This window comes from Haemaphysalis longicornis, unplaced genomic scaffold (genome assembly GCF_048455015.1).
Source record: "Haemaphysalis longicornis isolate Haplotype H1 unplaced genomic scaffold, Haemaphysalis longicornis Haplotype H1 scaffold_461, whole genome shotgun sequence".
Lineage (NCBI taxonomy): Eukaryota > Metazoa > Arthropoda > Arachnida > Ixodida > Ixodidae > Haemaphysalis > Haemaphysalis longicornis.
Window position 1 is genome coordinate 16254 of NW_027526378.1, and position 144179 is coordinate 160432.

At 47.2% G+C, this 144179-nt stretch overlaps 2 protein-coding genes and 1 pseudogene across 2 annotated transcripts; 2 read left to right on the top strand and 1 right to left on the bottom strand.

Moving 5' to 3' along the window:
- Positions 1–10109: 10109 nt before the first annotated feature.
- On the top strand, positions 10110–20955 carry LOC144137689 (uncharacterized; annotated as a pseudogene).
- A 28-nt stretch (positions 20956–20983) lies between these two features.
- LOC144137690 (cytochrome P450 3A31-like) lies at positions 20984–48156 on the bottom strand. The gene is made up of 14 exons (XM_077669633.1): positions 48151–48156; positions 47761–47952; positions 47457–47509; positions 44467–44563; positions 39910–40035; positions 39265–39502; positions 37129–37259; positions 35141–35234; positions 31421–31484; positions 26261–26369; positions 24435–24526; positions 22368–22508; positions 21486–21648; positions 20984–21073 (listed from the first exon to the last, which is right to left on the bottom strand). The coding sequence occupies exons 1-14, from the start codon at positions 48154–48156 to the stop codon at positions 20984–20986; spliced, it is 1596 nt and encodes a 531-aa protein (XP_077525759.1).
- A 59024-nt stretch (positions 48157–107180) lies between these two features.
- Positions 107181–142545, top strand: LOC144137688 (putative cytochrome P450 CYP13A8). The gene is made up of 8 exons (XM_077669631.1): positions 107181–107406; positions 122959–123058; positions 123311–123363; positions 128003–128099; positions 131362–131487; positions 132374–132611; positions 140342–140472; positions 142331–142545. Exons 1-8 carry the CDS (start codon positions 107327–107329, stop codon positions 142442–142444), a joined length of 939 nt encoding a protein of 312 aa, XP_077525757.1. The 5' UTR covers positions 107181–107326; the 3' UTR covers positions 142445–142545.
- Positions 142546–144179: the final 1634 nt, after the last annotated feature.

The window sequence follows — 144179 nt, forward strand, 5'->3', positions numbered from 1 at the left end:
AAACTGACGGCGTTTCTGGGTGGTTTAGAGCTCGACGGTACCGTCCACACTATAATATATTAGGTCGGTCCGAGTTCTCCAGTGAAAGCGTTGGCTTTTGCTTAGAATCAAATAAAACGTAGAGAAGGAGACGTCAATATGCCTGCATGATTGGTGATTGCGGTTCAGCGCACTCAACCAAAGAGCTCATGCGAAGAAACGAACTATAGCAAATGCGTACGCGTCACGCCGAAACCGAAACCGAAACTAGTTTACTGGGAACTACTTTGGCGCAGTAACACACACCAGTTCGCCTCCTCCTCCCCCCCCCCGCGTAGCTTTGTCTCCATTGCCACAGAAAGTTGTCCCCGAGTATAAAAGGCTACAAGACCAATAATATTCCACTAGTAAGTAGTATAGGTCACACTGTAAAAGATCAAGCAGATGCTCTTCGGAAACACTTTGAACATGTATTTAATTCTTCACATTATACACAAAATGTTTTACAGCACAAGAAGACAGCTGATCGTTAGCCCTCGCGTGGGAAAGAACATAGTTAGAATGTAGGATACAATGTCCAATTTAACATGTTTGAATTGATGAGTGCTCTCACGACAAGTGGTAAGTCAACCTCTGGAACAGATAGAAATAGCTATGACAAGATTAGACACCTACACAGGGACACTCTCAATGCAATACTCTGTCTTTTTAACAAACTATGGCAAACAGGACACCGTCCAAGAACATGGAAAGACGCCATGTTGTAGCACTTCTTAAAGAACGAATAGAATCCTGTATTGCTGCCAGTTACAGGCCCATCGCCTTGACTAGCTGTTTAAGTAAGCTCTTCGAAAAAATGAAAGATCGGCGGCTTTTTAATTTTCTCGAGTTTAATGGTGCTTTAGGCAGAAATCATACGGGTTTTAGGTCCGGAAGGTAAACTACATATAGTCTGGTTGCTTTTGAATCGCATGTGAAAGAGGCCTTCATCTAAAAACAACACAGCTTCTCTGTGTTCTGTGACATGGAGAAGCCATATGACAGAACATGGCGATATGGTATATTGTTGGATTTGCAGTCATTGAGCCTTACCGGTAAAAGAGAGAGACAGAGAGAAAGTAAAGGAAAGGCAGGAATGTTAACCAGGCTACGGCCTAGTATGCTATCCTGCACGGGGGAAAGGGGAACAATGAGGAAAAAGAGGAAAACAGAAAAAGAAGGGGAAAGGTACGGACAGAGCGTGGAGTGAACATTGTCTAAAGTTCAGACAGTTCGTAGAGAGTAGTCTTGCGCTACAGTCTCTTGTGCAATTCCGTCGTTTTGAGGAAACACAGGAGCGCTTTTGTCGCCTTGTCCGCAGATGACGACGAAGGCCAGTGGCCCAGGATTGTCTCCTCAGAGAACGGGCGCTGAGAGTCTCACTTTCGTAGAGTCGCAGAGAGCTGGCGGCGTTCGGTTGAAAACCGTGGACAATCGCAGAGGACATGTCGTATGGTCTCTGGTGTTCCACAGACTTCGCACGCCTCACTGGCTGCCATTCCAATCAAATAGGAGTAAACATTTGTGAATTCGACTCCAAGCCAGAGGCGACAAAGAATGGTTGCATCAGATCGTGGGAGGCCTAATGGGAGGGGGCGCTGAAGATGGGGGTCCAGGGCGTGGATACGAGCGCCCGTGAATTCTTGGGTGCTCCATTTCGATAGCGTGGTCTCCCGAGCAAGTTTTCGGAGAGTCCTAGCGGCGTCCGTCCTGGATAACGGAATAGATATGGTCTCCGTTTTTTGGTGTTCCAAGCGTGCGGTAGCGTCCGCACTTTCGTTTCCGGCAATGCCGCAATGACTGGGAAGCCACTGAAAGGCAATGTCATGACCCGCTTGGGTGGCACGGTCGTACAATAGTCTTATCTCGGCCAGCAGCTGTTCATGAGGTCCACGGCACAGGGCTGACTGGAGCGATTGAAGCGCAGGTTTTGAGTCGCAGAAGATCGCCCATCTTCGGCATAAAGTTTGTTCAACGCTATGAAGGGCACAACGGATGGCGGCAAGTTCTGCAGCCGTGGAAGTGGTGAGATGGGCTATTTTAAATCCTGTGGACATGGACATTCGTGGTATAACGACGGCGCCGGCAGAGCTAGATGTTGTTACGGAGCCATCGGTGTAAATATGGGTGCAGTCACTGTATCCCTCGTGTAAATAAATGAGACTTAGCTGTTGTACTGAAAGCGTTGGAAGATCTTGCTTCTTTGTTAAGCCTGGGATAGTGAGGCATGCTCGAGGCTGCGTCGTACACCAAAGTGGGAGTGGCGGCCTCATCGCAGACGTGTAGTTGGATGGCATGCTGGTCATGTTGGAAGCTACAACCTTTGCAAAAGACGCATGAGGGCTTTTAGATGGTAGACTAGCAAGGTGATGATCCGGCAGCCTGGTTAGGTGCCTAATATGCGCCCTGAGTGTTTCAATTGTCAGGTAAGTGGGTAAGGGGTGATCACGAGCCACAGCAATGGTTGCAGCTGTTGAGGTGCACCGTGGTAGGCCAAGGCAAGTTCGGAGGGCCTGCGCTTGTATGCCTTGCAGTTGCTCAATATTGGTACGGAACGTACCCGAAAGTACAGGCAGGCTGTACCGTAGGGAGCCCAAGAATAGTGCGTCGTACAGCTGAAACATTGACTTCATAGATGCTCCCCACGTCTTGCCGCCGATGAACTGGAGAATGTGGGCCACTGCAGACAGCCTCTTCTTCAAAAAACGAACATGGGGGCTCCAAGAAAGGTCTCTGTCGACGACCACGCCAAGAAACTTGTGATGCTTCACGTTAGATACCCTTTCGGCATTAAATGTCAAAGGGTATGCGTACATAGGCTTCCGTGAGAACGCAAGCACTGCGCATTTGCTGGAAGACACTTCCAACCCTTGCTTGTGCAGATAGGTGTTTGTCAAATCTGCAGCCTTTTGCAGGCGCGCCCGCACGTGCCGTCGAGTCACTCCATCTGCCCAGATGCAAATATCATCCGCGTAAATCGAGAGATTAACCGTTCTTGGGGTGGAGCTTGCGAGGACGATGAGAGTCAGGTTGAACAACGTGGGGCTCAAGACGTCTCCCTGGAGGACACCGCGTTGGGTGTAGTGTATGGACGTTGGGCCATCTAGAGTCATTACAAAGAATGACCTCCCCGAGAGGTAATTTCGCACCCACTGGTAGACGCGGCCGCCAAGCCCCACTGCCTGCAGCGCTTGAAGGATGGCATCATGCTCCACGTTGTCATACCCTCCTTTCACGTCCAGAAAGAGTGCACCGCATATGCGCTTGATGCGTCTCTGCTGCTGCACAAAGGTCACCAGGTCGATGACGCAGTCGATAGAAGAACGGCCACGACGGAAACCAGCCATGACTCTAGGGTAGACGTTGTAGTGTTCCAGGAACCACTCCAGGCGTGCAAGGATAACTCGCTCCATAAGCTTGCCAACGCAACTGGCAAGTGCTATGGGTCGGTATGCCGCCGGGTCCAGCAGAGATTTTCCTGGTTTCAGGAGCGGAACAAGGCGGCTAGACCTCCATTTTTCAGGGACTATGCTATCACGCCATAGGTCGTTGAAGTAGTTCAAAAGGGCCTGCCGGGCGCCATTGCCAAGGTGACAGAGGGCAGCATAGGTGACTCCATCTGGCCCAGGCGATGACGATCGGGTGCAGAGAGCCAATGCCGCCTCGAGCTCTTCCATAAAAACGGCACGTCCATCCGAGAATCCCGCGAAGCGGAAATGTCAGTGGCAAGTGATGAACCAGCAGGACCTGTTCCACTGGCGATCCGAACGCAGAAGACCTCTGCTACTTCGAGCTCCCCGTGTTTCTGGTGAAGAGCCAGAGCCTTGAATGGGGAGCGCTGTTGCACGGGCGTCATTAGCCCTCGCACAGTTCTCCATATTCCAGACAAAGACTTCCGAAGGTCGAGTGATTCGCAAAAGGACTTCGAACGCTGCGCTTGCACTTGGATAATGCGGCGTTGAATCTTCTTCTGCGTCCTTCTCGCATCTCTTAAATCTTGGAGAGACTTCGTACGTCTGTATCTTCGTTCAGCGCGCCGGCGGACAGCTCTAAGGCGTTCCAGCTCTATGTCGAACTCTGTGATTTTAGGAGACAGCCGGACAGAACGTTTGCAAGCAACTAGCGTGCTTCCAATGGCAGACTCCAGATCTCAAGGCTCGTCGCCCCCGCGAAAATCTTCCATCTTGAATTGAAATTGTGACCAATTGGTCACCCGAATAACGTTGGGGTCGAAGCGACTTTGTAGACCATGAATCTTCAAATAAGTCGGAATATGGTCGCTTCAATGGGTTTCTATGTCTGGAAACCATTGTGTACGGCCGGGTAAGCATTGCGACACAAACGTTAGGTCCAAGCAACTGCCGTAGTTCGTGCCACGTAAAAAGGTAGGACTTCCATCGTTCAGTAAGCACAGGCAATGGTCTGAGGCAAAGGACACCAGGCTCCGGCCTTTGCTGTTAATGCCTGAGCTTCCCCGAAGCAAGTGGTGTGCATTAAAATCCCCCGTAATGACCCACGGACCAGTCGTTGTGCTTAGTATGCCCTCCAGCCTCTTGCGATCGAAACGAGATGATGGGTGTATGTACGCACCCACGAGTGTGAAGGTGAGCCTGCGTTTCCTGATGGTCAGGCAGATGTACTCGTTACCATTGTGAGGCTGTACAGGATGGTGCACGTAGGTGAGCTCACGTCTGATGAAAACCGCGACCTTGCTGGGCTCCCGGAATGTGGCTGATTGAAAAAGTTCATAACCTGATAGCCGAATAGGTTTATGTAGTTTCGGCTCACAGATGACGAGGATGGGGATTGACTTCGTAAACACAAATTGCCGGAGATCAGAGATGCGTGGCAACAGACCTCTGGCGTTCCACTGAAATATGGAAGCGTCCTTGACATCCGCACTGAACGAAGGGCGCACATTGGCCATTGCACTTGCTCACCCGAAGGTTGCGAGTACTGGCTCCAGGGCCTCCAGTACTCGTAGTGCACTCAACGCTGATGGAGTGTTTATGTTAGTCAGTAACGTGCGGATGGCAATCATGAGGGACCTCAAGACCGCTACGACTTGCATATCTGGGCCTGAAGCCGGGGCGGGAGATCGCATGACGGTCTTCTGCCCTGAGCGTTGGGGCTCATTCGGAGTACAATCGGTGGCAGTTGGGGCCACGTGTCAACCGACGAGGGTTGAGACTCTTTCCGATGCCTGCTCGGCGACTCCTGCTGGACCGGGGGTGGCGCAGGCGGTGGAAGCGGGCGCCGCGGTGGTAGCGGTGGGGGAAGTGTTTGTTGCACTGGTGGAGTATCCGCTTGCATAGAGGCGTTGGGTGTAAAATGGTCAGGCTTCTTTGAAGGCCTCCGGCGTCGAGATCGGTGGCGCTGCCGCTGTCGTACCGTCGCAGCAGCGTCCTTGTGCGTACCCCAGGGGGGAGTGCTGAGCTGTGCACTTTTCCTTGTTAAAATGCATCGGCTGAAAAAGGTTCTACCCCGAACTGTCATGTACTCTTCTTATGTAGACGACATTCAAATTAGCTTTGAGTCCTCTTATTCATCTATATGTGAACACATGATCCAATTAGTTGTCAACAGAGTTGTTACATGGCCTGAGAAAAACGGGATTAAATTTACCGCTAAAGAAAGCGCTGTTGTGGCATTTTTCAAGCAACATGGTGTCAATCCCCTTCCCTGCATTACGCTAAATGGTCAGCCCATACCTGTGAAGAATGAGCACAAGTTTCGGGGTATCTTACTTGACCACAAACTCACATTCATTCCGCATATCAAATTACTAAAATGAAATGACTGAAAACTATAAACACTTTAAAAATGCTATCCCATCAGTCATGGGGAACGGACACGAAGAATCTTCTCGCACTTTTAAATAGCCTTGTGAGGTCAAGGATAGACTATGGATGTGTTGTATACCAGTCTGCAAGCAAAACGACGCTGAAAATGTTGGACCCAGTATACAACTTGGGGCTTCGCTTGGCCCCAGGTGCATGTCGAACGAGCCCCATGCCATCCCTTCATGATGAATCGAATCAGTGGTCCTTAGGGTACCAGCGCACTTTCACCGCAGTGATGTATGCTGCAAAGATCACTTCTCCTCTGAAGGAACACCGTTTGAACACCATTATAAAGAATAACACTAGTATTCAACTTTTTGAAAAGCGACAATCCATAGCACCTCCCTTTCCTTTAGCAGTGTCACGTATCGTAAATGACTTCCAAGTTCCTCTTACTGAACTTTACTGCACCTCTATTCATGAGTTGGTTGCTTTGTGGGACACTTGCTCAATTCAATGTGACATGTCCTTCAGAGAAATAAGAAAGAAGAATGTACCAAAATGTGTTACTGCTCAGCACTTTCTGTCCCTCAGGGACAACTACAAGGCCGCTGAATTCTACACGGATGCTTCGAAGACGCCTGCAGCCGCGTCTTGTGCTACAAATGGCCCCCTATTCACTTCGTCCAAAACAATGAACAGGAACACTAGTATACTTACTGCAGAGGCATACGGTAACCTGCTAGCTTTGAACTACATTTTCCAACACAAACGTAATAACTCAGTCATATAGGCAGACTCTCTGAATGTTTTTTCAAAGCTTTATTTTTGAAGTCTAGTCGAAACCCAACTTTAATGCTGTTTTAAGAGCCCTGTACTTGGCCTATAGTCTCAAGCTTGGTGTAACAGAGTGCTGGGTTCCGCGCAACTGTGACATTGCGGGAAATGAAGCCGCCGACCAATGTGCTGCAGAAGCCGCCCTTCGCGACACCATAGACATGAACGTTGTTCCATATCAAGACCTAGAACCACTTGTGGAGAGGAAACTTCGCGACCACTGGTAACAACAGTGGCAGTAAGCAATTGACATCTTTACATGTTATTAAACCTAAAATAGAAAAGCCTCCTGCCAAGAAACACACTAGATCCATAGAGGTGGCATTATGCAGGCTTAGAATTGGTCACACACACACACACACATATCACGCATTCATACTTGTTAACTGACACAAACAAGGCACAGTGCCATCAATGTGGGGTCAGCTTTCTGTCCTTGATATGCTTATTGAGTGTGACATGTGCAACATTGAAAGGAAACGTCATTTTAATGAAGCTTACACATATAACATTTCCTTGCATCTTTCATTATTTTTATCAGACCACTCAATGTTCTCTTACAAAAAAGTTTTAGTTAACTAGCAGACGTAGACTTTTTAAAATACATATCATATATCCCATAACCTCACTTGTGTTCACTATGCGTTTTAAGACAGAGGTGGAACCTGAGGCTTTACACTTTAGGCGCTTGCAGTAACTGTTTTGTTATGACCCTATACCCCATTTCTCTTAGTATACTCACTATCCTTTAATTATGCCCTTATACACCAACTCCCTGAGTAAAGTTTTTTTAAACTAGCGCCTCCTTTATAAATAAGTATCATCTCTTTCACCATTGCCATGACGCTCTTTGCCTTTGTCGGCCTTGCGCCATTAAACAAGAAATCATCATCATCATCAACGTCCACGAAGAAGAGGCGCCGTTGTACTCGTATACAATGGTCTGCTTGGTAGCCGTTCGCGATATGGCGCCCTGTAGCAGCGGGCAAGGTGCAACCGTGCAGTGCCGGTCGCTGACGGGCAGCACGTGGTGGGTCATCCCAGGGGTGGAACACGCCAACGTTGCGTGTCTCCACGAGTCAGGAGTCGCGCCTGGGCTCCAAGATGCCAAGGTGGCACGTAGACCCCTCGCGAGCTCGGGTCCCGAAAACCCGACGAGCTTCGAGTCTTCCATCTGGCCGTCGTACTCCAAGACCCTGCTCCATCCACTCCTCCCGGCGTTCCTCTGTGTTCTCGTTCCAGGCTCGCCTCCCCATCTTTTCGCTTGGGGCCACTTCCTATTGGCCCACGTCAGCCCCTCGTGTTGCTTTCCACTTCTTGCGTCACAGTGCAACCACACCAAGGGCAATCACCGCACAAGTACTATGTAGGTATGTTCCGCAAAGTTGTCGCCATTTTCGTAGTCACAACGGGAACCACTCCTCAAAGCATATTAAAGTCACCACAGAGAAAGAGATTATATAAACGTTTTGCAATGTGTTTGATAAGGACCTGAGTGGCGTCAGCGAACTTGAGCTGGGGCTGCGTTAAAAGAAATAACTGTGAGATGTTCGCCAATAAGTACGATGACATTAAGTAGGAGGATCACACGTTTTCGCAGTTATCGTCACCCAGAACTACTGCTACGCCAAGGATTGATTTGCGGGTGAGGAGAAATACACCGCCAACATAAACGTCGTGGTCGTGCACGTAAATTTTGAAACCAGACGGAAAGACTTTAGCAATATTTGTGTTATCATCTAACCATTATTCCCTGCCAGCGATTATATCGGCGTGTGTTGTGATTCTTTATGATGCGGCAGTTAATTACTAGGACGTTGAGATATGTTAGCAGGCAAGCGTCCCAACGCACAGGGGTTTTATTGGATGGATAGACGTTTTTTGACGGGTGTTCAGACATGACAACTGCTTTAGACGCCAAGTCAAACACGTAGCAGTTATTACCCAGTAACAGTTTTGATATCTTAATTGATAGAGGGATTTACTGTGTTTTCTGGGTCCGCTTCTGCTTGTAACCTATAAAATTCTTTAGGTCTAGCCCTTTTTGTGTGTTTGGCGCACACTCGGCACCTGTTCGGTGTTTAGTTATTTCTCCAGTCAACCTCTCCGTATGCACCTCTGAACCGTTAGGTACCAACGGGGACTGCACTGTCTGAATTTACAATTTTAGAATGACCGGAAGAACGGATATTTTTGACCGGAGGGCAAACTTCCAGCACATGTGGTCGTCTTTGAACGAAAGTGACAAATCGAAAAATTGAATGTGCCCACTCACAGAAACTTCGCAAGTGAAATACAATCCATACCCTGTTTTCCTGGAGCATTTGAAAATATCAGCCATGTCAGTCGCGAAGTCACTTCTTCTTAACAAAGTCAAATATTCATCTACAAACAGAATACCAACGGAACCATTCCATACAAATCACCCCTCAAAGCGACGTTCACACTGCTGAAGAAAATGTCGCTTAGCGCAGGGGTCCCTCTGGAACTAATGGAAATTCCAGAGTGGTGTGTGTGCATCATACCATTTCATGCAACCACTGTCGAAGAGAAGTAAAATTCATAGAGCAGCTACAACAACTGTATGCCTTGCCACAACAGAAGTGGCTAGGTCGTTACAGCGGACAGCACAACCGCCGTGGTGGCTGAGTAGCTAAGGCCGCGGGGGCCGCTTTTCTGGTGGAGGCGAAAAGCACAATGCTCGTGTGTTCGATATTTCGCCTCACGTGAATGATCCCTAGGGGCTCAAAAATTAAACCGTTACGGTGCGCCTTCTAGACAAGGTGCAGCTTCAGCGCATTAAAATTCACAATCTATACAATTCCCAGCACAAGGACGCGGGTTCGATCTCTTGCGTAAGGGTTATTTCTACGTGGGAGTGCCGCGAACCATGCATTAGGTTTGTTTATTTGCGTTTTGCTTTTCACCCCCCGGCTGCGCCTGTCTGTGTTATCTCTGTGCCAAGGGAAGCGCGTGTTCCATTCTTTCTTTCTGTGCCGCATGTGTTATCTGCTCTGATAGGGAGAGCATTCCGATCTAACGTGAACAGCCCGGAATAATCTTCTTGAATCTACAATGTTCTCGATGTGAATCGACGGTTCGAGAAACAAGCGCGCCGAAAGATAAAAAGCGTGCAGAGCAGACACCGGGGTATTCGATTCTGCGACGCTCGCCGACGCACGTCACCTTGTTGACCGCTGCTTCGCCGCCTCTGTAGTCTTTTGAGCTGTTAGGGGAGCACAAGTTCGCTCCAATAAACTTGTTTCTTTTCCAAAACGACTGCGTCGTCCTTGGCGTCGTGACATCTGGTGGAGGTGCTGGGTACATGAACCCTAAGCCATCGTCAAGCCGACAAGCAAGCCCCACTCGTGTCAGCCTACGACAGCAAGGTTTCAGCCGGAGTTTGGACTGCTTCCGGATAAAGTGAAGAAAGAAGACGTCGTGACCACCACCACGGTCAACGTAGGCACCATGACCAGCGCTACCAATCCTGCCCTCGTTCTTCAGCAACCCAGGGAGCCCCCATCATTCCATGGGTCACCTTCGGAGGACCCCGAAGACTGGTTGGAGCAAGTCGAACGGGTCAGGCTGTTTAACCGATGGGACGACGTGGAGACACCGAGGTAAGTGTTGTTCTACCTTGAAGATTCAGCACGGCTCTGGTTCGAGAACAATGAGAGCTCCCTAGAATCTTGGAACGAATTCAGAACGCAATTTTTAACGACGTTCACCACGGTTGTGCGAAAAGAGCGGGCCGAAGTGTTGCTGCAGACGCGGACACAACACCGTAACGAAGGCATTGTTGTGTTCGTCGAAGAGATGAAGAGACTTTTCAGGTGTGCTGACTCTTGCATGGCGTAAGAAAAGAAGTTACGGTTCTTAATGCGCGGCGTGAAGGAGGAACTGTTCGCTGGACTTGTCCGCAACCCGCCCAAAACTGTCGCTGAATTCGTGACCGAAGCCTCCACAATTGAGAAAGCCCTCGAAATGCGTGCTAAGCAGTAAGACCGGAACTTTGTTGGCCCGGCCAATGCGAATTGCGTCGACAGCAGGCGCATTCCCGAAGATAGCCTACGCGAGACTATACGCGCAATAGTGAGGGAGGAGCTGCGGAAACTGCTCCCAACGCCGCCGCAACCACAAGTCGCTGCTCTTACCGACGTCATTAGAGAAGAAGTGCGGCAAGCGCTGGGAATTTCAACGACACCACTAGCACTTCGCGAGCCGCAAGCCATGACCTACGCGGCTAGTGTCCGTCGCCCTCGCCCACCGGCACCCTATCGTCACGAGGCTCCGTACCGTCGTCCCCTGTCGCCGGCCCGACCACCTGCGGTGCAACCCCCCGCCCCAAGGAAGACCGACGTGTGGCGAACGTCCGACAATCGTCCGCTGTGCTACCACTGCGGAGAGGCCGACCACATCTACCATCTCTGCCCCTATAGGAGGCTCGGTTTGCGAGGGTTCGTCGACGCACCCCGCACCCGAACCGGCCAGCGCCCATCGGAGATCGAAGAGTACCTGTCCAACACCAGCCGTGGACCAGCACGTTTCAACCGTTCGCCGTCGCCCTACCCATACCAGTCGCCGAACCGCCGTAGCAATGCTGAGTTCTCACGTGGAAGGTCCCCCAACTCACGCGGGGGAAACTAAAGGCAGCAACTTCTGGAGGTGAAGTTGCACAACGGCGGAAAAATGAAAACCCTCCAACGACGCAAGGGCGCACCGAAGACCATGATTCACGACATGCCCTAATCCCGACGACCCGACGGAGCCGTGACGAGACCCCCGAACACGACGACAGCTACGCGGCGCGGCGCGCACCCAACATGACCACGACAGCCGCTGAGAAGACAACAACGACGACGCACAACACCCGACCGTCAACACGCACAATCCGAGATGCGACGCCCCGACGCACCCGGAACTCGAGGAAGGCAGCGTCCGACGTCCAGTAGTCCATCGACGGCTTTGACGTAGCCGCCATCATCGACACATGAGCCGACTACTCGGTGATGAGCGGGTCATTCGCGTCTAAGCTGAAGAAAGTTACGACAAGATGGGACGGTCCGCATATACGCACAGCAGGAGGCCATCTCGTAACGCCTAGTGGAATGTGCACATCCCGCGTCACCATAGACGGCATCACGTACCCTGCTTCGTTCGTAATTTTACCCAACTGCTCCCGCAACGTAATTCTCGGAATGGACTTTTTAACGGACAATGGCGCAATAATTGATCTGCAGACCAAGTCGATAACTTTTTCCTCTGATCACTCCACGACGCCGCCACGGAACTCCGATCACCATGCTGCTGTAAGGATCGCCGGCGATCACGTCACCCTGCCACCCCGCGCAAGCTTGATGATCGCCGTCTACTGTGAGGATGCTGTTCGTGACATCGACGCTATCGTAGAGGGTGACCAAAGGTTGCTTCTCAACCGCGGTGTCTCCGTCGCACGAGGCATTGCGCGCTTTAAGCAATGCAAATCCTATGTCTTGGTCACCAATTTCACCGAGGAGTACCAGCATCTAAACAAGGGCGCTGCAATTGCGTTCCTCGAAGAAACGCAAGAAGCAACTCAAGTGATCGCGGTCGCTAACTTTGAATGCGCACGCGCAGATGCTTCCAAGCCGCCGTAACCTTTCGACGTGACCCGGCGCTGCCGCAAGAAAATCGGGACAGATTACTGGATTTGCTCCGTCGCTACAGCGAGTGTTTTTCGGCAAGCTCAAAATGACGTCAGACACCCCTAGCGAAGCACCAAATTATAACCGAAGATGGAGCCCCACCTACCCTACAGTCACCGTCCCGCGTCTCTTCACACGAGCGGGAAGCCATGAGGACTCAAGTCGACGACATGCTCAGCGACGACATAATACAGCCATTGAAAAGTCCGTGGGCTTCGCCGGTCGTACTCGTGAAGAAAAAAGACGGCACTTTAAGGTTCTGCGTTGACTACCGGCGACTGAACAAAATCTCCAAAAAGGACGAATCCACGACGCCCCGACGACGACGACGATGCCACGAATCGACGACGCCCTCGACCACCTCTGCCATGCGAAGTACTTCTCATCGATGGATCTGAAGACCGGCTACTGGCAAATTGAAGTGGACGAGAGAGACCGAGAGAAGACTGCATTTATAATCCCGGATGGCCTATAAGAGTTCAAGGTGATGCATTTCCGGCTGTGCACGGCGCCAGCAAAGTTTCAAAGAGTCATGGACACTGTGCTAGCTGGCCTGAAGTGGCACACTTGCCTCGTATACCTCGACGACGTTGTCGTATTCGCCCGGACTTTCGACGAACACCTCGCAAGGTTGGAGTCTGTACTCGAGGCCATTCGTACGTCGGCGTTAACGCTGAAGCCTGACAAGTGCCGTTTCGCGTACGAGGAACTCAAGTTCTTGGGCCACGTTGTCAACGCCGCGGGAGTCCTACCTGACCCAGCAAAAACTTCCGCCGTTGCGAACTTCCCAAGGTCGAAATACAAGAAGGACGTGCGAAGATTTCTCGGACTGTGCGCATACTACCGGCGCTTCGTCGCAAACATCGCACGCATTGCACAGACGCTCACGCGCTTGACGAAAGATAGCACCCCTTTCAGCTGGGAAAACGACCAAGAAAAAGCATTCTGCGAGCTGCAAAAACGCCTGCAAAGCCCACCCGTGCTCGCTCATTTTGACGAAAACGCCGAAACGGAAATACACATGGACGCCAGTGATATAGGCTTTGGAGCCGTCCTCGCCCCAAAACAAAGCGGGTGCGAAAAGGTAATCGCCTATGCCAACCGTGGTCTGTGAAGGAGGAGAAAAACTACTCTGACTCTGAGAAAGAGTGCCTGGCAAATATATGGGCGATTTCAAAATTTCGCCCATACGTGTATGGAAGACCATTCAAGGTTGTGACAGACCACCACGCGCTGTGTTGGCTCGCCAATTTTAAGGATCCCTCTGGCCGTCTTGGGCAGTGGAGCTTGCGCCTGCAGGAGTTCGACGTTACAGTCGTCTATAAATCCGGCAGGAAACACTCCGACGCCGACTTCCTGTCCCGCGCCCCCGTCGACCCACCAGCACAAGACTCTGATGAAGACAGCGCGTTCTTCGGAATCGTGACAGAGAGCGACCAAGCCGCCCAGAAGCGTGCCGACCCTGACTTACGCGTCATAATCGAACACATCGAGGGATGCAACGTCGCCGTACCTAGGACCTTCAAACGCAGCTTACCAGCATTCAGCCTGAGAAACTCCGTCCTCGTGAAGAAGAATTTCAGCCCCGGAACGAGAACGAATTACCTTCTTGTCATCCCCGCAGACCTTCGTGACAAAATTTTGGAAGCGTACCATGACGACCCGTCTTCCGGACATCTCGGCACAGCCCGCAAAATGAGAAAAATCAAGGCGAAGTCCTACTGGCCCCGCCCCACATCCGACGTCATCCACTACGTCTGGAGCTGCCTTGACTGCCAGCGACGAAAACAGCCACCGACGAGACCCGCCGGACTTCTGCAGCCGATCACCGTCCCATCGAGGCCCTTCCAACAGATTGGAATGGACCTTATCGGGCCGTTCCCTACGTCACGATCCCAGAACAAGTGGATTGTGGTAGCAACAGACTACATGACGCGCTACGCAGAGACCACTGCTCTTCCGAGGGGGACTGCACAAGTAATCGCCAAGTTCTTTATTAACCAAGTTGTGCTCCGACATGGAGCCCGTGAAGTCCTAATCACGGACTGCGGAACGGCCTTCACTGCGGTGCTTATGCAAGGATTCTTACGCTAAAGCAACAAGGATCACAGAAGAACGACGGCGTACCACCCCCAAACGAACGGACTTACGGAACGTCTGAACAAGACGATCGCGGATATGCTGTCTATGTACGTCGACGTTGAAGATAAGACTTGGGACGAAGTCCTCCGGTATGTCACGTTTTCGTACAACACAGCTACCCAGGAAACTACGCAAATGACACCGTTCAAGCTTGTCTACGGAAGACGGCCGACTACGATGCTCGACGCTATGCTTCCGCACGTAGTAGACGACGACCTCAACGCCGACGTCCAATAGTATCTTCAACGTGCGGAGGAGGCCTGCCAGCTCGCTCGAGTTCGTATAACGGACCAGCAGCTGGTGGATGCCGGACGCAACAATCTCCGTCGCCAAGACGCCGAGTACCATCCTGGGGATCGTGTGTGGGTTTGGACTCCCATCCGACCACGCGGACGGAGTGAGAAACTTCTGCGACGGTATTTCGGACCCTACCAGATTCTACGACGTGTTGGCCAACTTACCTACGAAGTGACCCCCGATGGTGCATCCGGCACATCACGATGACGTAGTCGGCCCGAAGTCGTCCACGTGGTTCGCTTAAAACCTTTCCACGGACGATGAAGAACTATTTTTTCGTACCATCGCTTATGTTAGCATCGGGTCGATGCACTCTTAGAGGGGGGGTAATTTCGCGAACCATGCATTAGTTTTGTTTATTTGTGTTTTGCTTTTTACCACACGGCTGCGCCGGTCTGTGTTATCTCTGTGCCAAGGAAAGCGCGTGTTCCATTCTTTCTTTCTGTGCCGCATGTGTTATCTGCTCTGATAGGGAGAGCATTGAGATTGAATGTGAACAGCCCGGAATAATCTTCTTGGATCTACAATGTTCTCGATGCGAATCAACGGTTCCAGAACCACGCTCGCCGAAAGATAAAAAGCCTGCAGAGCAGACACCGGGGTATTCCATTCTGCCACGCTCGCCGACGCACGTCACCATGTTGACCACTGCTTCGCCGCCTCTGTATTCTTTTGAGTTTTTAGGGAAGCACAAGTTCGCTCCAATAAACTTGTTTCTTTTCCAAAACGAATGCGTCGTCCCTGGCTTGGTGACAGATTGGGCGAAAAAGCTGGTGTATGGGCCAGGCGCCCGCGTCTGCGACACAACAATGGCTCCTCTACGAGGCTAACATGGCTCCGCAGCTGCTCACCGGCGACGTCTTTGTGGCAGTATACGGAATGTTAGTTTTTGGCGCTGGACACTACACGTCAATTTACCTGAAAATGTGAACGTTCCTTACTAATTCAAGCATTTGTTTGGTTAAAAAATATCTCCCGCGGCTGGCAGTTCTTTTTACTAATGTAAGTTCTAATTTTTCTCTATGGCCTTTCAAAATATCTCGCTTGTAAGCAATCCAGAGGCATGTGGAAAGCGAAAATGTTTAGCTCTTGCTGTGATTGCAAGTGCCACAGGCTATAAAACGCGCACTCCGCTGACCGGGCACAGCACGACAGCTGCTGTATTTACTCCCTGCTAAAAACTGGAAGGACACTCAGACGCATTCAAATAACCCTGATAATTTTGCATTGGGAAGTTTTAATAGGCACTCAAGTGTCAGAATTTTTGTTCTTGGAGCGGCTAAAAGTGCATCTGGGCACTTAAATCTGTCTACGCGCTGTAAAGGCGAAAGCCTGGCGACATATGCAGCTGCTTTTTAATTAGTACATCGCATAGTGCTCCCCTGTCGTGTTGTCGCGCTATCCATCGATCCGCTTCTTTTGTTATGACGCGGATGACGCGGTGTCTTATGACGCGAATAACATTAACAAATCTAGGTTATGTTCCCTTGAGACTACAAGCCCGTCGTTTCCTTTGCGCATCCAGCACCATCTAGTGATTCGGTCGGTACACTCCTTCTACTCTGTTATGCCGCTCTAAAAGAGCTCCGCTGTCCTCCCTCAGTAGCGTAAAGGTTAACGCGTTGGTTTTGGAGAAATCTGCCTTGGTGGGATTCCTTGTATTTTTGTCCAACACTCGCGATGCTTCTTCGCTGTAACATGTGTTCTTAGCTCAATGTTGCGACTCTTTTCCTAAACAAAAGTGGTTTGTGGTGTTTTATGTTTATATATGTGTTTATTTAGTTATTTTACTTTATTCATTTTTTTATTATTTATTTCGAGTACTTCACACGCCCTGACAGGGCGTTGAGTAAGGGGGGTACAGAAGAAAAGTGCGGAATTTGAAACAAGCACAAACAATAACCGGCCTAAAAAAGATAAGAAGACAAGAGATAAGGTAGAAGAGAAGAGATAAAGAGAAGAAAAAATAAGAAGAGGTACGGCGCAATATATGAACATGATTATTTAACCTTTTTTATCGCATTGGACGTGTCTGGCTCGTACCAAAGAGACTAGCACACGCCACAGCTTCACAACACTAAAAGTTCTGTGCGTACGGCATGCACACGTGCCATCTCGTTCAGGTGTGAGGCGGTACGCACTATTCTATACATTTGCATTCGCAAATATTATTTGTATGGGCTTTGCGAAGGAGGCACATTAACCGCTCAAAGCTTCGAATTCCTAGACAACAGTATATGTTTCGAAGAAAGGAACAACGACCAAAACATTTATTTTATAGCTAACAACGTGCGGAGATAGAACAGTGTTGGTGCATCGTACTGCTAATGTGAGGGCCTGGGTTGAAATCGCATCGGAACATACCTGTGGTTGAAATCCTCGCTTTAAGTGGGTAGGCGAACGCACAGTCCGGTGGTCCCGAATACGCTTAAAACTTCTCAGGCAACCCCATAAGCCCGGGCGAAAAACTCATGTTGGAGAGGACTTAGAAGTGAAAAGATATTGGCGTGGTTGACGTATTGACGTAGCCGCGTGCTTACATCTAACGAAACTGGAAAGTGGGATTAGCGCGTCTGCGGGAGAGAAAAATTGTCTCCCTCTCCAGAGCTTGCGCGCCGCGCAATACGCGTGAAGCCGACACCCTCTAGACTTTTAAAGACTGAAGGCTGTCGGCATGACATCACAACGTGCGGGTGGAGGCAGCGCCAGGTGGCCGTAGACGAGTGCATTTTGTATACACCATGAAATAATTACAAGGCTACCCCCGTAGCTAAAAAGGAAGGTATACAGCTGTAAAAGTGCAATGACAAGTAGATCTCACACGTGCCAGTTTCCTTATTCGTAGCAGCAAAAAAAAACAGCTTGCTCAATGGAATAGCAAGCGCTTGAAAATGTTGTTCGTCCAGCATCCACCACATTTCCAGCGCGGTACTAAACAGGAAAAGATACGTGATTTTCGGTGCTGATATTCCTTCATGGGACCTTAGCTTTGTATCCCATTGGTAACCGAAATATTGGTCCAATTAATGTACGGCACAACAACAGTTTGAACACACAGCCATAATCGCATCTCTGAAAGAAAAACCTAAACTTTTAGCTTTCGCGAATACCAAAATAAACAGAAACGACGACTCGTACAAGCACGTTGACATTCGATGTTTAGCAAAAATCAAGGGTTGGCAGTCTTAGGGCGACAGTGCGTATTTGCAAACACTATCGCTTCTTACTTGCGGTTGCCAGCAGTCGGGTAGGTATGGGCAAGTAGTAAACAAAATGCTGCTGTCAAGTGATATATGTAGGTTCAAAGACATTGTGCGTGCTTTATCAACGAGATCCAAAGACTGAGAGCATGTTTCTAAACAATTTTTTTACATCACAAACAAAGGCACTTTTATGACTACGTTTTGCGTGGCATCTGCAACTTTCTTTCTTTTTTATTTGAGACCGAACCAGCTTTCAAAATTTCGTCACTCATTATTCTACAAAAGTTTCACACAAGAATGACGTGCTGCACACCAACACGAGCTTGAAAACTAGCTCACTCGTGTGTACATCATTGCATAGGTCATACTCTGACGACTCGTCGTTGGGCAGGAGCTCCGCGGTGAGGTTTTTGACCACATTCTGACCACATAGCGCTGGTTTGATAGCTTCAAGGACACTTCATCTTGTGAGAATTGCTACAAGATGGGACAACATAATTATGCGCAGCATATTTTATTGCACACTTTGCTGTATTCGCAAGGTCTTGTTGATCCATCGCTGTCTTGAGACATAATGCTTTTCTGCAAGTGACACCGAAATCGTCTCATTCAGTGTCGGTGATCTCTACATTTCCCACACTTCAGCTTGTTTTTTAATCAACCCACAAAGTCCTATTAATTACATCTTCGGGCAGGAAGTGCAGCTGGCAGAAAGGCAGCATCTCCACTCCGCGGATGATGGCGAGGGTGCGTAGAACGGGGATACGAAGTGACATCCAAGTTGCGCCCCGAGTGACATCCGATTTGCGCCCCGACCGTCATTCGATTTCAGTCGTTTTGCCTGAGCTTGCCGCGCTTTCGTATTCGGGAAAGCTCGCTGTCTCCTCCTTTCAACAAGTCCTCCTTTCAACCAACCCTTTTCGGGTACGCTCTAAGTCGACTTCCAGTATATTCTTTATGAAGGCTTAACGCTGCGTACTTTTATCTGCGTGCGAAAGCACGAAGAAAATTCTGCGGGATAACTTTACAGAGGAATACTGCGTACGACCCATGTTGTCTTGTAAAACAGCGCGCACACATTTCGTACATACTTCTCTTATTGGGGAAATCTGACAATGTCCACTTTTCACGTCCGGAGTCGTAACTTCCACGGCACTGAGGGATGCAACCCTTGTTTGGCCTGGCGATTTCAAGAAGAAGGAGTTACTTTGAGTTCTATCAATGGTCACAGCATGGCCTATATTTTCAATAAAAACAGAAAGAAGAAATCAACGCAACCATAGTGCAACTTGCATGCAGGCGCACCCACGTGCGCTGTCACAAACTCACTGCCAACGGTGTGCTCCAGCAGTAATTTTACTTCGCAGAAACATATAGCGCACTTTCACTCAATCGTTTTCCCGCTACAAGACAGTATTTTGTTAAACTATCCCTGGAATGCAAACGTTTCTTGTACACCGACAGAAAGAACTGATATTTTATCTTGTTAAAATATCAGTAGAAATAAAAAAATCATTTTTTGTTGTGTTATTCTGGCTCTATCTGGTGGAGTGCCATGAAAACAGGCGTTGAAAAATATTTCAGAGTGTATTTCCGCGCGCGTCTCCCAGCGCCTCCGGGGAGTTCTTTCAATAAACGTTATTTCTCTCTCTCTGTCTCCGTCTACGTCTCCTTGCCGCCTCAATCAATAGCAGCGGCAGCGGCCGCCACCACCTCGCGACGTCAGCACTCCTTGCGGTCAGCAGTCTTCGGGCTTGCAGTTTAATTAACTTATTGTGGGGTTTAACGCGCAGACGCTTCACAGGCGATGAGGTTCGCCCCTTTGAAGGGCTCCGGAATAATTTTGACCACCTGGGGATCATGAGTGTGCGCTGAAATCTGGAACGCACGGACATTTTCGCTTTTCGCCTTCATCAGTAAAGTGGCCTGCACGGCCGGGAATCCAACCTGCGTCTTTGTGCTCACCAACACAACGCCATAGCATCTGAGCCACCATGGTTGGTTGGCTTGCAGTCTGGAACGTGCTGGTGACGCACAGCCCAAGCGATGACGGCGAGCAGTGGCGCGGACACGCAGGTTGTGTAGGGTCAATGTGAAAATGGCAACCAGTGGCAACACGTTATCCCGAAATGTGTAGGCCATGCGTCATACCTACTTTGGAGTTGCAGGCAGGTTACAATCCACAACTCCGTGAGCAGGGACGGGAACGTGCTTGTCTACGTGACATCACTGAGTCGTGCGCCATATCAGCGTCGCCCGTCTGAACTGGCGGAGTTTGGCAAGGAAAGTGACGAGGAAGTGCAATAACAACACTGCGCTCTCCTGTGCCCCTCCCGCGCCGCCCTCCAAGAAAAGGTGTCTGCGAGAAGTTGCTTGATTAAAATAAATCACCGCTCACTGCCGTGCCCTGTGATGATGGAATACGATGCGCAGTTGGCGGCGTCGTGTCAATTAATCCCTGCTACAAACCCAAGCCGAGAATCACGTAACGTATAATAAGAAAGACAATAATGAACCATAAGGAGCAACACGTGGGTTAACATCAGCCGCACGTTATAGCTGGGCTGTTTAACCCCCTGTACGGAGTTAATGAAAGCATTTTTTACAGTTTGCTTGGCGGGTCAACTTCACCTAACTTCTTTTTACTTTTATTTATACGATGTTTCCCAGTGATGAAAATAAACAGTGGGAAACGAAGTTGGCGGGTGAGATTGCCTTTAGTTTACCTCCCTAAACTCTGTGCTTCCCGTAAATGTTACTTAATATTGTGCCGCTGTTTTTGTGTAAAGCACATTGCATACAGCAAATTCATTGTGCAGTAATTTTTAGTATGAAAAAATGTTCGTTCTCATTACCCCAAAACAGGTCCATGAAATATATTCCAAGTCTCTGAGACTATCCTTGATTCCACTTTGTTCAAGGGTTCCGGAAAGCACTTTTAAATGATACTTGTCAATAGCTCTTTCACTCCCTTTGTGTCCAGCATGAAGACCCACAAAAAAATTGGAAAAAACGTTTATTTCACAGTGTTGAGCTTTTGGACTTGTATCCACACATTGTCTCCAGGGACAATCGAGACCGATGTTGTTTTCAACTCCAGATGGGACTGAAAGAACAGTTTGAAACGTCTCAAGGAGGCCTCTAAGGTGACGTTTAAGATTACCGTAATCGACTGGTAATGTCATTGAATGCGTACTTCCACCAACACTTTCTGGCCAGCATGCCTCAACAAAGCTAACAAACTTGAAATAAAATCGCGTGCAAATTACACCACTTCCGATTACGAAAGCAGTGTACCCATGGAAGTGCTTTATAATTACGTTCTTCTCCCTACGTCGATGGCCTTTTCGTTTTTCCTGCTAAATAATACGTAATCGTTGCTCATTCATTTCGAGCATTCAAAAAACTGGTGAAGCATACGAACAACTAAAAAAAGGTGTGGTGTCCAATAGTGAAACCACACAGACTATCTCCAAATGCAAATCGTCAAATTGCCTTAGCGAAACAGGAATAATTACCTTTTGACTAGGGCCTAGCAATATCCGGAAGTGACGTAGCACTTCCGCCGTCACCGATGCGAGCTCGAGCAGTGCCAGACGTTGACCAATGCACGCTCGGTGACCGATGCCGAAGGGCTGGTAGGCGAGGGGGTTTATCAAGTGCTTGTTTTCTGGACTGAACCTGCGCTTATACAAGCACGTAAAATTAACATGGTTTAAGTGAATAACATACAGCTATACGCAAACCATGCAGGTGTACCTCCTCTGCGAGTTCACACACCTCCCCTTACTTCTACGTGGTCACGGGATACTACCGACACTGGTGTCTGGGTTCAGTTATGCAGAAAGCACAGCGAAATCGGCAGCTGATTTATTACAAGTTTAAATTATACTCGGTAGGCGTAAAACAAGGAACCCAAATTTGTCGCTACCACTTCGCTGAACTCGAGTTTTTTACCGACAATATTTCTGGTTTTCCTGGTGCGAAGTAGGAATTCTTTGTTCATTTGCAGCCGTTTCAGGCCTCATTAAACATTCAGAGCCCAATCGAAGTAGGGGTATGGGGCTCAGCATCCATAAAAAAAACGAGTTTACACACTACCACGTGGAAATCGCTGAGTATGAGATGAACTGTCTAGGATCTGGAAATTCTCGTGATTACTGGAGAAACCTTCTTGTGTGCATTATGCTGCACGTTCAAGAAATCAATTCCTTGTTAGTGGATCATCTCTTCGAAGCCGTTATAGAACACTTGACTTCAGTTAAACATGATAACAAAATGCATCTAATGTTCTCCTATAAGTGATGCAGAACTCCGGCCGAATGAGCCATGATAGATGGCCAGACGACATCTTACCCTTTGCAACAGACGCTTCTCAAACAAAGGAAAAATTTACTTGCCTGTCAGGGTCAAACTTGTCTGGGTCAACCCAGTAGAGTGGATCGCGATGTAGATGGTACACGGGCACCATGACTGAGGTACCTTTCTTGATAAGGTAACTGCCATGACGCCAGACGTCCTCCGCTCTTCGCGTCGTGAAGCTGGGACGAATAAATGAATTAATGTGAATTAGGAAAACCAAACCAAAGAGAAACTAGTGACGCTTTCAAAGGCTGGTTGTAGAGAGTGTACTTTTATTGTGCAAACATGAACGTAGAGGGAGGCCAGTACAGTTGTACTTTCTAGGGACTACTACAGCAGTCACATTAGGTTTTACATGAAGGCCATGAAGTGCTGCTCAGGTTTACACGTTGAATTTAGCATTTAGGAGGAGCAATGCCAAACGTATATCCTTAGATGGCGGGCCTGAAACTTAATTCTTTTAATGATCGCTACACTACTACCTAGGCCACATTTCATCGCAAGGGACATACCGGCAGGTGTTGTAATACTTTGTTGATTTGTGATGTGAAAAAAATGGCGAGCCTGCGCTAGTGATTCCAGGTTGGGAAAACCACAGAGCTCGCGTTCTCTCTCTCTTCGTCGGAGACCCGGCTGTTCCCTGAATTCCCGACTTACGAACCTGCCGCTGAAAGTCCTTCTTAATTTGCAGACCCGGATAGTTTTGTCTGCAGGATTTCACATGGCTTTCAAAATGGACCGCAATGAACAGGCAGAAACAGGCTTCGCGAACTCCACGTCTGTAGCGCGAACTAGACGTCTCTGCTCCCCACTTTTGGCTTGAACACACGTGAACTGGCAAGCAGACGAGCACGCACGAGATCACGCCACACACGGTGGGCAGAGTGTTCTCGAAGCTCCAGCTGGCCCACGCCGGGCGTTCCTCACGACTGGCCCACTCACGTGCGCTCGACCTTTTTTCTTGGATTTTTTTTCTTGTAACACTGTACGGCGGAACTAAAATCTTCAACTAATATTGTCTTAGTGGTGCAAGGCAGAGAAACAGCGGTGCAGGAGTCGGAGGTAGCTATTTTCCCCCCGGGATCCACGGTCGGCGTGGAGCCCTACGATGCCGCTATTAGGGATCTTCCGCTCTTTGGTGCCGTTTAGGCGCGATGACTTCGGCGTGATATTCGGGGTTCCATCGCAGCCGTTTCATATGTTCTCGAGCACCGATACGACGGCGTGCGCTCTTCGCTTGGTGTTCTTCCGTAGATGCATACTTATTCGATCTCCCAAAGCTTTCAGGGAGCCTAAATGATGTGCTCGCCCGGAGACACGAGGCACTATGTATCGTGGGGAAAAATAGGCTTCTTTAGTGAAAATTAATTAGAGTATTCGTGGTATGTTCCTCAGTGCAGGACACCATGAGCACGGGCCCTTAAAACAGCCCTCTCGACGAGCTGACGCTGATAATCTCAGGTGCAAATGGCCAAGCCGCTCTCCCAAAGCTCATAGGTGGGATAGGGATTGAGACAGAAAATTGGCGTTCAATCGCAGCCTGCTGAAATGTGATAGAGTGTCCTGGGGGGTTTGCAGAAGCGGCACATCAAAGGGTAATAGGTGTAGCCAAAATTTTACTTCTGTGGGATTAAGACGATTACCATAAGTCTTAAGGTCACAGAGACGCGGCTCCAGCTCTCACAAGAGTTGTTTGTGTTGCCGACACACCTTCTTTTGTGCCGTGCGTTTTCCGAACATAGTGGAGAGCGACTGCGATGCTAGCTCTCGATGCTGCTGGAACCTGAGCCCGAATTAAACAGAGCCCTGCTGGTAGATTAGGGCGGGAGGACAGTGCGTGTCCGACGCTGTTATCTGGGGAACGCCGCTTTTGCACTTTTCCTCCTCGCCAGGATGCACCGCGTGCGTTTTTTTCAAGACCTTATTTACATTGGGCCATGCCAGGCAGAAGCTTACCGAGATCCACTGTTAAAAGTGATATTTGGTGGGTTCCCATCAATAGGCTTGTTGATCCTAATTCGAAATGTGTAGCATATTACCCTAGAAACTACCATGCTCTCAGGACTTATGTTTAATACAATCCTAAGAAATGTTAAATTTCTTACGTGATTTCAGGCGGATACAGCCTGAGTGTTTCACAAATAACTTGGTTTGTGTAAGACAGGCTCGTTAGAGTCTCCGTAGACAGGTGACCTTTCTGTAAACAAATAAAAAACAATGTATCAGAAATACGTTACCCAATGAATCAAAAGATTTTATTGGAACATCTGCACTTCAATAACTTGCCACGCGTTCGCTTCACCACAGCACCCCAGAACAACTAATCACCATCAACAAATACGGCAAATTATCGAATGACGAGCCCCAGCTTGCGGGTATAGTAGAAAATTGAGAATATGCACAAACAACACAAAGTAGCGTATATGAACAGTTTTATCTACATAGCTTTTATTTCTATTAAATTTTTCGCATTCTTCGCCTCGTCCTTCGCAAACTTTGCCCATTTGATGACGCTCTTGTTCTTTATGGGGCGTTGTGGTAAAGCCCACCCGCGGCGATTACTTAGCGCGTACGTAACTACAGCCAATGTGCTGAAAGAAGTTCAGTAATGCTTTGTGCTTCGCTAGTGGGTGTAACATCCTCTCGAAGGGAAATAAAGAATGCTGAAGAAGATTAGGTTACGCAAGGTGGTTCTTCAATGAAACTTCTAAATTTGTGCCTAGCACAGGTTGTGTAATCAGACGTAGAAGAACACAAGAAATAAACACGGACTTGTAGGATCATGTTCGTGTGTTTACCTTTAAATCAGAATCATAAAACGCGTTGGGCTCACCATTGCTTTCTATATAGAAAGTGGTTTTGGGAACACGAGACATATCTGTGCCATAAGAAAGCCATTATACTGCAGTCAATCAGTGATGGCCCTGTGAAATACACAGGAGGAAAAAATATTCCAACCCAGTTCAAACAAAGAAATTATCGATTTTCCAAGCAATAAGAGGTACTGGAGACAATGTCGCTAATATATTATCGGGTTATGGTCAAAAACGGCTTTCAAAAAATAGTCGGACTAAGTTTAGCTAAAATTTACTTGAAGATATGATGAAACCGAATGAAATTAGGTTTTACGATTGGCGGTGACTCGGTTAATTACTTTACCTCGTAATATGGCACACCTTTTTTACTTTCGTGTGCTGCGCCCACCGATACCTGAGATGTCTTAAAACATTGCAATGCGCATGAAATGCAAGCACAAATAAAACAAGAACGAACCATACTATAAATCTCTAGGGAGCTGTTACTCAAATGTCGTTTATGTCTTATTTCATCCTTGATGTGCTAAAAAAGAGTCTCTCAAACCTATTTTGAAAGATGCCTCGTAGTTTTGCTAGCGTATAGAAAAATGTTAGAAAAGAGCGGGAACATCAAACATCCGAAAACCATTTTTAATACTACACAATGGACATCAAGTGTGCAGGTGCCTTCAAAACGAATATCAACACAGCCTCGCAAATATTCAGGAATTTCTTCTTCCGGCAACTGCCTGGCTGCATTGGTGTGCATTTAAATGAGTCTTTCCTAATAAAAAGGCATACTGTAAAACGGTAATGGCATTCATAAAGCCAGTGAGACAAATACTTTGGGATATTTACAAAATCCTTGTTCCGATTCCTTATGACGGCACCTGTACAAATCATATTTCCCTTTAGTAAGTAAGCGCCATTTTGTAGTTTTCTTTGCCTCGTATGTGTCCAATTTTCGGTCGTTCCCTTCCTTCGGAACCATGAACCAAATTGCGAAAGCCTCAATCCCAGCAAGTCACAATTCACAGGTTTGTGTTTCCAGTGGATTTAACCTGTATTCCACTACTATAGAAAATACAGTTAAACTGTACTTTATTTTGTGTGGAAGGCATTAGGATGCGACTCACCTCTAGTTTGTAAGCGTTCAAAACTTCTTCCCTCATGCGCTCCTGAACATCAGGGTGTTTGCCCATCAGATAGAACCAGTAGGTCAAGGCCAACCTTGTCGGGTCATAGCTGCACATCGCGAGGAACGTAGAAAAATTTATAGTTACGCCCTCTGCCCTAGTGCATTGTAGCAGGATATATTACAAATTCAGCATAAATTCTGCAGCGAGACAGAGGTTTTTGCGCTTAGTGTGCGACTGGCGTGAGCATCCAAACGGGTGAGTGGCTGTTGCTGCCATGCTTGTATAAATCCGCTTGTAGAGCAGGAACCATAGATGTATTCTCCCCTGTTGGAAGAAGTACTCCTAGTATACCCCAAGAAACACAATAGAAGGCTAGCGATTCCTAAGAATTCTTTTTTAAGTAGTGCTTGTTGTAGTGGTACAAAACACTTTCACTTCGAATATGTTGGTTTTGCAACATGTAGTGACACCAAATATTATTGCCTGCACAAAGACCGTAAAATTGACTACATCAGGTTAGTTTCCACCGCATTCCATCTTAAGGACGGAAAGCATTTTAGGGCCACCACTGATACATAGTTTTAGCACCGATCAAGTAATCTCACTACGCCGCATGTTCAGTACAATTCAGGAGGTAGATATAGGACATGAGGTATACTGGAAGCATTCGGGTCAGAGCAGGCCTGACTACAAGATGTGTCGAGCAGTATCCAGCGAATGTGATAAAGGACGGGTTTGAGTAATTTAATATCAGATATTCGAGCTGTATACCTTTCTTAATAACGCAATCACGTGGAAAGCACAGCGCAGTGCCCATTTATATTTTTGTCCCGATTAAGACTTTCCAATTGAAGAAAATAAAAAAATTAAGCCAGATAACTCGCTGTGGTGATGTGCAGCCTTTCTGAAAATTTTCGAGGCCGAACACCAGCCTTCCTGAACACAATGAATTCAAAGATTAAGCTAAACTTTTAAGTGCGAAGAAGTATTTTATGACAAAGGAAAAAAAGGCGTTTGTTCCAGTTTTGCGGCATAAAACATATCAGCCTTGCTCGATAATTATGCTCGCTCATATCCTTTTTTCGTGGTATTGGGGCCGCTCGTATGTGCGGTCGAACCTTCAAAGGTATGCTTGTTTTCTGATCTTTAACCGGTGGAGTCGTATAACCTAATCGGTGAAGAGTTGCGCGCCCCTTCGTTATTTTCTTCAGGCGCTCTATCTGAGAAGTGTGGTGCGCTTCTTGTAATCCCTTCGAAGTCTTATGTACGCCTAACTGAAATAATTTAGATGTGGATGTCCTGGAGGGCAGCCCGAGGGCAGTCTTGTAGGCTTGGAGAATAATTATATTTAATATGGCTTTTTTGTTCGTTTTAAGGGCCAAGTACGGTGTTCTATAGGTGATTCTACTTATAAGTAGTACATCTAATATTTTGAGCGCGTCTAGTTCTTTGAGGCCATATCGACGATGTGCGACGCGCTGAATAATGTGTGCCAGCTGGTTGACTGTCTTCTGGAGGGGAGCGATTGTGTGGAGCCCAGAGCCATTTTTGGGAAAACAAGTCCAAGAATTCTCAAGTGCGGCACAGTTGGGGCGGGCTGCTCATTTCTGAATAGGTTCACGTCTGGGACGGTAGACTTGTTTTGTTTTGGGGTACCAGCACTAAGTGTCAAACGTGCCGATTTCTCAGGGGCACACTGAAGACCTCGTTCTCGAAGGTATCTTTGCGCCTTGTCTATAGCAGCTTGAAGTCCTTCTTGTTGCTCACCCATGGATCCTGTAGGGATCCAAAAGGTGAAATAATCTGCGTATATGGTGTGACAGAGGTGGGAAATATCTTGAAATAATGGTGGGAAGTCCTTGATGGCAAGGTTAAACAAAAGTAGCGAGATAACTGACCTCTTTGGGGTACCACAAGCGATCGTCTTGAGAGGGGGAGGCAGACAAACGAAACATTGTTCTTTAACGCAACAATAATTATCTTATCGGCCTTTCGGAGCATGTGGAATTCAACATTTAGACATCAGCTACCACCTCAGTTACATCTAGAGTCCTCTAAGGCTCCCATTTGGTTTCTTGTTTCTGTTCATAATCTACCTAACAATATCATGTGCAAACTGAAGTGGTAGCAGAGGTTTGCCAGTTTTATCGTGAAATGATTGAACCAGCGTCAATATAGGAGTACACCATTCGCTCAAGTCGCTGGTACATGTATGTCATATACCATGCTAGCTTCATCTGCTTACAGAACGCGTAGAATGCCACAGGCGCCAGAGCCCTCAGTTGAAGGAGCGGCCATTAAGCTGAGGACCTTCATTGCCAGCCTAACAGAAACCATGATGTCCGAAATAGAAGCGCCTAGAGGACAGCTCACCAGTCTGCCATCGCATTCTGTGAACAAAACAAAGGTCACAACCAGTCAGCCCCAGGATGGCATTCGAAGTGATGGGGTTTGGCATTTCCCACTTGTGACGAGCACGCGACTTTGATGAAGGAGCTGTGCACCAAGCGCTAACATGCTTAGCACAGCTGTGTGCGCGAAATGCAACGTAACTCTGTGCTTGAACAAAAAACGCGACTGCTTCTTGGAATACCACCAACCAAACTACTGCACGTGGTAAGGAAGTAGGTAGCAGAAGACCCCATTTTATCGTATATGATACTTTTAATAACTTTTGACTTGCTTGAAATTTTATATTTGTATGAACGAAGTCACATTTCTCCTTTGTAAAAGTACACCCTTTGCTGGGATTTTGTTTGCCAGGAAATATCCTTGGGCTTTCTGGGGTCCAGCATTATTGAATACTACCTGCCGCGGTGGCTCAGTGGCTAAGGCGTTGTGCTGCTGAGCACGAGTTAGCGGGTTCGATTCCTGGCTGCAGTGGCCGCTTTTCTGATGGAGGCGAAAAGCAAAAACGCCCGTGTGTACGAGATTTCGGCGCACGTTAAAGAACCCCAGCTGGTCAAAATTAATCCGGAGCCCGCGCGCCTCATCGCCTTAGTTGCGTCGGCGCGTTAAAACCTACGATAAATCAAATCAATTATTGAATAATGAATTCAAGACAAGAGCTAATACCCAGATGATTGTTGCCATTGTTTTATTTGTACTTGTATAAGTCTGCTCTTATTTGAATTACTTATCCATATTGTAGACTTTATTATTATGTTGTGGTATGTGATGCCTTGGCGAAATTCCAACCAATCAAGTCGCTAAATTTGTTTTATAGTAGCAAACGTTTATGAACTCTTATCTATTTATCCCGTTCTTGGTACAAACATTTCAAATGAGCGGATTTCGTTACAGTCAAACCCATTTATAGCGAACTGCAAAATGCACCGCGATTAGTTCGATATATCCAATAGTTCGGTATAGGCGAACCCGCCTATAACGAGCTAATTGTTACGAGTTAGCAATCCGTGGGAGCGCCCCACCCCCTCTCCAACTCCGCCATCCGCTTATGCAGAACGAACACAGTACAGTAGCCATTACCATACCAAAATAATCCATTTATTGCAAGTAATAAACCTACTTTCCACCTTAACTGCCAACATTGCAAAAAAAGCGGTGATTTTTGTTTTCAATTTTGTTGTTGCGGCTTCAACTAGCATAGCATTCTTTACACAAAACATTGTTTGTACCAGTTCGAGTCCGCATCCTCAAAAATCTAAGAAGCATTGGCGCAGCCCACCGACTGCCGAACGCGCTTCATTATAAGCGTAGAACGAATTTCGCTCGCGACATCATCCGGAACGTTGTTGAGCTCTTCCCAAAGTTCACCGATGCTGCTGTCTTGGTCCGGACTCGCTGACTGGGTGGGTTCCGTCGCGAGTCCCGCGCGTCGGAAATAATTACGGAAAGTACTGGGCGTCACATCGCTCCGTCCGAGGCGCAACGTCTCAGTCGCGGCTCTTGCTCAGTGGTCGCGGCCAATCCACATCTCAATCGCCCCTCCGAGATCATGCATTTCGGTGGCCATTCTAGGCGTCCAGAGTTCGATATATCGGATGTGAACTTCGTTATAAGGAATATGATTCCCATGTATTTCTGTAACTGAAATATTTTTGTTCGACATATAGCGTAATTCGCTCTATCCGGGTTCGTTATAGCCGGGTTTGACTGTAGTTTTATTTTGTTCTTTACATTGCAACGCGCGTCCTTGTTGCGCACTTATCTGAAATTTTATGGACACGGCCGTCTTTCTAAAATTCCTGATTGGACTGGCAGTATGCCGAAATAAATAAAAAAAAACAGTTGAAATCATAAACTACTGCTACACTTTCCGAGCATGGTGGTTGACGGCTGTTTACGTTGTTGAGCCGGTTTCGTTAGTGAGGTCAGAGTTTTTCCGCTGTATGTAGTAATTTAATCAATATGAAGAGAAAAAAATGGGTAAGAGCTTTCGCTTTCACTTACATAAGACTCCAGGTGCTGCTCATGACTACACATACCATTGGACTTTAAGCAAGACAGAAGCGCAAGTGACCACAGTTCTAGTAAAAGAATTTGGTTTACAATATGGAAGGTCTTGCGGTAGGGCTGTCTTAAACCATCTTCGGTAGTCGCTCCTGCGAACACGTATTTAGTCATTACGCGCGCTTGTTATCCAGTATCTTTTGGGAAAATTCCCAGACAAGCTGCATCAATCCCATTTCACACTTCACGATTTGCAACTTCGCAAATCCTGGTCTGCTTTCTCTTAAAAGAGCGCAGTCCTGACACATAGCTCGAGTTCTGTAGGACTGTTTCCAAATATGACGGGAAATTTTGTTGTGTTCTTTTTTTATTATTATCCTTGCCTCCCTATGGTATGTGTTATATTTCCTGAGTAAAATTTGTCTGTTGAAGAGTAGCAATCGTCCTGTGTGAGTCTTTCATCACCCGCCTTTTGTTTTTACGGGTACTACGTATTCCCGTCTACTCCAACTATCCCAACTTTCGGCCTTGAATGAAACAGCTGTACTTTTTCTCAGTTAGACATCCGAGAAGCCTCCACAATTAGTGACAAAGCCATACGGCATAATGGGATGCAAGTGCCACTCTAAATTTGCAGCTCCATAGACATGTCACGATAGCACGTCGCACAACACGCTTCACAGGCGAACTGCTTCCCCTTTCAAGAAAGAATGAATTATGTCAAAATAAGAATTATGTACTTACCCTGCCAGAAAAATGGACACACAGTTGGTGGAAATTGAATCCATCGTGCGTGCAGTAAATGGCTCTAAGAAAAAATGACGGACAAAAATGTTACCCCAACGAAGATCAAATGCACAAGGCGTTACCACATAAATATGTCTTTATCGTGTGTTAAAGAAAACTAAGTTCGAAAAAAAGACGCGACAAATACGGAACGGAGCCGTGTTCGTACAGGAAACGACGGGAAAACGTCGGGAGTCTTAATACAATTTTGTTTGCTAGGTGTCAGTTTCGCCTATAAATAAGTATGACTAACATCAAGAGTGATCAAAATGTATTCATATATATATATATATATATATATATATCCTGTGAGGGATATAGTTGACCGTCCGGTAGTGAACCAAAGGAGCCGACCAGGGGCGATTTTAGGAAGGCTAATGAGCAGCTCTTGTAACGCCGTCAGCTTATCGGGGTATGCGCCACATCAAGAAAATAGACATGCCATCGTGGCCAATTTATTCATCACCTTATGTGTGCACGCTGGTACCAGCGAAAGAAGAAGTACGGCAGAAGGTAGTACTTGGCCTGCGAGTTCGATCATCGTCTGTACGCAGGTATCTATGCTCGCCTTGCTTCTGCTTCTTCCAATGCACGACATTTGGTACACTGCAAGAGGGTCAACTTTATACCTTACAATATATATATATATATATATAGAAATAAGATTCGGCAGTCAAGAAAACCTCGGAAAGCAAAGGGGAGGATGTGGTAGGTCATTGAAACAGATAAAGATTTTGGAAAGAAAGAAAGTGGAGAAAAATTCCCGCCAGGTGGGATCCGAGCCCACGACCTCCAGAATACCGGTATGGTGCGATAACCACTACGCTACCGGCGGGGCTATTTTTCCCCTCCACTTGCTGGGGTATTTATGTCAATGTAATTTTTTTTCCTGTGCTTGGGGGTGGTAGCCAGCGCCACTCGGACTACTCGGGGTGAAGGGGACCTTCTTTTTAACTCCCGGGCCGTGACTCGAGTGTCTACGACATGTCGAGAGTGGTCGACCAGCGTTGAACCCTCTTAAGCTTCCTATGGCCCCAAGACTGCCAGAACACAGGCCCTCGCGATGCATGTAGCGAATCAGAATAGGAAATGAGGGGCTCGTTGAAAATAACACAGAAATAAGATTCGGCAGTCAAGAAAACCTCGGAAAGCAAAGGGGTGGATGTGGTAGGTAATTGAAACAGATAAAGAATTTGAAAAGAAAGAAAGTGGAGAAAAAATGCCCGCCAGTTGGGATCCGAACCCACGGCCTCCAGAATACCGTTCTGGTGCGATAACCACTACGCTACCGGCGGGGCGATTTTCCCCTCGACTTTCTGTGGTATTTATGTTTAGGTATTCTTGTTTCCTGTGCTTGGGGGTGGTAGCCAGCGCCACTGTGGCTGTTTCAATCTGTTTCAATCTGTTTCAATGACCTACCACATCCTCCCCTTTGTTTTCCGAGGTTTTCTTGACTGATGTATTTGATGTATTTGATGGCTGATGTATCTGATGTATTTTACAGCCACCAACATGACATAGGTGCGGCATGCTGATTACTGAGATATCGAGAATGCCCAACCAACGATAACGTTGGATGTCCAGCATGTTCTTTAACCAAAACGAAACTGAAACTGGTTTGAATTCTAATTTTGAACATCATCCAATCACATCGTCTCTCGTGTGCACATCCATGGTGTAGTTGCGGCAACCGCAGACTGCGCATGGTATTTTTCGTCTGTCTGGCTTTAAAACCAAATACTGCTTTATAGGCCGAAGAAAGCGATGGAAAGTGTGTTTATTTGAGCCAGCCTGTGCTTTGCAAACAAAAACAAGTTTGGCAAATTCACCTATGACCACTGACCGAACACCCTATCACATTGAAGGGCTGGAAATAGCGCCGCGGTGGCCTTCCCGGAACCAACATGAACCTGAAGATCGGGTGTTCTTGGCGGATATAAAGGCGCGAAGGGAGTAATTGGGCCGGTCATGGGGTGTCCTGCAGATTTTTACTTTGCAAACTCTGTGCTCTCTTCTTACTAAAAGTACCTAAATAGTCCACTTTCCTGATTTGCTCGTTTTCTATGAACCTGGTTCTGTCTCAGAGGAAACAAACTGTGGAGCTCCGGCTAGCATCACCGGAGCACCGTTTTCGATGAGCAATTGTCCGAAAGGCCGTCGCCCATGGCGGAAGACGCTGAGGCCGAAGTTAGACGTCAGGGAGAAAAAGACCTGTTTTACTCATGAATTCAAAAGTATGTTGCACAAGCCCCTCAAACTGTCCCACAGGTTTGCAAGCATGAAAAATCCTGTGCTCCATTCGCCTTGGTGCCACAATTTAGAAAGACAGAAATTTGGTTGCGGATGTTTTTAGTTGTAGAAATAACCGCAGATTTTTGGGTTCAAAAGGCCAGATTCACGCGGAATGCTTTTCCATTGCCTTATCGGCCATGCGGATGGCGAACGCCGCGGGATCCACAAAGCCATGAAAACTGGAGCAAGAGAAAGTGCGCGAGGTGGAACTAGGCCCATCGGCTAATGGCTCTAACAGCCGTTTACGCTGCTCCAGGAAATATCTGCCGGTGTACAGAAGGCCGAGTCTTAAAAGTCACGAATCTGTTTGAACTGGAAGGATTGCTCAATAAGAAAGCGCCAGGACGTTACGAACAAGGCCCAGAGAGGCACCGTGTCGCTGTAGCGACACGCATCTGCGCCAAGCAGGCCCAACACCGTCGCTAAAGCAGACAACGAAGCCGATGGAAGGGTCCTACCGACGCGCCCGCCGGTGTGAGCAGGGGGAACGGGTGTAATAGCACCACATCGCAGCGCCATCTACACTGTACTCCTTGAAAAGCGCCCTCTATCTCCCCAGCCACGTTGAGAGTTTCTCGTCCCACACGCCATGAAAGAACCTTGTGCTGGTAGAGGTAGAAAGCTTTGCTTTAAAACAACATGAATAGCGTTATTGGGAATTATTTTCGGACTGCTTGTTGTCTCATATCGGCAGTTTTTGTACGAAGGCGCCTGCGGAATCCGGTTCCTGATATTAGATTATTGTTTTAGGGAAAGTCTCCTCTCCAATGTGCGATGCTCTGTTCCTGTATTTTTAATCACGGGGATCATGATAACGGATGAAAATTTCACGCTTTGAACACCTTTGAATTTTCTGAGCTTGAAACACACAAACCAAAGGCCGTATACTGGTAAAGTACCATTAGCAAGGACGAAAAATGCCATGGGGAACATCCGACAGACTTTCGTAATATTGGTAGGCAAAGCAATTTTGTGCATCCTCTATTTGACTGCCATAGATTTAGGAATACATAAAACACACATCTTGTCAATATGAAATTGTTTTTGGAAAGTGATGTGGCGACCGGTGCTAAGCTACGGAAAGTACAACAGAGAGTACGTAGAGATAATGTGGAGAGAGTATCTATGAACTGTAATTGTTTGCTTTTTGACGCCATGCACAAGTCCTGCATCACCCATTTCAAAGAAGCCATCGCACAAATACTATTGAGTGACTTTTTACCACCTCATTTAACGCCCTTAGTGGGCCCTTGGAGGTATAATAAATAAATAAATAAACAAATAAATAAATAAATAAATAAATAAATAAATAAAACAATAAATAAATAAATAAATAAATAAATAAATAAATAAATAAATAATAAAAAAAAACGCACGTAACTTTACCTGGGTCTTTCCGTTCTAAGCACTCCGCACGGAGAGCATTGCGGCGGCCGAATTTGTGGTCCAAAAGGATTTGAGCCATGTCGGGCCGGCTCACCTGCAAAATATTGTGAATGTTCAGCATAAATACGTTCAAACGGGATTTAACTCAGAATCATCATTGAAGATAATCAGCATATCTAAATTCTTGTTTGTTTAAGAAAGTGCAAGAATTTCTTCAGCTGCTTATAATGATGTCATAAAATACTCAAAGTGGCTATCAACTGAGCTGAACTCGTGGCCGGATGTTAATTTGGCAGCACCTTAATCGCTGCCTGCAGCAAACCTCCGAGAACACTTTTTCATATGGCATAGCTTTATGACCAGAACGTCGTACTTTGGTCTTGGTGTTAACTGGTTGCTTAGGATTCACGCTTTAAAACTTCCTCTTATTTGAACGCTCTATTTCTTCCTTTTCTTAAGTACAGTATAACCGTGAATATATGACTTTCTCTTCACCATGGGAATCGTTCGTAAAATAATGGCGCCGGAAAACGTGAAAAAGCTGCAATTAGGCGTATAAATAAATTTTTGCGTGACAGATTTGCTGGGAATTTGAATTTAAGCTACAAACTAAAGTCATTCGGGGCTGGGAAACCAAAGCCGCTAAAAAGAGTGCATGCGTAAAGCATAATGCATTGCAGGTGCCAATGTCGGTGCCACACAAATCTTGCGCCGCAGTTCATTCCCGCGATTCCCGCAAGCGAGTGCGAATCATGGCGCACACGACCACAAGAAATACATGTGGAAGTCAAAGATTGCCAGCGTAACCTCGTTGGCGATGCTCTGCTGAGTGGTAGAAATCAACACCTGCGCACTGCCCCTAAAAACGCTGCCCAACTCGAGACGCCAGCGAGGAGAGGAGGAAAGCAATTGGAGGAAAGCAAACGGGCCCCTCCTCGAGTGAAGAGAAACGAAAGATGAGACTGAGAAGAAAGCTTGGCGTAGAGATTCAGTTGAGGAAGGTCAATGTCAGCGTAGCAGGGCCACCGTACTTTCTGTTTTTCGTTGGTTGATTGCTCCCTTCGCGTGGGTCGTCGGGTAATGCGGGTAAGGCGTGGAACCACGTTGGATGACGAATCTTTTACATGCATTGTTTCTACAAGGTTTCTTCCGGGACTCGAGTGGTCCGCAATACAAGCCCGAGGCATATAACCGGAGTTTCACTATACTAGAAACTAAGACCTAAAAAAACTCATGGTTATACCAAATATTTTTCCTCACCTGTAATCCTTCTAAAAGAAACACCCTTTGCAGGGCCCTCCCTTTACGTAGAAGCTGCCTTAAATGTAATTGTGGAAAATTGCCCACTACGCCCGCATAATAGGGCACTGTCTTATGATTAATCGTTAAAAATTCCGCCCACCTGCGAATCACTGCCATTTAGAGATGTACATGTGCCCTCCTGATCCGAGACCTTCGTTTATTGCGCTAGCCGCGCAAGGCATTCCGCAGTATTGGCAATGCACTAGAGAACAATTGCGTTTTCAGTGCAAACCGAATGTTTTCGCTATCACCACGCACTGAATTGATTGGAGATCCTACAAAAGGTTGTGGCACTTAAACGGAGTTTCCAACAGTTTGAGAAAAAACGGGAAGTGTGGAGAGATGATTTATCTGTGGTTTTCATCTATCCTGGTAAATTTCATGCAACCTTATTCCGAACTGTAAAAGTACGGCCGGAAATGCATTGCCATGAAAATACTTGTTTCAGGAACCTTTATCTGAGACGTGTTACAGGGACCGCAAACAATATTTATCGATATTTATTTGTAAATAGACACAAATGGAACCCACGATACAGTTGCATGCAGTGTAACTCCGATTTGCAGTTTCTCCCGGTGGAAATATTTATATTTAGAATAAAAAGCTACAGAAATTTAAAAACAATGTTATTTATTCCAAGTATTGCATCAGGACACTCGCCGCTTGTCAAGCATACTGCATAGTACCTCAGGATTCTGGCGCCGAAGTTCGATGATGGCCTTGGCTTTGTCAGACATTTCCGCGAAGGGGTTTTCGAAAAGCAGACTCATTAGCTTAAGGGGTGCCTTTAGCAACCACGGCCAGTTGTGCAGGTTCTCTGAAAAAGTAACGTAATTACTGTCATTGCATGGCGTCAATAAACTAGCAGCTATCTATTTTTTTAACAATCAGGTACTTTGTATTCAAGTATGTTTTCCTAAGTATCGTGCGAGTCCGGCAAATAAAAATCACTTTAACAAAGACCGCTCACAAAATATGTACATACTTTCCTTCGCGTAGTTATGTGAGTGCCCTTCATGTCGTGGTTTCTGCAGAGGTTGACGCACAGCGCGAGATGTGCGATATCCTTATAGCAGGAGTTAAAAACACGGAAACGCAAAAAAAGATGTCAAAGTGTACGAACTGGAACGTGACCTAATTGCCTGTTGTCAGGTGCAGCCCCTGAAGCGCGGAAAGTAGTTGGTTTAACGCAGCACGCAAGTCATGATTTGACCAGTAAAAGGAGGCTGTGCGAACGTATATGTTAGGTATCTGCATACGGCATGCTATAGTGTTACTTGTTCGTTACGCTTTCTTCATTCCCCGTTCATGCTCTCCAAGCACTGAAGGTCAGCTAATACAGCCAGACTAGCGGAACAGTTCACACTCGCCAGCATACAAAAACGTCTGCACCAAAGAAAGCAGTGACGGCCATAATAAGTGCTACGTGATTGGAAGATGTCCTATATTACAATTAGGACCTGTTTCGGTTATGTGAAACAGCATGCTCGTCATCTGCCGTTATCCTTGGCTGAGCATTCTACACCACTCAGTAGTCGGCATACCGCGGTTCTACCATGTTGTCGGCCCTGAACTCCGTAAGATAAGCCTTCCAGCAGGGCGTGGAATGGTAATGATTACAACAAGAGGCTTACGAAGTGGTTGCACGGCCTCCAAGTAACCGGAGACGCTCATACGCGATGCACTTTTCCCCGTCGTTAGGGAAAATGCCTGTAGGGGAAATCCCTGTTAAGGGAAATGCATGGACAATGCCTGTATCGTAAGAGGCGTGCTCGCACCAGGCGGATAATCGATTCATTCGGGACTGTGCCCGAGGGCAGTCGGCGCTTACGGGCCAACCCGCGCCGGCGATGGGATTGCTCTCGGCCGTGTATTCTAGCGTGTGCTAACGCGGTCCACTTTGACCGAGACGTGAAAGCTTGCAAACGAAACATTGCGGGCATGCCACTCATGGGAAACGTTCGGCGGGAAGTTCGGGAATCCAAGTGCGGTGCTACAGTGCGGGTCTCCTACGAAGATGAGGGGCCGCCAGTTCTCTTTCTACAGCCTCGCACCACTAGTGCGAGATGCGCCATTCTTTATTTTGTTTTCAAGCTTCTGCAGCGCCTGGAAACTGTGGAAGACCACGCAGCATTAACCTACCCTGGCGCCGCATTTTTCCCCTCTGAGTCACGTGACACACCAACATGACCTCCAATGTGCGCTCTGCAAGTCTACCAGAGCGCATCAGGAACCTTCTTCGGGTTTCTTCAGTGGTTTCAGTCACCGTTTGCAGCGAAATATGTTTGCTTTCGACCAGCCTGTATTTTTTGTTCTCAGCTGCGCGGTGCCAACGCCACTGCAAAAGCCACATTCCGAAATTACGTTCTTTGATCAGTGATTTTGAAGACAGACATGTCTATGTTGTTGTACCCCTCCCAGTGACTCTATTGCTGCTTGTGCTATTCTGGCCCGCTGTAGGCAAGTTACAGCATGAATGGACCTTGCCACCTTAGTTCTGACACGTTAAGGTTAAACTGCAAATCAGTACTGGATCGTAACGAAAATTAGCGAATGAACCAGGAGCGACAAGCACTTAATATCGCCCATATTCGTCCGTTACTGATTCTATCATCCCTGGCTTGTCCCATTTTATAACAAAAGTTCACATAGGCCCGCGCCGGAATAAAGATAGCGCCAAAACACTCTAATCGTTCCCTTTGGTCCCAGTGAGCTCTTGGGCATTCCATGTCGAATAAATATTCTGTCATTCGTTAATAATGGTGCATGGCTAATTAATCAGGAAGGGGTGTACTTTACCAGTGCTAAGAAAAGCCACTTACGGCACGTGTGGTACATAAACCCATCATGCATACTAGGAATAGTAGCAACAGTCGTTTGGAATAGAGTGTTCTGCGGGTTACGCTGCACTCCCGTGTCGATGCCGAAGGCTGCTTTCGAAATGGCGTCGAACGTGAATTGCTGGCAGTAGCTTCCGATTTCCAGTTCAGTCCCGTTTTCAGCGTTGACACTTACCTTCGCTATGAACTGGCTCTGGGCATCGAATAAAGATGGCAGCACCTGCGGGCAAGGTGAATTGAAGTAATGTGAAATTATGTATATGCTAGATGCTAAACTAATCTGCACACTATAATTTTAATTTAATCATTCATGATTGGCTTTAACACGGCGCCCAAAGGCAGCACCATGAACGTGAAGAAATTCCCCGCCCCAATCCAGGAGGCTAGAGAGTAAGAATTACCCTTTTTTGCAAATCACTCGCAGTTTCCGAGAAACTTTCAGTATTGCATACAACTGTGTATAGGCTTAAACTTTCCACCGCTCGGTCGGAGCACTATTATTTGTTACCTTATATTTCCTCTAGAAGTATCATCAAACAAGTGGCCATTCAGCAAGGTGCTCTGGAACACGCTAGAGGTGTGAACACTTTAGAGGCTGTCTCAAAACTTGGAAATGAGGAGGCGTACCATTTTCAATTTCGCCGTGGTGAAGAACTGCGCCATGCTATTCCTTGTGTCCCTCCAGGCACGCCCTTTGCTGAACAGCAAATTTCCAGAAAATACAGACTGCAGCTCATACATCCGCAACATGTGCTGGGAGAGAGATAAGCGACAGTTCAGTCAGTGCTCTATACAAATCTTTAAAAAGCAACACGATGTTTTTTGCTTTGTAGAGCAATAGGCGTACGGGTATTGAAAGCTATTCGCGCAAAACTTTGTAATGAGCTTTGTAGCAAGCACTGATGTTTTTTTTCTTTCACCATAAATGACTTTCCAGAAAAGAGCTGTTCAACACATACAGGAAATCACACAGCTTCATCAGCGATGTCGGTCATCAAAGTATTCGCCCCAGGGTGATCTGCAAACGTGGCTCAATTAATAGCTGTGACCAGAAATAAGCGGAGCACGAACGTAGTGACCCATATGCTTTGCGGTGCCAACTAGAAAGACCAACGGAAGCCTGTGAGCGGCGTTGTTATGTTGCTGTGAGCTGAGGTTCCGGTTGTGGCGACGACAACGACGACAACCTTGCGGGAAAATACCCACGCAGTACTTGTGCGGGCATTGCCCTTAGTGTGGTTGCGCGAAGAATAAATGGCAACCCACATGATGGGCTGACGTGGGCCAACGGGAAGTGGCCACAAGCGACGAGCTGGGGTGGCCAGAGTAGAACAGAGGAGAATTCCGGGGAGGAGTGAACGGAGCTGGTTCGAGTAGTACGACGTCAAGGTGGAAGACTAGAAGCTCGTCGGGTTTTCGGGATCCCAGCTCGTGAGGGGTCTACCTGGCGCCTTGGCATCCTCGAACCAAGGCGCGACTCCTGACTCGTGGAGGTGCGCAACGTCGGCGTGGTCCGTTCATGGCACGACCCGCCGCCTGCTGCCCGTCGGCGACCAGCAGTGCACGGTTGCACCCTGCCCGCTGCTACAGGACAACCGATCGGGAGCGGCTTCCAAGCAGACCGTTGTCAATGAGGAAAACGGTGCGTCTTCCTCACCGACGCTCCAGCATGTGCGACGCCATCGTCATAGCCCCCCAAACCCCACCCCGCCTCTTCCCCAGTACCCACGAAGCCCTGCGGATGGCTCCTCATCGCACTGAATGTTTGGTGGGGGCTTTTCTCTGTGCTTTTTGTATATCTGGTTTTTCTTAGAGTTATGTACAGGTTGTTGGTTTGTAGCTTCGAATTGTAATTGCCTGACGTGTGCGTGTAATTCGGTTAAGAATATATGTTTTGTGCCGTGGTCAAGCGCTCTCGTCTCATTATTGGCACTTTGGCAGGTCCTAGTCACCAGAGAGTATACCTTACAGAACCTGCGAGGGAGTTTTCCCTGCTCCCACAGATGCTTCCGCGCTGCCTATGCCGCCCTACCCTACAAGCCTTAGCATCGATCTGCTGGTGCTTCTAGGCTGTAGAATAGTATTTGCTACATTACCACTCGCAGCCATTAGCAGCGACTGCATCCGTGGATTTTTCATTCGGGGAATTAACGAAAGCTTGAAATCTTGCGTTGTTTTTCAAATTTAAATACAAACATAAATGTCCGGCTAAGTGGAATAGCATTGGCTGGCATAGATTAGAGGTAAAGTACTTCCAGCTTATGTAATTTGAAATGCCATGAATTTGCAATGCAGCATAATAAACAAAAAAATATTCCTGGAGAGTAACACATTGTGACGGTACGTCTCCTGGAAATTTATTGTTATTCTGAAAAAGAATACCTCTATTTGATTCTTTTATTTAGCGCCCAATTGTTCGCTCCGCAGTAGCGGCCAAAGTTCCTTCAAACTGTGAAAGAGAAATGCGAAACGTACATGCCGAGAAACATTTGCTGGCCATGCAGGAAATAATGTGCAGCCAGAAAAGAGGACATCTCTGGTTCCACCTAATGGTGCAACAGAACAAGTTCCGGAGGACACGAAGCTTCCTGTAACCCACGAGCTGGAGATTTCGTTGTGTGGCACTGGTTGTTCCAAGCGAAAATGGGGTGGCCTTGATTCTATAGGATTGGGCTTAGATGAGCAAAGCGCAGGGCTGAGTTATTTTTAGGCAACACTGAAGACGATGCTTAGTAGACAGATGTACTGGACACAATACGTTAAACACAACTCATGGCCTAAACTCAGTAATTATCCCTAGTGAATTTAAACTGTGCGTGTGCTCCTTATCGAAATACGATTTTCTGTTTTATATGGAGAATTATCGTTGTAGCTCAGAATTTATAATATGAACGCAATGTTATGCATCTTGCACGGACGCTATGATCATGTGGCGACACGGGCGCAATAATTATGTGGGGATTCTCATCTTGATTAATTGTGTGTGGAGTACTTTAAGGCCCCTCAAACACCACTTGACATAGCAGTAACGTTTCCCTTGTCCTAATTGCCGAAGCGCGAAGCCTGCTGATAATACAATTACTAGCGTCTCATTTTCAGCAATTGTTAAATTTGATTTTTTATTAATTTTAGGGTTACTAAGCCAACAATGCAAACAATCTATTACGACGACGAGCAGTGGCTTTTGTATTGATGAGTAGTTTTCCAAGGAAACAATATTTATGATGTCAGTTGGGGGATTTTTACCCATAAAAGAAAAACAAAAGCGAGCCTTTTCTATCGATGACAGGTTAAATATATCAGTCCTTGGAACCCCATTCACACTCTCGCACTGTTAAGAAGGCAGGAGTCCAAGAGGGGCCTACGTTGAAGTCGCCACGCACCATCTGTTTAGAAACACGAATAGTGGAAAGTGCATCTCACTTTTGCTTCGCAAACGCTGCTCGGTAGAAGGCGTTAGGAGAGAGGTTCATGATAGCAGTAGTCACCATTTACTCCTAAATAATTATCGCAGGTTCGTCCCACATATGAGTAATTAGGGGATTTCAGAACTATATTTAGGATCATGCTTGGTGGAGATGGAGGTACCGGGATCACCTTAATGTTTCTACTTGAAGCTAAGCACCAGCATAAAGGTTGTGATTTTGCACAAACTTCCGGGGTCTCTGCATATATTCGTGAGCATACACATGCGTACGTTGCACCAAGTCGTCAAGCTCTGCATTCAGTGCATGATTAGCCACAGCCATTCCCTACAGTCCCCCCCCCCTCCCTCTGTTTGCTTCAATGCAACCACGTCCATGAAGAATAGTCGCTGTAAAGCCCAAGTCTTTTCACAATCCGGGCTAACCTCACGCCAAACAGTTATACTCTGTATCATGTAAAATTTGACGCTTTTGGATTGGCCGACGAAGTAATTTCTGGCGGATTCTCTTTGACCAGGACACGCGGCGCAAGATCGGGTGATTTTTGAAAATATCTTTTAACCTCCTACGAGACCTATGCGTTTCAAACGGACATTTCGCTCATATTCAAAGGCTCAATTACCCTCTAAAGCAAGCATTGCATCATGGGTGCGAACGACAGCGTATCTTCTCACCTGGTTGTAAGAGAAATCTGAAACCTTGTTTTTACCACCTCCCAACAGTGTTCTTGGATTAGAGCAAAATTGCTCCCCCCATTCCCTTCCTTTCTCCCAAAACCCGTCCCGATCCCCAAGTTCCCGTTCCCAAAAACCCACCCCACCCGGCTTCTCTTCCTAGGGGGGACACGGGGGGTCCCCCCGGGCCCGTTCCCCTGGCGGTGGGTCGCAAGGTAGCTTGCCCCGTTAATTTCTCTCCACCTTCGGGTGGACAAAATTCCCTTTGCCGGTTGGCCTGTTTTTGTACTGTTGCAATTGGGTTTAACCGGGTGTACTACGATGGTACCGGGGAGCTATGAAAGCTCCATTTAGTCGATGTATCCCCGGGTGAAGAACTCCGACTTGTAACGCGAGTGCCGTCAAGATGTTAATTTCGAGTTGAATGAGGGCTCAAATGCACTCTCAAATCTCGCCAGCGGCCCCGTCTTGGTAAGGGGTCATTGGCACTTCGCTTTAATTCAACGCGAAAGGACAAAATTTCCCGAATCCCCATGTTAGCAGTCTACTGCGCTAAATAGAACTTGCCGTCCCACCACCACAAAATAATTCCATAAAGTTGGATTCGCGCCTCGTCCCCCTTGTCACGCCCCTTGTTTTCGTTTTTCACTTTACTATAAGGGGAACGTTTTTTGACGTTTGCATCTCAGAAGAGTTCATAGTGCATAATCAGTTCTTCGACGCCTGGAAACTTCTCTGCAGCACACCCTCAAACGTTTTTACGAGTGATCGGTATAAAACGCATGCTTTGCGCATTACATGGGCAATTATATAAAGTACACAGTAAAGTCCAGCCATGGGCGAAGATTCAGAAAATGTAGGCAGCAAAAACATGCAGTTCTAGAAGAGAGAAGTTTCTCATGTACCGACGACAGCAGAAGTTCGATTAACATAAGAGGACGTTTTCCCTTATTCTCTGCGGGTCCCGCAGTACAGCGGTAGCGTTGAAAGGCATACCAACCCGTAACCCTGATTCATAGCCCATTGTTCTGCAAACACGGCAGCTCACGTTTGTAGATAATTGCAGGACGAGAAGTAGTACTCACGCCCCGCGCGTCAAAGTTGCTGAAGTCCTTCGCGAAAATTTCCTTTATCATATCCAGGTCCTTCACAACAACGATGGGAACCGCGCCCAAAAAGAAGCTGTAAGTATATCAGAAGGGAACAAAGATACAATGCCTTCCTATCTATGCGAGGGCCACGTGCTAACACTAACATACACAAAGATAAGCTAAATGTAAACAAAAGCCGAAGGCATTGTGATTAGAGTACCGTGAATAGACAAGAGTGTCGCTCGTTTTGATTATCACTCTGCATGGGTAATTGAACTGATTAAACAATAGAACTGCTTGTAGCCTAATAAAACTCTTTTATTGCCACGCGCGCCACGCCCACTTTATGTGCGTACTAACAGCACTGCCAAAGGGAGGTATTTTTGTATAAAGACAAAAAAAACACAACAAGGGTACAGAAAGAGCTTTGTATAAATGCGGACGATTAAAGGAGGTGAACAAAAGATCACACCACTTTCGCTTACTATATACGATTTCACCCTTTTGCCTCGCGGAAATGCTGTGCCATATAGTGATTGCAGCATAATAGGCAGGGCGTTGCGCCACCTATTGTCAGCGGTAGATACGACGTGAAAATTTTCAGTTTATGGCAATACAGCTCCAGAGGCCCCACCAACAGCAGCTCAAAGCATATTGGCAGGGTTGGGGTGCACGTATATGGGTATCGAACAGAGAGGTATGGGTACCGCATTAGGCTTTCAATTACGCACAATGATCGTCATGCATGTAATATGTTTAGAGATGCAGCTGGATGATTTTTCAATAATTTCGCAGGACGGTCGACCGGCCAGTGGATTACCGCTTTCACCACCGTACAAATTTATGCTACGAAACCCGCGGAAGTATTTCGCATGCGAAGAACATTCCCGCAGTGCAACCATAGTCTGCTAAGCTGTTGTAACAAGGGAAACACAACTTTTTTCCCCTGGTTATGAGTCGCCTTGCCGCACACAAGGCGCACGCGAAATCGGTGCCAGGTCGCGGGTTCGATTCCCGGCCGCGGCGGCCGCTTTTCTGATGGAGGCGAAAAGCAAAAACGCCCGTGTGTGCGAGATTTCGGCGCACGATAAAGATCCCCAGGTGGTCAAAATTAATCCGGAGCCCTCCACTACGGCGCGCCTCATCGCCTCCGTTGCGTTGGCGCGTTAAACCCTAAAATCAATCAATCAATCGGTGCCACCGCAGGGCAATGTAGAAAGCTGGCTGGTTTCGGGGTGAAGGAATTGTGAGCTGCTTGAGGGAACAGCCTAGCAGACGCTGGTTGCACTGGCGGGATCGTTCTGGCGTGCGGATTATTCTCGCTCGTTTTGCCGCTTTCTACCGTGATAAGATAGCGACGTACCCACCGATCTACATTTCCGCGATATGAATAAAACATTAGCTGGCTGTACATCTGTGGTGAGGGAGTTTAAAAAGACGAAACAAAAAAAATTCTTACAGGAACTACTAAAGCGCTCCCGCCCTCGCCTAAATCAAAGGCAGGCGTTTCAATGCACCCACGACATCGAAACAGTTTTATTAACGGGCTTAAGGTTCGTGTTTAGCCAAGTCATTGCATTACTTCACTCAAATGTGCATTACGGCAACGCTACTTCAATATTTTAACACGTTTTGCCGGAACAGTGATGAAGCGTACCTAAAAAAGGATGGCATACAAGGTTAGCACGCCTACGATTTTTAAGAGAAATATTTGTGTGGCCTAATGAGGTGAACAATTCTGCGTTTTATCTCGCTCTAGGGATAGATACTTTAATGAGCCGCAGGAGTCAATTAGCCAAAAAGTATGTATAAAGTAGCGAAATCCAACCGCATTCTTCCTGTGCGTCGTTGCGCGCTAGGAGAACCCGTCAATCTACCTGGAGTTTATCAAACCTATAGAGTGCACCATGCTGTCTCTCGTGAGAGAGAGTGTTTTCGATGATGATGCTGATTGGATTTTTATGGCTCAAGGCATAGTAAGCGCAAGGCGCAAGGCAATTAGTAAGCGAACTACGGTTAGGCCCTCACCACACCTGCTACACAGGCGTCTTGGAGACCTAGTCAGCAGGTGCGAGTGTGTTGCATGTGTGTGACCTATCTTCCACGTAGCAGAAGCGACTTCCGTGTGTCTGTTGTGTGAGTTGGTCGTGTCTCGTACAAAGTGCGGTTTAATTACATGTAGTTTGTAGTCGGTCCGTTCGCTCCACTGTGTTGCCATTTGTACGAAGATGTTGCCTAATGTGTGGCTTAAGGTCTGTATGTGAAAGTGTCATGTCAACCGGCTTCTTAAAGCAGCAGCAACGGCCCTTTGGTCGGCCAAATTGTTGCCAGCCATCCCAGAGAAACCTGAAACCCAGGAAACGACCGGTTGAGATTTTGAGCATCAGCAGACATTCTCATGATAAAAACTAGATTGATCATGTGTTCTCTTGTAAGGTTTCTGAGTGGGAAGCGCGCGAAAAAGGTCAAGGAATCTGCATAAATGACGAATTCGGGAATATGATGCTCAAGAATGGGTTGGGAAATGAGCAATGCTTCATACGCTTCTCCTGACAAGAGAACGGTGTGTACGCTAAAGTTAGGCGTGTTAATGCTCCAACCATGAGCAGCACAAGACATCATTATGGAGGATTTAGAAGCATCACTATAAAATTATGCACATCTATGTGAGAGTGCTTCTACGGAAGACGTTCTGCATGTTGCTGTGTCGGCTAAGCGCGTTACATTCGTCAAGTACACCTCAAAAACACAGTAGATGAAGAGTAAATTTCAGCGAGGGGACCCAATCGGTATGTAGTAGGTGCAACTTCGAAGGAAATAATGTACGCATATGCTAAGGTACTGTTGCACCAGTACACATGTCTTTCATAAATATCCTAAGCGAATATTTTTTAATTCGTTCTCATCGCATCCACGCAAGCTGTTATAACTTCCCGAGCAATGCACTCACTAATTAATAACCAAGAAAGCTTAGCTAAACTCACCCAAAGACGTCGCCGTATTTGTCCAACCATTTCTGTAAACTTTCTATCTGTGTCTGGAAGGATGAATAGTTATGAAGATACAGCATCACGCCAAATTTATAACAAAATATACGAGCGTATGCAAATATTCCGTATTTGGTGCAGCATAAAAACATTGTGCGACACTCACAGACAGCGGTTAAGACAAAATATTTTTCGTTGACAGAGCTTTCGCAACACAATTACGTATGAGTTATGGTTGCCATTACAAATTTAGATGACGCGTGCAAATGCTTAGCGAACAAAAAAGTTTTAGTTCACCGACCGGTTTCCAAAAGGAGTCTGCATTTCCGCTGATGAGGCTTTCAATCGGTGGTCCAGGTATTCCGGTGTCCTTAAATGCATCGAAGCACTCTCGACGCTTTCTGAACAAAAAAAAAAAACGATGCTGGTACGTTATTTTCACCCTTCGCAAGAATGTCACAAGACGGTTTTGCGTAGAAGAGCAGTATATCTGCTAATAAAAGCTTCAATATTGCACTGAGTTCGGACTGCCAAGGCAATGTTCCTTGGTTAGAAAATATGCATTGCCACATTGCGAACGTCGTGACTATATTTTTACTACTATACTAGCAACGTACCTGGAATGTTGAGGGTCAATTACCCGAGTGCGACAATACAATGATTTCAGCTAAAAGTAATGGGCTTTTCTCACCCTCATATTGAAAATATTTTCCGTTTTGGTGCATTCTTTTTCTGTGACTGGTGAATTGAAATGTGTTTGCAGACTGGTGGAGTATGATAAAAGTCGAACGTTGAGAAACGAAGTATGGAATAAACCAAAGCCAGCTTTTTCACTTCGTTGCCTAATTAGGGGTGCTAGGCATATATCATACCGGGCCATGAGACGACTGCATTATCTTACGTCGGCAAATTTGGTCATTGATTTTGTTTATTTATTTTCAATACTGCCAGCCGCGAGTAAGACCATAGCAGGTGGGAATTTATGTTGTTCCAGAATGAAGAACAGCAATGGGACTAACACTGGCCAACAAAACAAAGGAAAGAAAAAAAACTGCACAATAAAAGGTGCCTAACGTTGGCAATTAACGTGCAGTTTTGTTGGATTACCCTACCAAAAAAAGCCGCGTAATCTATTTATTAGGCTGAAAAAATATGCACGATCAAAATAAAACAAAACAAACAAGAATAGCATTGTCATGCATGCCACTTTGAAAACGAAGGCATAGAGTGCCTAAAATAACTAGTTGTGTTTAATGAGTACATGCTTGGAATGTACTAATCGTTTTTAAGGTTAGCACTATGATCGGTTGGCACATTATACCATAATATTTTGAAAGTTAAGCAAGTTGTGTTAGATATAGTGGGGTCCAGTTCGTTCCATTCTTTTAGTGCAAACGGGAAAACAAAGTATACAAACTTAGCATGATGAAACGAGTACTGCTAGTGTGTACGTGGGTTTGCGCAGTGAGAGGCCAGATTTGGAAAATGATAAATATTTGCAAGAAGATATTTCTCAGCCGATTATGAATTACGAGGTGAAGGAATTCCAAGCGCACAAGTTTTGCTCTATGGCAAGAGTTCCAAGCACCCAGTATTTAGACAACGGACGAAAAGGACGTAAAGCGCATGTCTCTGTTATTTACGCCCCCTGTCTAAACATTTGGCGTTTGAAAGCCTTATCATGGATTATTAACCAGAAGGAACCCATGCGTTGTTAAGGTTCGCTCTGGCAGATAGTGTTGGAATACGTGCGCGATCTAACAATTTTATGGGCGAGCCGTTACGGTTGTATTTTGCATAGGTGAACCTGGTGGATTTTCTTTTGGCCTTTTTTATTTTTTCTGAGCCAACCTGTACGGAAACTATACAACGGCATTTTCCGGAACTGGAGCACGAACATGGTGTCAGCTAGCAACTTGGGATACCACGGTGTCAGCCGCAAGCGTATTCTAAGAAGAAAAAAACTGGCGCAGAAAAAATGAAGTGACGATGCCGATGTGTTTATCCCAATGGAGCCTTGATAGATTCCAACCTAACTATTAGTTCTGTTTGATTTCAGTTAGTGAACCACCTTCAACGACGTACGAGAAGCTGTAGGGACTTTTTCCTGTAACTGCCATGCAAAGTGAGTTTTTTTTTGTTAATGGACATTTGCCACGTATTGCACCATTCGTCAATTTTTAAATGCAGAGCATTTCTTTAGCTCACGATGTCACCCCTTCTAGGCGTCCGTAGTAGTCCGCATCGCTCGCAGGTGCGCCCTCTCCCCCGCTCCTCCTCGCCTACTCTCCGCTCGCATTGCGCGCTCTCTACGCGGTCGGTTCGCGCCCAACAGGTGGGGGCGCGCGTCGCGGGATCAACAACATCTGTGGCGTGATCGGGACGTCAACATCGCGCGCGCGTGGCGCGGACGTGTCGTAATAAAGGCGGGTGTTGGCGAGGCTGGAACGCACTCATCGCCGTGCTCTCTGGTCAGCAGTTGCCACAAGTGCAACAACATTAATGTAACGCAAACTACTTAACGTCGTGCGCCCCCGGAAATGCTCTGCATTTGATCGTGCCCCTCGCGAGGGGGATGTTTCACTGCGTCACCATGCGAACATTTGTTTGGAACCAGCCAACCAACGAGGAGGGCAAGTGATGGCGACGCCTGCGATAAAGCTGTAGGCCACGACCCTGAAAAGGCGCCCAGCCAGCCTCCAGATAGCAGCTCCAGGCAACGATCCTTAGCGCGCCAACGCACCCTTGGCGGCTTCGGAAACGAGCACCAGTGGTGCTGCCGGGCTTGCACACTCGGGCTGCGCACCCGAGACAAGTTCCGACGGCACCTGGGGTTACGCACTTTGGGCTCCGGCAGCGTGTCCTGCAAGCTTCGTACAGGCGTGTCCTGCAAGCTTCTCAAGTGGTAGTCGACTGCCGCACCCTTACAGATTACAGCTACAACCCGAAACGGACATAACTGTGAAAGCGAGCGAACGCTAACTGTATATTGTATTTGCGTCGAGAACCTTTTAACCTTACCGCAGTGAGGAGTTGCGGGATGCGTGGCGTTGTGCACATTATTGTCCTTGCATAATAAATGTCTTGTTTTTCTGTATCCAGTTCGCCCGGCTAATTGACGTGACAATCTTGGCGATCCTGCCAGGATCTTGCCTCATTAAATGCCAGGATTGGCCCAGTTACGTGTCTCACCAGCTTAGAAGAATGGATTGGGAAAAAGCGCTAACGTTAGTTCAAACGCATTGTTTGAAGAAAGGGCAGGTATTCTCAATTGAATTATTCAAAATGGCGTAGTCATTCTGATCGCGAATTTCGTTTTACAAGATGCAGTCCTCCACTACAAGTTGGCTATTTACTGGTTGTTTGCCCTACCCGCAACGTTTGGAGCAACCTGCACCGCTCAGCTGGCAACCTGGTACATCGGAGGCGCCACCGGCCATGTGATTGAAACCCCTTCCGCTCGCTGTCGCAATGGGGCCTGACACCGCGACAAATAAATACTCACGCTCTTAGGTTGCACAGGTTGGTTACCTTACCGATACTTTTTGCTTTAAAAGCTCTAACAGGTACCTCATAGCGGTGTCGTGCCCCACCGATTGTTTCTGTGAACTGTCACGTAGAGGTGTTGTTAGTTTTTCGTTATTCGTAAACCACGCAGTCTTTCTACGTCTATTCCTGTTACTTTCCGGTGACGTTGAAATGAACCCGGTACCGATTAACAGCTGTGACTCATGTACCCAAACGGACGTGTCTAAATGCTCAGCTATAGTTGAAACGGCACGACGCATCGAGAAAAACCGAAACCAGGAACTGTCAAACTTTCGCCAAAGGCTGTGCGTTGTTAACTTACAGCTTAAAACGCTAGAAGACCGGTTGGGTCACGTAGTGCATGTTGAACCATCTGCTTGCTCCAATCTGCCATCATCACAAAGTAAGAACATGAACAGGAATTCATGAGACATAACATGAGGAATTGTCTCGCCAAAAGCAGCCGCATACGATGCTGAAAACCGCATATGTCGAAATAATCTGGTGTTTCATGCTATTCCAGACGTCCAGTCCGACACTTGGACACAATCAGAGGAATCAGTGCTGTCACTTTGTGCACAGCTGCTCCGTATAAATGTCGACTTGTCAAAAAGTTGAAAGGGCATACAGAATAGGTCGCTTTCTAGCAAACAAGTGTCGCCCAATTGTGGGAAAATCATTTCAAGGCGAAGTAATCCAGTCTTGCCTCCTGACGTAAACTTAAGAACACCGATTTCGTTGAGCGCAAAAGATTTTTCAGCTTGGTGACGCCTACCGCGAAAAAAGCTTCTCGAGTTTGCTGAGCAGAGTAAATCCCCGTATCAATAAAGATATCATAAACTGCTACATGCAAACACTGCTTCGTGTATGACTTGGCATCTAATGCAGTGCTCATGCCTGAAAGCTAGCTATGTGGCAGCCCCCGACGCAAAACTTTTGTCAAGCTAAAGAAAACCCCAATGCGTAGGGACGCTTGCCGGCCAACGGATCTCAACGTCCTAGTAATTAAATGCGGCAGCACAAAGAATAAATTAGATGCCCATTCTAGTATAATATTCACGACACATGCCGATATGATTGTTGGCATAGAATCGCGGGTAGATGATACCATAAATAATGCTGAAGTCTTTCCGCCTGGTTTCTGAAGTTATAGCCACGACCGTGATGTTCATGGAGGCGGTGTATTTCATATCGTCGACAAATCCATCCTTAGCGTACCCGTAGATCTGTGCGACGATAACTGCGGAAGCGAGTGATGTAAAGTCATCCTACATACTGGCTAATCTTTTACACTAATGTCTTTTAATCGCAGCCCCAGTTCAAGTTCACTTGAGCCATTATGGTCGTTATTAAATGCATTGCAAAACGTAAATACAAATCTCTTTCTGGGTGGCAACTTTTCGATGCCTCGCGTTCAGTTAGTCAAGAAATCTCTACTGTTGTCTACACCGTCTGCTTTTTCCGATGAATTAAGCAACATGATACCGACGCATGGTCTTTATCAATTCGTTGATTTTCCTACGAGAGGAACCGCAGAGAACACCTCTGTACTCAACTTGTTTTTTGTAAAATAGCGAAGCCTTAGTTCAATCCATCACAGCAATCGCTGGCATCAGTCACTACGACGGAGTTCTTGCTATTGTTTCATGCAACCGACCGCAACATAAAACACAACTTTCCTTCACAATATCTCCACCACGGGAAGTGTACAATTCTGAGACGGGCGATTACGGTATAATTACTCATAGTTTAAATGAGCATTACAATGTTGTTATTCAAACCTCGATAACGTTTAGTGTAGAGGAATTATGGGAGCGGGTTCAGAACTAGATTCATATATGAACACATTACAACAAACATTTTGTCTGATACACAAGAAAAAAACAAACCCTAGTTCACCCGTGGGATTAAGCTTTTACTCAACAACAAAACCCCTATCTTCAAGAGATACGTCAGCAAGAGGAACAAAGTAATGTTAAAAAGCCTCGAAAAAATCAATAACGAAATGAAGATGAAAATGAGGTGCGATAAAGATAAATTTTATTCTCTTTTTAGGGAGGAACTTAAACGCAGTCCGAAGGAATTAGGGAACTGTAAAACACAGCGGGAAGGAGGAAGAAACTATTTCTCTGTTGTCTATCAATTAAGGCTTTAAAAAACTGACGTCGACAAAGCCAACCACTTTAACATATCCTTTCAAGCAGTTTTTGTACCCCCCTAGTGGGTGCAACAAGTGCAGAAAGTTCTCAGTGCCACCTGCCGGCCGTGCCATATATAGGTGTAACGTGTAATAGAGTATTAAAACTTGTTTAAGAACTGAAACGTCATTCTTCCCCCGCCTGAAAACTGCACAGGCACGGTGTCTAAATATCTTGTCGTGATATCCAGATTGTCTACGCCATCACGTCAGTTGCCCTTACAGTGGAAATCTGGTACTGCCGTACATACCCATAAAAATAGACCCCGCTGCCAGGCGCCCAATTACGTACCCATATCGTTGACAAGCGTGTGTTGCAAAATCCTTGAGCACAATATTTACTCGGACATATTGCATCACATGCAGGTATATAATTTTTTATAAGCTACCAACATGGTTTCCGAGCTGAGAATTAATGAGCAACCCAAGTAGTAGAATTTGGTCATGACATTTCTCTTAATAATCATGATGATATCGGTTCGCTTTAGAATTTCTTTCAGGCGTGTTCCTGCATTAGTGCCATGTACAAATATGCCAGAATATATCCCAGCGCTAAAAAATTGTGACCAGGGGCGTCCAATAATAACGGCTGTAAACGACCACGCCCGGTAAAAAAACGTATTGCATGATTGATTAACTGCCGGAATTAGTTATATATATATATATATATATATATATATATATATATATATATATATATATATATATATATATATATATATATATATATATATATATATATATATATATATATATATATATATATATATATATATATATATATATATATATATATATATATATATCTGTATGTTTATATAAATATATATAATTTGTACCTAGAGGGACTCGATCTCTGGTTAGTTTGAGTAAGAGGAGGCCACAAATCTGTTATTTCAGTTTGCCCTATCCATTGATCGCAGTCTTCTCTGGCGCCCATTCCCAGAATTCCAAACCTACGTTTTTCACTTGGTTCGCACATAACGTACGCCCGCAAGTGCCCTTTAGTGTATCGGGCTGTGTAATCGGAGAAGCAGGGATTTTTCACGTAGCTGTACGTGCATACACGCACAACAGCATGTGTGTATTTTTTAATATGGTCACAGCAGCCTATAACGATATGAAGGTGAAAGAAACTTTTCTACATTAATGGCAAAGCACTCTAATCTGTGCGGAATTAAGGTAAAATGTACAGTCGTGAGCTGAAGTAAACGGACCACGGGAGCGGTGGCCAAAACTAATCGCTGCGCCGTCTGGTTGCGCGGCGCCTGCTGTCGAGATCGCACACAGCGCAGGCGCGGCCTAGCAGTACAGCACACATGCCGCTATCGCTCGCTGCTTCGCGATTGTCTCGCGCTCCGATAAATTGACGCCAGGGGAATCACGCCGCGCAGTTAGAGGAACACTGCCTGGCACCGCCCTATCATTGAAAACGATGCGACTCACCTGATAAGTGGCAATGGTGCTACGCTGCCACACATAGCGTGCTGTGGCTGCGTTGGGCTCGTAGCCTTTTTTTTATTCAAAAAGCAGGAGGTTTCTTTTTTGTTAAGTGATGAAGTTTCTCAGTTGATATCTGCTGTCTTGTTGTTTGTTCGAGTTCGTGTTTCGTGTTTTTCGTGTTGTTCATGTTTTTCGAGTTTCGAGTTTCTGCATGAGAGTGACAGAGTTGGGTCCTATAGCTATTTGTGTACACAACAACAATTGACCGTCTTTGTGGCCGCTCAGCGGCCTATAGTATTGGCTAATTGATAGGTCCTCCTCACTTTCGGTTGAGACGTCTCTTTGGGAGGCGGGACTTTTGTAATTAAATAAAGATTATGGCGTGGTGAAGGAAAGGGCTGCCCGCCAGACTTGGAATTTGCCCGACCTCTGATTTTTTATGCCAGTGGTACTCGGCCGGTAGCGTGCCAAATACTCCTTCTGGGCTTGCAAAAGTGGTGAGGGACCCCACGATGAAATATGTTGATACGTTCCCTATTGTCGCACAATTAACCCTTGCAGCCAAAGTCGCTCATACTCATATCTCTATGCACGCCCATTGAGTGTGGCTTTTCTGCATAATTTAAACGTTGTGCAAAAAGCCAGCTTTAAAATTTGTGCTGTGCGGAGGCGTTATTCTAGCATGTCATCCAGCAAATCCACTTTTTTTAGTTCGTGGCAGGGTTTGGAAAAAAAAAAGGAAGTTGGGAGTATCGCGGAGGGACCCACGGAGTTCCTCTTCTCCCACGTTCCTCTTTTTGTCTGCGGACCCCCATCTATGAACGACATCCCTGTGCAATGCTTTGTAAAATATTACGTGTAAATAAACTTGGCTGTTTTGAAGTATACCGTCGTTTGTTTGCCGCATGCTGTCGACCATAAGCTAGTAATCTTTTTATCTCCAATCGTCGACTGAAGGACCCTCTTTGGATCAATTCCTTCAATTTTAACTCAGGGCACAGAAGTGCGCAAGAACCGTCAATAATGTTTTCAAGTGCAAATAAATCTAATCGAAAAATGTAGTTTGCATGCAGTTCGATAGTCGCTGGGAATTGAAGGCGTGGTTCAATGGTATCTCATATCGCAATATAGTTTTTGAACATAAAATGTATGTGTCGGTGCCTCGCACTTGAAAAATGGCGAAGCTGGATTTTCCCGAGCAATTGCGAAATGGCACATATGCCGCATGCGGCAAACGAAGTTTCATAAAGCAATGCAGTACATACCTAAACACAGCAGTATTTGTCAAAACCTTGGCATGTAAGGTTAGCATGAATAATTTTCCCAGTTCGCTGATATTCTCGGGAGGCTGTGATTTCGCATTTATCCTCAAAACCGACAAAGATGGTGTTGTGTTTTATTTTCTTCGACTGTCCAGTGATTTTTTTCTGCTTCATTTTCTGCTTCAATATATGACGGCGGGGGGGGATCGCAAAAAAAAAAAAAGCTTGAAGCCCGAGATAATCACCAGCGCGCCCACTCTGCCAGCGGAGCCGCGTTGCCGCCGATTGCGCCAGCGCGCCATTTCCACTGAAGGTGCGTGACCCGCAGGCAGTAAAAGGGCAGCGCGGCTCCCCTGGCGTCAATTTATCGGAGCGTGAGACAATCGCGAAACAGCGAGTGATAGCGGCATGTGTGCTGTACTGCTAGGCCGCGCCTGCGCTGTGCGCGGTCTCGACAACAGGCGCCGAGCAACCAGACGGCGCAGCGATTAGTTTTGGCCAGCGCTCCCGTGGTCCGTTTACTTCAGCTCACGGCTGTACGTCGGTAGTAAAAGCGGGGGCAGACTAAAAGCCGCTAAGGATTCACAACCATCGTAAGAAAGGCGAATGCAAGAACGCCAGCGCAGTGCTCGAACGATCGCATTTGCGAATGAACCGTTCTGTATACTACCGAGAACCGTGCTCGAGCCCTCTGTGCAGTTATTGCACGGCCACAGTCACGCGAATGCAAGAAAGGAATTACCATAATAGGGCAGTGCAAAATGTTCGCGTTCACGTGCTATCCTGAGATGTTAGAAGAGTGCCGCAGACGTAAACAAACCCCGCGCTGTGCGTATGCGTGTGCGGCATCTACCGCGCGCCAATATTCCCTTGTAGACAAAAAACATCCCCCTCGCGAGGGGCACGATCAAATGCAGAGCATTTCTGCAGGGGGGCGCGCCTGCAAGTCGTATGGATTACGTATTGGTTGTTGTTGTAATTTGTCTTCCAGCGTAGACATTGTCGATGAAGTCGATGGTGAAACGTGCCGTGAACCCCCTGCCGCGGCTATGACGCAACGTGGAGCGGCTATGACACAACGTGGCGCGGATATGACGCAACACATTCCAACACAATCCACTTTAATCCAATCCAATCCAAATCCAAGCTAATCCAAGCCAATCCAACCCAATCCAATCCAATGCCCCTCGCGAGAGAGTGTTATAGCGCCAAAATCGCCACCACGCGAACGCGTGATGCTGACGTCACGATCACGCCACAGATGTTAGCGATCGCAGCGCGCGCGAACGACATATGTGGTTTAAGCGGAACCGACCGCGGCGAGAGAGCGCGATGCGAGCGCCCCACCTGTTCTTGCGCGCGAACCTAACGCGGCGAGAGAGGGTGTTGCGCACGTCCCCACCTGTTGTGCGCCCGAACCGAACGCGGCGAGAGAGGGCGTTGCGAGCGGAGAGAAGGCGAGGAGGACGCGGGGGAGAGGTCGCACCTCTGGCCGACGGTTGAATGAGTCAAGGATATAAGGCGCGTTCGTAACCTTCCGTTCTGTGTCGGCTTTGTGGCTCAGTTGGTAGAGTGCCGTGCACCTTGCGTTCCGCCCGCAGTGTCGTAGGATCGAAACCTGGCGCCGGCAAGTATTATTTTTTTATATAGTGTAGGGGGAGCGATGCGGACGCGGACTACGGACGCCAACGCGGGTGACATCGTGAGTTACTGAAATTCTCTGCATTTAAAATATAAAACGAAACAACCTAACTTAGTGCGTGTTGGTAAATTAACACTAGAAATCCTATAAATGCCACCAAACAGCCATTTGGCGCTAAAACCAGAGCAAACTGTACGAAAACATCCAAGTAGCGGCCCGTAGCGTTGCGATGGCGTCTGCTCTGAAGCAACCAACGAAAATGGCAGCACCACCGCCGAGTTCAAGGGCGTGCGGCGCCGCAGGTGGGGGCAAAAAAAAAAGAGGAGAGTGGCGGAGTAGGAGGGAGCGGTTGGAGCTATCTTAGATCTCTTTTTTTTTTGCCTGTCCCAAAGCAGTTAAAAGCTGCTTTGGGAAGCTACGAAGTAGCTCTTGAACCTGAAGTTGCGTAGCGAGTCATAAGAAGAAGAAGCTGCCAGCGATCCTAAAATACTACAGCCGTTAGTCTTACGACAAAATACTACAGCAGTTAGTCCCCGCCGATGTATAAAGAGTAACGGGAAGATGAAACGCTTGCGGTTAGCCTCTTTGCTGCGTCGTTAATACCCTTTAATGGCGTCGTAGTTGCCCTTAGACGCATATGTCTGTGAACAGTTTTAGATTTCCAAAACACAAGTCATTGCAGTCAGTGGGTCTTTTATAGGGCCACGGGAGAAAATATTGATGTTAATTATAAGAAAGTCGCCTAGGGTTAACAGAGCGCCGGGTATTGGCAAGGAGCGGCGAAGCGAGATAGCCAGACGCTTCTCGTGGAGGTTATGTTGATACGCTGTATTGCATACGAATCGTGCGAGGTAATACCGTTCAATGAAAGATTTGAAGCTGGTCAACACTAACACAAATATTAGAGACAATAGCAAGCGTTCATTCTTAGGCGTAATGAATATGCATATGTTTCACAGACGAGAAAAAACGCATTAGTTGCTGATGCCAACTGCAAAATAAAAATGCTCGCTGCAAGTAAGCGTCTCGAAGTTATCTTTTGAACTCGGTACATAATTGCCTTGTGCACCAAAGATATGACAATGCTGCAACTGCTGTAAAACCCGGTTGCATTTCCCAGTCACAATCGTCTACCGACACAAACCCTAAGAATTCAGGCTAAGCAACACCGAATTTCGTTTCGCCTATGCAGGAAAATATGGTCTGTTTCCCTATTCCGACACTCACACAGACGACCCCGTTCACATACGTTACATACAGCACTTAAAATATGTATCGAACAGTAAGAATACGCTTATTTTGCGCTAATTTGTGCGGAAACAAATGAGTCGTCCGATCACATAGCTATCTCTCGATTAGACGACTAGTTGATTGTTATTTACGAGAAAAAACTATGGTTGTGAGGCTGTACTTAAAATCGAACTCAGCAAAAGTCCCTAAATTTAGCAAAGCGCTAAGCGGAAAGGGCGGTTACGTTCGCTTACACGGATAGAAATTGGGACACCAGGGGCCCTATTCTCGACTGCACAAATTGCCGGCAATTCAGGCAATTTTCCGGAAGTCTTTTCTGATTGGCTTTCAATTTTGGTCACGTGCTTCCGGTTGACAACGCAGTTGTGTGTGCTGTCGTCATTTTGTCGTTTCATGTCTTTACGGACACCAGTTCTAAAGTTTACCTTATTTCTCGTTACTAAAGGCGCATAATTCTTGGCCGGCAATGAAAAACCAGACTAAATGCAGCGGACATGACAACGTAAGCCTGTCTTTGCTATTCAACAACAATACTGCTTGTAATACACACCCCCTCTGTGATTGGCTGAGAAGGCGTGACGTAATTTAAACAGTTGGCGGGAACGATTACGTCATGCATTGGCAACTTCAGCCTGCGTAAAAGTGACGTAATGCTATGTAACAGCGTGAAAATGGCGGCTGTTTTTGCTGCAAATTACAAGCAAAATAGGGCAAAACGTTGCCCCGGCTTACAGCTCCGCGAAATGTGCGGCAATTTGCAGCAGGCGCAGTTTCGCATGCGATCTGTTTAAAGCATGTTTCCTACCGAAACAAATTATAGTTTCAACTGCTTCCAAGTCAGCGATCATGGAACATACAAATAACATGCAGTATTTTGCCTTTATGTTTGGGAATAAAATAAAAATTATTTGTTTGGGGTAACTGCAACATAAGAGGGCAAAACGAGCCTCTCCATGACAAAGAGAACCCAATGCATGGCATTTGTCCATGCTTGTCCTAGTAAGCTGTTGGGTCACATGATCAAACTCAAGAGAAAAATAACAATAAAAAGTGACCATTTAGTTCATTACAGCGCTGATTGCAGTCGAGCTTGACGAATGAGGGAATCGGCGACTTCGGTGTGCTCCACGGTTATCAGGCGTAGCGCTTCGCTGCTCTTATGTGTCATAGAAGCGATGGTCGCGGCCGTCTTTTTCTGTGATCACGCCATAAACTTGTAACATGGCAGCAGACGATGGCGTGGCGGCGGTGGCATCAGGGAAGGTGATAACGCAACAAAGCTTGCATTGAAGCAGAGAGCCCAGCTATGTTAATAAAAGCGATTGAAAGAATTAAATAAATACGGTAAAAAAATTGTGTGATGTTCTTTAGCTCGACATCCGCCTTTCGCTCGCTTTTGGATCAACGTTACTCGATCGCCTTGTGGTGTTGGCGCCAAATTTGACTTCCAGAAAGGTGTTTTTCTTGTCAGCCTCAGCTACCGTCTTAATTTTTATAGTACAAGCCAAGTGTTTTTATATCTTTCTTGCACAATATTTGATACCTTGGTAGCGATCATTATGAGTGACTCGTCAAATTACACTGCATGTCGTCATAGCTATAGGTGCAGCACGTCACTGATTGCTTACGTCGGGCTTACGCAAAAAACATGGGCGAAATGCCGGCAATTTGTGCAGTCGAGAATAGAGCCCCAGTTGCTATGACTCTGTCGCGTTGTGCACAGAACTACACGCTTTACATTAGAATATTATCAACCGCTGATTCCATTTGTCGGCGTCGTCCAGCGGTAGCGCTTCGGATTACTTGCGTATAGTTACTGGCGTCGATAGTTCAATCCCTGCTTGTGCCGACGTTTTTTTCTTTTTTCTGTGATTCAGCAGTTCGTCCTTGGGGAGTATCGGAACGGGCCATCCGGGCTGGGGACTAACCGTTCGTCACCTGACGTTTAGTCCCCAAAGGGAGTAATTATTGTGGCAGAGGGCATTAGTCCCCCAAAGGATGATCTGTTAGTCCTTTTTGCCTATGAGTGTTTTTTCTCAGGTTCGGTAGGACTATGGTCTCATGCAGCCCATTTACAAGTGAGCATAAAGCCCCAACCTTGCAGGCGCGGTGGGTACGTTACCCTTGTATAGGAAAGAAAATATCCGAGTACACCGAACCCCGTTTGTGGATTGTTAATCCAGCATCATAAGGCGCAGTTGAACACGTGCGATGCCTTGTTTCACCTCGCATATTTTGTCGACGAGCTCTGGCATCTTGCCGCTGGAGTAGCGTTTTGCTTTCGAATGGCTTTGCTTTTGACTGGCAACCCGATTCGCCGCTTCTCGTTTATGCCACCGTGTAATGAGGAAGCTGACGACGATAGTGAATGTCGGTGTGTTCTTCCCCTACCTTCATCTGCTATTTACTGGCGGGGTAACCACCCCTCGCTAGCAACTACTGCCGAGTTTAAGCTCGCACTGTGGAAGGCCTCGTGAAGGGGCCGTTTTTATAAGATGAACGGCCACGCCAGACGTTGGGGTTTAGGCTTAAGCTCGCTTCTTGATACGTCTCGTAAAACATGTTGCTGCCCATAACGACGCCACCGCACTTTTTGATCGATAACTGTCAGCTTCGTTAGCGTTGCTCGAGCCAAGAGCTGCATATTTCCACTGTGCAACCAACGCATCCACACGGCTATAAAGCGACGTCAGTGCAAGCTGTCACGCCTCCGAAAACGCGTCTGCAAACTTAGTTTTCGAGTTCACAAAACAGAGGAGAGCAGTTGGACAGGGCTGCAACGGCTGCCAAGCGCCGGCAGCAACTGGGTGCACTGTGGCCCTCGACTGCGAGCGGTACCCACTCCACGCCCCTCTCCCCCTCCACCCAAACACACACACACACACACACACACACACACACACATACACACACACACACACACACACACACACACACACACACACACACACACACACACACACACACACACACACACACACACACACAACACTGTTGGAATTGGGCCATCCCAGCTCGGTCACCACTCTTGCGACGTTGGCCGGCTGAGTCCGCTATCGAAACGGCGCAGAGCAGAGCGACGAAGTATTCGAGCCGACGGTGCTTTGAAGCTGTATTTATATACAATATATACAAAGGTACCAAGAGCCTTACACAGCTCGAAAAAATGCCGCTGAGATGCCGCCGCACCACCGCTGCTTCCGGGATGGTGTTATACCACCGGTTTTCCTTTGCACCCGCGTGCAGTTCGAATCCATCCAAATGGGACAATCATTAGCCGCAGTTTGGATCCGGCGAATGGAGGCGAAGCGATTGCGTCAGCTGAGCCGCCAAGACAGGAAAAGGGAAGGCGACCCAGCGGCGCCGTCTCCAGGCGCTACTCGCAGCGTGTCTGCCGGGGTACGTTTTTCCCAGGCATTATGCGGTCCAGCCGTAGCGAAGGGAAGTGAGAGCAGTCTCGGCGGTGCCTTTCCCGCCAAGTTGCGGCAAGTCTGCCGCGGGCGGTTTGACCTAGGCGCGAATCAACTCTGGCGTCGGCACGTCACCGAGTGCAGCGATTTTGTGTCGGGCGTGTTGGCACAACACACACGCGCATACAAAAATGAGTGGTTAAAGTCAGACCCGTGTGGGTTGTGCCCGGGCTCCTAACGGAAATAAACATCTCTACGCGTAGCACCCCTGTCCTGTTCCTTTCTCGCAACGGGACCTCCCTCTTTGGCTTCTCGCGCTTTAGCCCGTTTTCGTTTTTGTGTTTATATCTTATTTTTCGCGCTGGCGGCGGCGGCGAGGGGCACGTTGCGCAATTTTCGCAGCATGCGGGACCGTGGCGGCAGCGTCTTTCGCGGCTAATTTTATGGGAAATGGTCTTTCTTTGGCCACTCGAGCACGACAATGTTGGTCTGTCTGTCTGTCTGTCTGTCTGTCTAGCCTGCTATACCTAGTGGCGCAGGCTGAGGCATTTATTATTTTATGTTCTTTTAATTTGCCTCACAATATCCATGTCTGTCTGTCTCTCTGTCTGTCTGTCTGTCTGTCTGTCTGTCTGTCTGTCTGTCTGTCTGTCTGTCGGTCTGTCTGTCTGTCTGTCTGTCTGTCTGTCTGTCTGTGCTTGTCATAAAGATCATTTATTAGTGCACCTTATATCTCGCCCCGCTGTATACATGGGAGCTTCCTGCCCCGTACGTTTTTCTTGCAGTACATGCAGTGATAGGTCACGTTGCAAAAAATCCTTGCTAGTGCCGATGTAATCATAATGGTCCTTCACACTCTCTGGCATATTAAAACCTTGCGCTATCACTAGGTCGTCCGCTGAGTGCGTGTAGCAGGCAGCCGTATCTTTTCTTAGAAACAATCGTCAGAGCAACACCTTTTCACTGACCTCCACGGTCCGTATCGGCATAGTGCGCATACCTCGAATTTTGGGCCTTCTATGCCGTGGTGATGGCTCTTTCCTTGTTTTTGTTACAACTCCTCCCCCGGAAATTTGTTCTGTCTCCTCCTCCCGCGCAAAAGAGCAACACCAAATAGAACAAAAGCCCACGTTAATCGTACATTGATCACTTATCGTTTTTCGGCTTCAATATTGCCATTTAATAGCAGTGGTCATGTTCTACAGGTTCTCAGAGGAGTAATTTTGAAGTCGCAGAAAGAGTGCTCACCAATCAGTCACTCGGAAGGACTACTCGCCTAGCAGGTGTTGAGAACAGCTACCGAGGATGACGCAACATTGCATGATGCAACATTGCGTCAGCTGTACCACTTCTCATGATGCAACATTGCGTTAACCGTAACTGAGGCTATTGGTTAAATGTAGCCGATACGGTTCGACAGAACATGGGGACCTACTATATTTATTCCCTACAGCGTGCATCCAGGCTTGGTTTGACCTCGGAGGACCGATGAATACCTATTCTCACTAAGACAGGAATGTTCTACACGATATTGAAATCAAATGCAAACAATGACAATCGCAGAAAGAAACAGATGCTGACGAATGTTGAGCGACACGACGTGCCTCGAGAGCCCTAAAATAATTGGCAACTTTGGTCCCCTGTTCAATGATACCGTTGTCTAAATAAAAATAAGCATTGGTGGAGTTTGTTGTCACGGCACCTAAAGGTTACGATGATATTTGTAACAATAACATTTAACGATGATAACGATGATATGTGTGTAACGATGATATTTACCAGCTTGAATAATTGACGAAATTAGTAGAAACATTGTTGAATACGATCATATGTTAGTGCAGATTATGTACTAAGAAATACAGATGAGTACAGATTGAGTAGAACATAGTACTTTCAGTAGGCTCCGAGGATTCGGATAATTTCAGCGCACCGATAAACGAAAACGGACGAAAAAAGCTGCCGCCAGAAGACAAGCAGAAAACCGCAATTTCCGGCCACGGCAGCGCCGAGAAGCCCCGATTACCACAAGAGCACGGCGCACCCGAGACTCCGGTGCTTTATTCCTGAGAACACGAGGAGACGCCAGACGCAACGCGAGTGCTTACGTTCCGTTTCGTTTCTCCCGTGTACGCGCCTTCGCGTAGTGCGTCGCCCTACGAAAGTGCACAGTGTAAGACGTTTTCTTCCCGTGCTCCTTTGTCCTGATGCATATGTAACCTCAGTTTTTTTAATTATTTAAACATTAAAAAAATTCTGTTTAGCTGTTCATTCGAGCCATGGTCTAGCTAACATGGCGCAGTCGACAGGATCAGGATTTGAGACCACGGGAGGACGAACGGGCGAACAGACGAGCGACGTGGACGAACCGCATCACGACTACGAGAGTGCGACACGCAGACGTGGGACAAAGACGGACCCCACGTCAACGATGGCCGATCCACTGCTGACTTCAACGGAACGCTAGGTCCTATGTTCAACGAAGAAACAGCAGGTTGTGAGCGCACAACAATTACGAGGGCTGCCCTGCTCTGGCCGTAAGGACGACATCGTCTCGCGTCTTCTAGTGGACAATAAGCAACGTCGCCAGCTCTCCGAACGAACGAATGTGCCAACGATGATTCAGCTGCGCTGCTTACGACGACAAACTGTAGAGGAACGTGCAGGCGGCGCTGTCTGTGAGGAGGATGCTGCGTGAAGAACAAAAAACTTTTCTGAGACAACTGGCGAGAGTTAGCCACACTTTTGCCACAGTGCCTGAACTGCACGAGATCCGGACACAGGCAGCATAAACGACGGCACGCACACAAACGAGACGACGTACAGAGCGAAACATACACAAGCGTGCACACAGCGTACACACAGACGTACACAAGCGAAACGCTGAAAGCGCGGAACGCAACGCGGCCAGTACGTACATTTTCCGCACATGCTGTCCCGGCAACGGTTCCGACATGCTGTCCCGGTGACATCGCATCCGGATTTTTGGATAGGCCACCACGAGCGAAACCCACGGCGCATGGAACACACCATACGTGGCGAATGATCGCACACCAATGTTTGGGGAGCTTCAAAGAAACATTGGGCGCACAGCGCACGAAACGCACCACAGGTGATGAACGACATACAATTTGGACCAGTGGAGCTGACCACGGCGTACGAAAAGCAAAGCGCGCGGAACGCGGCCGAGCCAGCACACACGCAGGAAACCGCTATTCGCGGCATCCTTCGCTCTCGGTGCTGCTATCCGGACTTGGCCAGCGAATGTAACAACCGTAGAAGTGAACTTTGCCACAAGCAACGAATAACCCAGCGCATGCGGTTCAACCCTACGGGAACTTATGAGCTCTCCGGCACCCGCTGCTCCAACCCTAGTCCAGCGAACGAACGGCATTACGCTCCTGCAGGTAGGTCCGTCAACGAGCAACGACAGGGGCAGACGTGGCCAGCGAATGTCACAACCGCAGAAATGAACCTTGCCACAAGCAACAAATAACGCAGCGCACGCGGTTCAACCCTAACGGAGAGTACGAGCTCTCCGGCACCCGGTGCTCCAAACTGAGTCATGCAAACGAACGACATTACACTTGTGCATGTAGGTCCGTCAATGAGCAACGACACTGCCAGCGCTTGCGGCACGTCCTAGCCGGAACGTACAAGATCACCGGCACCTGCTGCTTTGATCGCGACTCACATGAAAAACCCCATTTCGTAAAATGGTATGCAACCGCGAACAAGCGGACTCGGGACGAACGGAACGCTTTTGAGCCTGCTTGTACTAGAGAGATAGCGATTTTAGCATTTTCGAAACAACGGGCGAAAGAGGAGCGCTTGAGCGACAACACGGACACGGCAAAAACGCCAACGAAAGGTCCCAATACAGGCAAAGGCATCGAACACCCTACCGATGAAGTGACGCTTCCGACACTGGTCGGCGACTTTGGCTAGGTTCGGTTTCCGAAATTGTGGCGATCCTAGTGGCACGGTGCTGCGGCGTGGCCCTTCCCTTTCCCTCGGCCTTTCTTTCTTTCCACGCCGTCAACGCTTCCTTGCCTCCTTACGCATGCGCAACAGCTAACCGGCACCAATATTTTTTTTTTCTTTCTCTCGGCGCTCACGGCGGGCCAGTTCGGTGCGTGCATGAGCGAGCCGGCGTGCGAAGGGTTGCGCGCGTTGCCTAAACGCCTCCACGGGCTGAAAGTTTCGCTGCATTATAAAATACATTCGAATGTATTCTAAATATGGGGTAGCGGAGGAAGGAGCGTTACCACTCCTGCGCAGCTCTGTGGTGCAGCAACACAGGGCGGTGAGTTCGGCCAAGTTTCTCGCCTTCTCCAAAGACGACAGGTAAGCAAATTAGCTTTGTACAAGTTATAGTGAATTCCTTAAAAGCCGACCGATTGCACTCTTCTGTTTTCAAATTAATTCGCGCATGTAACGTGAAGTTAATGAGACATGTCACCTGTCTTGGATTGGAAACTAATGTGAAAATATATCCCAGCTGTGCAAGTACGCAAAGTTTTGGTAGAAGTAAACGCGTCTTTGGCACGCACACTCTTGTTCGCCAGACCAATTTGTGGTGGCATTGCCGTCTTTTGATTGCCTTAGTAACTGCTGGAATGTCGATTCAGTATACTTATCAAGGTATTTTTTGTTGTTTCGTGCAGCAGGTATGAGTCTAGGTTTGGGCCCCAAGTCGAGGACGGTTTGCGACTTCATTGGACGTTTCCTCCGGTGACGCTCCTCAATCCATCCAATGTCATCACGACGCACCCGCTCACAAAGAAGGCAAGCTCAACTGTACGCGCTTCTTGCCTTTCACGGCGTACCTACTACCACAGCGATTGGTGGCATGGAGGTGCTGCGCCCTAAGCATTTTTTAACTCCGCCGTCTTGCTCCAAAACGTATATTTGCGGCGAAACTACTGCCAAGCGTTGCTTCAGTGCTCCGAAAAACCTGACGTAACACCGCGGTGTTCAATGCAAGTCGATTTTCACATAAAGCAGTGGAAGGCCGAACCGAAATACATGCGTTGTCTGCAGCCGCCATTGCAAGGGTTTCGCTCATTAAAAAATAAATAAATAAAACCAAGTAGCATTGCCGGCTTGCTGTTCAATCTGAACTGCGCGCCCGCGCCTTGTCATCTTATCGCGAGTGGGTTTGGTTTTCCATAGTTCTGAAGTTAGAATGGTCATGCCGTATCTGACAAGATAAGAGGCGCTGCCCGAGCTAGAGGGTAGCTTGTAACAACCTGGCCGATATCTGCGGCTTACAATATAGGAAAGCTTTTATTTCTGGGTGTCTTCTCCCCCCAGCCTTCCCTTCCACCCGCGGTAAGCAGACTGTCCATTCACGCGCCATTAAAAGAAAAGATGGGTGCGTTCGATTTGTGTTCTGTGTTCTACGACGTGCACATAGTTGCGCATTGTTTTTGTGCGTAGAAATAATCCAGAAATGAGTGTCTACAGTGCGGTCATTGTGTTGCGACAGTTTTTTATGGCTGCATTTTGTTGGTGTGAACATGATTTCTCCGAAGTGTATGCAGGTTAATGGGCTGTTCAACGCTTTCTTTCAGAGTTTGCGTTAACTCACCCGAAATGCAGGGCTTGAAGCATACATGTGCGTGCTTTCGTTTAACATATAGGTTCCCAATTATTGTGTCTCTGAACTGAAACGAATTTTTTTAATGTCTAAGGAACATTCCTGTCTCGAGGTGAGCCCAAGAAATAAGTATACACTGAGTGGAACTTTCAAGTTCTTTTCTTCTCCTGCCGAGGTGTGCGCGAAAAAAAAAATCTCTGTAGGGACTAGAACTTTCGGAGTTCTTCTTTCGCAATCAAGTATTGTGTACCTAAATGTGCATTCATGGCTGTAACGTTTGCGCAAATTTAGACAGAGGCAGATACAAAAAGGGACACGAAGACCTGTATCTGTGTCCGTCTAAAGTTGCGCAAAAGTTACAGCCATGAATTCAGAATACCAACTAGCCCGCCTAACCATGTTATTGCAAATGTGTATGTAGCACGTTTTTTTCCTATTGTACAATATTGTAGCCCCAAATTTGCATATGTCATATTTTTGCTTAATCTTATACTGTGTACAAAAAATGTATGTGAACTATATGATTGTAGTACATTTGTTTTCATGACTTCGAATCAAAGACGTCCTCATATGAATTTTGAATAAACACAAAGCAAAAAGAATGTTTATGTAACACTACAATTATTATCGCCACAAAGACACCAATTCGACACCAGAAAACTTACTATAACCTGCATGTTTTCTTCGTTCAATTATTAAACACGTTACTTCACACATAACAAACGACGGGCAGCGGCCATTTGGAGACATCGCCGCCGCTCGTCCAACTTTCGCGCCTAGTATCATCGCCGAGCGGCCCATGAGGCAGCGACCGGCGGCAGGCGCGAAAGTTGGGCCAGCGTCGGTTTCAAGGGCCGGCGCGCGGCAGCCCGGCCTGGCTGCCACGGGAAAAATGACGTCAGCAGCGTCCGCGACGTCACCAATCTCCTTTCTCCCCTCGCCACTCGTTGCCATGACGATAAGTACAACGTTTTTCAGACGCCACGTACTACTAGGGGAGGATTTGGCGCTGTTGTTGCGAATTACGCGTGACCACGGTGGATGCTAAAGAGGCCGCCCTGTGCTTCCGACGCCAAGGAATGTGGGCTGAACGGACGAGACGAACTACGCCCGCTTCCCCACAACAGCGGTTTCAGTTTCGAAGCAACCACGGCGAAAGCGAGAACGGATACGCAACGATTTCGACCGATCCGCCCTGCCACCCTACGACAACACCACGCCACCGCACGCTAAACAAAAGCCAACCGGCTCCCGCACCATACAAAACACACACCTTAATCGAAGCAACGTTCTCAACGCGCCGAACTATGCCATCCCTGCACACTGCAGCTCGCCGGCGGAGAAAACAGCCGTCTACGGTCCCACATGCATCAAGCACGCAACGAGCTACAGGAACATGATCGCCGGCGAAAGCGACGCGACTAACCCATCGCCGTAAACGCCGTCAAGTTCAGGTCCGACGAGGTGAATACCACGGCACACACATTAAAAAACAAGCCTATTTCATATTCACTGAACCTCATCGAGACAAACGCCCTGTAACAAAGCTTCTAGTATTTGGAACAACAAAGAACAAATGCCAGCATCGAGCAACTGCGAATAAGCGGACAGTGATCTGGATACGAACGGACGTCAATCTACGTCGACACTTACTTGTGCCTGAGGGTATTGAGTATTGAGTTGAGTATTCGTGAGTAATACAAATTGAGTACTCATGAGTATACTCATGAGTACAGATTGAATACTCATGAGTGCAGATTGAGTACTCATGAGTATAGATTGAGTACTCATGAGTACAGATTGAGTACTCATGATTAGAGATTGAGTACTCATGAGTACAGATTGAGTACGAACACTCTTGAGGACAATTCAGTTTGAGTACAAGTAAGTACAATATCAAATGAATATGTTATGAGCGAGTATGAGTGATTTTGAGAACAGACGAACTTTTAGAGTCTGAGTATGATTGAGTACAGCATTAATATAAAAAATTCAGGTTGACTTTCAGTGAGTTCTTTCTGGTTTGCCGACCTATGATCCCGGGCCGCCTGCAAGCGCCGCCGCGGCATGCACCGCCCCCCAGACGAACAGGTCTCGCAGCTACCGCTTAACCTTCTCCGCGAGCTCCACCACCGCCGAGCTCGCAGGCCTGCACATGGATGCCGACCCGGCTTTGGAGCGGCAGCCGTGAGACACCACTGTCACCTTCTATTGCGACAACAAGGCGGCCCCCCAACGACTGTGCCACCCTTATCGTTAACACGCTGTAGACAAAACTTGCAATAATCGCCACCAGGGGCTGGAACGTCCGGCTCCAATGGGTTCCCGCACATCTGGGCGTCGTGCACAACGAGGCCGAAGACGCGCTAGCCAAGTCCGAACGCTCAGCCAACGTTCCTTTCTCCGGCGCCGCCACGCTTCTAGACGAGGCCCGAAACACCATCTACAACACGCCCTTGATAATCCTCCTGTGTACTCCCTAACCTTAAGTACTTCCCATCCCGCCACGGCGAAAGAGGCTGCAATAGCTCTGACCCTCTCCCAAATCCGACCCCCTCGAAAATAATTTCCGATTCCAAAGCTCCCATTTAAAATTTTGCCAACGGCCAGGTTTAGCCACATACATCCAAAATTCTCCGACGCCACCCACCGGACTCCCGGGTAGAATTGTCTGGACTGCGGCGCAAGCTGGCCTCGCTGGTAATGAGGCTGCCCACAATACGGCTCGAGGGCTCACAATGCGAGCCGGAGCAAGCATCGAACCCTATCACTGGGTCAGATTTGGCAGAGATATACTTCTTACGCACAAAGAAATAACCGCTCATTACCGCCTCGACCACCGTAGGTACACCCCGGCTCACGTCAGCCTTACTGATTCGGAAGAACACACGTGGCGTCTCCTTCAGACGAACACGTTCCCTAATCCGGGTTATTCAACCGAATCTACCCTACATTGTACCCCTCCCCAGAATGGCTTTCATGTGGCGCCCTCGCTACCCTTCCCCACATCTTCTGGGGGTGCCCGAAATATCCCTTTCCCCTAATTATTTCCTGTGACGAGCAGTGGGAAGAGGGGCTAGAGAGCTCAGACCTGGAGGTACAAACCTCCTTGGTCACCAGAGCTGCCGATGTCGCCGCCCGGCACAAGCCAGCGGCCACAACCACCCCCTGAACTACATAAAGCTGAATAAAAACGTTTTCTCTCTCTCTCTCTCTCTCTCTCTCTCTCTCTCTCTCTCTCTCTCTCTCTCTCTCTCTCCGTCTCTACAACACCTTGCGCAAACACCACCCAGACGAGCGGGTCGCTTCCGGCAACGCACCCGCACGCGTCCCTTGCAGAAAGTTGTGCCAACAGGAATACTGCCTGCTAAGCAGGCGCGCTAACTAACGGGTAACTGCAGCTTTACGAGGAGACCCGGCCTGCCCACACTGCGGCTCATTCGAATCGACCGGACACTGTATCACCACCTGCGCTGCAACCAACTCCGACCGGGACCAGCTTCGCCGACCCTACCGTCGCCTCGGGATTGCATGCAGCACAGCGGATGACGTCCTCTTCCCCGCTGCCCCCGCATTCTCCTCCTAGAAGCGTTCCGTCACTACCTCTCCGTCCTCGAGGAGACCGGTCTGGCCGCACGCCACTAGAGCGCCCCCCCCTTCTCCCCCCTTACCTCTGCGCGACCTCCCGAGGTGCTCCAACGATTTTAATTTTTCCTTTCTTCTGTCTTTTTTTATTTCTAAAGAGAAACGCGGAGTGGTGCGTCAAATTCTTTATTATTATTTTTAATTTGTCTCTTTCAACTGGAGTCCTGCCGGAAGATTGGAAAGTGTCCAAAATTAAGCCCCCATTTAAACAAGGGGATAAACAGTCAGTTACGAATTACCGTTCTATAGCTTTAACCAGCTGTAAGGGTTGCAGGCGCCAGCGACGCTGCAAAGTCGAAAGCGTGGGAAGCGGCGATTCCCTGAAGGGCGCCTGAAGGGCTTTCTGGAAGCCAGCCTGTCAACAGCAGGCGGCCTTTGGATCATGCCGCCTGCGTGGAGACGAATTGTCTTGAGCCTCAGCTGTGCTGTGGCGTTGTTTTGAGCGGCGAGTCGCAAAGCACAGTACGAGCGTGGGAAACCGCGGGTCGGATGCTCGATGAGCTTTTGCGTGGACGCGGTGGCGGTCGCTTCGGGGGCCGCCTGCGCGCGCGTTTAGCCAGAGGGATGGTTGTAAAACAAAGTGGCCCGACGCGCTTCTGATAACGGGGAGCAAGGGGCTGTCAACCGTGCTTTGTCGGCGGCCGATGGGGGCCGTGGTTGGGTCTTTGTTGGCCCGCGCGCACACTAAGGAGGTGCGAAGATGTTTCGTTGGGAATGCGACGCCGCGGGGTCCGCGCGCCCCATATGGTTTCTGCCGAGGATCGCCTGTCAATGGCGGGGAACCGCGAGGGCGCGCTGCGTTCGTTAAGAGAAACGGATACGGGTCACCCCGCGTTTGTGTTGTCGGTCCAACTTTGGACAAGGCGTTATACGCGTAAAGTGCGGGCGTGGGAACGGGCAAGGGAGGCGGCGTGCCTAGAAGCTTGCCCCGGGCGCTTGCACGTGTTTCCTCCAAAGAGGTTGTTTTGGTTTCGTCGGATGTTTGAGTGTTTGTTGTATTTGCTTGGTTCGCTTTTGATCTCTTCCTTGTTTTTCTGGTGGGAGAGAGTGACCAGCGTTTGAGGGTTAAGGAGGGGCGTTGCCCGCCACGGTTTAGGCCCGGATTCACTAATCCATCCAATCAGGTCCCCAGGAGATACTGATTGGCCTGTGTATCGGGGGTGGGGCCTAAGTAACCCATCAAAACCACGAGTCACGAGGTCTAAGGGTCGAATCCTCAGGGTTTAATGTGCTATGCACGGCCGGCGTATTGCCGGGCTAGCCAGGTCAGGCTAGGGAGGACCGCACCACTTGGGTAGTCTTAAGGTCAGGGTCCGTCGCTGACGGGGGTGCCGCGTGCACAAAGTTGTAGCTGACCTAGGAACCCATTTTATTGCTTACTTTGTTAACTCTATCTTCAGTTTGTCAATATTCTGTATATATCTTCTGTGTAAATATACAGTTTTGAAAACCCTCCATCAACCATCGTCGTCGTGCCATCAAGTGCCGCCACCATCAGGCACCAACACAGATCATCATCATCATCAACAACAAGGAAGAACAACGAACCTACAACCTTTACTCCAGCAATTGTTGTAAATTACTAGAACATGTAATTCACAAACACATATCTACTTTCTTAACAACGCACTCGCTTCTCCCTTCAGCACAGCATGGTTTTAGGCGCGGCTTTTCCACTGTAACCCAACTTGTCGAAACCGTACATGACTTCACCGTGGCTATCAATGACGGTAAACAAACAGCTGCAATATTTATAGATTTTGCGAAAGTGTTCGACAAGACACCTCATGCAAAACTAATTATCACACTACGTGCCATTCATAAAAATGATAAACTTTGCAGTTGGATCCACTCATACCGTACTTAACGTTACAAATATTGCATCTTCAGCGACACTCGTTCTAAAAAAGTACCTGTCACTTCGGTTGTACCCCAGGGTTCGGTTCTGGGCCCGTTAATATTTGTTTATGTCAACGACATTGTTGGCGAGCCTGACATGAAAATTGGGTTGTACGCTGATGATTGTCTGATTTATTCTACTGTGAACTCTTTGGAAGATCAGATTAACCTTACTTTAAAGCTGAATGGTGTTATTCAGTGGTGCAACACCAGGCAGATGTCTGCCAATTATAAAAACGTGCTGTTATGTCAATCACAAAGAAGAAGCAACCCCTTCTTTTTAATTAAACAGCCGATAATAACGTGCTAATGCGGCCCTGAGTATAAATATCTTGGTTTAGATATATGTAACAACTTGCACTGGGACAAACACATTACAAACGTTGCTAATCAATCAATGTATAAACTGCACTACTTGAAAAGGTCTCTCAGAAATTCTCCAACAAGCATAAAATTGCTAGCCTATAAGAGCATCGCCTTACCCTTTCTCGGTTACAGAAATATAATTTGGGACCCTTTCACGGCGGCTAACATATCTAAATTAAAGTGTGTACAATATAAAGCAGTCCGTTTTTTTTTTGTTATGGCCGCACCTCAGTTTCCGAACTGATTGTCAAGGCTGGTTTACTGAACATTTCAGACAGAAATAAATTATGCCGCCTACGCTTTCTTTTTAAACTTGGGAAGAAACTGCTCAAAAGCGATACTCACAAATACTAACGTATTTTTCTTCAGGTCATTCATCCCGCCCCCGTCACTCGCTGAACTTAACCCCATTCCAACCGAAAAACAATATCTTCCAGTGTTCTTTTTTTCCAAGGACAGCGAAGGAATGGAATACAATTGAAAGTCATGTTGTCGAACAAACTTAGTTTAACAAATCTGTAAGCCTACTTGACTTTTAAACCTTTCTTCCTCGTTGTTCACAATCGATATGTGCATAACTTGTTCTGGTTTTCGGTGTATAATGTGCGCGCCGGGTATAGATGTGCACTCTCCTTTTTGCAGTGTGTGTTGTTTCAATGCGTGTATCGGTTTCTGCCAGATCTTACCACGCGCCACTGTGAATTGGCAATCAATTCAATCTCGTTTCTGCTTATGTTATGGGTTCTTTTTGTCTGTTTTATTGTGAAATGTATCACACTCTTCTTTCCACCCTGCTATGACCCTACGACCCCCTAACTAGGGTCAGCAGCATTGTAAATAAATAAATTAATTAATGAATAACTTTGGGTTGTTTTTATTACTAGTCAGCAACTCCGCTGGCCAACATGCCTCCTCTCACCCTCTCCACGGGCCCCCGCGGTGTCGCCTGCGCGCCCCCATGACCACCGGAGGTGAGGTACTCCTATAAGCACTTCTTCCGCATTCCCCCTGTCACTGACCTCTGTCTCTTGCCGATGTTGCTCTTTTCTTCGCATTTCGGAACTCCTTTCCCTCGGCGTTCTTTCTGCACGCACTCGCAATGCAGTTTCCCCCCTCCTCCATTCGTAAACTGTACCTGATATCTTACTTAAAATTTCTCTTAACACTTCCCGCTATCCCCTCCTTTATGTCCCCTCCCACCCCCATGGGCCTGGTAACGTGTCGGCACCCCACGCCAAACAGTTCAGTCCATTTACCCCCTCTTCCCCCCTCAAAACCTATTCGCTTAGCTAATCTTTTTGAGGCGCGCACTCTCCTCATGGGCTCCAAGCCTACTCATAACGTTCCCTCACACTTTGGCTAGCATTTCCCCTTCTCCATTTCACCGAAGATGATAGTTAAAGATCCGCAAGGATAGAACTCAAGATAAATATTATTGCTGCTAAAATGGGCAACGCGTTTCTTTCTGCCGAAAAAAAAGTCAATATTTTTCTCATAGGGGTGTAACGGGATATGGCAGTTCTAACTTTCTTGAGTGCACTATGGCAGGGTGAAATTTTGGGATGAAAATGTTTGGTAACAAAAATGAGTGCTGTACGCTATCTAATACTCTGCGAGGAACTCCTGCGTATATCTCTTTACGCTATTTAAACACCCTCTGTAACTTCACCTAGTAGTTGTCCTAAAGATGGACGAAAGCTAGCAAGTAAATACGAACTGGTATTTGATATTTATTGTTAATAACAAAGGGGAAAGCTACAAGCCGGGGCAAGGTCAGGATAGGCCACCTTATGTATACACCTCTGTGCTTTACTTCGAATATTTCAGAACAGCATTTTTAAACATCTCAAATATCCATTCTTTACCAATATGAACTGAAGTCAAATCTACGTGAAAAGCGACGGTTTCTCAAGCTTGTCACTTCAGGGGTCCATTAAGTTTGGCTCGTTCAGGCGGACCATGCTAAAAAAAATGTTAATCCTGGCTTCCCAGCTCCGTTACCAAAGCTGGGTCAGCTTTGGAGATCCTTGAAATAGACGTGATGTCGTCAACATGACGGACACAACTAGCACGCAAAAAGTGAGTTTCCGCATCGTTGTGAATCATGTCCTGGAGCCACCATCGAGCACGCAGGAGTACTACAAAGCAAAATCTTCTACACATGGGATTCCCGTCAAAAAGATTTCATTTTGCCTTGATGAAACGCCAATTAATCTCTTACCTGATTACCCACCAGCCTATGCTGTAGAAGACGCAGATAACTAAGCCTACTATCCACGCCCAGTAGCCAACGTCCGCCATCTTGACAGCGTTTCACGGCGATCTGTCGTCTTCTTTTCCCGGAAGAATTGGAGCCTCAGCATGCTTAGCTTGTCGGCATTTATACCCAAACTGTTACCGAAACCAGTCGTGTTTCCTAATGCTTCGGTTATATCTGGCGCAATGTGAAGAATGATTGTCGCGTCTTATCGCTCTGTGCATATGTCCTTGCCGAAACTGATTTCGCCCGCTTCCGGGTTTCGCTCTTTTTTCTTTGTATCGTGTTATCATGCCCTTCTGAAAACGCCTGAGAAGAGCTGATCGGGGCTTAGTTTTGAGTAAGACACGTTTTCGCAACTCTTACAGATAAGTCGGCTGAGCGCCTGTACATATCATGAACATGACGTCGGAGGAGGCGTTACTTGTAAATTACTCGCACCTGTCTAAGCTCTCTCAAAAAGGGCAGGTTAGGTAATAATGGTTGGGTTTAGTTACGCAAAGTCAAACCCGCGCCAAAGAACAGCCTCATGTAACAAACAAAAAGACGTATGTAAGTGCTGACGATTTCGTAACGAACTTGCGATGACATCATCGCGGCTTGAAGTACGGAAGTGCTAACAAGAAACTCTTATCACCCTTTTTTTTATTAATAAACGCCATCTTCTAAGGAGGAGAAGGAAGTGGAGAAGGATGGGGGAATATACTTGTACTTTAGCAGCATGGCGAGGTGCTGTCTGGCTGCTGCCGTCGCCCGATGCACCAACCACAGCTGATCTCCAAAGCGAGAGCGCGGCAGCTGTCTCTTCCGGCCACTTCTCGTAGCTGGGATTGATGATAGTATCAGTTGCTTTGTCCTGTTGGCGTCCCACACAATGTGGTGAAGTGGGGAATTCTTTACACGTTAAGGGCGCGTGAACGTTTAAAGAGCGGGAGAAACGGCATGTAAATTGGATGGGAGGAGGAAACGTGTTTCTCTCTATCTGTCAGAGCAATAGCCCTTGCTCTTTCGTGAGGCAAGGGTGGCGTCATGGGTACACTTTCGGAAGAGTCTATAGAGTTGGCATATTGCCTGATGTGTACGTAGCGGTTGGTACATCCTCTGCTGATCATCCCGTGGTGCCCGTTTCCAGCTAACATTTGTATGTTTGACGATGCTCCCACGGAGACCGGGTTGACCGGATTGTGACGGTTCGCAAGGGTGGCCGTTGTCGGATCAGCATCAGTGCGCTCTGCCAATGAGGGAGGATCTGGACGCCCCTTAGCAATATGTGAGTATGGTAGTTGCGTCGGTGTGCGCAATGACCGGTGCTATGGCTGCTTGTTCTGATTACAACGTTGTCGTGTGTCGGATTTGCAGACTCGCTAGAGCGGTTTCAAGGTTGGTTGACATTCGTTGTTGCGCTTGAACGAGCTCGGGCTCCTCTTCTGCCCTCGGTATACCGCGGGTGCATGTTAAGGGGAAAGAGTGCCACTCGTATTTTGCCTCGGATGTTGATTGGCATGTCTCCTATGAGTCAGTTCCAACCGGTCATGATGGGGGCGCAGCCATGTTGTAGGGCTGGGAAATGAGTGTCGATGAGCTCCCCTACAAAATTGCAGAGTTCTAGCGCGAGTACTTTTTTTGCGGAGGTGCTCATCAGTAGGGGGAAGGGTCGCCTGAACGCTTATCCAGATTTGGGTGTATAGCGTATTGCTTTCTGTTGGCTGCAGCATGGCGTATGTAGCGACATACCCAATGCGGAGGATGATTGCAGCAGCCCTAATGTGTCATGCTCTTTCATTTCGTGCGGTCTGCTCGCTCAGCCGAGCTTGCGGGTGATCTGCGTGGTTGTAAAATCTAGTTGTTGCAGTCTTTGTGCATTGCTGCACTCATCTGGGAAATCATACCCAAGATTTTTGCGGAAGGAGGGATAGGGATGGTGACACCATTTCACTCAATTTCGATGGTCCGCCAGAGAATTTATTCAACTTTGGACCTTTTCTCACCAGTAGGAGCTCAGATGTCTGTGGGTCACCACAAGCTTCATGTGGCAGCGTGTGCGCGGACTATGCGTAGGGACTGTTGCAATATACCATGCGTGCCCACCATGCATTTCTTGCCAGTCCATATCGTGATGTCATCAGCATAGTGTTCATGTTGGAGATCTGTTATTTGGCCACTTAATCACGGTAAGTCAATACAAGAAATATTGAACAGAAGCGGGAAAAGCATTGCCACCTGAGCAGCGACGTTGATGCCAATCGCCATGGGCTGTGATGTCAAGCCTCCAATCCTAAGTGTTGCTGTACGCCTCGTTAGTAAGTCTCGAATATGCGCGTGCATCCGTTTTCCGCATTTGATTGTGAGCAGGTCGCCTAACCCTTTCGGTCCCGGGTCCTCTTCTGATGACGGCACACTAATATTTTCTATTGGCTTGAAACTAAAACCAAAATATTTTTCTGCGCTAGAGTTCTTACACATAAATATTCCGATTAGCATCACCATTGTTACTTCCTCGTGGAGGTGGACGCTATAAAAAAAAAGTACCAGTGGACGCCTGGTTTCTCCAATCTGTCCAATCCTGGTTTGCCCAATCCTGGTTTGTCCAAATGTCCTGAAATGTCCATAAATATGTAAATACTGGAACTACCATCTTTATTTTTTATGTTGGCTCACGATGCTGTATCCCTTCGGGAAACAAATATTTTCTTTCGACCTAAAAGAAAAGCTTGATTTGCCGTGTGACATATGTAACTGCATGGCTCTAAATTATTGCATACTTGCATGATAAGCTCACTTTTTATGTTACGCTTCTGATGTCCGCAACAGTATCAAAGCACATGTAAAAGCAATTTATTATCAAAATCGAAATTTCGGGGATGAAATCGTCTAAGACAGCGGCATGGCTGATATTGTCAAAGGCCCGTTGGGATCAAGTGCTAAGATGGCCCATGGTGCGTGTCTGAATCCTTTTTTGAAGATATCTTTTGTCTGGATGAGGGTCTGTCCTGCGTCTAAAACTGTCACCTGAAGCCGAACATGGTATGGGGTATACAATCTCTTTTATGGACGTATCTTTGAAATCTTGTTAAGGCAATGTAGCCCATAAGTTTTCCTGTGCACGATGTAAGACAGGTGGAGCGTAGAATTTTTATACTACGTTTCTTGCCCAGTTTTGTAATCAGACTGCCTTCGGTTTTTTTCCACGCGATGTATTTATGCACGCTAACCTCGTTCCCAGCACGTGTCCACGTAGTCTTTAAGTTAGGCGACTACGTTGTGGTCGAGGTTCTTTAGGGTGTGATTGGTTTAGGGCCCATTCCTGATGTTTTCAGGTTTCAGGTTTTCAGGTTTTATTAAAAAATATTTTCATACAGGAAAAGACCAATGGCAGTTATTATTACACAAGGAGGTCGGAGCAGATTGCTGGGGGGTGGCACGCATCTCGGCCTCTGAAATTAGACAGTAGAGGGGGGAATGAGCTGGTCCCTCACATAACGGTGGGTGAACAGGAGGCGCGCTGGTAATGTATACACGCCGAGTTCTTGCAATAGGTCTTCTTGCTTCCTGGATGTTGATGAAAGATCCGCTTTAGCGCCTTCTTCTTTTATCTCTCACTTTTTGACGGATCGATGAGGTAGCGTTGGAGACTCCAGGTTTTGGACGTACATAATGTTCCCATGATGTTGTCACATTTACTGAGCACGTTTTCTGCACGGTTCTGCAGCTCATGACATCGCCTGCCTGGTCAGGGCGGCAAAACGCCGTTTGAGTTTCCGATTACGGTTTTGCCTCTTCCATCTCTAACTGAGCCTGTGACAGGCGTCACATACATGTAGGAGTCGAGTGCTCGTTAGGGGAGTTTGGATGAAGGTCTGAATGATCGGAGTTTGATGCATGATGTCGTTTCTCATTGTCCGGGTCCAGCTCCGTATGTCCGCGAAGAGGTTCGCGGGAGTCAGTTGCCTATTATCCGTGGGTCGGTTTCAGTCCGTGATGCGTGCTGTACCGAGGTCTTTCCTGTACGAGGAACTGCCTAGTGCAGTTTCTATGCGCACATGAACGCTTCCAAGGATCTTCTATAAGTTCCACCGTGAGCTGTGGGCCGCATACTTCTTGTCAAGAGTTACGTCCAGGCATGTATCTATCGACACGCTGTTTCAGATGATTGTGGGCTCGTGTGGTTTAGTACGAAGGGTGAGGCTTTCATTGTCAATTCAAACGGCGAGCTCCGTCCCCGACTTCCTTTACTACGCGTGCCCTAATCCCCTCACGTCCCCCCCCCCCTGAAGTTAGCCGCCTTAATATACCCTGTATTGACGAGGGGATAAGAAGTCGATTTTACGGTCGCTTGATGGAGGAGGACTGCCAGCACGACCGGCAGTACAAGTCTAATACTAATATAGTTTCATCCTTATTAGTCTCCAGCGGAATAACCTCCGTCAAGACATAATCGTTCTCACCCGCTGTGAGGATGTGTTGGATCGCGATGATATCTCCCCTAATAAGCGCACAGCCGTCGCGGACGTCGTTCACGGTCTGAGTGACGTATCCGGGCGGTTTCGCTACGACGTTGGTTTCTTGCATACAGACGGTATCAGTAGGGTGATCGCGAGAGGTGACATACGGTTGCAGAACTGTCCGCTTTTGCTTTAATTTCCACATTTTTTTAGGTCTCGCAATTTTCTTGTGTTTGGAGCACACTTGGGTCCTATTCGGTGTTTACTCCGTTCTCCAGTCGCGCGCTCCGTCTGCGCCTCTCAACCATTAGGTACCAATGGGGACTGCACTGCCAGAATTTACAATTTTAGAATGACCCGAATAAAGGATATTTTTGACCAGAGAGAAAACTCCCAGCACGTGTAGTCATCTTTGAACGAAAGGAACAAATCCAATAATTGAGTTTGCCCACTCGCAGAAACTTCGCAAGTTAAATACAACCTATACCCTGTTTTTCTGGAGCATTTGAAATTATCAACCATGTTAGTCGCGAAATCACTCTTTTTTAAGAAAATCAAACAATTATCTACGCAACATAATACCCCCAGAACCATTCCATACAATTCAGCATTCAAAGTTCCGTTCACACTGCTCAAGAAAATGTTGCATAGCACAGGGGCCACTCTGGACCCAATGGAAATTCCCGGTCGCTATGTGTAAACCATACCATTCCTCCAACCGAAGTCGACGACAAGTAAAATCCATAAAGAGGCGACAACATCCATATGCCGTGTCACTCACAGAAGTGGCTAGGTCGTTGCACCGGGCAGCACAACCACCGCTGTGGCTGAGTGGCTAAGGCATTGTGCTGCTGAACCCACGGACGCGAGTTCGAATCCCAGCCGCTGTGGCCGCTTTTCTCATGGAGGCGAAAAGCACAAACGCCCGTGTGTTAGATATTTTGGCGCACGTAAATGAGGCTGTTTAGTTGGCAAGTAGTAATAGGCGCTCAAATGTGCGATTTTTTGTTCTTGGTGCGGGTAACAATGCATCCGGGCACTTCCGTTTGTATACGCGCTTTGGACGTGATAGCATGGCGAGATTACAGCTTCTTTTTTTTAATTGGTATATCGCATTGTCCTTCCCTCTCATTTTTTCGCGCTATCATTCCATCCGCTTCGTTTCTGCTGCAGCGGGCTTGCGCCTATTCGCTTTCGTTGGGTGTGTTAAGATGCGAATAATATTAAAAAGGCTAGATTTCGTTTCCTTGTGAATACAAGCCAGGCATTTCCTGTGTACATCCAGTACCATCTAGTCATTCGCTCGGTACACTCCTTCAATTATATTGGGCCACTGTAAAAAAGCTCCGCAGTCCTGCCTCAGTAGCCTAGAGGTAAACGCGTAGATTTTGGAGCGATCTCCCTTGGTGGGATCTTTAGTATTTTTTCCAAGACTACCGATGCTTCTTTATTGCTAAATGTGCTCTGAGCTCAATTTGGCGTCTTCTTTTCATAAACAAAAGTGGTTTTTAATGTTTTGGAGTTATTCTTTTTTTAAAGTAATTTACAGACCCTGACAGGGCATTGAGTAAGGGGTGCATAAGAAAAGTGTGAAATAAACAGGATTCCAAAAAGGTACAAACAAAAACTTGTCTAAAAGATTAGATAAAAAGAGGTAGGTCGCAATATATGATAACGTTTAATTAACCTTTTATTTCGCACCGAATGTGTCTAGCTTGTACCAGTCTTAGTGTCACGTCAGCAAAAGAGACTAGCATACGCCACAGCATCCCAGCACTCAATGGTCGGTGCATCTGGCATGCACCGGTGCTACACAAGTACCATCGCGTTCAGGTATGAGGCGGCACACACTATTCTTTACATTTGCATTTGCAAACCAAAGTTTTGTGGGCTTTGCGAAGCAGGCACATTAGCTGCTCACGGCTTCGAACTCCAAGCCAACATCGCATGTCCGTTTATGTTACGAAGGAAGGAACAACGACCACAACTTTTCTTTTCTCATTGTGCAGTGAATTGTGCAAAATTCACTATGAAGTAACTTCTTCATCATTTAGTATGGAATAAATGTTCGTTCTCATTACCCCAAAACTGGTCCAAGAAATGTATTGCAAGTCTCTGGTACCATCTTCGATTACACAGTTTGTTCAAAGGTTCCAGAAAAACACTTTTAAATGCTACTTGTCAATAGCTCTTTCACTCCCTTAATGGCTAGCATGAAGACCCAAAACATAACTGACAAAAACTTTTATTTCGCAGTGTTTAGCTTCTGAACTTGTATCCACACATAGTCCCGTGGGACAGCCGAGAGAGAGGTTGTTTTCAACTCCATATGGGGATGAAAAAACAGTTTGAAACGTCATAAGGAGGCCTCCCAGGTGACGTTGAAGTTTAACGTACTCTACTGGTAAATATACTGGTACTCTACTGCTTTAAATATTCTTCTTTCTACGAACTATAAACGACTGGAACGAACTAACCAACACCGAAGTTTTACAGCCATCCCTTACATTGTTTTCTTCTAGCCTCAACAACAGTGTCTAAACTAACATGCCAATTAATCTCTGTCGCCACAAACATTGTAATTTTCTGTATATTTTGAGTTGCTTTGTGTGTACTTTTGTTTCTGTGTGTTTTTTATCTGCCTGCTTTGAAAATTTGTTTGTTTGCATATTGAGCATTCATGTAATTCATGTAACCCACTCTGCGAAAATCCCTAGTAGGGATTTAAGTATTCATAAATATTAAAAAAATGAATAAATAATGTAATTGAATGCGTAATTCCACCAACACATTCTGGCCAGCGTGCCTCAACAAAGCTACCCAACTTGAAATAAAATCGCGTGCAAATGAAACCATTTCCGATGAGGAAAGCAGTGTACCCGTGGAAGTCATTCATGGATACATTGTTCTCACTACATCGATTCCCTTTTCCTTTTGCCTACTAATTATACTGTAATACAGCCAAACCCGTCTATAGCGAACTGCAATATGCACTTCGATTAGTTCGATATATCCAATAGTTGGATATAGCCAAACCCGCCTATAACGAGCTGATCGTTACGAGTTCGCAATCAGCGGGAGCCCTGCACCCTACCCAACTCCACCATCCCCGCATGCAGAAACGAACACAGTAAAGTAGCCATCACCACACCCAAAATAATCCATCTATTGCAAGTAATAAAGCTACTTTCTGCCCCAATTGCCTACTTTGCAAAAAAAAGCGGTGATTTTTGTTTTCACTTTCGTTTTGGCGGCTTCAACTAGCATAGCATTCTCTACACGAAACATTGTTTGCACTAGTTCGATTCCGCGTCCTCCAAAATCGAAGAAGCATTGGCGGAGCACATCGACTGCCGAAAGCGCTTCATTACAAGCGTCGGACGGCTTCCACTTGCGACATCATCGGGAACATTTGCGAGCTCTTCCCACAGTTCACCAATGCTGCTGTCTTGGTCCGGACTCGCTGACTGTCCGGGTTCCACTGTGAGTCGCGCGCGTCCGGAACAGTTACGGAAAGTATTGGGCGTCACGTCGCTCCGTGCGAGCCACAATGTCTCAGTCGCGGCTCTTGCTCCGTGGTCGCAGCTAATCCACATCTCAATCGCCGCTCGAGACCTTGCATTTCGGCGGCCATTCCAGGCGCACAGAGTTCGATATATCCGATGTGAACTTCGTTATAAGGAATATGTTTCCCATGTGTTCCCGTAACTGAAATATTGTTGTTCGATATATAGCATAATTCGCTCTATCTGGGTTCGTTATAGCCGGGTTTGACTGTAGTTGTTCATTCGTTCCGAACATTGACAAGAGCTGGTGAATCATGTGAATTACTCAAAAAAAGTTGTGGTCTCCAAAATGAACCCACAAAGACTATCTCCAAATGCCCAATAGTCAAATTGCCTTAGCGAAACAGCAATAAATACCTTTTCACTAGGGCCTGGGAAGATCCGAAAGTGACGTAGCACTTCCGCCGTCACCGATGCGAGCTCAAGGAGTGTCATACGTTGAACAATGCACATTGGGTGACCTATGCCGAAGGCCTGGTAGGCGAGGGGGTTTATCCAGGGCTTGTTTTCTGTACTTAACCTGCTCTTATAAAAACAAGTAAAAAACTATTGTTTAAGTGAATAACATACAGCAATACGGGAACCATATAGGTGTACCTCCTCTGCAACTTCAGATACCTGTCCCTACATTTACGTGCTCACCAGATACTTCCGACACTGATGTGTGGGTTCAGAAACAGAAACATGGGAAAATCGGGAGCTGATTTATTACAAGTTTATTTATACTTTGTTGGCGTAAAACAGGGAAGTCAAAATTGTCGCTACCACTTCGCTCTACTCGAGTTTTTTAGCGACAATGTATTTTGGTTTTTCTGGTGAGAAGTACGAATTGTTTGTTTGTTTGCAGCCCTTTCAGGGCTAATTAACACTCAGAACAGAGTCGAATTATGTATCTGACACTCACCCATCTATAAAAAACACGTGTTTACTCACGACCGCGTGGAAATCGAGGAATATAAGCCGAAATGTCTAGTTTTTGAAGATTCCTGTGATTACTGGAGAAACCTCCTTGAGTGTATTATGCTGCAAGTTCAAGAGATCAATTCTTTGTTTGTGGATCATCTCTTCGAAGCCGTTATAGAACACTTCCCTTCAAGTAAACGTGATGTTAACAAAATGCACTTAATGTTCCTTGATAAGTGATGCGGAACTTGGACCGATTGAGCCATGATAGATGGCCAGACGTCATCATACCCTTTCCCACCGACGCTTCTCAAACAAAATAAAAATTCAATTCCCTGTCAGGGTCAAAGTCGTCTGGGTCAACCCGGTAGAGTAGGTGGTTATGGTAGGTGGTACACGGGTACCATGACTGAGGTACCTTTCTTGATAAAGTACCTGCCAAGACGCCAGTCGTCCTCCGATCTTCGAGGCATGAAACTGCACCAAATAAATAAAGTAATGTGAATTAATAGAACCGAACCAAGGAGAAACAACTGACACTTTCAAAGGCTAGGTGTACAGAGTATGTTCTTTTAATTTAGCAATGTCAAGATGGAGGGAGGCAGTAGAGTTGTTCTCTCTACGGACTACTACAGCAGTCACATTAGGTTTTACAAGAATGCCATGAAGTACATGAGGAATTTAGAATTTAGGAGAAGCAGTGCGAAACTGCATGAAAGATGCAGGCCTGAAACTTACTTCTTTAATGACGGCTACACTACTTCCTAAGCAGCATTTCATCGCAGGGGACATAATGGCAGGTCTGTTACTATTTTGTTGATTTTTAAGATGAAAAAAATGGCGCAGCTTGCACCTGTGATGCAAGGTTGGAAAAACAGCACAGCTCGCGGCCTCTCTCTCTCTTCGTCGGAGACCCGGCTGTTGCGCCCCATGAGGAATTCTGAACTTTCCGCTGAAAGTTCTTTATAATTTGCAGACCCCGACCATTTTTTTCTGCAGGCTTTCATCCCATCGCTCCCAAAATAGACCGCAATAGTACCGGGGGCAACCGGTTTTGCGAACGACACGTCTGTAGGGAGAACTCGACGGCTCTGCGTCCCACTTCCGGCGCGAAAGCACGTGAACTGGCCAGCAGAAGAGCACTCGCAAGATCACGCCACGTACGGTGGGCAGAGGGTTGTCGAAGCTCCAGCTGGCCGAAGGCGGGCGTTCCTCACGAGGGGCCCAATCACGTGAGCTCCGTCTTTTTTCTGTGTATTTTATTCTGTTAACGCTGTACGGCGGAACGTAAAACCATAAAATAGTATTTTATTCTCCTCAATAATACAAATCGCCCAGCTTGCACTAGTATTACAAGGCTGAGAAACAGCGGTGCTGGAGGCCGAGCTAACTTCACCCCCCCCCCCCCCACCCCCCACCCCCCCGGATCCAAGGTGAGCGTGGAGCCCTACGAGGCCGCTATTCGGGATCTTCCCCTCTTTGATGCCGTTTAGGTGTGACGTTTTCGGCGTGATAATCGGGGCCAACCATAGCCTTTTCATGTGTTTTCGAGCACCCACCCAACGGGGTCTGCGCTGCGCCTGTCGTTTGTCGGGAGATGCATACTTTTTCGAACGACCCAAGGTTTGGGGGAGCCTAAACTATGTCTCGGCGCGGAGTCGCGAGGCATTGTGTATCACTGAGAAAAGAATAAGCTTCTCTATCGAGAACAAATCGGAGTATACGTGTGACATTACTCAGTGCAGAACACCATGAATACGGGCCGCGTAAAGAGCCCTCTCTACCAGCTGACGCTGATCATCTCAGCTGGACGTAGCCAAAGCTCCCTCCCAAAGCTCATGGGGGGATATGGATTGAGACGGAAAATTGGGGTTCGGTCGCAGCCTGTTGAAATGTGATAGAGTGTGCTAAGGGCTTTGCGGAAGCGGCACTTCGAGGGAAATAGGTGTAGCCAAAATATTACTCCTGGTGAGGTGGGGAAACTAACCGTCTCGAAGGCACAGAGGAGCAGCTCCAGCTTTCAGAGGAGTTGTTTGTGTTGCCGACGCACCATCTTTTATGCCGGGCGTTTTCCGGACAGAGTTGAGCCCCGCTGCGTGCTAGCTCACGATGCTGCTGGAAGCGGAGCCCGAATAAAGCCGATCCCTGCTGTGAGGCTATGTCGGGAGGCTAGTGCGTTCTCACCGCTGTTATCTAGTGATCGCTGCTTTTGTGCTCTCCCTCCTCTGCCGGACGCACCACGTGCTTCTTTTCAGGAGGAAGCTGAAGCTTACAGAGATCCACATTTAAAAGCGACACTTTGTAGGTTCCCTACATTAGACTTGCTGCGCCTTATTCGCGAGGTCCAGCACATTACCCTAGAATCTACTATGTTATCAGGGTTTATGTTTAATACAGACCTAAGAAACGTTATTAAATTGCTTACATGATGCAGGCGGATACAATCTCAGGGTTTCAAAAATAACTTGGTTTGTATGAGGCAGGCTCGTCAGACTCTCCGTAGACAGCTGATCTGGCTGGAAACAATAAAATAGGTATCAAAACTATTATGCCCCGGAATCAAAAGATTGTACTATTACACCTACACTCCAATAACTTGCCATGAGTGCACTTCAGTAAAGGGCCCGAGAACGACCAATCATCGGCACCAAATGCTGAAAATTGGCGATTGAGGAGCCCCAGCATGCGGCTATAGCAGAAAAATGGAACATCCGCTCGAACAACACGGGGGCGTGTACGTGAGCAATTGTGTATACGCAGCTTCTATTTGTTTCTCTTTTCGCATTCTTCGCGTCGCCATTTGCCAACTTCGCCCATTTGGTGACGCTCACTGGTCGTTCTGGGGTGTTGTGGTGAAGGCCTCCGGCAGCGATTACTTTGAGTGTATGTAAGTACAGCCAATGTGCTGAAGGAAGTTCATTAATGCTTTGTGTTTCGCTTGTCTGTGTAGCATTCTTTTGAAGGGAAGTTAAAGAAAGCTGAAGAAAAGTAAGTTACGCAAAATTGGTTTTAAATGCAGAGCATTTCAGTAACTCACGATATCACCCGCGTTGGCGTCCGTAGTCCGCACCGCACCCCTCCCTACTATATAAAAAAAAGAAATACTATCCGGCGCCAGGTTTCGATTCCTCGACCCTGCGGGCGGAACGCAATGTACAATGTGCTCTAACCACCGCGCCACAAAGCCAACACAGAATCCGCCTCTTTCACAACCCCACTGCGCATGCGCAATCCCCTCGCGGCCAAGTCCCTAAGCAGTCCGGTAGGGGCAGCAGACGACGTTCCCCACAGCTCCCGCACAAGCGGGAAGGGGTCGTGTTGTATTTACATCGTTTGATTTTTTGTGTGTGCTCGTTGTGCGCGGAACAATGCCCACAACTTGTGCTGCGTTCCGCTGTAACTCGGAGTGCCGAAAAGGGAACGGTGTCGGCTTCTATCGCTTCCCGTCAGCCGCACGCGATCGGCTACGGCGGCTTGCGTCGCTCGCGTCGGCTCGGGTGATGGGAACTTTGGGCTTAGCATCCTGGCGGATATTTGATCGCCTCTATCTGTGCAACTGCGAATGACAATCCGCAACACAACTTTTCACTACACTATCATCCCCTTTCTCGCATGAGGAACTCTATTTAACTACTGCCGTTTGAGCGATCGGTGACCAAGACATCTGCGTGGCCTGTTTCGATGCTTCCGCGCAGGTATTGCCGTCTCTCGGCCGGTCGGCGCACCGCGCGCCGCACGCCGCGACGACCGGTCAGCGTACGCTTGCATCGCGGCAGATGTCTGATCGCCGCTTTTAAAATAAGCCCTGACAACAAGCCTTAGCACAATTTTTCACCACACTAACACCTACTTTCTCGCATGTGGAACTTCTTTTTAGCAATCAGATTGATTCAGAAGAGCAGCGACAAGCACGGTTGCTACCGTGGTCTGCGCCGGTTCGAGCCGCTGAGTGTGCCGAGCTGGCAGGCGCGGCCGGCGTGTGCGCGGACTGTTTCCGAAGGCAGAAAACGCTTCACGATTGCTTGCTTTATCCGTTTCTTGCGAACAAACGCGCAGAATCTACAAATTCAGTTCAGCGATCATCGTAGTTGACCATGGAGCAAAAGCAGTGGGCGGAGCGACGCCGACGACGCATCTCATGCGCGCATCGAGCCGTCTCAAATTCACGCGTACGACTAGTCGGGGCGGCAGTCGTAACGATCAGTCGCATGCGAATCGCGTGTACCAATCGTAAATGTGTCCAGCGCTTAAAGACATTTTGCGAACTGCTGGCCTTTGTTGAGCTGGCGATCGCACTTCATGCCAGACGACTCCAAGTACTGCTCGCTCTGCTACTCGGACGGCACACGGATCTGTCCGAGATTTCTCTGCCAGCCCTCATTCAGTGATAAGAAGCCGCCTGGCATTATGTGATGACCAGGGGCTGTCATCTTAAGGCGTTATAACACCAACACAGAATAAAAACTTCGGCTGCTCCTCGCCGTAATGTGGGATTGCCGTGCAACAACGAGAACGCAGCCGGAGGAAACGCCGGCAAACCCTACCGCCTCAACTTCCGCTAGGCACGCTAGGTGGCAGCACACCACAATAAAACAGGCGGATTGGAGGCTACGGACGCGCCTTATATCCTTGACTCATTCAAATTGCTGCTGACGAGCGCTCTCTCGTCAGCAGTTGCCACAAGTGCAACAACATTAACGTAACGCAAACTACTTAACGTCATGCGCCCCCGGAAATGCTCTGCATTTGATCGTGCCCCTCCCGAGGGGGGTGTTTCAATGCGTCTTCCTACTGGCCAGTACACTCGTCGCCATCTGTCGGATGTTGTGCGCACCCTTTGCGGCTGATGGCGCGCGATTTGAAACGACATTTGCATATGATCAAACTGAAAGGCTCTCCAAGAAAAACAAATACCAGGGCCACAGTTTCTGCAGTGGATGTAGTTTTTCTACGAAACTTATATATTAGTGCCTAGTGCAAATTGTGTGATAACACGTAGGAGAACACAAGAAGTAAACATGGACTGCCAGGTTCATATTCGTGTGTTTACTTTTAAACCAGAGTCATAAAAGGCGCTGTATCTCGAAATATGGTACACCTGTTTACTTTCGTGTGCTGCGCCAACTGATACTGCAGGTGTCATAACACATCGAAATACACATGAGCTGAAAGCACAAATGAAACAAGACAGAACAATACATTCAGTCTGCAGGTAGCTATTACTTAATTGTCGTTTATTTCATAATTATCCAATGATGCAGTAAAACAGAGCGTCTGGCTAGTATTTTGAAAGATGCCTTGCAATTTTGCTAACGTATAACAAAATGTTACAAGAAGCGGGGTAGATGAAATATACGAAAACCACTTTTAATACACAATGAACATCAAGTGTAGAGTTGCCTGCAAAAGGAATATGAACACAGCCTCGAAAATTTACAGGAATTTCTTCTTCCGGCAACTGCCTGGCTGTATTGATGTGCATTTAAATGAGTGTTCCCTAATACAAAAGGCATCGTGTCAAATGTTAATGGCTGTCTTACAGCCAGTAAGACAAATATTTCCTATATTCACAAATCCCCCCGCTGAAAATATGGCAACGATATCGTGAAGACTTCAACGACATATCTTCGATATCGCAGAGATTTCAATTACATGTCGAAGAAGCTTGATGACATGTCACTGACATCGTAAGGATTTCAATGACATATCGTTGTCCTCTAACATCGTAAAGGTCCGATTCGCAAATTCTTCAACGACATCTATACCTATAAAAAGAAGTGCCCGACTGACTGACTGACTGACTGACTGACTGACTCATCAACGCCCAGCCAAAACTGTTAGACCTGGAGACTTCAAATTTCACGAGTTTTTTTGCGTCATTGAGTAGGTGCTCACTAAGGCGGGTTTTTCAGAAATTGCCCTCCTAACCGAAGAAAAAAGCGAAATTGTGGTTTCAAAAATTCGTGATTTTCTAGGTCACCCATTCACATATCGAAGCGGTTTTTGCTGATATACGTAGCCCTTAAGAATACCTAAAAAGTAGTTTTTGGATTTCGCCCTAACCTACACCAGCGAGCTGATTCCGCATTCCGGAACTAAAACGGTGTTCCTAAAGATTCTCAAATAAATATTTCACCGATTCAGTAATCCAAGTGATTTTTGTGAGAATATGTTACTCATACAAATGCACAAAACCGTTTTTAAGGATTTCGCTCTGCGACGCCGCTAAATGGGTCAAATTGTTTTTTACAAATGACATGGCTGATGAGTCAAAAAGGCCTCACAGGTTATGTACAAGTCTAACCAAACTGTTCTTTCAAACGGCTACAGATTGCAAGGGCTCATTCTGATTACGGTGTTGGAAGTCAATATTTCTTTAAATTTTAAAAATTTCACCATGGAGAAAGTGAAAAGCGGTAAAATAGTTTTTCAGATATTAATTTTTTTACTGCCCGCCATCTGAGATATCGAACTGATTTTTAATGGGATAGGCAACTTACTCACGTATCTCAACACTGTTATACAAGAATTTTCAATGACACCCTCCCAATAGAGGCAAGCGGGATTTCGGGTAAACACTGTGTTTTTACACTTTCGTAAATAACCATTCAGCCGGTTGATATCTCCCCTTAGTTGTTTCTTGAAAATGCTGCCCATTTAATTGCCCAAAAACCACTTTCAGGATTTTGTCCTAACATGCGGATAAGCAGGCCAGCGAGATTTTTTAATCTGCATTCTTTCGGACGTAAAATTCAGTTGAGTTTTCCCGCGTTCGCAAAGCGGTCGCCATCTGTTGACACCTTCGGCAACTACGCGTCTCCTGTAGGTGTCATATATCAGAAATGTAAAAGAGAAATGTACCAGTAAAAAGCGCAAAGGTTAGCCCTCGGCATCTGCTGGGACTTCCTGCAATCTCGCTCCTCCCGTAGGTAGCCCATGTTACTTATGATAAAACTGTATCGATGAGCATCGTTCATATCTTCTGAGATAGCACTTCCTACGAGGAAAAAAACCTCTCTCCCAGCCGGCCTCCATATGTGCTCCCAGCGCAATCTCCTGTCGAATTCAAGTTGTGTTTGCAACCTGGCACTCTCCCTCATATCATATTAAGAGTGCAAGCAAACCAAGCTCCTTCTTCCATCCACTTTTCCAATCCTTGAGCTGTGGGAGAACCTGGTGACTAACAGCGATCTGGATGTCCAGAGAATACTTCCTCTAGAGCGAAGGCTGCCCACTCATCACATGGCTTTCTGAAATTCGGAACCACTCCCACTTCGCCGGGTCAAAAAAACCATTTTCTCTCACTGACTCATTCGCTGAAACGCGCCATCTTGGTGCAATTTATTTAGCGAGAGTTGAAGTAAAACACGAGTACCAGTCGTGTCACATTACCACGACGCGCCTGCAGTAGGAGCCTATGTACTGACAGCAGGCAGACGCTCCCGAGTGTGTACCGCTTCCCAATGAAGTAGCCTAATATGGCGACTAAGAAATACCAATTGCTGTCCCTAATATAATGGCCCACCCGGGCACCGCCGGGTACTACCGCTAGTGTGAAATAAGTGTTATGACATGTCTTTGACATCGTAAGGCCTTCTACGACATGTCGATGTGCTCCAACATCATAAAGGTCTGATATGTCTGTCTTTTTCTTATGCAGTGTACAAGGATATAGCGGCATGCTGTTTCTCCCCGCTTTTGAAACTGTGCGAGCTATCCTCTCCCAAGCTAGTCATAGGTGCCACTTTTTGTGGACTGGTGTCAGCTACATAGTGTTGTAGACCGCTTTTCGGTACTGTGGGATGCCACATAATATGTGCACTGTTTACCTTTTTCTTTTCGCAGTGTGCGGGGCTGCCTCAGTGTGTATGTTTTGTTTGTACTGATTCTGATTTTTTTTTGTCATTGGTGCTTCACCAGTTCGCTATTAGCTTGCTCCCTGTGATTTGGGTAAGCGTGGAGAGTTTGGTTTGGTGCTAAGTATCATTTTTCTTTCTCATCTACAAATTGGTTTCTACAAAAAAAATTTTTTTGGGCTATCGCTCTTTTTTATTTATTTTTTATTGGCTGTTAACCTGCCATAGCTTGGGTGGAGCGGGTTTCGTTCCCCGATTATTTTTTTTTTTTTTATTATGGGGAACGCGGAATTAATAAAGGAATAAAAGTGTACCCATTAGGTCACTCTTGCCTCACGAAAGAGCGAGGGACAATGCTGAGACAGATATAGAGAAACAAGTCTGCTCCTCCCCCCCGCTCACATGCTATTTTTCCCGATCTTTAACCATTCACGTACCCTCGCCATATATAGCCTTCTCCACTTCAGCAGTTTTGGTCAGGACTTACATATGGCATTTTGTTTGTTACTTTAGGCTTTTCTTCGCCGCACGTTGGACTAAAAGTCTTTGCGTAAATAAACCCAGCCATCATCACATCAGCTGGCGTTCCTTTGATAGGTGCGAGTAATTTACAGGTAAGGGCTTCTACGACGTTATGTAAACGATACATGTGCAGGCGCTTAGTCGACTCATCTGCAATAGGTGCCAAAACACGTCGTACACAAAAGGAAGTCGCAATCAGCTCATCTCAGGCCTTCTTACAAGGGGATGATGACACGATAGAAGGAAAGAAGAGCCAAGTCCGCAATCGGGCGAAATGCGTTTCGGCAAGGCCATATGCAAATAGCGATGAGAGGCGACGATCATTACTCACATTGCGCAAGATATAAGGGTTTGAGGCATCACATGCCTTTCCGGAAGCATTAGGAAACACGACTGGTTTTGGCAACCGTTCGGGTATAAATGCCAAGCTAAGCATGCTGAGGCTGCAATTCGTCCGCGAAAAGAAGACGACATTTCGACGTCAAACGCTGTCAAGATGGCGGACGTTGGCTACTGGGCGTGGATACTAGCCTTAGCCACCTGCGTCTTCTACAGCATAGCATGGTGGGTAATCAGGTGAGAGAGTAATTGACGTTTCGTAGCGGCAAAATGAAATCAGTTTTGAGGCGCATCCGAAGCGGAGATGATTTTGCTTTGTACTACTCCCTCGTGCTCGAGGATTTAGCCAAGACACGACTCACAACGATGCGGTAACTCACTGTTTGCGTGCTACTTCTGTCCGTTGTTTTGTCGACATCACGTGTATTTCAAGGATCTCCAAAAGCTGAACCAACTTTGATCACGTAGCTGTTAAGCCGGGATTAACATTTTTTTGCATGATCACATGAACGAGCCAAAATAATGCACGCCTGAAGGGACAAGCTTGAACAACCGTCGCTTTTCACGTAGAGTTGACTTCCGTTCATTTTGGTAAGGAATGGATGTTTGAGCTGTTTGAAAATGCTGTTCTGAAATATTCGAAGTAAAGCACAGAGGTGTAAACATAAAGTGGCATATCCTGACATTGTCCCGCCTTTTAGCTTTCTGCTTTGTTATTAACAATAAAAAGAAAATTGTACGTGTTCATAAATACTTGCTAGCAATCGTACATTTCCAGGACAACTCCTAAGTGATTGAATAGCATAAAGGGATATACGCACGTGTTCCTCCCTGAGCCCGACATACCCTACAGCACTCATTTTTGTTGGGAAACATTTTCATCCCATACTATCACCCGAATATAGTGCGCTCAAGAAAGTGAGAACTGCCATTTCCCGTGGCACCTACTTGACCTATAGAGACCTATATATTTGACTTATATATTTTTCGGTAGAAAAATAAAACGCGTTTTCCATTTGAGAAGCAAGAATTTTTATCTTGAGTTTTATCCTTGCGGATCTTTAACTATCATCATCGGTGAAATGGAGAGGGGGAAATGCTAGCCAAAGAAACCTGAGGGAACGTTATGAGTGGGCTAGGAGCCCACGAGGGGAGTGCGGGCCTCAAGAAGCTAAGCTAAGCTAACAGGTTTTGAGGGGTGGGGGAAGGGCCGGAAACTGTCTCTTGTGTGGTGCGGACATCTTATCAGGGCCAGGGGGGGGGGGGGGGGGGGGGCACATAAAGGAGGGTATAGCGGGAAGTGTTAAGAGAAAATTTAAATAAGGTATGAGGTACAGGTTACGAATGGGGGAGGGCGGCGACTGCATTGCGAGTGCGTGCAGAAAGAACGCCTAGCGAAAGGGGTTAAAAAATAGAGAGAGAAGAAAGGAAAAAAGAAAATGGTTGGAGCACCTCGGCAGGTCCCGCAGAGGTAAGGGGGAGAAGGGGGGGGGGGCGTTCTAGCGGCACGCGGCCAGGCCGGTCTCCTCGAGGAAGGAGAGGACGTGGCGGAACACTTCTAGGAGGATAATGCGGGGACAGCGGGGGGAGAGGATGTCCTCTGCTGTGCTGCATGCAATCCCGAGGCGACGGTAGGCGCGGAGAAGCTGGTCCCTGTCGGAGTTGTATGCAGCGCAGGTGGTGATGCAGTGTCCGGCCGGATCGAAAGCGCCGCAGTGTGGGCGGGCCGGGTTGTCCGTCTTCTCGTCAAGCTGCAGTCGCCCGTCAGTTATGGCGCAGCCTGTGCGCAGCCTGCTTAGCAGGCAGCATTCCTGTTTGCACAACTTTCTGCAAGGGACGCGTGCGGGTGCGTTGCAGGAAGCGACACGCTCGTCCCGGCGGTGTTTGCGCAACGCGTTGTAGATGGTGTTTCGGGCCTCGCCAGGAAGCGTGGCGACGTCGGAGAAAGGAACGTCGGAGGAGCGGACTTGGCTAGCGCGTCCGCGGCTTCGCTGTGCACGACGCCCACATGTGCAGGAACCCATTGAAGCTGGCCGTTGCAGCCCCGGGTCACGATTGTTGCGAGTTTCCCGTACACCGTGTTGACGATGGGAGTGGCACAGGCGTTGGAGTGCCGCCTTGCTGTCGCAATAGAAGGTGGCAGTGGTATCTCCCAGCTGCTTCTCCAAAGCCAGGTCCGCCGCCAGGTGCAGGCCTGCGAGCTCGCGGTTGCTGGAGAAGCGCTTGTAGCTGCGAGACCTGGTCGTCTGAGGGGCGATGCATGCCGCGGAGGGCGATTGCAGGCGGCCCGGGAAGAATATTCAGCATCTAAAGCCTAACGAAACGAAAGATCCAACGAGACGAAAGGTCCCACCGCGGATATTCCGTCTCTGTGGATATTTCGTCTCGTTAGACATTCAGGCTCTAGTGGACCTTCCGACTCGTGGATCTTTCGTCTCGTTGGACATTCAGGCTCGATTGGACCTTCCGACTCGGTGGATCTTTCATCTCGGTGGATATTCAGGCTCTTCCGTATTATAAGAACGTCCGGAGCGCTCTACTATCACCTTCAGGGGCCAATTCAGCACGTAAAAAGCGAGAACGTTGCGTTTCAGGTCAGAGTATATAACTTCCCCTAAGAAGTACACGATAGTTTAAATAAATGTACTCCCGGCATTCGCCTTTCCACGTGGTCGGGAACGGTATTTCCGAACAACAGCGTCAGGAAGGTGAAAGACTAGTTTACGAGATATCGACTCAAGAACGCCCCCAACAAACAGTTTTGCGGATGCGCTGTGTTCCCCTTTATGCCTTCGTGTGCGTGTGTTCGGGTGTGCGAGATTTATTAAATTCCCCTTAGCAGAAACGCGCCAGTCGCCTATCTAAAAATAATATCTGTTTACGAATAAAGTCAAGTTCCTTCCCACCGTATGGACACGTGCAGCACTTAAGCAAGCGTGCTTGAAATCTGCGAACTTTCACTTCCTCAATTGTGGACATTGCTATTTTCATTTATAATTCAGGTGGGTTTGCGGTAGTGCACAAGTCCCCTTCATACCATTCAATCAACTCCCCTCTTTCAACCTTAGATCCTAACCATTTATATGAATATCAGAAATTTCCCCATTTTTTTGCGCCACCTTTCGATCATGCGCAAGACTGTGCGCAATACCGGCCTCACCAGAATGAATAGATAAAGCCTGGAAGTCCAAGTTTGGTTCTTCGGTGATTGTTCAACTGTGTTAAAAAAAGGGCGGCATATTGACCCGAAGCGCGACAGTGTAGTGGAAAGTATGCCACCCTTGTACAAAAGCGTTGCCCTCCGTCCTCAATTTCCCAACCACCATTCATACGGTGTTGGGCGGGCGGCTGGGGAAAGCCTTTCGAGTTCTTTATCGCAGCTCCTAGACGAAGCTTCGCGATTCATTTTTGTTGACTTCTTGTAAAAACCGAAGGCACATATTTGTTGTAGGATTGCGGCGGCACGTCTTCGGTCTGTGGTCACTGGGACGTCTGAGCATGTATTTAACAATTTAGCGGACGGCAATACCTGCGCGATTTGGATTTGTGTTGGCCATGGTGTCGGCCGAGGGTGGCGAATACCCGCCAAATTATTCAAGCAATTAAATGTGACTAACTGTATTCAAAACAGCGGAAAAAGACGGAACCTGAAACGACGACGCTCGGCGGTGTTTTTTGCACGTCGTTTTCGTTGTTTTGAATTCAGTTAGTACGCACCAACTAGCCCAAAACCACCGTTCTAACGCAGTTCAAAGGTGACGGAGAACGCATCTTTTTTTTTTTCTGGGATGAGGGGGGCGGGGGGGGGGGAAGGATAACCAAAGCAGGAATATGCACCATTACCAACACGATTCACCACAAACATATGCGGACCACGTGTGACGCTGTCCCGTAGAAATCACATTGTGTATTGAAGTGAAATTACCTAATGGAACGGTGAAGTGATTCATAAACATGGCGGGATTACTTGCGGAGATTGCAGTCTGAAGTCCTAGACAAGGTTTCGACCACTCTGGGTGCGTTTACGCGACTTTTTTAGTAGAAAAATTAATTTTAAAGTGCTGTCCTATTCTTTGCGTCCTGCTTGCGGATTTTAAATGAAGTTTCGTATAACGCTTACTTCTTTAGGCTCAGCTTGACTGCGCCTACAGCAGATCGCCGACCCTAGGCCGGCCGCCGGCGTGTCGTCGCGATTCACTCGCTCTGTTAAAACTACGCCACGAAACGAATTGTGTCCAGAAGAATGTGGCTTTATTTTGTTAGCTTTTAAAAAGACCAAGTCAATGTATCTCTGCGCTAGCGCACATGCAATGCGTATATTGCCTTACGAAGCTTCACTGAGTTCGCTTCACCGGAGCTGTAAGCTGCATTTGCCCGCTCAACTGGTACGCTAGTAGAAAGTCTAAGGCCAATAAAAATTGGGAGAGGATTGAGCGAGTTTAATGTAGGTGACAAGACCCCTAAATCAACGAATACTCATTTGGAAACATCGCAAAAAACTTGTTCAGAGGGAGGGCAAACAGCGCTCGTGCCTGTTTGCCCTCTCTGTGTCCAAGTTTTTCGTACTGTTTCCTAAGGTGCATGTGTACCAAACTAGCCCGAAGTCAAGAATACGATTTTGGTAAAACGTAAGTTCAAGGTACGGGAAACCCTTTTTGCGTAGGGTGAGCTAGCGCAGAGGTCACCAGCACCATGGCACATTTACGATCTCTTTTTTCCCGCCTGATGAACGCAGTATATAGAGGTAACATATTTGTGGTGATTTGGTGGACGCAAGAAAGTTTCTCCTAAGCTGTCTACATCAAAACTCTTAGTGAAAACATGCTCGCAGAGCAAAGGATTGTGTATATCTTGCTCGCGTAATTGCTGCTTATATCAAGTAGAAACCATTCATCGTGTCTTTGTTTTGTGCCGGGATACGATGTTTTTCTGGGATGTTTTGCTACAAACTTGGAAAAGGGACATGGACACGCGATTGGGTTCTTGCCTTTTCGAGATACTTCTGGAGTGCCCTAAAATATATTTTTTGTGATGGGATGTATAGCTTGTAGAAGTGCCGCATGACTAACCGTCATGGGGAACCACCCGCCCTCGCCCAACGAAGTCCGTTGTCTGAGAGCTGGCTGCGTTAGTGCAGAGCATCTATGCGGCGAAAAGTGACCCACCAGAGTGGCTGCACCTGTTGGACGTGCGTGTCTGCTTGCTGAAGTTTTGACGGCTGCCTTATTGTAGTTGCTCTGGTGTTATTCTTCTTGGGTAACCGCTAACTTTTGTAGTGCATAATAACCGATAGTTTTTCATGAAGTAAGCAAAAAAATATGGCATGGACGAGTGGTCTGAAGCACTAGATGCAGGGAATCGTAGGAGGAGGTTCGAATCTCCTGTTGAATTTTTTGTTCGCAGTTGATTTCTTTTTGTATAGGTAATGTTTTCTCTACTGTATTCACCATTTCGCGCTTCAATCATTGCATTATGCGGGAGTTTAGAGACTGCGTGCCGACAGACACTGACAGGCCGCCGTGTTTTCGTTGGCGGGGTGTTGACATATCCCCGGTAGCTTGCAGGCACAGTGCCGAATCCGCTGACTGTCGGCCTCGTGCGAGCGCCCTCTAACAACGCAGACGAGCAAGGCAAGCTCTTCAGTTGCGGGAGAAGCGCCTCGCAGTTGAGCATCTATGATGGTGCGGAGGGCATGCAGCAGCCACTGCGAACGCCTCCACCAGTGAACGTTACGATTTTAAGCTTCGCTGGAAGCCTTATGTGACCTATCATGCAGCCTACAACGACATCCAACCAGAGATAACGTTAGACACCAGGCATGTTGTTGCGGGGAATCAAAACCAAAACCGGTTTCAACAACTCTCCGAAAACAAACTACAACAACTACATTCCGATTCATGTGCTTGTGGCCAATAGTACTAAAGTTTCTTCTAAAACAATAACACTGCCAAACCTACAAGTGATTATACATGAAGTTTAAAATCTTGGGCATCATCGAAGCACATCGCGTGACGTTTCCTATGAGGTCAGCTTGTTTTCCAATATGATTGAACGATGTTTAGCGTTCTAAATTTCATGGAATCGGCATTGCGCTGTTGTCAGTGCTACTTTTTCTTTAGGAAAAACTTTAGTGCTATCGGCTTGAACTGAAATTGTGAGAATGTAGTTTTGTGGTTTATTTTGGGGGAGTTTGAGACAGATTCGTTTTCGGTCCCGCTGTTCAATATATCCATGGTTTCTGACGTTATCTGTAATCGCGCATTGGTGATACTTCAGAAATCGTCATGTCCCGCTAGTAACCTGTTGTTGACGGCAGAAATGGGCCGCATAAACCTCCTTGCGTCGTTTTCAGCTAACAGGTATCATTCCATGCAGTTAGGAAAACCGAGGCGAGGTGGACGCAGTGGCTGAACGCCGGTGCTACGGATCTCACCTTCATGTCTTTGCTCCATAGTATCCGCCGCGTCGTCGGCGAATCGGCCAAATAAACACAGCCGGACAATAAATGAAAGGCCTCTACCCCTACATTTAAACCCACACAGTGGGTGCTAGCACTTTGTGCTTCATCAAATTTGGCTTCGGTAACACGCAACGAGGCTTACAAATAACAAGAACACATGTTGAGGCCCACCCCCGTCGTATCAGGCATTGCTGTTTACTTGTTAGATTGCAGTACTTTGAGCTGCTAAGCTGCGTATTGCATTAATGAATGAAACACGCTTGTGCAGTAGGCTTTCCCTTAGCCCCCCAATCAGCAGCTACACTATAATCAGCAGCTACTAATACCTATAAGTATTAATACTACTTCAGCTACTACAGCTTGTACAGCTACTACTACAGCTACTACTAAATACCTAATCAGCAGCCAGTACGTTTCTTCTAGCAGTATTATCGAACCCACATGTGTGGTCGGGCTGAAAACCGGTCTCCTATTTCACCCTGCGAGAAGGAATTTCTTGTTTACGATAAAATACTCAGTTGGTTTCATTTCCTTCGTAGACGGGGAGGGTGTTCCGTATCCCGATATAGGAGAAGCGGTGGGGCGGTAGTAGAGCGGGCGGAGGCGGCGGCCGTGCGTCGCCTGCGAGCTCTTTGAAGGCCACCACAAGACTGCTATCCGCGGAGAGGGGTCTTGAGTCCACGCGTTTAAAGGAGCCATGAAGAGAAAATACAACTTCGTTCAATTTGAAAGAACTAGGATTCAGTATCTCACTCGGCTCCATTAAAACCACAAAATATGTTTTTTTAACGAAAAGAAAGCAAGAATTATTTAAAAATTCCAAATTTGGCGTCACAGTGAAGTGTTATGAGCAAGAAATACGTCATACGGGACAACAATAAAACAATTTTCAGGGCGTTAACTGCACGTTAACGTTCAAGTGATGCGGTCAAATGGAACTAGAGGCCCCATTACAGACGTTTAGTCATGTCTCGTCGCGACAGGTCAGTTAGGCGGCCGCCCATCGCACAAACAAGGTTCCGTGACGTCATAGAAAAGTTGCGGGGAATTGGCTAGGGGGTCGCGACTGCTTCACACGTTTTCTTTAATATCTCCATTATTTGTTCGAAGATTGCGATGATACTGGTATCATTCTTATCGGGACTGAATAGTCTTTCTAATAAACCCAACTTTGTCATGTCTTCATTTAGTCTTCATGGCTCCTTTAAGGAGGTCTGCTCCGTCGGGCGCGCGGTCGAGGCTCACGATGTAATTGAGCCCTGCCCGCTACACGCGCAGCTGCGCCAGCCACCCACTGCCCTCGGCAAGCGTTGCAGCGACGGGTCAGCTTTTCGGCAGGCCGAGGCACAGGCGGCCGGCGGCCGTATGATCTCGCTCTATCTTCTGCCAGTTGGTTTTATTCATCGAGACGAAGGGGACGCAGTAGAGCAGATGCGACAACCCCTCTGCGTCGCAGATACGGAGCGCCCACTCCTGGGAACAGCACCTCCCCTTTTCACGAGGGAACGAACGGCTCGCTGAACTGCGGTCAGGTGCGCTCGAAGGCCCTGTTCTAGCGGCAGCCGTTAGACCCGCTTGTCGACCGTAATTCCCACATAGCGGGCGGTGTCCTTCCAGGGCAGGGGGTGTGGTTGATGGTTAGTTGCGGTGCTTCCGTGCCCGTCTAGGCTTGGGGTGGTAGGCCATGGCGGCCGCCTTTTCGCAAGCCGAGTCGTGTGAGGCGGTCGACCACGGTGTCCAGGGCAAGTTGTGCGGCCTTTCGAGCTTGGGGGTAGTGCTTCCAGTCGGCGGTAGTCTATATTGTGACGTCATCCGCGCAGATGCTTACGTGGACGCCGGTGTCGGGGGGTGGTCTGGCAGGTTGGCGGGTAGTAAGGCTACGGCAAGATTGAAAAGGAAAGGGGACAATACGCCGCCCTAGGGTACCCCTGCAGTGACGGGGCGGGCCGAGTTGGTGGCTCTGCCTGACACCCGCAAAGGAAGCTGCCGGTCCCTAAGGAAGGCTTGGAAGGAAGGCGTGGAAGGCCCGCATGTTGCCGCGGATATTATAGCGGTTGAGGGCGGCGGGTACAGCCTCGTTGTGGACGCAGTCAAAAGACTTTTTGATGTCGAGGAACACGACAATGGCTACCGTGCTGGTCGCCTTTGCGTTTTCCAGGGCGGACACTAGGTTGGCGATCGAGTCCGTGGCGCTACGCTGGCGGCGAGAGCCGGTTTGTTGTGCTGAAATTACGCCCAGCTGACTCGCAAATCCTTCCAGGCGCGCGAGCGCCATGGACTCTAGGACCTCGGAGGCAGCGCTCGTGAGATGTATAGGCCTGTGTGATGAAAAGAGTTTTGCAGAATTGCCTTTTTTAGAATGGGGGAGATGAGTTGAACATTGAATTGAGGGGGGAGGGCGAGGGCTAATAGGCGTGAGCGCTGACTCTCGTCGAGGTCTCTAATTGCTTGACAAGTGATGCGTCCGCCCCGGGCGCGTGTTTGCGTTTGGTGTTAGTCGAGGTTCCTAACTGCTTGATAAATGATGCCGTCCGCCCCGAGAGCGTTTTTCCGTTCGGTGTTTTCGATAGCGTGCGCCAGCTCGATCGCCGTGAAGGGTGCGCTGAAGGCCGCTTCGATGTCGTCCGCATACTCCGGGGGAAAGGGGGAGGGCAGCGTGCAGGGCCAACACCACCTGCAGGGCTCGGTTGCGCTCATGGCGTCGGCCCCGTTCTCCTCAGCGCAGTCCCGTGGGGGAAGGAGGAGAGGAACGCTCGGCGCGTGCGTGACTTCACGATCATTGTCGGCTGCTGCTGTTTCGGCCAGGTAGGAGGCGAAATCTTCGGCCAGCTCGATCGCGCCCTTTCACTTGCTATGGAAAGGGAGAGGAGGGGCTTGCGGTTAGTTGGTGCCTGCAAGAGGGCGCGTAGTAAGCGCCAAGATTTAGGTTGCCCGGCCGCTCCCTTCAGGGCGCTGCAGACTCCCTCCCAGCTTCGCCTTCTGGTCTGCTTGCAGTAGCGGCGTAGTACGGCGTCCAGGCGATTGTAGAGCGTCCAGTCTGCTGCGGAGTCGTTTCGTATGGCGCGGCGCTGCGCCTGTTGAGCAGCAAACTCAGATCATTCAGACCTTCACCCAAACACCCCTAATGGGCACTCAACTCGAACACATATGGGTTCCCGTCCCAGTCTTAATTAGAGATGGAAGAGACAAAAACATTAATCCGAAACTCAAACTGCGTGTTGCCGCCCTGACAATGCAGGTGACGACATCAGCTGCAATGCAGAAATCTTGCTGAGTAAATGTTACAACGCCATGGGAACTATTTGTACATTGAAACCTGGAATCGCCAAAGCTACTTAATTGATGTATCAAAAAGGAAGAGAGACACGAACAAGGCGCCGAAGCGGACCTTTCATCAACATCCGGGAAGCAAGACATATTGAAAGAAGTCGGGGCATTTACATTACCAGCGCGCCTCCTGTTTACCCACCGTTTTACGAGGAACCAGCCGATTATCCGTTAAACTGTCCAATCTCAGAGGCTGAGGTGCAAGCCACCCCACAGCAGCCTACGAAGAAATACAACACCAGGTATGGACCCTAAGCCAATCAGACCCTAAATACCCTCGACCACAACTTATTCGCGTAACAGGAAGACTACGTGAACACGTGCTGGGAACGAGGTTTCCGTGCCTAAATTCACGTCGTGGAAAGAAAGCTAAGGCAGTCTGATTACAAAACCAGGCAAGTAACGTAGTATAAACACCTCACGATCCATCTGTCTCACATCATGCACAGTAAAACTTGCGGGTCACATCGCCTTAACTAGTTTGCAAGGATACCTGGATAAAACAGAAAGTATACGCCATACAATGTACGGATTCAAGTTACACTTTGAGACGCAGAACATACAGTCCTCGAGATTAAAGATGTCTTCAAAAAAAATTACGCCCACCTCCCCTCGAGGGAACCCTTGTGTGATGCAACGCTGAAGGGGGTTCCATTGGCGTCGCATCAAGCAATCGTAGGGTACGGCAAGAGAGCAAGCGCAAGCGCAAGCGCGGACGACCATCGACTGAGAGACCGGCCGGAGCGCGGCACTCCGCTTCAATACGCAGCGCGCCCGAAGGAGAGGAGACCGCGGGGAGAGAGAGTACTGCACATGCGCACAGTGCGCAGCCGCATGCAGCGCCGCGCGCAGCGCGACCGCAGATGTTAGGAGAGAGTGTTCGCTATCGGAGAGAGGAGAGGAGGCGAGCGGAGGAGAGACGCAGCTGTGCGGACGCGGACGACGGACGCACGCAGGACAGGGCCGCCGGCAAGAGATGCTCCTCTCAGCGTCGCATCTAAAAAGGAAATAGACACGTACCACGGGCCATCCTAGCACTTGACGCGAACGGGCCTTTGTTAATGTCAGTCATGCCGCTGTATTAGATCCTGCAGCCCCGGAATTTGGATTTTGATCATAAATTGCTTTTACACAGGTTTTAATACAGTCGTGGACATCACAAGCGTAGACATAAAAAGTGAGCTGATGGTGCAAGTATGCAATAATTTAGAGGCATGTAGTTAACTAGGTACTATGGCAAATGAAGCTTTTCTTTTCAGGCCAAAGAAAATTTTTGATCCCTAAAGGCTTCCGCATCCTGAGCTCACATGAAAAATAAAGCTGGTTGTGCTAGTATTTACATATTTACGGACATTTGGAAAAACCACGATTTTAGTTGCCTTACCCACTCGGTGTCCACTGCCACTGCTGTTTCATAGCGTCCAGCTTCACGAGAACGCAACAATGGTGATGTCTATCGCAGGAGGTATCCGTAAGCACTCTTGCCAAGAAAACAAAAATTTTGGTTTTAGTTTGAAGCCAATAGAGAATATTCGTGTGGTGTCTTCAGATGACGACCCAGGACCAAAAGGGGTAGGCGACCTGGTCACAATCAGATACGGTAAACGGATGCACGCGTATATCCGAAACTTACTAACGGGGTGTAAAGCAACAATTAGGATTGGGGATGTGGCATCACAGCCCATGACTATTGGCATCAACGTCACTGCTCAAGGAGGAAAGGATTGCTCCGCTTCTGTTTAATACTGCTTTCACTGACTACCGTGATTTCTGGGCCGAATAACAGATCTCCAACATGAACTGTATGCTGACAACATCACGCGGTGGACTGGCAAGGAATGCATGGTTGAGATGCATGGCATATTGGAACAGTCCTTAGACATAGTACGCGCATACGCTCTCACGTGAGGATTGTGATGCCCCACAAACACCTGAGCTCCTGCTAATTAGAAGAGGTCCAAGATTGAATAAATTCTCTGAAGGACCATCGAAATTGAGTGAAATGGTGTCATCACCCGAATCCCCTTCGCGAAAAATCTTGGCTATGACCTTCCAGATGACTGCAACAATTAACAAAGACTCCAAGAACTAGACTTCACAACCACCCAGATCACCCACAAGCTCTGCAGAGTGAGCAGACCGCACTGAATGAAACGGCATGACACAGTACGGCTGGTGCGATCCCCCTCCGTATTGGCCATGTCGCTCCAGACGCAGTCCTGCAGCATACAGAAAGCAATAAGCTACACACGCTAATCTGGAAGGTGCTCAGGCTACCCCTCGCTCTACCGATGAGCACGTCAAAAGAAAAAAGTACTCTCGCTAGGACTCTGAATTTCGTGGATGAGCTCATCGTGGCTCATCTACCAGCCCCACAACAAATCGCGCCGCCGCCTTTACCAGTCAGAAATTGCTCCTTGGACTTGGCCACTTATCCCGCAACGGTTATGATCTAAGATAGGAGACATGCCAAGCAACATACGATACCAAATACGAGTGGCATCATTTCCCAAACCCGCATCCGCGGTATCCCGAGGGGAGAACAGGAGCCCGAGCCCATGTAAGCGCTACAACAAATGTCAACCACCCTTGAAAACACCCTAGCGGGTCTGACACTCCGACACACGACAACGTTGGAAACGGTGATAGCACCGGTCATGGCGCACACCGACGCAACTACCATACTCACATACTTCAAAGGGGCGTCCAGATCCTCCATGATTGGAAGAGCGCACTGATCCTGCTCCGGCAACGGCCACCCAGGCGAACAGTCACAATTGTTTCGAAACCCGGTCACCCCGTTCTCCGTGGGAACATCGTCGCACATACAAGTGTTAGCTGGCGGGGCTCCGCGGGATGACAGCAGAGGGGGAACGAACCGGTACGTACACATCAGGCAATCAGCCAACTCTATAGACCCTCCCGAGAGGTGGACAATCAGGCCACCCTTGCCTCACGAAAGAGCAAGAAACAATGCCCAGACAGATATAAAGAAACACGTTTCCTCCTCCCACCCGCTGACATGCTGGTTTTCCCGCTCTTTAAATGTTCACGTATCCCCACCATGTAGAGCTTTCCACACTTTACCACATTATGTGGACCCACCAACGGAACAAAGCAACTGAAATTTCGCCAACCCTAGCTACGAGAAGTGGCCGGAAGAGAGAGCAGCCCAGCTGTCGCCTTGAAGACCGGCTGTGATTAATGCATCGGGCGATGATGGCAGCCAGATGTTTCAGCGCGAAATGCTGCTTAAGTAAAAGTTTATTCCTCCTTTCCTGCTCGCCCTCCTCCTCAGAAGATCGCGTTCTGTGATAGGAGAAAAAGGATGATAAGGGAGCCTTCTAAGCTTTTTTTCCATTCAAGCTGCGATGGTGGTAACCCAGATGCGTTTCAGAATGGTCGGTACTTACACAGGGCTCTTTGTTTGTTACTTGAGGCTTTTCTTTGGCGCCCGCTGAACTAAAAGCCTTTGCGTAATTAAACCCAACCATCCTCTCATCACCTGTCGTTCCTTGAGAGCGCTTCGATAGATGCGAGAGATTTACAGGTAAGGGCTTCAGCGACGTCATGGTCATGATATGTACAGGCGCGTAGTCAACTCAACTTGTAAGAGGTGCTAAAAGCGTCTTACTCAAAGCGAAGTTGCTATCAGCCTATCTCAGGCCTTTCAGAAGGGCATGATAACACGATAGAACCAGGCAAGAGCCAAGTCTGGAACCCGGAGAAATGCGTTTCGGCAAGGACATATCCACAGAGCGATAAGAGGCGACAGTCAATCCTTATATCGCTTTAGATAAAAGGGCTTGAGGTCTCACATGTCTCGTCGGCGGCATTAGGAAACACGACTGGCTTCGGTAACAATTTGGGTCGAAGTGCCGACAAGCTAACCACGCTGAGGCTCCCATTCGTCCGCGAAAGAAGACGACAGATCGACGTGAAACGCTGTAAAGATGGCAGACATTGGCTACTGGGCGTGGATAGTAGCCTTAGTCACATGCGTCAGCTACAGCATAGGCTGGTGGGTAATCAGGTGAGTGCGTAATTGACGTTTGGTATCCCAAAATGCAATCCTTTTTGAGGCGCATCCGAAGTGGCACATGCTGACATCGTCCTGCCTTATAGCTTTCCCATTTGTTATTGACAAGAGTATCAAATTCTACCAGTTCATATTTAGTTGCTAGCTTTCGTCAAAATGTAGGCCAAATTTTCGGTGAAGTTACAGTGGGTTATTCAACTGCGTAAAGAGATATACCCAGGGGCTCCTGGAAGAAATCTACATCCCGTACACTACTCATTTTTGTCTGAAAATTTTTAAACTCAGTATTTCTCCCTACGGTAGTGCAATAAAGGGAGTGTAAACTGCGATCTCAGATTGCATTTTAATTGGCCTATGAAATAAGGTTATATTTTGTTCGGTTCATTGCACTGACATGAAGAAACAAAAAACCGAGTTGTTCCTTTTGGAACCGCGGAGTTTTGTCTTGAGTTCTATCCGTGCGGATCATTAATTATCAACATCAGTGAAATGGAGAGGGGGGGATGCTAGGCAAAGAATCGTGAGGGAGAGTTGCGAGGAGGCAAGTAGCCCACGAGCAGAGTGCGCGCCTCAGCAACGAAATGTGGTTGGGAAGGCCCAGGTAATGGAGCCCTGAACCTTTACGTCGGGAAACCTGCAACCCAATGATTCGGACACCTCAGAGGTCCGAGGGGTACGGGATTACCAATGGCGGGCAACTATAACTTGTTAAGCGACTTGGAAATGAAAAAGGCGTGTTGGCACGCAGTGCGCACCATCTACAAGAAAAAAACGCCACATAATTATTAACGCAGGTATTACTGCCAAATGGGATGATTTTGAAACGGAAGACATAAATAAAGATAACAGCAAATTAGGTAACCAAAGCGGGTAAAAGCCATTTGGTCTTGCCACTTTAGTACAAGGTGGAAAGGCATATGCACACATAAGTTTGGGAGTTTGGAAAGAAATAACAAAACAAAAGAACGGCAACCTATCGCCCCAAATTAATCCCGACAGAAAATAATTAAAATACCGACGCCGCATGAAATAAAAATAGCGGAAAAACGCTTCCCGTGGTCGGAGTCGAACCTGCATCCTTCGCGTTATAAAACCGGCGTATATTCGACTGCGCTATCAATTCTTTTTTTTTTCTTCTATAGAATGTAATTCAAATATAGCGAGACATATACACAAGAACAATTTAAAATAGTGCTGCTTAATATACAGGGTGAAAGAGTAACCCAAAATTCGGCGATGAGAACATTGTCAATAGTTCGGGCTAGTACGGAGCAGTGATACACACGGGTGGAAAACAGGGTACCAATAAGGTGCGTAAAAAAAGGTCGCTTTCGTCGTAGTAGCCTTTTAGTTTACCTACTATCTGACTAAAGTGCACTCTGGAAGATACCATCGGGTCAGCGTTTTTGTATAACATGCTCGTTTTCTGTACGCTGCGTAGAGCTACCAGAAAAAAAAACAGGTCACAAGGCACTTGATCGCAGCGAGTTACGACGTACCGCATACTGTGTGGTGGTAATTCAAAGTATTTGTGGAGTGTCCTTTGAAGCATCGAATTTGAGGCGCACAAAAAATACTTTGAGTTAGTAGCGCGGGCGTTGGTATGAACTTTGCCTGCGTTGGATTAGACGTTGGCTCCTAACTTTATCAGTTGGACTTTGGGCGATGATGTATTGCGGACTCCTATTTAACCGACTTTGCATACAGAAAGCTTCAATGTTTAGCCATTTTAACCAGCAGCTTCTAAGTTTACTCAGACTGAATATCTGAAGTGCGAAGATGCAGAATGTTTTGTTCTGATCTCCGTGTCTGAAAGCAGTTGAAATATTGGGACGAAATAGTACGTCCACGTTTTCGCTCTGAGTTTTTACGCTCGCTCTACGTGTAGACAAGTAGTAGAAAAGACTTGAGGGATCAAGACGCCTGTACAGTGATGTCCACAGCTTTTGCTACTCGCGTGAAATAAAATATATGGCCTGAAGACTAATATTTTTGTTCAAAGATCTATGCCAGACATGTTTTCATGTTGTTTTTGCCCTTCAGACAAGCAATGCATACAGCACTGTTCATCGGAGGAACGCTTTACTAGTATAAGTCGCATGGAGCAAAGGCGTATTCGGGGGAAACATGCCAGAATGTTTTCAGGAACATGGAGCTATCTCCGTCCATTCTGTAGGAGAATTTGGTATGACCTACCTTGTTTTCATGTTGTGGCCTGGAACCATTTGCTAAAGAATGGTTGGTAGTGAGCGGTAGTTTTGTCCGCTCTTTGTCGTGTCGGTATTAGTGCATCGTTGTTTTCGTTTAAAACGTTAAGAGTGTCGATCACCCCAAAAATTCAAACAACTCTCAAGAAAACGCTCCTGATTTGACCTTGAATACCCAGTTGTTTAAACGCCTTCACAAAACCTGAAAAAAAAATCACAATCGCCGTGTTCGCGTGCGTCGCAAACTCGGCAAATATGAAGCAATTTTGCAAACACCCACGAAAATAATGTTGGTAAGCTTCACTTATGTTGCTGGTTTTTCTACTGCTGGTATTACTGTAACAGGTCACCACAAGCAACGAGACGCGTTCGTCGCACCTCGAATTCACTCAATGTGACGCCAAGAAAGAAAGCATAAAACCAAACGCACAATGCAGCATTAGCAGGGCTTAGGAGCTGCTAATCTTTTTAAAAACTACTGAAAAGGAAACAAAATCTCAGCACTTTTTTGCCAGGAATTGTGGCACAAAAAGGCCAACGGCTTTGACAACATACCGAACGAGTTTGTGAAACATTATGCCGAATAGTGTAGCCATTGCCTTAGAATTTTATGCGGAAAACTTCTGGAGACTGCGCAGTAAACAGATGATTGAAAAATGGTCGAAGTTCACCCATTCACAAACACCGCGATTATGCACACCATTTACATGCCGACCAATTTCCCTCAAAATCAGAGAGCGCATTTATTGAAACACTTCACGTGCTTTAAAGAAAACGAAAACATTTTTACCGTCGCCCAGCTAGGTGAGATGGCACATGATCTCACGCTAGCCATCAACAACCGCGGTCAAACAGACATTGTCCGTTTAGACTTCACAAAAGCACTCCACTATGTATCCCACGCCAAGCTATTCTCGAAACTGAGGGCCACTTTCGGGGAGGGACCAATTTTAGCATGGACCAAAAGTTTTCTCTGCCAGAGGTTGCAGTACACTGTTTTCGACTAAGCACCATCCAAAGCAGTTTTCGTCAGCTCAGGTGTCCCCAAAGGAGCTGTTTTAGGACCCCTACTATTTGTCATTTTCATCAATGACCTCATCTGCAACGTAGCCTCTCACCTTGAACTTTTCGCAAACGACTGCATGATATAAAAAAACTCCCGATCCAAATACTACGACATTCTGAATAGTTGACCAGAAAAAATTTCCGAATGATGCGATACATGGCAAATTTTCATTACAAAAATCAGTTCACATGACAATCACAGCAAAAAGACTCCCTCTAACTTCTCCTACATTCTTGAAGGTAGCGTCATAGCTAAAGTCAACTAACACAAATATTTGGGTGTCACTCTAACATGAAGCCTTCATGGGGATAAACACATCGACATCGCCACTTCACCTTCTCTGCGCCAGTTATTTCTTTTTAGACGACGCTTGCAACTCGCCCGGCGGTATATCAAGTTGCTAGCCTACACCACGCCCGTGCGCCCCATTACGGAATATGCCAAAGTTGTATGGTTGCCACACATAATGGCAAATAAACAAAATAGAAAGTGTCAAACGAAAATCTATGAGATTCACCAATGACGAATACACGACGCGCCCTTAAAATTGTTAGCTCGCGCGGGTATTCCAACACTATCTGCCAGAGCGAACCTTAACAGGGCATGGGTTTGAGCCGGTTGGTAATTCATGATAACACTTTCAAACGCCAAATATACGCCTCGAGCGTGGCCTGTAGGGGCGCCACTGAAATCCCCCTAGCGGCCCGTTTCGAAAGCAGGCGCGGGAGTCGGCGTCCCGCTCCCCAGTGCCGCCGCTGCTTTTGCGTCACGTCCACGACTGAGATTTACCGTGTGCGGGCGTTTGAAATCCATGTTTATGTGGAGCAGTCTTTCTGTTCGCAAATGAGGTGTGTTTTCGAGAGTGTAAATATTTCTGACACGATCTTAGTGTTGTAATTCGATCTGTATAAGCGCCAGGTGTGTGTCACAGGCCAGCGTCGCGGAACCGGCGTGTGATGGAGCCGATTGTAGTTACACACCTGAATTTACTAGCAGTGTCTCCGTAACCACTGGTTCCTCAGATGTTCATTCTACGGCTATACACTACGATTTAAATTGGTTTTGTGCGCTTACATAATCAGCGGGGCTCTCATACCTGACAGCACGCCAGTTACGTTTGCCAATATTATAACTTTGATATTGATCACCACCATTTACTAGCCAGTCTGTGTTAATTTCGGAAATATTCAACAAAAGTACGATGGACAATGCATATGTAATTATACTCGGGGATCAGCACACGACAAAGTCTTCTTGTCGTGAGGTGAGCGCCCGCAAACATTCATCTGCTCCTCTGCGAGCAGCGCGGAGACGGGCTTAGAATATAATCCGCGTAAGCGACTAATGCTTCTTCGAAATATCGTCACATGGCACAGGGAGCCAGCAGAATAAAGCAGAAACTGAAATCAGAGGGCCTTATCACAACCACTCTCTTCCAACGACACCTTTCATCGCTTGTTGAACAGCCTACCCTGTATACTTCCAAAAATGCGGCCGCCGTATGATCAGCTGTTCGTTGAAGTAGAAAAAGAAAAGGAAAGTAAACGCGATATTTGTGTGTGTGTGAGTGTGTGTGATTACTAAAACGTTCATTGCCTGATTCCGCTCCGCATTTGTACACAGCGTCCCCCTCCTCCCTCCCCCCCCCCCCCCCCCCCCCCCCCCAATGATCAACGATGTCTTGCGAAATAGCAGTGCATTTCGCGTATAGTTGGTCTAGTGAACCCTACCGGGCTTAAGTTTCGACGAACGTCTTTAGCATGTCAGAAGCTGTACTGTTTTCTTTATTTCCGTTAGAGAATTATGTTTCTCAATTCCGCACTTGCACAGCATTTATTTTTCCGTGGTTTCATTAACTTGCCTTGGTTTGTGGGCACATATTTAACGACGCACAGCTAGGCTTGGAATATACTTAACATTTTCGCATGGTTTATATGCTTATAACAGGCATAAGTTATTGTCCGGGATTTGGTAATCACATCCCCGAAACATATTTTTCTGCGACGTATATATTCGAAACGAAGCCGCATTCGTTGTCGACGCTGCAAAATGAAGCCAACCTCTCATTGTGCCAGTATCAGGTCTAAACGAGGCGACAGTAGAATTCATTTGTGCCTGATGTTTTGGAGGTGACAGGGGTGATATGCTGCTACCGTCGCCGACGCCCGGAAGAGCGGCGACGAAGCACGCAGAACCGCGTCCCCGGGTAGCTCTTGCAGGCGATCGCGTACTCCACGAAGACGCGGCTGCTTTTTAAGTGACCTAAACGTACTCTTTGCCTATAGACGTCACCATAACAAGTTTTTTACAGGGCGCCGAAAGGCGAAAAGTAGCGAAACAGAACCTAAACACTGCACGCGGCCCTATCAGCCACGCAGCGCAAATCCCGTCAACGCCGCGGAGAAGCGGCGGCAGGCGGCGCAGCGATCGCGAAGCTCGAGGCGTATAGGCAGAAGACGTAAAAACAAAGACATGCGCTTTACGACCTTTACAACCGTTGACTAAGTATGTGGCGCTTGGAACTCTTATCATGGAGCAAATCTGGCGCGCTTGAAATTCCTACACCTGGTACTTCTCATTCAGTGGAAACTGGATTCTTCTAAATATTTATCATTTTCGAAATCTCGCCTCTCACGCCACAAACACTCGTAAACACAGCGGAGTACTCGTTTCATAATGCTAGATTTGAATGCTCTGTTTTTCTATTTGTAGTATAAGAATGGAACAAACCGGAACAATGTATATCTAACACAACGTGCTTAACTTTCTATAAATTTCTGTTTAATTTCCCAACCGATCATATTGGCTAAACTTAAACACGTTTAGTGCATTTCAGGCCTGTACTCATTAGACAGAACTGGTTATTTTACGTACAAAGTGCCTTTGTTTTCAAAGTGGCAAGCCTGGTAATGCTACTCTTGTATGCTTTGTTTTATTTTGATCGCGAATTTTTGTGGTCAGCCCAATACGTAGGTTACGCGGGTTTGTGTGCCGAATAATGCAACGGAACTGCATGGTAATTGCAAACGTGGGGCCTCTATTAATTCATAGTTTTCCTTTTGTTTTGTTTTGTTGGCCAGTGTCAGTCCCAGGATGTTGATTGATTGTAGGGTTTAACGCGCCGACGCAACGCAGGCGATGAGGCGCGCCGTAGTGGAGGGCTCCGGATTAATTTTGACCACCTGGGGATCTTTATCGTGCGCCGAAATCTCGTACACACGGGCGTTTTTGCTTTTCGCCTCCATCAGAAAAGCGACCGCCGCGGCCGGGAATCGAACCCGCGACCTCGTGCTCACCAGCGCAACGCCTTAGCCACTGAGCCACCGCGGCGGGTAGTCCCAGGATGTCCTTCTCGCTTGCACTGTATTAATGCCAACTTGCTACGGTCTCGTTCCAGACTGGCAGTATTGGAAATAAATAAACAATATAAATACATTTTCGTCGTATAACCATACACCCGTCTCATAACCCAACATGAAATATGCCTAGCACCTCTAATTAAGCAATTAAGTGAAAAAAATTCCCACGCACTTCCCCGAGGGGCAGAGTGTGTAAGTGCGAATGCACGGTTGTTGATTGCGCGATTACGGTGGATATCGTGATCTTGGAGTGGAGAGGAGGCGCCCAACACCCGCAGTCACTGAGCGGAGAGAGGAGGAGGAGAGTAGCGCGCGCCCATCTCCCCCCGTTGCTAGGGAAGACGAGGAGCGCGCGCACCCGCAGCTGTTGCTATGCGGACGACGGCGGCGGACGATTCAGGCTCGCTTAAGAAGTGCATTCGCACTTAAAAGCTGGGCCCGCTTTCATGAACATACGTGCTTATTGGCAGTCTTATTCACAGTCTAGTCTTATTGACGGACTTCAATATATCCGCGAATAAGATTCGGACGAGTGCGCTTGCTCGAAAGCACTCAGGCCAAGCAACAGCTACAGAGCGGTCTTATTGAAGACTATAGGAACAGCGGGTACCTAGACAAGCGCGAGGCCCCTAGGGAAAAGTGGGTAATACACCGCAAAACTGCTTGTTGCCGTCGCCGGCGTTGGGCAATCGTTTATTTCGAACCATGATTGGATCAATTCAAGAAAGGCTGACCATCAGGCCACGTATTTGGGCCTTGTTACAAATACGTAACAATAATCCGCATCCCTTGTAGGCGTACTCACGCAGCCGAATCGGCCAGCCGCGTAAACGAAGTCATAAACAAAGATCGTCTGCTAGGAAGCGTGGGCCAGAAATACCCTCTGGGCTGACGCGAAAAGCATCCACATTGTCTCACGTTGTCCCAGCGCGAGTCATGCTTTTCATCTCACCGTGAATTAGAAAGGTCCCCGCACGGGGCACCTTGAGTATTCATGGTGACGGTGAGCAGCGACACCGCGGACCCCGAGCTCCCAACATAAGCCGTGTCCAACCGTGGCGACGTGTTTAAAGGTGAAGGGTAGAAGCCGTAAACGGTGGCCGTCGGAGCCTTGGTCAAGCTCCGGCCGATGGGCTCCCTGTCTGTCTACCAGGCAGGGAGCTCCGGGACCTCTTTGACTACCAGGGTAAGGTCAAAGGAGAAAGTACCCCCGTCTCCCTGCTTTTTTCTATGCCATATGGATAATTCAAAACCCCCCCCCAAACGTGATCGGCCCCCGAAAAGGGGCCGCACCGAAGTTTCTTTTCCATCCCTACCAACCATCAACACTCCGAAACCTGACAACTATCCCCGGTTTTTGGTCCTTGAATCAGTAGATAAATCGAAACCCGTCTCCTCCCAGTCTGTATTCCTTGTCTCCAAGTTCCTTGAAGGAATCATTGGCAAATCTTTCGAGGCAAAAAAACTACGAACAGGCGAAGTACTAGTTGAAGTAAAAACTCAGCAGCAGTCCGCAATCCTCTTGAAACAAACCCGCATGGCAGATCTGGAGATCAAGGTCACACCCCACCGCAGCCTCAACAGCTCTCAGGGTGTGATCTCTGAGGCAGATCTCATTTCTGAAACCGATGCCGACCTTTTGGAAGGCTTAAGGGATCAGGGCGTCACGGCTGTAAAGCGCATATTCATACGCCGCGATGACAAACAAATAGCCACTAAACCCATTATCCTGACCTTCGATAGATCCATCCTTCCAGAATCTATAAATGCCGGGTATATACATTGCAATGTCCGCCCGTACATCCCGAACCCACGGCGCTGTTTCAAGTGCCAACGGTTCGGGCATGGCACAAACTCTTGCCGTGGCCGACTTACCTGCGCTAAGTGCGGTCAGCATGACCATCCCTCAGAAAATTGTGAATCCGAAACCTTCAACTGTGCCAACTGCCAGGGATCCCATGCAGCGTACTCGCGAAAATGTGAAAAGTTTAAGCAGGAGAAACAGATAATTAATGTGAAGGTAACAGAGAACATCACCTTCCCAGAGGCGCGGAAGAGGTTCGCCTCTTTCCCCCTGGGGAGGTACGCCGACGCAGCTCGCCGGGGGGCGGAGCGGCGTCTTGTTTCGGCGGGGACCCAGTACCGCGAGTCGGACTTGGTCCCGCCTCCGCCCCCCCCTGGGTTGCCTCTGGCAGCCCAACCCGCCACCGCACCGCCTGCTAAGTCAGCAGCGGCTGTGGTGGCATCCACGTCCGGTGGGGATGCTACTGCACCCACCGTTTCCCCCTCTCCACCGGCCCGAAGCACACGCGAGGGCCCGGACGAGATGGAGACGGAGGCAGTCGCAGCGACCCCCTCCCCCTCCTCACTGCCTGTGCCATCTGGGGTGCTCCCCACGCCTTCGGCACTGGCAGTGCAGGCAAAGAACACCCGAAAGGGTACCATGTCAAGGGGGCCCAGTCCGCTGGGCACCCCCTTACCTTCAGATGACGACATGGACGTCGAGCCCTTCCGGCTTTCATCGCAGCGGAAGGAACGGGCTGCGACGTCCAGGTCAGTAGAGAAGGTCAGAAAACCCCTTCCAAGAGTGCAAGCCCCGAAAGACCCTACATAAATAGTCACACTCCAGTAGCTCCGAACACTTCATAATGGGAAGAGAGAACATAGTACAATGGAACTGCAGAGGCCTTCTGAATAATCTTGACGACGTGTATGAGATTCTGCATAGCAATCAGCCAAGTGTAATGTGTGTTCAGGAAACACATTTGAATTCTAAACACACAAATTTCTTGAATACTTACCTGGTATACAGGAAAGACAGGGATGGCTGCACACACTCTTCTGGCGGTGTGGCCATAATCGTCCGGAAATCATTAGCATGCCACCCTGTCACTTTAAACACTATCCTTGAGGCTGTAGCAATACGCTTAATAATATTTAATAGGTTGATAACGGTATGCTCCATATACATTCCTCCTGATGTTACACTTTTGAGTTCTGACTTCGAGGCGCTGGTTGAGCAGCTGCCCGAACCATACATTCTAACAGGCGACCTTAATGCTCACAATTCTCTTTGGGGCTCTTCTCGTACGGATGCCCGAGGTCGCCTGATAGAGAGGTTTCTTACATCCTCTGGAGCATGCCTTTTCAACAATAAACAGCCTACATACCATAACATAGGTCACAACACATACTCATGTCTTGACTTGGCTATTATCTCCGCAGTTCTCTTTCCTCTTCTCGAGTGGGGTGTGGGCACGGACCCATATGGCAGTGACCATTTCCCCACTTCATTAACGTATATAGGTAAAGGCCCGAGCAGTCCATCTTCCCATAATAGGTTGAATGAAGCACGAGCTAACTGGAACACATTTACAGAGACATCCAAACTACACCACACATCCATAGGACACCTACACGTTGAGGAAGCTACCCAACTCCTCACGGCGCACATCCTCGACGCCGCCGAAAAGTCCATTCCCCACGCCTCTGGAGCCCCGCGCAACCAGCGGAGGCCGTGGTGGAATGAGGACTGTAGGCGGGCGCGAGAGGCCCAGAACAAGGCGTGGGGTATCCTTCGTCGGTACCCCACGTCGGGTAACCTCATTTTGTTCAAACGGGCCAAGGCGTTCGGCAAACGTGTGCGCCGTGAGGCAAAACGAGAGAGTTGGCGTACATTCATAACATCAATAAACTCCTACACAGACACAATGAAAGTATGGACACGAATACGCAAACTCAAGGGACAACAAACACACAGCCTGCCTCTGGTCAGCACTACAGGGGACACACTCGAAGACCAGGCTGACACACTCGCACAACACTTCCAACACGTGTCCAGTTCAGCACACTACACAAACACTTTCCTGAAACATAAAGCCTGTTGTGAAAAGAAGTCCCTACGCGACAACAACAAATCACAGACTTCTTACAACTCCCTGTTTTCACTACATGAACTGAGGGCTGCTCTTAGCACGTGTAAACCCTCAGCTCCAGGCCCAGACAACATTACATACACAATGATACAACACCTACACGCAGACACACTTGAAGCACTTCTACATCTATATAATAACATATGGCTTTCGGGGCACATTCCACACTCTTGGAGGGAGGCCATTGTAGTGGCTTTCTTGAAGGAGGGAAAGGACCCGTCGTCCCCCTCAAGTTACCGTCCAATAGCGCTGACGAGCTGCCTGTGCAAGCTCTTTGAGAAGATGATCAATCGCAGGCTCGTGTACTTCCTTGAGTACAATGGTCTTCTCGAGAGCTGCCAGGCAGGCTTTAGGGTGGGGCGATCGACAAGCGATCAACTGGTTGCACTTGATTCATACATCAAGGATGCCTTCGTGCATAAGCAGTATTGCGTAACTGTCTTTTTCGATCTCGAGAAGGCCTACGACACCGCTTGGCGTTATGGGATCCTAAGTGACCTCAGCTCATTCGGTCTTTCGGGTAATATGTTGAACACCCTTGTAAGTTATTTGTCGGAGAGAACGTTCAGAGTAAGAGTTGGTTGTGCACTCTCAAAGGTTCACGTCCAAGAAAACGGCGTGCCGCAAGGTGGCGTGTTGAGTTGCACTCTCTTCATAGTAAAGATGAACTCTCTTGGAAAGGCACTGCCACCAACAATCTCTTATTCCATGTATGTAGACGACGTGCAAATATCTTTTAAATCATGTAATATGTCAATATGCGAACGTCAAGTCCAGCTCGGTGTCAAGAAGCTTGCCGGCTGGGCAGACAGGAATGGGTTTAAATTGAATCCTGCAAAAAGCTCCTGCATTGTGTTCTCCAGGAAGCGCGGGGTCCATCCGGACCCAGACATTACCCTCAATGGCGTGTCGCTTCCTGTGAACAAGGAGCACAAGTTCTTAGGTGTTGTGTTTGACCAGAAACTCACATTCATTCCACACATCAAGGAACTTAAACATAAATGTCTGAAAACAATGAATATACTTAAGGTTCTCTCCCATCAATCATATGGATCCAACAAAGAACTACTACTACGGCTTTATACTGCTTTGGTTGGGTCTCGTTTAGACTATGGCAGTGTGGTATATGGGTCGGCGACTAAAACAGCGTTGCGAATGCTTGACCCAGTGCTACACTTGGGGCTACGGCTTGCGTCGGGTGCTTTTCGCACTAGCCCTGTTGAGAGTCTGTATGCCGAGTGTAATAAGTGGAGCCTTGAGAACCAACGGACGTACATGGACTTACTTTATGCTTTTAAAATTTCATCGCTGAATAACCATCCTTTTTATCCTGTCTTTAACGACACATCCACATCTGTGCTTTTTGTAAATCGCCCATCCGTTCCTCTGCCCTTTTCACTTCGAGTGAGAGAGCGAGCCTCGGATCTGAGCGCTTCGTTTTTAGACGTGTACAGATCATCCTTTTCAGACATTTTACCTCCTTGGAAAGTTCGTCCTGTTTCCTCCGACCTTTCTTTTATGAAACTTGACAAAAATCGGGTACCGCGAGCTGCTATACTGCAGCACTTTCTGTCTCTGCAGTTTAAATACCCACTTGCAGAATTTTACAGTGACGCGTCTAAAACCTCCACTATGGTCTCCTGCGCTGCTCATGGTCCGAATTTCAGTGCAGCCAGAACCATGAGCGTCCACACAACAATTTTCTCAGCAGAAGCATATGGAATTTTATTGATTGTACAACACATACTTGAAAATCTAATTCCAAAGTCTATCATCTACACAGATTCCTTGAGTGTTGTTCGCGCACTGTCATCGCATACACCCCCCAAAAACCACATAGTTAACCTTGCATTTAAATCTATCATGTCTGTGTATGCACAAAAGCATGAGCTGATCCTCTGCTGGGTCCCAGGACATGCTGGGATCGCTGGAAACGAGTTGGCAGACGAGAGGGCAGCTGCTGCTGCACTCGGGAACACTGTAGACATAACAACCGTACCATATACAGACCTCAAGCCACACATAAGACAACACTTGCGTAGAACATGGCAAACACACTGGAGTGAACAGACAGATAACAAGTTACACGCTATAAAACCACGCTTGGGACCATACACCACTGACACACGCAACAGACACACAGAAGTCGCCTTGGGTAGGCTTCGGATAGGGCACACCCATGCGACGCACTCGTATCTGCTAACGGGATCTTCTAGACCGCAGTGCAGCAGGTGCGGAGAGACCCTATCCGTAGTGCACATACTAATCGTATGCAAGGCACTTCACACAACACGACACAAACACTTCAGAGAACTCTACAGACAACATATTCCCCTACATCCATCATTTTTTCTAGGTGACGATGCCATTGTTTCTGTGAAACGTGTGTTTGAGTATTTGTTAGACGTCAAGTTTTTAAACCTCATTTCCTATCACGCATAATCAAATCTGGCCCTATACACCAGCCATCACCATTTTCTTTAATTGATTTTACTATGTTCGGTTTACACTTTTTTTTTATACTTACCTTTGTATGGTAATCACTTCTCCATTAAATAACGTCTTCTCTGGCGCTCTTTGCCCTCGTTGGCCTTGCGCCATTAAACACTAACAATCATCATCATCATCATCATCTGAATTAGAAAGGTGCGAATTGTCGTCGGGCTCATCGTCGTAGACTCGGTTGCAACGAGCACTCCAGCGGCTCACGCCGCTTGGAACGGCGACACGATCGCAATCAGAGCTCTTCCATGTAAGGAGTTGCGAAACTCCGCTTCAGAAAATGACTTGCAGCTGGACCCCCCCCCCTCGCTCCCCCTCCCCCCCTTTGGATCGTACGTATGGTGGCGCCACCGCGGCCACCGCACGCACTATCCAAAAATCATACCAACTATTAAAACTCACAATTTAACATTAAAATTTGTTTTAAATGTGCTTAATTTTTTATTTTTGTCCTTTCGCAAGTTGTTCATTGCTATCTTAACGCCAGTTTTTAGGTTGCGATTGTTTCTGCGTCTGCGCAACTGGCTCGACCAATTAGCGCTTGTGCGGGCACTCCGGCACAACATAGGTCCTACCTGAAGTATCAAATTTTATCGTTTCGCCTAACGCTCATTGTATGCCAAAACTAATCCAGTAGCCAATAAAGCGGCTCTAAATAATCATTTTCAGCTTGCATAAAGCCATCAAAGCGACTTTTTATTTATTGACGCGCAGCAGACGACAGTGCACAAGCGACGGTTGACCCCACGGTTAGCATTGCCTTTGATGCTCTTGCTTCGCATGTATATAAAACACTTGCAAAGTTGAACACATTGGGCTACTTTGGCATAACAAGCTTACGTAAGCATTCAAATACTATTTTTCGCCCAGGTCGTCGAGTGGCGAAGCACGTTGTAGTTTATTTTGTCACCAATAGATGGCGCCACTGTAAAACAAGATCCAAAACAATGGACCAATCGTAGGGCCTCTTGTTCATGCATGGGGCATATGGGGAGTTTTGCAACTCCTATATCAAGTAACTCTGATCCCAGCGAGGGCTGCAACTGTAAACAATCGCGCTGTAGAATATAGCCGAATGTTGATATCGTGCTTGCTGCTTTTAAGCGGAAAAGATCCCAATTGCTCAAGCAGAATGCTCAATCAAAATACAAATCGAAACAATAAAGCTCTGTAACCGCCACTTTCCAAAGGACTGATGAAAAGACGCGGTCTGCGCAGCTTCTCAACGCGATTTTATTTAACGCTCTCGGGAAGAGGTATTGCAGGCTGCTAGCCTATTACCGTTGTGTATACTTTCGTGTCACATTGCAGTTCTATTGTGAACGCCTATTTCTTGTTTCTCCGTTAATTGGCATGATTTTATAAAACAATATATCTGTTCCGTCATTTGCGTGCCGCCTTTTCGAAGCTACAGTGGCGACAGCCACAGCCGACGTAGCAGACGATCACACAATCACACCGCGCGCTCGGCCACCCGGTGTCTGCTCGGGACAAATATCGGGCCGCAGGCGATCATTCCTGGCCATTATTGTTTGATGTGAGGGAGAAAAAACAAGCCGGGAAAACAAGCACACGCTCGTAGCGCTCAGCGAAAGTTGAAAACGGTGGTTGGCTGCGGCCGTCGCTGCCATATCAAAGTAGGAAGGCCTTGCGGCTCCCCTCGCCGGCGTTGCCTGGCGCTTTCAACCTTCTCTCCCGATGGCGCTTCCAACGGCGTCGAGCTCCGCAGAACAGGCATTTATTTCTTCGAAGCAGATGGTCAAGCGGCCGCAGCTCGGCATTGTTCGCCACTTCTAGGGCTTCTTCACCCGTTTTTTTACGATATGGAGGCCAATCTTTAGATTAAATGACCGACCACGTCGGCATAAGACTGAATAATACTGCTCAGAGCAGCCTTATTCACAGTCTTATCCCAGTCTTATTTAGAGTGTCATTCGCGGTCTTATCAATTTTCAGAACGTGTCTTATAGCCTAGGGAAGATCAGACGCCGAATACAACTGTCAAAAAGATTAGACTGCGCATAACACGGTCTTATTGGGCTTCGAGCAAGCGGGCCCTGGTTTTGGTTTTTTATAGTATGTTTCTCACTGTTCGACTCCGTGCATTCTTCTCCGTTCTGAAAATATATTTCAATTTAGCAAAGTCGCAGAAAAAAAAATACCCCAAAAGCCAGATAATTTTAATTTGAGTGTGAGAAAAGACGATTTGTAGCTGCAATCATTATATTATTGCAACCAGACAATTGCCAAGCAAAATTCAAGCCACGTATCTGTGATAGTGATGGATATATAATCACTACGTTCGAAATGTTGCAAAGCCCATTTTTTTACGACGAAGAAACAATACCTTGGAAGTCCGAACTCAGCGCAATAATGATAACTTTTAATGGCACATAAACTGCTCTTATTGGCAATAGCCATCACGTGGTATTCTTGCGATTTGTGACAATAACGTACCAGCCTCTTTTTCTGTGCAGAAAGCGTCGAGAATGCTTCGATGCATTTAATGACACCGGAATACCTGGACCACCGATTCAAAGCCTCATCAGAGGAAATTCAGACTCCTTTTGGAAGCCGGTACGTGAATCAAGACGTCTTTGTTCTCTAAGTGTTTGTATGCGTCATCTAAATTTGTAATGGCAACAATAACCCATACGGAATTCGGTTGTGAAAACAGTGTCAGCAAAAAATATTCTTTTTCCACCGCAATCTGTGAAGGTCGTACAATGTTTTAATAGAGCTCTTAATGGCAGGATATATGCATACGCTCGTATATTTGGTTGTGAACTTGACGTCATGCTGAATATTCATAACTATTCATCCTTCCAGACACAGATAGAAAGATTACAGCAATGGCTGAACACATACGGTGACGTCTTCGGGTGAGTTAGCAAATATTTCTTGGTTATTAAGTAAAAAATGCAGTGTCTGGGCAGTTATTACTGCCTACTCGGCTTTGATGCGAAAGAATGCTTCGTTCAGGACACCTATGACCGATGTGTGTACTGCTACACCGAGTTAGAGCTCCTGAGCATTCGTAAAATGTTATCGTTGCAGTAGCATCAAGTAGTCAGCGTTTGGCTCTCTTTGCTGAATCTGACGCTTATCCGACGCAGCGAAATGCGGAATATTTTACGTAGAAGCACTCCAACATACATGGGCATAATTTTCTAGTCATGCTTCTGAAACATGTATTATTATGTCTTGTACTGATCATGCTCCGAGCTTTAATGGGCGGAGAACCATGAGCTTACACCCCACTATCGTTTCAGCTAAGCATATGAATTATTGTTAATCGAAAAACACATTCTTCAATTTCAAATTCCGAAGTTCATCATGTATAAATATTCCTTCAGCTTTCCTCGCGCGCGCTCCTCTCAGAAACTTTACAAAAGAACACATCACCAATCTAGTTGTTATCACCATAATGCCTGCTCATGCGCAAAAATTCAACTGCTCGTTCTGGGATCTAGGCCTCGCTGATTTTGGTGGCAAAATTTTGGCAGACGAAAGGGCCATTTCGGTTGCTTTAGGAACCAAGTGGACATAACACTGTCACACACTGATCTGAAGCTGCACATCAGACACCTTCGTAACAAGTGGCACGCACAGTGGTGTGAACAGACAGACAACGAAGTACAAATAGTTATAGCACACTTGGTTACACGGTCAACTCACACAACACACACACGGAAGTCGCCTCAGCAAGGTTGCGGATAGGCTATACCCATTGAACACACTCACACCTGCTCACCTGATCTCCAAGACGCCTGTGTAGCAGGAGCAAGAATGAGCTATCCGTAGTTCGCTTCCTAATTACATGTAAGTCACTGGACACAACACGACGCAAACACTTTCTATAACTATACAGAACACACTTCACTGCAACCATCATACTTTTTAGGTGACGACACCATAATCTCTCATAAGCGCACTTTCCAGTTTCTTGCCGAAATCGTATTTTTACACCTCATTCCTTATCATGCATATTGACAACCTCGCCCTTTCCATCAGTCGTGTTCAAGGCCCCTCGTTTCATTTCATGTTTTTTTACGGAAGTGCTTTAGTACTATCACACCACTCTCACCAAATAGCTTTCCTTTGGAGCTCTTCGCCCATATTTTGCCTTGCGCCATAAAATCGAATCAGCGTCATCATCGGAAACACCGTCTCTCACGAGACACAGCCCGCTGTTCTCTATAGCTTCCATGAACTCCAGGCAGATTGACGGGTTCTCCTTGCGCGCAACGACGCGCAAGAAGAACCTCGTTGGATTGAGCTAATTTCTATATAATTTTTTTGCTAAATCATGGCTGAGGCTTATAGAAGTATCTAACCCGACAAGATCAGAAAAGGCAGAATTGTTCATCTCATTAGGGCGCATAAATAATAGTCTAGATAAATGTTTGCTAAGCTAAACGTACATGCCAGCATTTTTTTACGTACGCTCCATGGCTGTTCCGGAGAAGGCTAGTTAAAATTATTGAGGTAGCGTTGACGTAGTGCTGATTCGAATGCGGGAGCGATTTAGTAGTGTCTGTAGGAATTCATTTGCTTTTCGCCATAAACTCCTTAACCAAGATGTACATGCCAGGAGTAAAAATTTACGGACCAGGAAAATGGCAATTTTAGGTTGTTTCGCTTCCGGTAGCAGCCCAACAAACTGCCGTGTGCAATGGAGATGTCGTATATTTACTGAAGTAATATAAAAAAAAACCACATAGTATCCCGGGCAGCCGTTTGGCAGAGAAATAGCATAAATTGCTGCTTTCGTGGTACGTTTACATTTGATCTTGGGTGTACATGCAGCGAATGTTGTAATCATGTCGCCGGAAGGTTGATCGGTAGGTAGGTCACCATCTAAAGGAGCGAGAGTAATCCGCATGCGCAGAACGATCCCACCAGTACATTTGTCGTCTGCTGGGATGTTCCATTATCATTATCAACGTCGTCATCATCATAACCATCATCATCATCATCCTCATAATCCTATATATGCCCAAAACAGTGCAAAGCAATATTTCATAGATCTCCAGTTATCCCGGTCCTGTACTAACTGCGACCAAGGTATCCCCGCAAACTCCTTGATATCACCTCCCCATCTAACTTTCTGCCTCCCCTGCCACGCTTGTCTTCTCTAGTGATCCACTATTACCCTTAATTACCAACGGTTACCTTGCCTTGGCATTACATGCCCGGCCCAGGCCCATTCCTTTTTGATAGTTTCTACTAATATGTCCTTAACACCAGTTTGCTACCTGACACACTCCGCTATCTTCTTGTCCCTTAATGTTACACCTATCATCTTCCGTTTCATTGCTCGCTGAGTCGTCCTCAATTTAGGTTGAACTCTTTTAGCGAGCCTCCAAGTTTCTGCCACGTAGGTGAGTACCGGCAATATGCAGCGGCCATACACTTTCTTCTTCAGCGAAACGGGTAGGCTGTCATTCATATCTGAGAATGCCTACCGAATGCACAAGCAGCACACAACCCCTTGCACTTGCTGCCAGCCGGCTGCCTTCATTCCCGGCGGCGACAACGATTTCGCGTGCGCCTTTTCTGTGGCGAGGCGGCTGATAACCAGCGGAAAGGTGTTGTGTCGCCCTTGTGGGAGCAGTTTAGCAGAGCACGGATGCACTTGTGGGATCGTTCTACGAATGCAAATTACTGTCGCACGTTTTTCGGCTTTCTACAGTGGTAAGGCGGTGACCCACCTGCCGGTCGACGCTCCCGCGAAATAATTAAAAATCCGCTTGTGGTATCTGCAAACATTACATGCATGACCATCAGTGAGTATGATTGGGGGCCTAATGCGGTGCACAACTCTCTGTGCGATACCAAAATATGTGCATCACAACCCCGCCAATACACACCCAGGCGTGGGACATCCGGAATTGTGCTGCCGTGAACTTCGGAGTTTTCACGCCGTATTTGCCGCTGACGGTAGGTGAAGCAAACACCTTCCAGTTAAGCTGCAAAGAAATCCCGCTTATATTCAACGGAACCAAGTAAAACCGAGTGACAGAACAGAAGTTCTTAGGTGTTTGGTTTCAAGAACAACTTTAGTGGAACACGCATATTGCTCAACTGTCCACCGAACTCTCTCAAAGTATGGGTCTCATATATAAAATCGGCCATTTCATACCACAATGGTTGAAACAAATCTTTAACAATGCTCTCTTTCATTCGAAACTATGCTACGGGATTTTGATGTGGGGGACCACAACTAAAACTAATTATAACAGGCTTATTGTATTGCAAAAAAGAATGTTGCGCATATAATTAGATTATCATGGCTGTTACGCAGATTTGAGGACAAGTCGTTTATTTACTGAATATTCAATGCTTCGAGCTGACCAAATCTGCTACATGAAGGTTCTGCACACCAGTTATAAGCGAAAAACCCGGAATCAAGTTAACAATAAATCTTCTGGCTAGCATCTCAGGCATACAATATGGCACACTCCGAAAGTAAGAATGAACTATGGTGAGCAATCTTTCCTGTAACAGTCAACTGAAATAATAAATAAATTGGGAGAAAAATTAAACTTCGACGCCAGTGAACTTACGTCTAAAAACAGGTCAAAGAAGCATTAACTAAGCAAAACGCTTGCAATACTGATATATAATTAAGGGCTTGAACTATATGTCTACTTGTTCCCCTAAAGGTAGAAATTAAAAACAATTACAAAAGAAACATTAATACGTAATTGTGACATAGTAGTGTAACTGATCAATGTTACAAAAGAAACATTAATACGTAATTGTGACATAGTAGTGTAACTGATCAATGTTCATGCGTAAGAATTACTGCGTTTATGTGTACACTGTGATCCTTGTGTGAATTTTAGACCTATGCTTTGTATATAGCATAGGAAATGTAGTAATCACATTGCTTTGTGCTATTTATCTATTACAATTGGGCTATTATGCTTAAATTTGTGAATAGACGTGTTATTATATACGCTGTAAATCGGGTGGCTGAGGCCCCTGTCAGGCCACGTTCGCCTTTATTCTCAGCATCCCCTTGGTTTTGTCAAGAAATAAAAATAAAATACTCGAATACTCAATCACTCTATCGCCTAACATTTACTCGAGGTAACGGAGTGAAACGGCACATTCTAAGCGAAAGTGGCGTGTGATCTTTTGTTCCCTTTCGGCAATCTTTCAGATTTATACAAAGCAGTTTCTGTACATTCGCTGTGTTTTTCTTTTCTCTCTCTATAAGCATAACTCGCTTTGCAGTGCTGTTACTGTGCACAGAGGGCGGGGGCGGAGCTAATTGCAATAAAAGTTTCATTACAGCAGAAATAGGAGTAATGTTTAATTCAACCAGTCAAATTAACTAAGCAGAATGAAGAACCATACGGGCAACACACTCGTACATTCACGATATCATAATCCTAATACCTTATGCGTTTCTTTATGTTCAGCTTATCCTTGTGTGTTTCAGTGTTACCACGTGCCCCTCGCATTGATATGCAGGAATTAGAATTTTGGTCCCTTCTGGTATACTTACAGCTTCTTTTTTGGCGCCGTTCCCATCGTGGTCGTGAAGGACGTGGACATGATAAAGGAAATTTTCGTGAAGGACTTCAGTAACTTCGACGCGCGGGGAGTGAGTACTACTTATCATACTTCAGTTATCTACAAACATGAGCTGCCTTGTTTCCAGAACAGTGTGCTACGAATCAGGGTTACACGTTGGTATGGCGCTACCGCTTTTCAGCGGTGCTAGGAGAAAATAAAGAAAAGTGTCCTCTTCAGTTGTTTAAGCCCCTGCTTTTGTCGGTAAATAAGGACCTTCTCCCTTCCTCGAACTCCATAATTTTGCTGTGTAACTTTCCCGAACCTTGTCATATTGGTGCACTTTACGGTGCACTTTATAATGTACCAAAGTAATGCGGAAAGCGTGTATTTTACACAGATTACTTGTAAAGACCCTTGAGGGGTTGCTGCAGAGAACTTGTCAGGGGTAGACACTCTGATTATGCACTATGAATGCTGCCTAGAAGCAACCGCCAGAAAAAGTTTCTTCTATAGTGAAGGGAAAAACGAAAATAGGAAAGTTCTAGTTAGCTCAGTGATGTAGTAACGGTAAGATTCGTGAAATTGCGTCGTTGTACATTGAATCAAAGCAATGTGAAAATGACCTCTTACAAAATTGAGAGCACTGGTGAGATTTGAGAGGGCATTTAAGCCTTTGTACTAACTGGAAATAAACCTTTTGACTGCACTGGCGTTCAAAAGTCGGGGTTCTAAACAGGGACATTCGCTAAGAACAGTGCCAAGGGGTGGTAAAAGCAGGTTTTTAGCTTTCTCTTGTTATCACATACGAACAAACGCTGTGGTTCGCACTATCGATGATATGCTAGCTGTAGAGCGGAAGTGGGCTCTTTAGTATGAGCGAAATGTCATGTAGGAGTGCATATTTCTCGTAGCAGTGTAAAAATCGAAACAACCAACCGATATTACGCAGGGCGTCATGGTGAGGAAGAGTCCGCGAAACCTTACTTAGTCTGCCAATCCGAAAGCTTTAAAGTTACACGAGACAGAGCTGAACTGTATGGCGTGAGATTAGCCCGGATAGTAAAAGTACTTGGCCTTTACGGCTCTTGTTCTTTATTGACACGGTTGCATTGGGTCAAACCTGTGGCTGTGGAAAATGTCATTGGCTAATCATTCACCGAAAGCAGAGCTTGACGACATGGTATAACCTACGTAAGTTGAATGCTCTGGGATATATGCAGAGACCCAGGATGTTTGTGCAAAATCATACCCTTTAAGCTGGGGCTTTGCGTCAAGTAGGAACATTTTGGTGCCCCCGCTGTTGCCATCGCCACGAAGCATGATCTTCAATATGGTTTTAGAAATCTCCTAATTACTCGTATGTCGGAGACACTGCACTTATGATGTAGGAGTAAATGGCGACAGATGGCTAACATGAACCTCTATCCTAACTCCGTCTATCGAGCAGAGATTGCGAACCACCACTGAAATGCACTTGCCACTATACGTGTCTCTAAACCGGTGGTGGGTGACGACTTCAACGTAGGCCCCTCCTGTGTGAGATCCGGAATCGGGTTCGAAGGACTGATATATTCACCGGCCATTAGATTAAGAATTCTTGCTTTAATTTGTTCTCATTCATGGATCAAAATCCCCAAGTGTAATCATAAACATTATCTCCCATGAAAACTACTTATCAATATGCGAGCCACGGCTTGTCGCCCTTAATACAGTGTTTGCACAACTGATGACGCTGTTAATCGTATTACAAGCTGGCTTTACGCTCCGGCTATTGGGACAAGGGAAAAGTTAGTGCTAGATAAACGATGTTTGAGGGGCTACTTTACTCGAACCACAAATAATCAAAATGACAATCACCGCCTGATTATAGCGTGCGTGCAAGATGCAAAAAAATTGTGTTCAAGTCCTAAATTCCGAAGTACAAAAATAACCGGCGAGATAGAAAAAAATGTGTATTGAACCACAAATAATCAAAATGACAATCACCGCCTGATTATAGCGTGCGTGCAAGATGCAAAAAAATTGTGTTCAAGTCCTAAATTCCGAACTACAAAAATAACCGGCGAGATAGAAAAAAATGTGTATTGATAAACACCGCAAGCACAGTTCAAATTAACGAATAATTAGTTTTCTGTTTACGCTACAATTTGTGTTGTGTCAAGTACAGTTGTATAATAAGGTTTGCCTTCAATGTTTCGTACACTTTACTCAGCCCTGCGTATTGCTTATCTATGCTCAACCTATTAGAAACAAGGCCAACGCATTGTCGCCCGGAGCCATCAGTGTCAACCAAATCCGCCACCCGAGGAAGATGGCGTGCTTCAAAACTTGTTCTGTTGCACTATTAAGTGCAACATCAGATGTCCTCTTCACTGGCGGCGCATTATTGTCTGCATGACCAGCAAAAGTGTCTCGGCATGTACATTTCGTATTTTCCTTTCAAGGACCTGAAGGGACTTTGAAGAGAAAGCACGGTAAAGTACGCCAAAGGCAAATTCCTGTAGGGACATCGAAGACCCTGTGGCCATTATTATGGGGCGAATAATAAATGCTCAATAAAAGAATAAAAAGAATAAATAAAACACTCGAAGAGGGCGATTCTTCTTCGGAATAGCAGCAGATTTCCAAGAGATGTACCTTCACAATGTGTTACTCCCCAGATATATTATTTATTTATTTGTGTTGCAGTGCAAATTGTGGCCATTGCAAACGATATGAGCTGGCAGTATTATACGACCTATCTATGAGTTTTAATAATATGCCCCTTAAGCGAACGTCGATGGCTGCATTTGACTTAGCGAAAATACGCACGATTGCAAGCTTTCGTTACTTCCTAGAACCAAACAGCCACGGATGCAGTCGCCGCTGATGGCTGCGAGTGCCGATGTAGCAACAACCCAGACGCGTCAAAAGAGCGATGACTAGGCCTGTCGGGTAGGACTGCAGCGACAGTGCGCAGACGTCACAGCAACGCCATTTGTTGGTTTCCGTCGGCCCTCCTATGTGGCACCGCAGACCAAATCGGCCACTGCTTCCGTGCTCCGTCTACTTCTTCTCGCAGCTTTACATTGAACAACCTATGTAGAGCAACCTGGGACGCATCCTTTGAAGAGTGATATTGCTGACGAAGCTTTATGATTTTCTGCGCGTGGTAAACATCTCTTTTCTGGTAAATTCGTCTATGGGGAACGAAGGAAGCACGCAGTGCTTACCTCACAGCTCATCCTAAAGTTGCGCGCGAATAGCTTCACACCCACGCAAGCCTATTCCCCCACATAGCAAAAAAAAAAATGTTGATTTTTAAAGACTGCATATAGCACTGACTGAACTGTCTCTTATCTCTCTCCCAGCACATGATGCGGATGTACGAGCTGCTGCCTGTCTTTTCCGAAAATTTGATTTTGAGCAAAGGGCGTGCCTGGAAGAACACCAGGAACTGCATGGCGCAGTTCTTCACGCCGGCAAAGCTGAAAATGGTACGGCTCTTCATTTCCCAGTTTCAAGACAGCTTTTACAATGTTCGCAGCTCTAGCGTGTTCCAGAGCCCCTTGCTGAATGGCCGCTTGTTTTATGATACTTCTAAAGGAAATAGAGGGTACAAATGGTAGTGCTCCGACCACGGTGTGGGAAGCGCACGAGCAGGCACAGTTGTCTGCAATATCGAAAGCCTACCGGAAAGTGCGAGCAATGTGCAAAAAAGAGTAGTTTTGAATCCCTAGCTCACTGGATCATGGCGGAGATGTTCTGCACGTTCCTGCAGCGGTCCCCGGGCGGCGTGTTCAAAGTCACTCAGAATAATTGAATTACAAACACAGTGTGCGGCTTAATTTAGCATCTCGCATGTCCGGATTTTCAAATAACGTCAATTCACCTTCTTTCTTGATCCCACAAACAATACGGGAGGTTGACGCAATATATGAGCGCCTGCTACTCCTTCAAACTGACAAACAGGTCTATTTGACACTTTTCTTAACGCCGCTTATCTTGTGCCCTCACTGTGACCCAAATATTTCTCCAAGCCAGTATTTGAGGAGTAGCGGCAGATGAGCGAAACAACATGCCCCGGCGAATGCCCTTCTTGCAAGCGTAGCTTCTAATGAATGCCAAAGAAAAATTCATTTTTAATGAAAGACACATGTTGAAGAGTGCATTGAAACATAAACAGTTCGGCGTGAGACTTCTTTCAAAGTGCCGAAAGCGCGACGTGCGTGTACCGATTTGTCAAAATACACTTAACTTGTGCCCTCACTGTGACGCAAATATTTCAACAGTTCGGCATTTGAGGAGTGGCGGCAGATTAGTGGAACTATACGACCTCGGCTAACGCCCTTCTCGAAAGTTTTACTTTCACTTTGCCCGCAGGTGCTGCCATCTTTATTCGATGCCCAGAGCCAGTTCATAGAGAAGCTAAGTGTCAACGCCGAAAATGCGACTGAACTGGATATCGGAAGCTACTGTGAGCAATTCACGTTCGACGTCATTTCAAAAGCAGCCTTCGGTATCGACACGGAAGTGCAGCGAAACCCGCAGAACACTCTATTCCAAACGGCCGTTGCTACAACTCGAAATCTCCTGGAAGGATTCATGTACCACGCTTGCCGTAAGTGGCTTCTTCAGCACTGGTTAAGTGCACTGCCTGCCTGGTAATTTGTCGTGCGCCGTTGATAATGACTCGAAGAATATTTATTCGTCATAAAATACCAAATGGATCTCCCGGCAAAAGTTACGAATTGGAGTGTTTTGGCGCTGCCTTCATTCCTTTGTGCGTCTATATGGATTGATGTTATAAAATGGGTCAGGCAAGAGAAGAAAGAATCACTTACGGAGTAATATCGGTGATATTAACTGCTCACCGCTCCTGGTTTATTCCCTTACTTTCGTTACGATTCGGCGCTGTTTTACAACATTAACCTTACCGCGTCGAGTATTGGCTGGCAAGCCCCATTAAGGCTGTAACTTGTCGATGGGGGCTCAGAATAGCACAATCAGCTATAGAGTCAACGGGTTGGTAAGCAACGCCACCGGCATGCCTGTCCTGAAAAAGACTAGTCCAAGAAGGTGATTTGAGGGTGTGACTCTTGCAGTGGCGTTGGCCCCACGCATCTGAGCAGAAAAATACAGGCTGGTCGAAATAAAATATATTTTGTAGCCAAGGGTGACTAGAACAACCGAAGAAACCAGAAGAAAACTCTCGATGAGCTCTGGTAGACTTGAAGAGGGCAGATTGGAAGTCATGTTGGCGTCACGTGGCAGAGAGGGAGAAAATGCAGCGCCAGTGTAGTTCCGGTCATGCTGTGGTGTCTGCTGCAGTTTCCGCGGTCTGAAGCACCTGTGAAAACGAGTTTAAAATTGGCGCATCTTGCACTAATACTGCGAGGCTGCGGAGAAACAGCACAGCTGGTGGCCTTTATACCTTCGTCGGAGACCCCTGCTCTCGCCCCTTACTTCGATTTCCGAACTTTCCGCTGAACGTTCTCCATTAGTGGCAGGCCGGGATCGTTTCGACCATAGGGTTTCACATAGTATCTCCCAAAGTGGACTGCGTTAGCACGAGCAAGAACCGGCGGCAAAAAGCAAAGCCTGCGCCTTCTCCACGAATCAAAAGGAAATGTGCGCCCCGATTGTGATGAAAGCCGACGCCCGTTTCCTAACTCGAGGGACCAAGGGTCGATTCTGATTACGGGAAAAGTTTTTTTACTGCGAAGCTGTTAGCCTCTCGTTGGTCGGAAAATTTTGGGTCGTAAACAAAAACCCCAAGCAGGACCCAGCAGTTCTCGCCTAAGACGCCGAGCGCATGAGTCAGGCTAATCGGGCATACAGCATAGGGATCAGTATACACTTAAAAAACAGACAACAAGCATCTGAATCGCATATGGATGATAAGGCGCCTATGAACAATAGGACCCCCCCCCCCCCTACTCCACCATGTTTTCCTGGTAAAGATTATATCTGCAGATTATGTTAGAAGGCTAGGCAGGACTAGTGTAACTAGAAAGAGCAATTCTTTCCCGAGACACCGAGCGCATGCGTCAGGGTAGGCACGACCCAGCATTTGCCACCATAGAAATCGAGTGCAAGCCACACACCTGCCGAGACAACGAGGAACATATCATACTCTCCCCCATCAGCATGTGTGGTGGTTTACAACAGCTTCGATGGACATCCACTTTCGCAGGGTGGGATGGCAACCATTTTTTTCTTTCCAATGAGCAGCACACGTTACTGTTCCCCGCGGCTGCTAACCCCGTACCCGTCGAGACGTTCGGGTGACGTAGCTGTTATGTTGCCGGTTAGACGACGTAAAGGTCACAGGGTTAGATTCGCGGTACCTGCCTAACCAATTTATTTCTGGAGGCTTCGAGGTGTTTTGCTATGACGGACGGCAAATGCTCGGCCAGCAGCTCTGCTGTTAAAAGCTGGAACGCAAGATTTGGCTCATCTGGCTCGCAGCAGTAGTTCTCGCTTGATATCGTATACGTGTGCGCGCGTGAAAAAATGCCGTAGGTATTCTTAGGGCGATCCTGAAGTGATTTGTAAACATTTTGGGATTACTAGAAAAAAATTATGGACTTGAGTCTCTAGTCCGTGTTGCGTCCACACTCGCTGTGTTTACGTGACATTTTTCAGTAGAAAAATCTATTCGGAAAGGTTGTCCCCTCTGCACTCTCCTAGCCGATTTCATATGACGTTTCGTATGACGTCAAAACAAGATGGCTGTGCATGACTGAGCTTGACGGCACGGATTGCGCGCTTTATGTGACGCACGGCTCGACCACCACCTGCCACAATCAGTCGGCCAGGCGTTTTGCCGGCCGGCCACCGGCAGGTCATCGCAATTAATTCGCTCACCTGAAACTAAGCCATGACACGTCTGTGCCTGGAAGGATGTGCCTTCAGTTTCTTAGCTTGTAGACTGTATCAAGAACCAAGTCCGCTCCACACAAGCATCGATGCGAAGCTTCGCTGACTGATACGCTAGCAGAAAACCCAAGGCCAATAAAGGCGGGAGAATTGTCCCCGAAATTAATATAAGTACTAATGAATAAAAGCAACCGAAGCTTTTCCTCAGCTGCGGTTAGAGCGTTTCGCGCTGGGAGAACTAGCCCAGCGGCCAGCATCACCACCCCACATTTTGGAATTCTTTTTTTGCCAAAGGTATGCAGTTGTTAGCGATTACCTATTTGTGGTAATTTGGGGGACGCTTACTGCATGACAGGTATTTAAGAAATACTTACCTAAGCTGCTCGGAATGATAAAAATAAATAAAGATGGGAACAGGCTCCAGGTTATCTACTATATATTTCCATCCCTGGCTGCACTGGCTTAGGGCGTAGTGGCCTGGAGAACTAGGTTCACTTTTTTGCATTTTGAAGTTTTTATCCCCGATAGCATATGTCCGTTTAAGTGTATACAAAATTCACCATTTTTGCGCCTTAACGTTCATTGTACCACGAGAGAGTTACCAGAACGCGGGAAGACTGACAATGACGCTCTGGCGAGTTCTCGTTATCGTGGCGTTGCCCTAAGCACCGACGGCTTCCGGGCACTGCCCCGAATCAGCCGACTGTTGGTCTGGTGTGAGCAGGCCACTTACGATACAGGCACAAGCCAGGCAATCTCGAAAGGACGGAGAAAAGTGCATCGCATGTGAGCGTCTCCGGTGATGCGGAGGCAGTTCATCCACAACGTACACCTGATGTAGTGATCGTTAAGAATCCAAGCGAGGCTGGAACTCTAAGCTGACGCATTGTACATCCGACAACATGGACCCTATTCTCGACTGCACAAATTGCCGGCAATTCGCCCATGTTTTTTTTGCGTAAGCACGACGTAAGCAATCAGTGACGTGCTGCACCTATAGCTATGACAACATGCAGTGTAATTTGACGAGTCCCTCATAAAGATCGCTACCAAGGTATCAAATATTGTGCAAGAAAGATATAAAAACACTTGTGATGTACTATAAAAATTACGACGGTAGCTGAGGCTGAAGATAAACACATTTCTGGAGGTCAAAGTTGGCGTCAAGACCACAAGGCGATCAAGTAACTTTGATCCAAAAGCGAGCGAAAGCCGGGTGTCGAGCTAAAGAACATCAGACAACTTTTTTACCGTATCTATTTATTTCTTTCAATCGCTTTTAGTAACATATCTGGGCTCTCTGCTTCAATGCAAGCTTTGTTGCGTTATCACCTTCCCTGCCTCCACCGCCGACACGCCATCGTCTGCTGCTATGTTACAAGTTTATGGCGTGATCCCAAAAAAAGACAGCCGCGACCATCGCTTCTATGACACATAAGAGCAGCGAAACGCTATACGCCTGATAACCGCGGAGCGCACCGATGTCGCCGATTCACTCATTCGTCAATCTCGGCTCCAATCAGCGCTGTAATAAACTAAGGAGTCATTTTTCTTTGTTTTTTTCTCTTGAGTTCGATCATGTGACCCAACAGCTTACTAGGACGAGTGTGGACAAATGCCATGCATTGGGTACTTTTTGTCATGGAGAGGCCTGAACTGCCCTCTTATGTTGTGGTTACGCCAAACGAATAATTTTTTATTTTATTGCCAAACATAAAAGCAGACTACGGCACGTTATTTGTATGTTCCGTGATCGCTGACTTGGAAGCAGTTGAAACTATAATTTGTTTCAGTACGAAACATGCTTTAAACAGCGCGCATGCGAAACTACGCCTGCTGCAAAATTGCCGCACATTTCGCGGCGCCATAAGCCGGGGAAATTTTTTGCCCTATTTTGCTTGTATCTTGCGACAAAAACAGCCGCCATTTTCAAGCTGTTACGTAGCATTACGTCACTTTTATGCAGCTGAAGTTGTCAATGCATGACGTAATCGTTCCCGTCAACTGTTTAAATTACGTCCCGCTTCTCAGCCAATCACACAGGGGGTGTGTATTACAAGCAGTATTGTTGTTGAATAGCAAGACAGGCTTACGTTGTCATGTCAGCTGCATTTAGTCTGGTTTTTCACTGCCGGTCAAGAATTATGCGCCTTCAGTAACGAGAAATAAGGTAAACTTTAGAACTGGTGTCCGTAAACGACATGAAACGACAAAATGACGACAGCATACACAACCGCTTTGTCAACCGGAAGCACGTGACCAAAATTCAAAGCCAACAAGAAAAGACTTCCGGCAAATTGCCTGAATTGCCGGCAATTTGTGCAGTCGAGAATAGGGCCCCATGGTAAAAGCACGGTATGCCAATTACTGAGGTATCGAGAACGCCCAGAAAACGATATCGTCGGATACGAAGCATGTTGTTTCACGCAACCGAAACCGAAACTGGTTTGAATTGTAATCTTGCACATTCTCCAATCACGTAGCACCTCACATGAACGTCAGTGTTTTTTAAGTTTTAAGGCGAAGCAGTCTGCCTTTACCAGCCAAGGGGTTCTATTGCAACCGTCATCGTCAACAGAAATCTCTCGCGAACAAATAAAAGAAATTACTCCCACCGCCAGGAATCGAACCTGAACTTAAATGGAACAACGAGCCCGTCGTCTTACCGACTACGCTACGCCTACTTTTTTTTTTTTTCTTTATTGCCGGGTTTGGACATCAACTAAAACAAAAAGGCATGAACAACAAGGGTAAAACCGCTAACGCTATGGTCGCTAGCGTAGCTCAAATTAAAAACGCGGCATGTTCAATACTTTTTGCACCTCCAAAATCCAGTCCGGTACACACGGCTGGACCTTCCACACTTCTACTATCCGTCTGACGTTCTCGCAGAAGTACTGCCTCGCTGGCCTGGCATCGATATCACTGTTGCGGAAAGCCATGCGAGACCTCCATATGCCGTGCAAGACCAAAAGCATTAACAAATCATAAGGTACACCATTACAGTCTTCCTCACACAGGAACCGTATACCGTGACAATCAAGAGGGAAATCCTTTTTCAGGGTACGCTGTAGCACGTCCCAAAGAAAGACCGCGTCCCAGCAATCCAGGAACACGTGTTCGATTGTTTCGGGTTTCTTACACAGGGTACAGTCCACACCCCACGGGACAAATAGGCCCTTCTCCTGCATCCACGTTTTCACAGGTAAAACACCGGCGTGCAATTTAAAGAAAAAGGATTTGACACCAGGTGGAACCGCCATTGCTTTGACCCGTTTCAGTACATCTTGGCCAGTTCCTGCACGGTACAACGTTCTATACAGTGGAACTGGCAGACAAACATCAAGGAGATCTCTATACAACTTTTTCTTCTGTACATTGCACAAGTATTCCATGGAAAATCGTGCGCACAAAAATTGAGCCGCTTGGACAACTTCACGCAAATAACCATGAATACCGCCGGCTAATGGTTGGGTTGAACTAACAACATACTGTGGTAAGACCCTGCCCAAGCGTACCTGAATAACGGTGCGTAAGAAAGGATCTTGCTGACTACGCTACGCCTACACGAGCAGGCTGGCTGGACAGACGGCGCACTGAATGAGCAGAACGGCGGGTCTAGCGCCTGCGCTCAATCAAAGCCCTCGTGTGAAGCGCAAACCACGTAATGCATGATAACGGCGTTCAGGTGGTTTGGAATAGCGACGAACAGAACGGCGTATGACGACAATGAGTTCGAAGTGGGCCTTTTTTTGGCGGCTAGCAAGAAACAAGGGTGAGGGGACGCAGTGAGAGAGGCAACGCCATAGCCGAACATGCGCCCTTGTTCTCACCATTTGCCAGGCGCTCCTCTCCGTTTTCTTTCTGCCGGAGCTGTTGCATTCGGCTGTTTCTGGTTTAGACTGACGTCGCGAGGGTAGTCATTGTGGGTGTCGTTTGTAGCTTCGCCGTCCAACCACCTTCACAGGGTATATTGGGGCAATTTGTTTCTTCTTTCGGGCTTTATAAAATAAATACCGCCTCATACACCGGATAAACGATGAAAATTGCGTTTATTTGAGCTAGGTAATGGAGTGCGAGTAAAACTAGGAGCTTAAAAAAATTACTTTAGTGTACCTTTATGAGCTTTCAGTTTCCTGGGCTGCACACAAGGCGAGCACAAACGTACAGAGTCAAGTGGTAGTCGATTTCTCGCCACTGTGATCGCCGGATGTTAAACGCAGTAGTATTACTCGGCCAAAAGATTTTCCTGGACACTAGGCGTCCGCAGGTGCGATGCTTGCCCGGCGACATTATATGCGTGATGTTTGGTGTCTTTGTTCGCGAGTTTCAGACGACGTTTAAGGAGGCCGAGCTTACTTAATGCTTTTCCGGTTGTGTATTCGACATGGCGGCCAAGATAAATCGAAGTCGAAAAGAATGCCTAAATACTTTATCGATGGAACCATTTGAGTTACAATGTTGTTTAGAATCGCATGCTATGGCACCGTGTTCTACAAATTGATAGTGCGTATATTCTTAACCTAGAAACCAAAACTGTGGCCACGCTAAGAGGGCTATTGCTTTCAAAATCTTTGACCGAAAGGCTGATAGCCATGCTGCACAGGTCCGCTCCATGGTCTTACTTCGGCTCACTGTCATCCACTGTCATCCATCGGCTCACTGTGATATCCACTTATCAGTGGATATCAGCTATGCTGAGCAATAGTGCGCACAAAAACTTCATCAGCGCAACCGTCAATGCCAACCGCAGCAGCCAGAAGCTACTCTTGTGCGCTCGGACAACAGGAATGCGTAAAGAGGGAGGCGTGGCCGTAGGCTACTTACCAAAGCTAGTACGTCGTAGGGCAAAATAGGGACGTGTGTTCAGCTGCCTGTCTCGGCCTTTCCTGGATCAGTCGTTTTCGTATGCCGGGGAGGGTAGAACTGTTGCTGACTTAGTCTGGCTGACTTAGCTGACGATCAGCGCTTGGAGAGAATGGACAGTGAACGCAACAAGCCTAAAGAACAAGTAACACTATAGCATGTCGTATGCGGATGCGTGACGTATTTGTTCGGACAGCCTATTTCTACTTGTCAAAGCATGGCGTGTGTGCTGCGTTCTACCATGTACTTTCCCCGCTTGAGGGTATGGACCTGACAACAGGCCGTTAGGTTACCTTCAAATTGATACACTTTGACATCGTAGTTTGCGCTTCTGCGTTTTCATTCCTGCTATAAGGATATCGCACACCTCGCGCTGTGCGGCATCCTCTGCACAATTTTTGACATGAAGATCCGTGTAATTATTGCATGAAGGAAAGCATGGACACATCTTATGTGTGGCCTTTACTAAAGTGTTTTTCCGTCACCGAACTCGCAGAATACTTAGTAAAATAACTTGAATAGCGAGTAACTCATTGTTAATAAAATAAATAGCTGGTGGTATATTCACGCCATAAAATGATCGTAATTATGTTACTTTTTCAGAGAACCTGCACAACTGGCCGTGGTTACTCAAGCCGCCTCTAAAGCTAATGAGTATGCTCATCAAAAATCCGTTCGCGGAAATGGCCGACAAGTCAAAGGCCGTCATCGAATTCCGGTTCCAGAATCCTGAGGTACTCCGCAGTTTGCTTGGCAACCGGCAATTTTTTTATGAAATACCCAGAATAAATCACATTGGGTTTAAATTTCTAGGCATCTGTTATAGGTGAAAGATAAATAGTTTCCACAAGGAGCAGCTGCAAATAGGCGTTACACTGTATGCAACTGTATCGTGGGTTTTATTTGTGGCTGTTTTACAAAGAAACATCGATAAAGCATATTCTGTAAAACAGGTATTTTCACGCGGGTGCATTTTGGGAATCTTTTGTTTTCAGATCGGAATAAGCTGGCAAAAAAGTTACCCGGTTAGATGAAAACCACAGACAATTTTTATCGTCATACTTCCGGTTTTTTCTCGAACTTATTCAAACTGTTTTTAATTGCATTAGGTTTAGTAGGATCTTTGTCGATTCAGTGCGGTGTAAGAGCGGAAACGTTCGGCGAGGAACTGAAAAACGTAATTGTTCACTAGTGCATTACCAATGCTGCGGAAGGCCTTGCGAGGCTTGCGCAATAAAGGAGCTCTCGGAACCGGAGGGAAGCGGCAGATCTTTAAGTGGCAGTGGAATGCAGGAGGGCTATCTTTGTGTGACCATGATAAGAATATTTTCCGCAGGTATTGCGCGAATTCCCACAATTCCAATTTAGTCAGCTTGCACGTTAAGGAAGGGGCCCCGATGGCATTGGTCCTTCAAAATATTTACTGGTAAGCATAAAATATTTCAACTAACCGATGGGTGTTGTTGGTCCGAATTTCTGGAATAGTGAAACTCAGGGTATATTTTCCCTGGTTTTACGACGGACCACTCGAGTTCCGACAGAATCCCCGTAGAAACAATGCATGTAAAACTTTCGTCATCCGACGCGGTTCCATGGATGACCCGCATTATCCGACGACCCACTCGAAGAGAGCAACCAACCAACGAACAAAATTAAAGTACAGCAGTCCTGCTCCACTGACCTTGCTCAGCCGAATCTCCCCGGCACAGCTTTCTTCTCCGTCTCATGTTTCGTTTCTGTTCTCTCCAAAAGGGGCACCTTTCTTTCCACAATTGATTTCTCCCACTTCTCGCTCGCATTTCGAGTTGTGCAGCGTTTCCAGGGGCAGTGTTCTGGTTTTCAGTTTTACGATTCAGCAGAGGATCGCCAAAGAGGTTACGCTGACGGGGCTAGGCTTCTACTTGAGGTCGTCATGATAGTGTGTGCCAAGATTTGCACTCGGTAGCGGGAATTTCGGGAATGAACTGCGGTGCAAGATTTTCTTTAATAAAGCGTGATTGGTGGCTGCAATGCATTATTCTTTGCGCATGTACTTTTTTTAGTGGTTAGGGTTGCCGAAAATCGCAAAACATTCGCTTGTACTTTACAGTGAAGTTTCCTGCAAATCCGACGCGCGAAACTGTATTTATAGGCGTCATTGCGGTTGTTCGCATTTTACAACGCCCGTAATTTACGAAACCTTCTCACGGTCCCGAGAAAGTCACATAATCACGGTTCTGCTTTATTTCAAAAGGAAAAAAAATAGAGTGTTCAAATAAGTGAACGTTTTAAAGCGTGAACCCTCAGCAACGACCCAACAACAAGCCAAAAATTCAATATTCTGGTTAGCAAGCTATACCATATGAAACAGTGTTTGTGGAGGCCTGCTGCACGCAGCGATGAAGGTACGGCCAAATTAACATCCGGCCGCGAGTTTTGCTCACTTGATAACCACGTTGAGTATTTTGTCACGTTAATAAAAGCAGCTGAAAAAATATTTGCACCTCTTTGAACAAAAAACCACTAAGACATGTTTATTTTCTTCAATGAAGCTTCCCAGGTAAATACCTTGTTTGAACTTATTTATGCTAAGTATTCCAAACTTATTTCCAGGTGAACCGGCCCGACATGGCTCAAATCCTTTTGGACCATAAGCTCGGCCGAAGAAATGCTGTTCGTGCGGAGGGCGTAGAACTGAAAGACCCAGGTAAATTTACGTGCAATTAACGGTACTCTCCGCAGCTGAGCATACATGCCACCCTTCACCCCTTATTTTTCAAAAAACGATTTCGCGATGACAGAAGGGGTATCTTATGTACTGCTATATCCACGAAAGTCGAAAAGTGGCTGCACAAAATTGCTTTGTGATATTTCGAAGGTCTGTCGTGTGTTCCCCGCGGCATTTTTTGATCTGTGCAAAAGGTAGTCTACCAGGTTACCGCCTTTGGTTTGTGTTTTTCAAGCTCCAAAATGCAAAGGTGTTCACAGCGTCAAGTTTCAACGCGCTATTATGATCCCCGTGATAAAATATACAGGAACAGAGCATCGCACATTTGAGAGGAGACTTTCCCTAATACAGTAAACTAATAGCAGTGACCGGATTCCGCTGGGCCCTTCGTTCCCTTAAAACAAGCGAAATGTGACAACAACCAGTCGAAAGTTTATTACGCAATAAAGCTTTTCATCGTGTTTGTTTGAGCAAATTTTTTACATTAATTTTTAGGTCCCTCGTCTTTTATTGAAAAATGAATAAAAACATCGCCTGTCATCTGCAATACCGCTAGAAGATGTAACGGTTGCTCCTAAAGGTCGGTACAAACTGCATTTGGTGTTTACCAGGGGTGTGCGCAAGGACTAAGCACTATATTAAGTACAGGCTTTAGTAATATGATAGCAATTAATTACGTGATGGAGTACATTTTGAGAGACAATTTCGTGTGCACGGAATAACGTATCGCGGTGGTTCAACAAAGCAGTAAATGAATTCTGCTCGACTTACATTTAACCCATGGAGCAATGCTATCCCATCACAAAACCCTTGTTTCTGGACGACTGATAACGTTTTAAGGTGCTCTCAGTAAAATCGCACGGTTCATAAAATAAGGATGGAGGTTACGCTTTTGGAGGGCGTGTGCGCTTCCTTGCGTGAGGTAGTAGGGATGTAGCTAAAAAGGGTTCAGTTTTGCGAATGTATTTACATTCTTCTGTCCACACCTATGCTTCCACACACCCTCATGGAGGTTGGCCTAGATTCTATGCCACGAGGTGCATATTAATTCTAGTCATTGTCAATAGTCACTCAGGTTTTTGGTACAGAACCATCTTAGCTTTACACTGACTTGAACTGGAGAACTAAAGGGGTATTCGTTGCTAGAAAAATATAATAGAAAGCTGAAGTCTGATGATGCGTTGTGTGAGAGGGGTGACTCAACAGCGTTCCACACTTAGTTATTGCGTGCATGTACAGTGGGGTACACTGTTAAAGGGAAATGGCGAGCGCGTGGATGCTACGCTCCGCGATGCGCCGGCGCCGAGAAATGGCTAGAATCGCAGACAGCCGGCACATGCGCACTGACTGCATGAGGCGAGAGAAGCCGCTCTGTCGTCTGCTACGGCGCTTCGCCCGGCGGCTCACATCCTTCCAGTTCGAAATACCTCAGCTGTTGCAAGCTGGGCGCACCGGAGCACCGCAGCAGACGACAGAGCGGCTTCTCCCGCCTCATGCGGTCAGTGCGCATGTGCCGGCTGTCTCCGATTCTAGCCACTGCTCGGCGCCGGCGCTTCGCGGAGCGCAGCATCCACGCACTAGCCGTTCCCTTTAACAGTGGACCCCACTGTATATACCTTTGGGAATACACAACTGATCTGATGTACCCTTGTAAGAACTGCCGAGAAATTAGCACTCAACTCGATTCACCTCCGTTCCCCAGTTGGCCCTTCAAGTTCACCAATTATAAGTGCG

Bases quoted from the DNA above. Each gene is read 5' to 3' on its own strand.
- LOC144137690 (XM_077669633.1), bottom strand. The intron at 39,503-39,909 runs GTACGCCTCCTC...CCTTGCCCGCAG, and splicing joins CCACGGCGAAATTGAAAATG to GTGCTGCCATCTTTATTCGA. The intron at 21,649-22,367 runs GCAAGTAAATTT...GTATAAGCGCAG, and splicing joins GACAAGTTTGACCCTGACAG to GTTCAGTCCAGAAAACAAGC.
- LOC144137688 (XM_077669631.1), top strand. From the start codon at position 107,327: ATGGCAGACATTGGCTACTGGGCGTGGATAGTAGCCTTAGTCACATGC. The intron at 128,100-131,361 runs GTGAGTACTACT...TCTCTCTCCCAG, and splicing joins GTAACTTCGACGCGCGGGGA to CACATGATGCGGATGTACGA. The intron at 131,488-132,373 runs GTACGGCTCTTC...CTTTGCCCGCAG, and splicing joins CGCCGGCAAAGCTGAAAATG to GTGCTGCCATCTTTATTCGA.